We start from the raw sequence: 144,179 nt of genomic DNA, 5'->3' as shown, positions 1-144,179 counted from the left end.
TCTCTCCCAAGCTCCAGACCCATATATTCATCTCCATCTGGATATTCCAGAAGAACCTCAAATTCATCTTACCCATAACTGAACTCATCATTCTCCAGTTCTAGGATTCTCTACCTCATTCAGTGGCACTGCCACTCACTAATGCATAAGATAGACGTCTTCAAGTCATCTCTATTTTTTCCTTTATTCACATGTTCCATCTCTCGTCAATCACCAAGTCCTATTGATTCTGCTTCCTAAATGTTTCTCAACCTATTATCTCTTCATCTCCGTTACCAATACCTTAGTTTAGGCTTCCTCTATTCTTGTTTGGATGATTCCAAAAGATTTCTACTAGGTCTCCTTGGCACCCATCTTATCTCCAGCAAATCCATTCAGTCAAAACATTTATAGAGGGGCTTCCCTGGTGGCGCAGTGGTTGAGAGTCCGCCTGCCGATGCAGGGGATACGGGTTCGTGCCCCAGTCCGGGAAGATCCCACGTGCCGCGGAGCGGCTGGGCCCGTGAGCCATGGCCACTGACCCTGTGCGTCCGGAGCCTGCGCTCCTCAACAGGAGAGGCCACAACAGTGAGAGGCCCGCGTACCGCAAAAAAAACCAAAAAAACAAAAAAACAAAAAAACATTTATAGAGCACCTACCACATGTACTACTGGGGTTGGGGATTTACTGGTAAACAGAATAGAGCATGTGTTAGAGTGATATGTAAGTTACTATATAATTAAATCTATTATACATTAAATAAATCTACATTAAACATTATACATTAAATAAATCGACATTAAATAAGATAATTCCAGATACTAGTAAGTGCTCCAAAGACAAAATAATACAATAGAAGCTAACTGATGGGTTGAATGAAATTTGGATATTCAGAGTAGCCTTGTCTGGGTGGGTAACATCTGAGCAGAGACCTGAATGATGAAAAAGAACCTGTCTCTGGAATCCCTGAAGAATGAGGATTCTGGGTAGAGAGAACCGCAAGTAGAAGGGCTCTGAGGCAGGTCCATGTTTGGTGTGGCTGGAGGATGTCAGGTGAAGGGAAGAATAGTCTCGGATGAGGTAGGATTGTGTTGGGCCATATAGGCCATGGATAGGTTTGGGGATTTAGGATGTAAGGGGGAGCCATTGGAGGATTTTCATCAGGAGAGTAACCTCTGATTTACCTTCAAAGCAGATTACTCTAGCTGCTGCATGGAAATAGGTTATAGGAGCACAGTTAGAAGGAGTTAAGAGGTGATTGCATTATTCCAGGTAAGAAATGATGGCTGTCCTAAGGGACCAGCAAAGGAGATGGAAAGAAGTGGATGAAATTGAAATATAATTCGTATGCAGAATCAATAGGACTTGAAAAGGAAAGAATCAAGGATGTCTCCTCCAACCTCCATCAGCGGCTCCAGAGTGATTTTTTTTTTTTTTTTTCCCCGGTACGCGGGCGGCTCACTGTTGTGGCCTCTCCCATTGAGGAACACGGGCTTCGGACGCGCAGGCTCAGCGGCCATGGCTCACGGGCCCAGCCGCTCCGTGGCATGTAGGATCTTCCCAGATCGGGGCAATAACCCGTGTTCCCTGCATCGGCAGGCGGACTCTCAACCACTGCACCACCAGGGAAGCCCCAGAGTGATTATCTAAACACAGCTTAAGCCATATGGCTTCCACATGCAATAACCCTTAGGGTTTCCTTGCCGCTTATCAAAAAAAAAAAAAAAAAAAAAAAAAAAATCTAAACACTGTAACCAGAGATATTGATACAAAGCCATCCCTGGTTTTTTCCTCCTTTTCTCTCCAGAAGACTTCCTTGGCATCCCTCCCTCCCTAGCTATTATATATCTCTTCTTGGTGCCCCAGAGTCTGGGTATTTGCTGTCTCTATTGTAGCACCAACATTGTAATGAAATTTCCTATGTGCCTGTTTATAATTCTAAGGTGCAAAGACTTTGTTGATCATTTTATTTCTGTTGTCAGCTCTTTGCTGCTTGAAGTTTGGTCCTTGGACCAGTAACATTGACATCACCTGGGAGCTTGTTTGAATCTGCATTTTAGCAAGGAGATGACCAGGGGACTCATATGTACCTTACAGTTTGAGAAACTGGCTGTTTCCTGGAAACAGTAGGCACTCACTGAATGTTGAAATTAATGGGACCAGCGATGCAATGCAGACTCCTCAGAGCACAGCAATGATTTCCTTTCGCTGAAATAGATCCAAGTCACACAGTTAACGTCAATGAGGTGGATTAAGTCCTACTAGGTGCTATGGATGTATTGAAAATGTCTGTCACCACATGGCGGATAACATCCGTTTAAAGTAGCATAGGACCTGTGGTTACATTTTACTTTACGCAGAGGAACTAGAGTATCAGCCATTTTAGACTGCATTGACTTAAATGTACTTTTCTTATAAAATATTCTGTAATTTTTTGTAAAGTCACCCATATAATCTAACACCTAACTTTTTCCTTTGAATAGTTAATACTCTATTTAATTAAGTGTCGAGAACAAACTTCTAACTACCAAAGGCAGGTACTCTGGTCCCATATGAACTATGAACAAACAATGCACAAGTGCTAATTAGCTCGTTAACACTTCACTGTTATTCTTTGAGATGCTATCAATTATTTTCCAGCCTGAATAAATCCAGAAGGTCAGAAGTTCCCAGTTTTGCCTTGTCTTTCTTGTAAACTTGGAAAAGTTGTTGAACCTCCTCTTCCACAAACCACAAAATGGGAGTCACAGTCCATTCCCTACCCAGCTCCCCAAGCCCTCAGGGTGATGAAGATTTAGGGCCCTTACAGGCAGGGATTCTGATGTGCTTCCCAGGCCGCCAATGTGGGTGGCCTGAGGATAGTTGTGCCAGGTTAGCTTGTAGTAGAAGAAGGGGCAGGGCCCTTATCTCCTCAGCATTATAGGGGCTCAGGGAATTCAGTACTGCTTGAACTCAGAGGTGTCTCTTAGATATTAACTCTTAAGACTCCAGCAACCTGAACTAGCCCTGCAGTGGACTGAATGCTTATGCTTCTGCAACGTTCATACGTTGAAATCCCAGCCCCCAGTGTGATGTATTTACAGGTAGGGCCTTTGGGAGGTAATATGGTAATGAGGGTGGAGCCCTCTTGAATGGGATTAGTGCCCTTATAAAAAGGACCCCAGAGAGCCCTCTTGTCCCATTTCCACCATGTGAGGACACAATGGGAAGTCAGCAGTCTGCAACATGGAAGAGGGTCCTCTCCAGAGCCTGACTGTGCTGGCACCCTGATCTCAGATTTCCAACCTCCAGAGCCATAGCAAATAAATGTCTGCTGTTTATAAGCCACCCAGTCTATGGTGCTGTGTCACAGCAGCCCGACTGACTAAGACCATTGCCTGGAGGCCAATGCTTCAGCTGCTCAGAACAGCTCTCACTCCCCATCTGGAAATCTCAAGTGAAGCAGGAAGTGGCTCTTTTCATGAAACGCTTGGGAAATTCTTGACCCACCTGCTTCTTAGCTTGAGGAAAGTCATGGTGAAAATCAAGTGTTTCATTTTTAAGATGGGAAAATTTACTTCTTTAACAATGGAGTGAAAGCAATGACTGTCTTTTGCTTGTTTTTTTTTGAGTCTGTTTGGAACTTTGCAAAGAATGGTGACCTGGAGATGAGGGATCTGGGTCTTGTCCTCTTTGTTTGTAACTGGCAGTGTGACATTCCTGTCACCTCTCTTGGCCACAATATTTTCACTAGATGACCTCTAGCATCCCTTCCACTCCCAACATTTTAGGACTCTCTGTTTCTATCTTTGCTGGTCTTTTCTGGAGAGAATTTAAAAAGAAAATAGCTCAAGCTTTGACGCTTTCTGAATGTCTATAAAATCCCAAGAGTTCAATAACAAGCTTGATGTGCTGGTGAATGTTTAAAAACTGGCACTGATCTGTCATATCTGCCAATTTCTGTGGTGTAAACCATCTTACCATGGCTGATTTCCAGCTATCACAGTGATATCAACTTGCTCACAAAATTATTGAAAATTTAACAGTCAGCTCTTACGAGCTGCACACCATTGTGAACAAGCCTCCTTGTCCATTATTCTGAGAGGAGCAGGACTTACACAGTAAGGGGCAGAGATGCTCACTCAATCTTGGCTGTATGCCTGGGAAAAGTCAGTGATCACATCAGAAAATTATAGAAGATTGGCATTGAAATGTGTGGTCAAACAGTGAAAACGGGAATGATTCCTATTTATCAGGATGTCTGACAATTCTCCTGGGGCCTTCTGCCAGAAAGTCATTGTGTCTTTATGCTTGTAGAAGGGCACACAATGACACTCAGAAATTGGATTGCCAATAATAATTGTTCCAAGTTGAGAGATGGCATCTTTTCCCAAGTGCCGAGTGGAAGAAGCGTTGGGAGTCAAGTGGGGCTCGATATTATGCTCCGTGGAGTCTCACTTATTTAGTCTTATACTCATAAACTGAAATCAACTTTTTATTCTGGGCTGGCATTTATTTTCCTATATATATGCATTCCTTTCTTGTTGCTATTTCTGAGGGCTGGTGCTCTAATTTTACTGTCTTTGTTAAAAAAAAAAAATTAGTTCCCAGGATATGCTCAGGGAAGGCCTCATATTTCCCTCTTATTTAACTGTAACCAGAAATATAATGGAGGTCTTATTTCCAATTCAGCAGCCAGTGAGTTATACTGAGAGCAACCTTGTCCCTTGGCCATGGATGTGATGTTTAACTGAAAGAACTTGAAGTAGAAAGGGTGTTCCATACATACTCTGTCTCCTAATTGGGGACACTAGTGTCAGGTGGGGCCCTGTCCTCAGCAAACCAGAGCTTAGCAGACCTGTAATGTCAAGAAAGAGCTCAGTTTGCAGATGCTAAACACTGACGTGAATGTTTTGTTGTTTTTGTGACAACTGGGGAGGACGTCTTGTTTAATGCAGAGCCCTGCAGTTCTTTGTTCCCTTCCCAGGCTAGCATGGAGCAACCATTAAGGTTCATGGTCAAGGCATACTGAAAACTAAGCAGGTGAATTACGAGTCCATATCTAGGTTGATTAGGTGGCAAGGAACAGGGACCCTAATCTGTAAACAAGAAAGCTTTGACATAACCTCGACCATCCATCTTATACATAAATGTTGTTGGTTTCAAGGAAGATATGGCAAGGTGAGGTAAACTGGCTCAATGAGTCCCATATTCTTACTGGACAGACAAACACACCCCTCAAACAAAAGTACTCTTTGTCTCTTTTCCAGACTATGGATGAGGACTCCAGGAATAATCTGTGTAGGAAGGATAGTACACTACTGAGGATTTGCCTAAAAGATAGAGATGAAAATTAGCTTGTGTGTGAAGAAGTGTTTCAATGAGAAGGGGAGTTTACAAAATGGTGCCTGTGTTAGGATTATAATAATTGCAAATATTTACACACATGGATAAAATTAGGAAGAGGGTGCACAGAAATGAAAGTGAAGGTGGGCTGGAAAGACTGAATATTTTACAACCTTTTCTTTCCTGATTTTGTCATGTTATTTGAATATATTTAAATCTTTTGTGAGAAGGATTTTCTATCTTCAGAGAGAAAAAATGAGCTGGAATTTCCCTGGAGAATTTGAAATCAGATGTAAGAAAAAAAATTTTTGTGGGATGTTTAGACCCTGGGAAGTACTTATAGGAGAGCTGAGAAACACCTTCAAGAATGGAATTCCTCCTTCACCTTGTGGAAAGCGTGGTGGTCCCTGGCGTGGGGGATAAACCAGATTGCTGCTGGAGGATTCTCCCATCTGGAGAGTCTTAGATTATTCCCATTTCACAGATGGGGGTCCTGATATGTAGCGTTAACTGAGATGCAGATGTGCCTCGGTGAATTGATGGCAGAGCTATTAACAAGCAAATTTATGAGCTAGGGAAAGACCAACTCTGATAACTGCTTTAGAGTTGCTCAAGCTGCATCCCCATTCCTGTAAACGATCTAGATCCTTCCAGAAGCCACAGCAGTGAGGAGCCAGATTAAGCAATCCCTCCCCACTAGGTCAGTCTAACATGAGAAATTTGCAGAGACTCTTGCAGTTATAAATATTTTAAACAACCTAAAGTGACACCTCTTGGGTGCAGGGAGAGACATTAGGAGCAGCTTTGTAGGGTGGGAACGTTTTTGTTTCCACCACAGGGGGAGGGGGCTACCGCCTCTGTACCCTCCCACTCAGGCCGTTCATCTGCTCCAAGTTCAGTGCTCCTCAGTATAAATAAACTCCTTTTTTTTCAGTTAGGAAAGTTGTTTTGTTGTTGTTGTTTTGGTAACTTGGATAGTACTATGGACATATCTGGTTAGAAACATGTTACTTTCCTGAGATATAAAGTTCCCTTGGAGTGAAAGGGTGCTTGTCTTCCCATAAGGCACATTTGTGTAACAAAAGTTCATGTCTGAGCTTTTGATATGACAGACTCGATTTGAAGCTGAGCCTCACCGTTTGTAATCTCTCAGAGCCTCAGTTTTCTCATTTGCAAAGTAAGGATATCGATACCTACCACACAGGGTTATGGAGGTGAAGTGTGCGAATAAAGTGCCTGACATGTAATAGGCTCTCACTAAATGTTAGTTTCTTGAATGCAGTAAGCATCAACAGAGAGGAGATACACATTTGGTGGCCTTGCACTGCTTCCTGTACTCAATCATGACTCATTCTCAATATCCGGAAGGTGTCAAACAATAGACCTCACCAGCTCTAGAAAGTAACACATGTTTTGGGTAACTGGCACCCTTCACCATGACCCTTGGGTTTAACCACAGGTATCACCAAAGACTGTTTCAAATTAACTGTGGGGCCTCCTCCCCAAGAGCCTCTGTGAAATCCTGTGAATGCATCTGTTCCTGGTTCTCAGTCAGTCTCCACCAGGGCCTGGTGTTGGCTCTGAGCTCTTGGCACACCCTTGGGACAAGACGGCTATTTTAGACTTTCAGGACCAGAGCTCGCCAGCCCTTGCCTGCTGGTGGATGAGGACTGGCAGCCTCAATGCTGCTTAACCCTGCCCAGGAGCCCAGGGTACAGACGCCGGTGAGTGGGAGAGAATGGAAGGCTGCATTTCTGAAGCTGAAGCTCACCTGGATCTTCTCTCTGTTGGGTTGGGAAGGACAAACGAGTCCATCAGAGCAGAATAGGCAAGGACAGCTCAAGAGGTTGACTATCCCAGATTGATGTAAGACCCCAAAATAGTCATCTTTCAGCAATAGTGGTTAAAACACAGGCTTTGACACCAAATGGACTCCAGTTGAATACTTGGCCATTTCCTAGGTATGGGACCTTGAACAAGCTACTTAACCATTTAAACCGTGAGACTGGATGATCTGACAAGCGAGAGAGGGTGAATGGAAAAGATGAGAGATTGTCTGAGGGTGAACTGCAGGGTTCGCCAACATTTATAGAAAAAATCCAGATGAAAGAGGCCTTAGGGGCCACACTCCTTTGGGGCCTCCAAGTTACATGCTTTAGCTGGGCAGTTATTGTTGTTAGTCAGGCCAAGAGTAATTTTTAAAAAGTTTCTTGTTGACTTAGCATAACCACAACTCCTAGAATCTCTCCTTGGTGTTTTGACTACCAGACTTTGCTTGTACCTGTCTCATGGCTGGAGTGAGTCATGGGGGGAAGACAGTGCAGGCCACATAGAGTCTTGCAGCCTGAGACCTGGCTTAGCTTTGCCAGAGAGTGTACTGAACACTCATAGTTATGAAGCCCCTGTCTCCGTCAGGGACCAGTGAGTCTTCAAGTCTCTGGAGACCAGCCTCAGTGGTTGTGTTAATGCAGAGGGAAACTACAAGTGTTGCTAGAGGCCCCAAGAGGCCCCTGAAGCCACCGTTTACACGTGGCCCAAAGCTGTGGGGAGAGGCCTGCAGAGGCCACTCTGTGAAGTGGCAAACTGAGATGAGTGAAGTCAACTTGGAGATGCGGGCGGGGGTTGGTTGCAGCAAGCTCTGGTTTTGGTCCCCCAAGAGGAAACCTGCCCTTTTGCAGAAAGGGCCTCCTTTGGTTTCAGAGCTTTGAAGAACAGAGATAAACAGTTTGAAACCAAAACAGGGTTTAGTGTTCTTGTCCAGTCGTAAGCCTGGTGGGGTCTAAAGGTGCTTAGTGCTTTTCTTTACATAGACACGGACCACCTGGTCGTGCCGAAGACTTGCTGGCAAGCGGGATGAGGCCTCTGTGTCCTTTCGGTGTGGCATTTTTAAGAGGAAGCTGGTAGAATGGTTGGGCGTGGGGTGGAGGGGGTGCACTGAGGTGGCATCATATAACCTCAACTCATGGAGACAATTAGTCCCTGCAGATCTTTTTCAGTCTTCTTGGTTACATCAAAAGAGTTATCAGGGCTCTGGTCTTTAACACCTCTCTAACTTTGTTAGCCTTCCCTCTTCATGCAGAGGGAGGCTCCAGGATCAAAGCCTTGGGAAGCCAACAGGAGCCATTCAGAACTTGAAATCATCACTTTTGCTTGTTAAAATTATTTTATTTTCATATTTGCCTTTTATTTTATCACAAAAGATAAAAGTAAGAAAAAGTGACTTAATTTAAGGAAGAAATGGATAAAAAACAGTACAAGCCATTTGTGGTTGTGGCAAACCCATGGCAGTAGAAGGTGGGTGACTGAACCCGGGTGTAGGAGAACAGCACCACAGTAAAATCTCACATCTGGGTGCGTGTGGCACAAGTGCCTTTAATAACAGAAAAGATTTCTAGGGCAGAAACTGTTGTCCCGAACTAGTCTGAAGACATTACTCCATTGTCCACCGACTTCCAGAGTTGCTGGGGAAAGGTCAGAAGTCACCCGGACTCCAGACCCTTTGTATGTGATTTTGTGTTCCCCTCTTTGGAAGCTTGTAGGATCTTCTGTCAGTCCTCAGTGCTCTGAAGGTTCCATGATGATGTGCCTTGGTATGAGCCCAGCTCACCTATGTCAGCTCTGGGATAATTTCCTTACTTTTTTAAAATTTGGGATTTATTTGACATACAACATTGTGTAAGTTTAAGGTGTACGATGTACTGATTTGCCACATTTATATTGCAATGTGATTGCCATTGTAACGTTAGCTAACACCTCTGTTGCATCACATAATTATCATTTCTTCTAGTGCTGGGAACAATTCAGATCTAGCCTCTTAGCAAGTTTAATGATTATAGTAGTTTTATTCTTTCTAATCACTGTACTGTGTACAGATATTCCTTGACTTACAATGGGGTTGCTTCCTGATAAACCCATGGTAAATTGAAAATATCATTAGTCGAAAATTACTTTAATATATCTAACCTACTAAACAGCATAGTTTAGCCCAGCCTACCTTAGACGTGCTCAGAACACTTACGTAAGCTGACAGTTGGGCAAAATGATCCAACACAAAGCCTATTTTATAATAAGGTGTTGAAAATCTCAGGTAATTTATCAAATACTGGGCTGAAAGTGAAAAGCAGAATGGTTGTCTGGGTACAGAATGGTTGTAATTGTATTGATTGTTTACCTTTGTGTTCACATGGCTGACTGGGAGCTGCAGCTACTGAATGCATATTGCTTTTGCACCATCATTAAGTCAAAAAATTGTAAGTCAAATCATCATAAGTTGGGGGGTATCTGTATAAGGTCTCCGGGATTTATTTATCTATTAGTTGCAAGTACATACCCTAAACAACAGCTCTCCCATTTCCAGTTACCCCCCTCACCCTCCAGCCCCTGGTAACCACCATTTTACTCTCTGCTTTTACAATTTTAGGTTTTTTTAGATTTCACGTATAAAAAATTTCATAGAGTAGTTGTCTTTCTCTGACTTATCTCACTTAGCCTAATGTCCTCTAGATCCATAGATGTTCTTGCAAATGGCAGGATTTTCTTCTTTCTTATGGCTGAATAATATTCCATATACCATGTCATCTTTATCCATCATCCACTGATAGACACTTAGGTTGTTTCCATATCTTGGCTGTTGGGAATAATCCTGCAACAACATGGGAGTGCATACCTGTCTCTTGGGTAATCTGTTTTCATTTCCTTTGGATATATACCCAGAGGTGGGATTGCTGGATCATATGGCAATTTTATTTTTAAGTTTTTGAGGAACCTCCATATGGTGCTTCATGGTGGCTGACCCAGTTTATAATCTCACCAACAGTGCTCAAGCGTTCTGGGAAATTTTCTTGATTGTAATAACAATTTATTTTCTGTTATTATTTATGTTATTTTATTAATATTTTTGTTATTTTGTTTTCTGTTTCCTCTCTCATCTATAGAGCTTCTATTTGCTCAGATGCTACCTCTCCTCTTTAGGGTTTCTATTTTTATTCTCAACTTTTAAAATGTTTATTCATTGAGCATTTTATTTTTACCCTTATACATTTATTTCCTAAGAACTACTTTTTTGTTCTTTCTGAAAATTTCATTTTTAGAGCATACTATTCATATTTTATAGATGCAGTGTCTTCTTTTTATCTTTCTTCGGATATTCACGATTTTTTTGCTTTGTTTTCTTCTCTCTGGATAGTCTTTGTTTCCTCCAAGTTTCTTTTTTTCTGTTTGTGTTCTGTCCTTCATTATAAATGCTTTCCTCAAATGTCTGGTGATCCTTGGTTGTCACTTCATGACTATGAAGAATTAAAAAGTGATTGGAATACCCAAAAGAGTTGAAAAGAGGGACTCAGATGCTTGTATACCAGTGTTCACTGCAGCATTATTCATAATAGCCAAAAAGGGGAAACAGCCTAAGTGTCCATCAACAGATTAATGAATAAACAAAATGGGGTATGTACATACAATGGAATATTATTCAGCCATAAAAGGAATGAAATTCTGATACATGCTACAACATGGATGAAACTTGAAAACATTATACTGAGGGAAATAAGCCAGAAACAAAAGGACAAATATTGTATGATTCCACTTATATGAAATATTGAGAATAGGCAAATTCATAGAGACAGAAAGTAGAATAGAGGTTACTGGGGGCTGAGGGGGCGTGGGAATTATTGCTTAATGAGTACAGTGTTTCTGTTTGGGGTGATGAACATTGTGGAAATAGATAGTGGTGGTGATTGCATAACATTGTGAATGTACTTAATGCCTGTAAACCTAAAGTTGACTGAACTGTAAACCTAAAACTGGTTAAAATGGCATATTTTATGTAATATATAATTTACCACGATAAGAAAAAAAAGGTGATTGGCAGCCCTGAGCCCATTAGTCGAGCTCATTGACTGTCAGGGTCACTGTAACAGGTTCTGGCTGGGCCAGTTCCTGGGGGACCCTGGATTTCAGAATCCTTAAGTTGAGATTTGCCAGTGAAGCCTCTTTCAAGGTCTTGCATGAAGCATACAAACCTGGCTACTGGCATTTTGAGAGTCCGGGAAGACTGCTAGGGCTGAGAGGACAGAGTGTCAATATTCAGTGTAAGTTTGACTGAATCTGCTGTTTTCAGTATGAAAACCTTCAGCCATGCCTAGTGTTCCCTGGGCCAGAGACCCCCCTGCCTTACTGTCTCCAACAAATGCACGTCCATCCGGGCTGTTGGACAGCAGGAGATGGGAGGGGCAGTCACTGGCTGAGCAGAGAGAAGGTACCCTGAGGGCTACATGCTTCCTAAACCCACTTTCAGTCAATCCTCCTATTTGCAGGACTTTCTCCATCCTTGCTTCCTGGTTCCCATAATGTCTAGAGTTTTGGGGAGTCCTGAAGTCAAAAATAGGCTGCTTCTCACTTTTTCCCCCACTGCAGCTTAGGAATTAGATTTTGTGGATAAATATATAATCAGTTTGTTGTTTAAATGAGACTTAACTTTCTTTAACCCATGACTTATTTATGAGCACGTTAGTTTAAAATAAGTTTCAACTATCTTTTTATGTTTTTTGGGCTGATTTTGGATTTAATTGCGTTATGATCAAAGATGTGGACTCTTTCAGAGTCCCTGAAATTTTAGGGAATTTCTTCGTGATCTACTGTGTGTTCACCTTTTATAAATGTTCTCTTAGGTAATAGACCCTTTGATGTAGGCAAGATGGAATTATTATCCCCTTCTTATAAGCAGGTAATCAGGGCCCAGAGAATTTTAAAGACTTGCCCAAAGTTTCTCAGTCAGGTTGGACCAGAACTGAGGAATGTGAAGGAAATGGGGGGCGGAGCCTAACGGTTAAGCGCATGGACTCCATTCCATTTACCTGGGTTGCATCCAGGATCTGCTAGTTACTAGCCATCTGCCAACGGGGGATTATAATTGTTCTCTCTTCATAGGGTTCTTGGGAGGTTTACATACATGGAATACGGTAAACACTCAATAAAAGCTACTATTATTATTACTATTTTTTACTTTTTATCGAGGGTTCATGGTGCATCTTGTACAGAGGAGTCATTCCATTAAGGATCGCATCTTTAGAAACGTTTACAGCTACTCCTCAGCACAGCAATTTAGTTTATAGTCTGGCCACTGTGCCTCAGAGATTATGGCCAGAAATACCACGATGTCAGTAGAAAAGCTTTCTGGACGTTATGCACTGAGGGCACGCAAGTCCTTTTTTGAGAGCCTACTATGTGTAGGCTAGCCGAGAGGTATTTTCTATCTTCTGGGACTTCTTTATGCCTTAATCAAGGTAGGTACTCAAAAAAGTCTTTGTAAAATGAACAACAGCAACGACAGAAATGCTTAGAAGCACAGAGTTGAAAGATGGCGGGGAGAGGTGGGTGTGGGAGAGGGGGTTGGCCACCCACTTTACGGCGGATTGTCCTAAATAAGCAGAATTATCTGGGCCTCCCAGACCGTCAGGTGCTAATCCCCACGATAATCAGGCTCGAAGCCCTCAGAGCCACAGAACCAACCAGCTGGGAGGGAGAGCGACCACAGGGCTGTTCACGTGGAAGCAGCGTCCCCTCTTTCTCTTTTGTGGACACAAACAGCTGACAGTCTTAAAATAAAGGCGCCTGGCCCGCCTCTGAGCTGGACACTTGGAAATAGGCCAGCGCTCTGCTCCCTTATTGCGGATTCTGTGTTCCACATCAGTCTCCACGAAATTAGCTTTTAAATCTGTCTTTCGCTTTGAATCTTTCCGTATCCTGGCTCCCTCTCTCCTCCTGTTGGGTGGAAGAATTGTGCAGTTACTCCTTTCTACACCATCGCCCCACCCCGCCCCCCAGAGGAAACACGGTCAATGATTTAGTTCTCTATTCCCACCACTATTGCAAGGTATGGGATGTGAAGGGACATTTAGAGAAACTTTTAATTTTGAAATCGTATAGACTTAGAGAAAAGTTGCAAAAAGTGCACAGAGCATTTCAGATGTGCTTTACCCAGCTGCCCTAATGTTGACATCTTATCCAGCCATAGGACAATGATCAAAACCGAGAAATTAACATTGATACAACACAAATAACATAACTATAGACTTTATTCAGATTTAACCCGTTTCTCCCTTACTGTCTTTTTCCTGTTACAGGATTCAATCCCAGATCCCATGTTGCACTGAAAGGTCCTCAAATCCTTCAACCTATGACAGTTCCTCAGTCTTCCTTTGTCTTTAATGACCTTGATGTGTTTGAAGAGTACTGGTCAGTTGTTTCACAGACAATGTGCGTTTGTCTAATGTTTTTTCGTGGATAGATTGTGGTTATATATTTTTGGAAAATGCTGTGGATGGAACTGTCTCCCCTCCAAATTCATATGTTGAAGCCATGCCCACTGTGACTGTGTTTGGAGATAGGGCTTTTAGGAGGTAATTAAGTTAAATGAGGTCAGAAGGGTGGGACCCTGATCTGATGCCAGGGTGACATGACCTCAATAAATTTTTTTTTTTTTTTTTTGCTGTATGCGGGCCTCTCACTGTTGTGGCCTCTCCCATTACGGAGCACAGGCTCCGGACGCGCAGGCCTAGCGGCCATGGCTCACGGGCTTAGTTGCTCCGCGGCATGTGGGATCTTCCCGGACCAGGGCACGAACCCGTGTCTCCTGCATTGGCAGGCGGATTCTCAACCACTGCGCCACCAGGGAAGCCCTACCTCAATAAATTTTATGACTAGTGCTTTTTCCTCAATCCCTGATTTAAGGTATGTCTGAAGGGTGTTTCCACTGTAAAGTTACTGTATTTCCTTTTGTAATTAATTAATGTCTTGGGGAGATACTTTTAGACTATGCAAATATTGTTTATCTTAAGCTTTTGCCCAATAATTTTAGCATCATTGGTGATTTTTTTTGCCTGCAGTAATTATTACTAATGGTGATTTTATATTTCCTTCTACATTTATTAATTGGAATTTTTTTTTAAAGAGCTATACCTTATTGCCAATTTACTTATTTGTTCAGTTATTTTAAAATATGAGAATAGACTCATGTATGTTTACTTTAGTCTATGGACTACAATTAAATATTGTTATTTATTTTATTGTTCACAATGTGCCGGCTTTGGCCATTGGGGAATACTTTCATGTTGGTTTCTGTGTCTTTCATCCTTTCTGAGCACATTCTTACCTTCTGGCACCACAAGATGCTCCAGGATCATCTCGTGTTTTTCTTGCCTAGACCTGGAATCAACTACTTCTTCAAGGAGCCCTGGTTCCTTTTGTTGGAGAATTGTATTTAGAAACCAAGATCTGGGTGCTGGGTATGCTTGCTGCTACTGGGGTGCCAATGATAAAGAGACATTTTTTTCTTCTAAAAATGTTTGTCTTTGTTCCCATTTGCCATAGTGCCTAGAATTCTGAGTCTTCTAGAAACCTGTGTGATTGAAAATAAGGTATCCTGCTATATTCCAGCTACCTTAGGGATGAACTGTTGAGTCTGGAAGGTTCTTCAGTCCCCAGTTAAAATGCAAACATCCCTGGATTACAGGCTGGTATGATGATGTAACACTAGGTGAACGCAGATTCCTTGTGAAGGAGGCCCAGGAGTAGCCCATGGCTGAGGGCACCTGTGACACCAGGAGCAGGAGATGGATGTTGAAGAGGAAGTGTGTGTTCACCTTGGGCCATTGCAGTTTATGCACTTCCGGAAGGCCAAATCCACTCTTCTTCCCAGCTTTTCACATTCCCAAAACAGAGAGTAGGTCTCCTTCACTCTTTGTTGGGAATGTGCAAAGTATTTTGAGTGTTTGTGGTCAGAAAGTTGCTGAGAACTAGTAAAAATATCTAGGGAACCCTTCGATAACTCTTTGAACTTATCTTTATTCCTCTATAGGTAAGGTATTTTCCTCTGGCTTCTTTCAGAATTTTTTCTTTATATTTGATTTTCTGCAATTTGAAAATGATATGTCTAGGTGCAGTTTTTTTGTGTTTTTTTTTGTTTTCTTGGATTTATCCTGCTTGGTGTTCGTCCTCTGTGCTTCCTAAATTAGTGGTTTGATGTCTGATATTTGGGGAAATTCTCAGTCATTATTGTTTCAAATATGTCTTCTGTTCCTTTCTCTTTCTTCTTCTTCTGATATCCCCATTATGTGTGTATTACACCTTCTGCAGTTGTCCCCTAGTCCTTGGATATTCTGTTTTTGTTTTTTCTTTCTTTCAGTCTGTTTTCTTCCTTTCTGGTTTGAAGATTCTATTGATAGAGGCGCTAGCGCCAAGATTATTTTCTCAGCTGTGTCCAATCCACTAATGAGCCTATCAAAGGCATTCTTCATTTCTGTTACAGTGGTTTTTTATCTCTTGCATTTCTTTTCTGGTTCTTCCTTAGGATTTCCATCTCTCTGCTTGCATTGACCATCTGTTCTTGCATGCTGTCTGCTTGATCCATTAGGGCCCTTGGTGTAATAATTAGAGTTGTTTTCATTGCTAATTAAAACACTGCCTGATAATTCCAACACTCCTGCCATATCTGGTTCTGTTGCTTGCTCTGTCCCTTCAAATTGTGTTTTTTGCCTTTTGGTATGCCTTGTAATTTTTTTCTTGATAGCTGGGTATGATATACCAGGTAAAAGGAAGTACCGGAAATAGGCCTTCAGTAATGTGGTGGTGAGGCGTGAGGGGAGGGGAAGCATCCTCTAGGCCTATAAGTAGGTCTCTGTTTTAGCAAGCCTGTGCCTCTGGACTGTGAACTTCACAAATGCGTCTCGGTTTTATCCTCCCTTCTTAGGTGGGACATGCAGGCTAGAGTGGGCTGGAGTTGGGCATTTCTGTTCTTCCACATGGAAGCTAGAGCCAGCTGGAGCTCGGTGTTTCCCTTCCCCAGGTCAGTTAGGCTCTGATAATAATACGCCAGCGGGTCAGGCTCTGGTTAACTCGCTTCACCTGGGGGTAGGCCTTGTTGAGAAGAACAGCAGCTCCGGTCAATTTAAAAATGGTTCCTTTGCCCCTCCCTCTGCGGGAAGCTCGCGGGAATTTTTCTCATGTGTTTGCTGCGGGAACCGGGTTGAGCTCCTGGCGGGAAGTCTCCCCGTATGTTGTGGGCCCAGCATGACTCGGTCACCCTGAAGTTTTTAGCTGTCAGAGCTGTCCACACTGAGCCTCCAGCAACTCGCCCATTACACGCTTCCTCCCTGGGCACTGATTCCTGCTGTTTCTTCTCCTGAGTCTCGCTCTGGTAAGTTGTGACTCCTGTATTCACGCATCTGTTTCTCTAATCGTAAGGGCAGTGGTTTGCCCTGTGTCTCCCGCTCTTGTACCGATGCAAGAAGTATTGCTGATTTTTTTTCAGTCTGTTCAGCGTTCGACTTGCTGTTAGGATTGCTGACTTAAAAAATATTCACAACCTAAATGTTGAGAGTTAATGTTTCATTCGGTGGGAATTTTTTGGGCTTCAAGCCTGGGAGGCGGCATCTCAGTAACCCTGAGAAAACTTCTCCGGGGAGGCGAGCGGGGAGCCAGGTTATAGAGAAGTTTTGCAACAAAGGGCGGGTAGTCTGACCGTCAAAAGATGATTGTTAATTAAAGAAAACCGGATATCTCAAGTTAAGGAATTTCTGCTTTTCTATGTATGGGAAGATGTAAGAGTCTAGGCTCACTGAAATCATACCTTTGACGTGCACCTCCGCTCTCTGGGGCCAGTATCCCTGTGTGTTCACATCCTGAGTTTCCTCAGGGCTCACTGGCTCCCGTTGGAGGGCAGCAATCACTGATGACCGTGACATCCTTTGTTTGCTGATATGTCAGGTAATATTCCATTTCTCAGAACGGAGTGGTGACTGCTAAGCTCCTTACATATGGACCTGGAAACTGGAAGCTCCCCTCTTTCTTCTTTGGCTTCTAATTACTTTCCACGGTTGGGTTCCCCACACTGTACCTCTTCTCTCGCGTCCTAACCCTCTACACAGCCAGTGGATGATCAGAGGATTTGTATCCTGAGGGCGCGGCCCCGGAAATAGCTATCTCGCTGTCAGAGAGGCTCATTCACATGCTTTGGAGAATGTGGGTGGAAGGAGGGCAACGGTAGGCTGTCAGAGTTGGAACAGCAGTAATGTTCCTTTGGGCGCCTTCCCTTGCTCTGACCCGCAGAGTCCCATGGTGGTCTCTGCAGGCTCTCTGGGTGTAGCATCTTGGAGGTCTGGACAACTTCCTTGCTGAGCAAAGGTCTCCCGCCTGCAAAGGCTTGGGCTGTTTGAAAGCCCACTGCACAGCTCTGTCACCTGAAGATTTGTGACAGCACGTTAGTCTGCCTGACTCTGTTGGAAGGAGTTGGCACTTTGAACTATCCAGCACCGCTATGAATAGGAGAGGACAGGAACTCCCCCACTTGGCATGTGTAGTGGCAAATCATGTCTTGGAAAGCTTTCAAGATTCTCAGCACTGGCAAAATCCGGGGGAAAAGGGGATCAGTCAACTATCATTTATTTATGCTTTCAAAGGGCTCTGGAAACCCAAGTAACAATGGGGTAGAAGAACAAGCCCTATCATGTATTATTAAACACGAAGTCTGATAACAGGGAGGAAGACTCCCCTCTAGGATGGGTCGTGGGGGACTAATAAGGCTCCCTGAGGCTCCGGGCTGGGGCCCTTCTAGTGACTTCTTAGGCTACTGGAGAAAGAGAATGGCATTTCCCCCTCTTCAGCCACTTTTGTCTGAAGAACTTTAAGGTGTTTCATTAGTAATTTCTTTAAAAGGAGGTAGATACTGCTTTCCTTGGGATGGACCCAGAACAGATATACCTGGAGGCTGGATTTTTAAAATGAATTAAGGAAAATATTTATTGAAAGTTTATGAAATGCTAGACATGGTGTGAGGCTTTGGGACACAAAGATTAACACAATGGTCTCCAGCATGTTGCTCACAGCCTACCTGGGTATCCCAGGTCAAGGGCAAAGCATGTGTAAAGGCTACTAGATCAATTGATCGGTGAGTACTTTTAGAGTATCTGTATGCTCAGGGGAGGTAAAGAACATTTCATAGCCCATTTCTCCAGGTGCTTCTGAATTGCTAGGGAAAACAGAATGAAATCTACTTGGTAGAGTAAAAGGATTCTTTAGCGGGATCATGGCCATCAGGACTTTGAAGAAGGGAGAAGTCAGTGCAGATTGGAGTTTAGAAAAGGTGAGGAAGAAATAGTGGGAGATACATTTGTAAAGGGAGGATGATGTGGGAAAGGGCCTCAGGAGCCAGGCCAAAGAATCGCACTTGATATAATGAAGGAATAGGAAGCCACTGAAGGTTTTAGGAGGGAAGGGGGTTGTGTGAGTCTCCTGGGGCTGCTGTCACAAAGCAGAACAAACTGGTTCACTTAACACAACAGAAATTTCTTGTCTCACAGTTCTGGCGGCCAGGAATCAAGGTGTCAGCAGGGGCCATGCTCCCTCCGAGACTCTGAGTAGACTCCTTCCTCGTCCCTTCCTAGCTTCACGTGGCGGCCGTCCATCCTGGGCCTGTGGCCGCCTCACTCCAATCTCTGCCTCCATCTTCAAGTGGTGTCCTCCCCTCATAGCTAAGCATCTTGTAAGGGCACCAGTCATATTGCATTAAGGGAACATCCTACTCCAGCATGACCTCATCTTAATTACATCTGCAACACTTTTGCCCAAGAAAGTCATATTCTGAGGTACTGGGGCTTAGGACGTCAGCATTTACCTTTTTGGGGAACACAGTTCAACCCAGAAGAGGGATGAATTGGTAGAAGTGAGTTAATGATGAAGTTAGTCTAAATGTAGTGTGTTAATTGATTGGAGAGGGAGGGCCTTTCTGCCGGGGGTTGTGACAGTATCCGGACCTTCAAGGGGAGGGGGCAGGGGCACTAATGTGAATGGAGAGTTAAGCTTGGCCATGGAGGGTTTTTAGGGAAGAAATGACTACAAGAGAAGCTGAAACTAAGGGTGTGTAATCAAGTAAATTGGATGAGGTTTTGAATCTACACGATTAAAAAAAATGATATTGTGATATATATTCAATCAATTGATTTTCATAAATGTATTTAGCAGGAATGAAATGTTTTCTTTTTGTGGGTGGCTGGGCAGTGAGGATCATAGGTTTAGTTGTGGACGTAGAAAGTACTTGGAGGTCAGGGTCCAGAGCCTGGGTGAGATTTCATGAAAGATGTGGATTTGCGAGTCATTCTCCTGGTGAGGGCACTCCTGGAGCTCTTAAGTTTTTGTCTATACCCCTGAGCTGGCTTTGGGGTTGCTGTTTCTTGTTTTGATATTAAACATCTGTGGAAGGAACTCTTCTGGTTGTGTACAGCTTCTCTCTGCAACAGGGTGGAGTGTCCTGGCATAACAAATGAATGCTAGGTACCTCGGGTTGATGGTGTGCGCTGGGCTTTTTGTGGAGATGTCTCCCTGAGAATGAGATGAGATGTTAGGAGTTAGGACGCAGAAGGGCTCTATCAGGTGGGCCTGAAACTCTTATTTGCAGGGTATTCTTGTTCATGCCTCCAAGCTCCCGGAACCCTCCCTGTTGGGATTAGAAACAGGATGTTTTCAGATCTCCTAAAACCTCACACAACTGCTTTCTCAGAATACATTGTCTGTCTTTAAACGTCTTGAATCATTTCATAACCATCTTGTGCTGCAAAACTGGCGTCCTATCAGGGCTCTCAGTGCCGCCTTCTTGCCTGATCACCCACACGTTTGACTTCATTAGTCAATCCAGTTTAAATCTGGAGGTACTGCTCATCAGCTGTGTACGTTAGTCGTTGGAGGCCTGGGGGGTCTTTTTCTTTTCTTTTTTAAAAAATTATTTTATTTATTTATATTTGGCTGCGTTGCTGCGCATGGGCTTTCTCTAGTTGCGGAGAGCGGGGCCTACACTTCGTTGCGGTGCGTAGGCTTCTCATTGCGGTGGCTTCTCTTGCTGCGGAGCACGGGCTCTAGGCGCACGGGCTTGAGTAGTTGTGGCTCGCGGGCTCTAGAGCACAGGCTCAGTAATTGCGGTGCATGGGCTTAGTTGCTCCACAACATGTGGGATCTTCCCGGACCAGGGCTTGAACCCGTGTCCCCTGCATTGGCAGAAGGATTCTTAAGCACTGCACCACCAGGGAAGCGCCAGCCTGGGTGGTCTTAATGGATCCTTGTTAGACCCATTAAGCATCATCAAGGGAGGAAGCAGGATTGGGCAATGAGGACCTCTTAATTCAGTTTTGGTTGGATGGATTTACTTATGGACACAAGGAACTTGGTGTGTCATTGGTGTGAGAATTGTGTCTGAGCTCCTGGTAATCACATTTCAGCTCAGCCGGGTGTGAGCTCCTGGACAAGTTTATCTAGGATGCAAGTTCATCTGTATGTTAAGTCTCAACCTGTGCAGGAAAGGACAAAACACAGTGTGAGCAAAGGAAGTGTTTCTCCATGGGGGTCTGCTTGAGTTCATCCTCCTATACCTGGAATCTGCTTCTCTTTGACATGTTAGCCAATAGGCTTGTGAAAGCACATTTTTTCCTTCTTAACAAGAAGACAACAACATCAAAGAGAAAGACTGGGGCCAAAAGTATGGATGTGATTTTTGTTAAAAAAAAAGATTGTCAAGTTAATTCGTGACATGGCAAAGCTCCAAATATAATTCTTTCCTAAAATATGTCAGGAAGCACAAGGTAGTATAACTCAAATAACTGTGGCAGGAAAAAAAATCATAATAAAGATATTTTCCCTTTGTTCAACACTCCACAATTTAGGAGGCATGTGAAGTCACTCTTCTAATAGTGAATATCTCAGAAAAAAGGAAATTTAATCAAATGAAAATGTTCTGGGCAGCAGTTTTAGATTTTTAAAAAATCCCTGATATTTAATCTGTAGGACCTTTTAATTTATGTATATATTTTATTGAAGTATAGTTAAATACTATAGTTAATTTTTAATGTTTTAATTTCTGCTGTATAGCAAAGTGATTCTTATACCTACATTCTTTTTTTTATATTCTTTTCCATTATGGTTGATCGTAGGATACTGAATATAGTTCTCTGTGCTATACGGTAGGACCTTGTTGTTTATTCCGTATATAATAGCTTACAACTGCGAAGGCCAACCTCCCACGCCACCCCTCCCCCCACCCCCTCCTCCTTGGCCACTACAAGTCTGTTCTCTATAAGACCTCCTTTTAAAACACACACCTTTAATCTTAAATGAGGGAGTTTAATTTTTTAAAATAGAATCCACTGGGTCACACAACCAAAATATACGCAGTTGGTTTGCTTATCCTCAGGAAGAATTCCCTTTTTTGTTCCACGTCATCAAACCTCAGCCATACCTCCTGGGTGAGTGGTTCGCGGTTGTCTGTGGCGACTGGGTGGCAGATGTCCAGGTTTTAACTGGGGTTTGTGTTGATTCTTATCATCATGAAAAGAATTGCTGATAATGACATGAAACAAGATTTAAGCCCATAGCTACCGAAATGAGATGAACACAGGATTTATGTAATGGTTCATTCAAAATGAAAAGGGGGTAAGAAAAAGATGACAAGCAACTCTCTAGCACTTTGTGCTTAGTGTGAGGAGTAGATATTAGAAAGCACATCCTCCTTGAGGTGACAAAGCCTGGGGACCTCGTTCCTATTTTGTAAAGCAAGCCAAGCGCTGGTCGACCTCTCCCTGGACTTGGAAGCATTAGTAGCTCCCTACGGAGAGCGCTAAGCTTCTGTCTCCTGCGTGGTCCCATTAGGGCAATCTAGTTAGAGAGCTTGGGCAGGGCCCTGCTGCTGCTGCTGCTTGATCAGTGAGCACACACAGCGCAGAGATGGCCTTGGAGAACTGCTGCCCTGCCTGCCCTGCAGGCAGGATCATTAGTGGGGTGCCAGGCGATCCCCCCACCGAGGGCCTGCTCAACGTCTTGTCTGGTCTCAGCGCTGCTGCCATCCGCCACCTCCCTCCCATGTCTTAGCCTGCATCAATGTTACCCGACACAATAAACCGAAATGTGGAAAAAAATCTAACCACGTGGAGCTTTACTTACCTGAGGCCAAAACATTTCCCTCGAAGGTATAAACACCTTGAACGTCAGAAGCCAGTAAGACGTAGGCGAGCCAGGAGGTCCTCCAGCACCCTACGGTGTGTACCCTAGCCCAGCTTGTCCACTTCTTCCAGCATATGTCAGCATCTGTACTGGTTTTATTTAGGGAGTAGCTATTGTCTTTTCTCTCCTCCTAGGATGTAAGCCCTATCTGGGCAGGAGTCATGTCCGTAGTGTTGACTGTTACGGCTACAGTGCCCACAACAGGGCCTGACATATATAGATCTGCAATAAGTATTTGTTGAATGAACCAGTGAACTCACAATTTAGAGAACTGACCATCCTCACTACCTCCCTTTTTGCCCCTGTAACCCAAGGCATTTTTAGCTTTCTGGAGCCGCTGTGGCTGGTTTGGGTCTTAGGAAGGCTGCTTTGAAACGATTCCACAGGTCTTGACTGAGAGAGAGTGCTGGGAAGTGATAAACAAGGGAACCTTTTGCTGCTGTTGCCATTCTGGATGCAGCTCTCATGCCCACACCCTGCTGGCCATGGTTGAGGGGCCCCTTGCCTTCATGTCTGGCAGGAAGTTCAGCACTGGCTCACCTGGCAGTTAGCGTGGGAATCACAGACGCGAGTCTTAGCCCTTGTGGCTCTTCTTTATTCCATGCCGTGCTGCCCCCTTTTCCCACCCACTCCCCATACTGTTTAAGCTGTTCCTTTGCCGTAAAGCCACTAGCTTGGCACGGGGGTTTGGCTCATACCAGCAAATCCCCGTTAGCCTCTGACTCTTCCAAGAGGCAAAAGGAAAAACCTACCAGGATGCGAGAGACACTTCGGGCAGATAGAAAGGGATAAAAAGGACTCTGTAGAAACACAAGAGTTTGTTATTTATAGCACTTAACCTTTCCTAGACAGAAAGCCAAAGGCTTTTGCTTTTAACCTGTTTTTCTTTTCTTCAAGAGTCTGAAAGAAAAGGAAATCCTGGGCCCTTAATTGTATTTGTATCTCGCAGGCGTGTATATTTAAAAAATTCACTTTCTTTTTAATTAGACATGTCTTCTTGCCCCCAGGTAATGCTCCTGATCCCTCATCAGTAGATTTCCTTCATCTAGGGTGTTGTATCAGTTGTCTCTTGCTGCATAAAAACACCCCAAAACCTAGTGGCTTAAAACAACCACTGTATATTTGTCCACGATTCTGCAGTTTGAGCTGGGTTCAGCTGGTGGTTCTTCGGATCTCACCTGGGGTCACTTGTGGCTGCAGTTATCCGGGGGCTCAGCCGGTGTTGGATAGTCCAAGATGGCTTCACGCACCTGTCAGGCGGGTAGCTGGGACTGTGGACTGGGACACCTCCGTTCTTCATGGGGTCTCTCCTGAGGTAGAACTCTGGACTTCTTTTCATGCTGAGACCTAAGGGGGCATGCCCCAACACGGAAGCACCTGTTCATGCTTCTGCTGGCTTCATGTTTGCCGTCCCATTTGGCCCTGGTAGGTCACATGGCCAAGCCCAAGAGTCAGTTTGGGAAGGGTTTGCACAAGCGCCTGGATACCCAGGCATGCTTCACTGGGGATCATTACTGTAACAATCTACCCTAGGTATGAAGAGAGGTGCATTACTTATAGGCTTGGCTTTTAATTTGCTTCAATTAACAGGTTACATTCTCCCATGACTTGCTAATCACTCTCTAATTAGGTCCTGGCCAATCCTACAGAGTTTTCCTCAACCTATCCCAACTAAACATCTATATCAGGAGTTGGCAAGCTTTCTCTGTGAAGGGCCAGAGAGTAAATATTTTAGGCTTTGTGAGCCATAAAGTCTCTGTTGCAACTACTCACCTCTGCTAATGAAGTGTAGAAGTAGCCATAGATCATATGTAAGAGAATGGGTATAAGCTGTGTTCCAATAAAACTTTATTTATAAAAAACAGGTGGTAGGGCAGGTTAGAGCTGTGGGCCATAGTTTGCTGATTCTTGATCTATATCATAATAATTCTAGACTGCCAAAAAAGTATATTATATTCAAGTATTTCTATTTCTCAAACTGAAAATTAAATTTCATCTCTGCAAAATTTGATTTCATCATAAGTAATTGATCAAGGCATGTTACATGATATTTTTCATCTAATTGCTTAAAATCATAAACTCATAAAATTTTTGCTAAGTATCTTTTTAAGAACTTGGAAAACACTGCGTTTACCGAATAAAATGTCCTAGCTTGGTTCAGTGAGAGTTGGAGAGGCAATATAAGGTGCAGAGAGCACAAACTTTAGAGTCAGACTGAGTTTAAATCCACACTACCACTAACTGGCTGTGTGACCATATGCAAGTTACCTGACTTCTCTGAGCTTTAGTTTTCTCATGTGAAAATAGATAACAATAGTCCTACCTCATAGGGTTTTTATGAAGATTAAATGAGTCAGTTCACATGAAATACTTAGCATGATGCCCAGACCACAATAGATGATCAGTTAAAATGATGAAACAAACATCAAAGTGTCATAAAACTCTAACTCCCTTAAATAGTAATTTTTGATAAGCTTGGGTATATGATAGGGTTTCCAGGTTCATAGTGTTACAGTTTAATTGCAATTTGTTAGAACTAATAGGCAATTTCAGGAAAGTCAAAGGACACGAAAATCAACCTACAAAAACGAGTTGCATTTCTATACACAAACAACTATCCAGGAAGGAAATAAGGGGAATTCCATGGTGGTCCAGTGGTTAGGAATCTGTACTCTCACTGCTGAAGGCCCAGGTTCAATCCCGAGTCAGGGAACTGGATCCCACAAGCCACATGGGCGGCCACAAACAAACCAAAAGGAAATTAAGAAAACAATTACATTTACAATAGTGTAAAAAAAGAATATAATACTTAGGAATAAAATGAACCAAAATGGTGATAGACTTGTACACTAAAACCTACAAAACACTGACAAAAGAAATAAAGACAGATGGAACGATGTCCCGTGTTCATGGATAGGAAGAATTAATATTGTTAAAACATCCGTATCTACCAAAGTGATCTATAGATTCAGTGTAATCCTTATCAAAACCCCAATGACATTTTTACAGGAATAGAAAAACGATCTTAAAAATTCATTTGGAACCATAAGAGACCCTGAATAGCCAAAGCAATTCTGAGCAAGAAGAACAAAGCTGAAATGCTCCCTCATTTTAAAACATATTACAAAACTACTGTAATCAAAAACAGTATAGTACTAGCATAAAAACAGACAGACTACGAAACAGAATAAAAGAGACCAGAAATAAACCCTGGCATATACGTATGGTCAACTAATATTTGACAAGGGAGCCAAGAAGACTCAATGGGGAAAAGATAGTCTCTTCAATAAATGGTGTTGGGAAAACTGGATATCCACATGTAAAAGAATAAAATTGGATTCTTATCTCACACCATATATAAAAATCAACTCAAAATGGATTAAAGACTTAAACACAAACCCCGAAACAATAAGACTCTTAGAAAACTTAGGGAAAAAGCTTCTGACATTGAACTGTACAATGATTTCTTTGATATGGCATCAAAAGCACAGGCAACAAAAGCAAAACAAGACAAGTGGGACTACATCAAACTAAAAAGCTTCTGCACAGCAAAAGAAACCATCAACAAAATGAAAAGGCAACCTATGCAATAGGAGAAAATATTTGCAGACCATATATCTGACAAGGGGTTAATATTCAAATATATAAGGAAAACTTATAACTCAATAGCAAAAAAAAATCCCCTTGATTTTTTTTGATTAAAAGATGGGCAAAGGACCTGAATAGATGTTTCTCCAAAGAAGACATACAAATGGCCAACAGGTGTATGAAAAGCTCAATGTCACTAATCATCAGGGAAATGCAAATCAAAAGCATGAGATACCACCTCACGCCTGTTAGGATGGCTATCATCAAAACAAAAACTCACAAAGGACAAATGTTGGCAAGGATGTTGAGAAAAGGGAACACCTGTACTTTGTTTGTGGGAATGTAAATTGGTGCAGCTACTATGGAAAACAATATGGAGGTTCCTCAAAATATTCAAAATAGAATTGCCATTTGATCCAGTGATCCCTTTTCTGGGTATATATCCAACAGAAGTGAAATCTAGATCTCAAAGAGATAGTTGAACGCACTCCCACGTTCCTTGCAGCATTATTCACGATCACCAAGGCACGGAAACAAATGTCCGTTGATATACAAGGTGTAATATTATTTAGCCTTGGAAAAAGAAGGGAATTCTGCCATCTGCAACAACATAGATGGACCTTGAGGGCATTCTGCTAAGTGAAATAAGCCAGAGAAAGAAGTTATGTGTGGAATTTAGAATAGTCAAACTCATAGAAGCAGAGACAGGATGGGGATTGCCAAGGGCTGGGGGAGGGGAACATGGGGAGGTGTTGGTTAAAGGTTACCAAGTTTCAGTTATGCAAAATAAGTTCTGGAGATCTATTGCTAGAAGGAAAAAAAAAAAAGGGCACCAGGGATGCAGAGCCTCTGAGTTTTCTGCAAGGGAGTAGGTATGAGCATTGGTTTTGGATATATGGGTGAGAACAGCTTTTACTCTTCATTTAATTTGAAGGAATGTGGGCTCTAAAATCAGACAGAACTAAATTGTACCATTCATGAGCTGTTTACTGCAAGTTTTTAACCTTAGTCTTTTTTTTTTCAACGTACGATTATTATGAAAATTGAATAATGTAATGTGGTGAAAAGTTCTCAGCACAACTAAGTGTAATACAATAACTATTTTAAAAAATTTAGTAGTAAAATTAGTATAAATTATATCTGAGTACTTTCAAGCCTACTGAAATTTGACTAGCAAATCACCAGCAGTGGCACATAGCTAGACTTGGTGGCCTGCCACAGGGGACGGGATGTGCATAAACACATGGGACATTACTAGATATCCGGAGAAGGATATACAGACACATCCTCAGATTTGTTAGTAAAACTTCAGTAAAACAGTTTCTTTAAAAAAAAAAAATTATCTAGTAGTATCTTCAATATCAGCATCCAGTTGCTAGGAATTGTCTATGCATTATTTTCCTTTGTGTGATAAGATGCTGTGGCCTATCAATGTTGCCAGACATGTGACCCATCATTCTATCCAAATGGTGTAAGACTACCCTTGTTGCTGCAGCTGCTGAATGCATAGAAGTTGCTGGGGTGACCAGACAGTCCTTTGTGTTGCTACTCTATTTACAGCTGTGCTTTAGTATATGCCACAAATAGCTCAGTGACCTGCATTTGACCCCATGGTCAGCGTTTCCTCAGTGAATCTTTGTGACTGTGATATTTGTCTCTATTTCATTGATCTGGGTTTGCAATTTCAGTAGTACTTTTGAGGCTGCTTGGCCAATATTTGAGTACCGGGACACTTAGGTGTAGCCCCCTTGTCCCCAAAGCCAGTAATCCTGTAGCCAGGATTTACTAAAACAGAGCTTACCTCGCATTTGACCGTATAATGGTTTGACATTAGTTCAGAACAAATACAATGAATGTCTGCTACGTATCAGGTGCCATTAAAGCTGCTGATAAATTCTGTTTTCAATCAGTAATTACATTTCAATGATAGTAAAAGCCTTGAAGAAAGATATCCTATGGCTGATGTGTGATGATCCGGTTAATGTCTGGGGAAGATGGTACATTTAAAACAGGAAATGGTTCGCTGGCACAAAGGTGGCTGTTTCCGAGCCAGTGGTGCACCCACTGCAGTGGAGAATCCACGTTCAAGGCACTAATGCCAGCCCAGGGAAGCAGAGTTGAAAGCAGCAACTGGTCTCTCAGAGGGCTCTCCTGCTGCAGGACTAGCTAGGCAGACGCCCACAGGGGCACAGCTAAGTGATTAGAGCCCTGCCAGTGACCCCACAGTGTGTGCTCAGCATGAAATAAGGAGATTCATGCCATTATCTCCCCAACGTCCTTGCATGCTGCCCTCACTCCTCTTTGGAATTCAAAGGAAGGACTTGGGCAAGGCTCAAGCCTCAGCAATTCAGCTATGGGGGCTATGGAAATACTGTCCATGGCAATTGATGGGACATCCTTCAGGGAAAAATCCATAATAACGAAGGGTCATTCTTACCAGTGTTACATTCTTGGAGCCACTGTTATATCTTAACCCGACTTCTTTTGCCCAGAACGTAGCTTTGAAGCTCATCTTAAGATTTTCTTGGGTGTCCAGAGTTTTGCTGTCTCATGTGTTACAGCTTCCATTTACTCTCTAGAAAGCCACCCTTGATGACATCCTACTTAGAAGCCATTTGACTATTTCGTTTTCTCTTAATTGTCTCGTACAAATTTGCGTGCATCAGAATCACCTGGAGGCCTTATTACAACACGGATTGCTGGGCTCGGTCCAGGCTGGGCATTTCTATCAAGTTCCCTGGTCATGGTTGCTCATCTAGAGACCACATTTTGAGAATCGCTGGTCTTAACAGGCAGAGGAAAAAAAAAAAAAATCTAACAGTCTGATACACCGTGCTATGTGAAAGTTCTGCGATAGCTTAAATGAGCACATGAAAGGATTAAAGAGGTTTACTGTGACCCCGTTTTCTTTAACACCTATTAAGATCCTGACACTCTAGCATTTCCTAGCTACAGCTTGCTCCTAGTAACTACTCTTTATTACAGGCAAACAATTTGTATCAGGAAACTGCAAGAAGAACAAAACCTCTAGATGAGATAAGTAATATGGTTTATTTCTCTTAAATCTTTCCTATGTCCTATTTTCTTTCCACGTATTCTTTTCCGGAAGTGGGATAGAGGGGGAAAATTCAGATTAATTAAAAGTTTGAGTCAAAGCACCGATACAGTTGTAGAGAAGACTGGAGGAGGAAGGCGATAGTAACGGAGTGAGGGAAACGCTGACACTTGGCTGTAGCACAATTCAAGTTTATTCCATTTGTTCTTGCAACACAAAACTTCAACACAGTATTATTTAGCATTCTGATGTACATGAACTAGGATAATATGAGAAACCCAATTGTGTCAAACGCATTACATTGTGGAAAAAATGAACTCAAATATATCAAAATGCACAAAGCACTAGTCTTCCTCCATTACTGCTTAGAAAGATATGATTGTTTCTCCATTTACAAAATAGAATCAGGACAATTTAAATTTTCTAAAATTTTGCATGCAAAACACTGCAGTTACTTATGCAGGAGGGCACTCTCACCAGCTTCTTCTATACACAATCGAGTATACAGTATTGCATGGAAGAAAACAGCAGCTCAGTTGAAGATTTAGGGGAAAAAAATCAAATAGGTACATATAGATTTGAAATCCATTATTTGGGGGAAAGAAATCAATAAATGAAGGGCCTACTTGCTGGCAGCTTCCACTCACTGCACCCACCTACCTCTCCTTCATGCCCCACTGGGTTTAGAAGGTGAGCTGTGAACTACTGCATCGATTCTGGTGCTGTAGCTCAACTGTAAGTCTACAGATACCAGTCTGAAGCTGCAAGGGGGAATCTGTTAGTATACTAATGTAGACAGGTAAACCACCTGTTTTCACTTGATACAGTGCATACGATATGACTGACTTAATACAAAACTACAGAACATGCAAGATTTTTTCTGAGATGTTAAATATTACTTCAGTGGAGAACAAAACTTACTTATTAACCTTTTACTAATGCATGTAGTACCAAAAAGCAGACAAGGTTTTACCTTCCTTTAGTCAAAATATGAACATTAACTGTTGTGAATTTCTCTGCCAAGTGGTTCAGAAATACATTATAAATAACCTAGTTTAAAAAAAAAGAAACTGTAAACCATCTTGGTCAGTCTATATGTTTATCTGTTATTTTCTCAAGCAACTGCTTCATAATTATGGGGTTTACAAAATGGCTGAGAAAGAGGAGGGAAGGCAAAGTAGCCTCTACTGCATTACAAGGAACATGAGGATAAACTGTACAAAGAATCACATGGTCTCTAGACCAGGTGACTGTGAAAGCAGACCAGGTTTAGGAATGACAGGACAATGCACTCTCTGCAGCAGCCAACTACAAAAAACACTTTGAGAGTAAAGGTAAAACTGCGTAGAGAGTAAAATCGAAGCCTTTTAAACAGCAGTATGCCAAGAAGTGGAAACAAAGATATCAAAACATCTTGTCACTACGCTGACAGTTACAGTCTGATAGAGTGCCCTCCATCTTCAATGAGGATAGCTCTGTGTTTCAGTTCAGTGATGTTATGAAGTACTGATTACTGACTTTTAATCAAACTCTAATAGGCTGCATTAAGACAGCAGAATTAGCCAAATGTATCAAAGTATTTAAACCAGCATTTTGTGATTGTTTTCTTGGATGCAGGAAAATTACAGGGTTAGGCTAGTTTTAAGTGAAAAAGCCACAGGATAAAAAGGGTTCATGGGGAAAAATACACACACACAAACCCACACACCAACCAACCAACCAGCAAGTGGTCGATAAGACTTGTTGGCCAGGCTGACTGTTCTTGGTACTAGTTTAACCCTGCTGTAGAATGCTATATTGCCTTAAAAAATCATCATTAATTCTTTGTTATCCACAATCTGAATACAAGTCCCTCACCCACCCTCCCCCCATTTAAAAATTTGAGGTACATTCAATTATTGCGTGACATGGCTAAGGAAAGACCCTTATATTTTTAGTAAGCTTATATGGATGGCAAGTCAAAGGAATCAATATTTTCTACACAGGGCAGCAAATTTAAGGGTATATGTTTTAATTAGCTGCACTGCTCATGAAATAAACATTAGAAAATGTGTCTAAATATTTTCTGCAGGTCCTAAGAACACCATTTTAGGGCATTGTATTTTAAGAACACAGAATACAATTTGAAGTTCTCACATTTTATGCAATGCATAATATAGAAAAGAAAAAAAATATATTATGCAGGTGGGTTGGCATACATTCAGCAGAAGCCTATCAACACCTCAGGGAAACTTGGTAACACGCGTATTTTTAAGGGATGGGGTTAAATTTGTCCAAACAGTAAATCTCACCCCAGTGATAGCTTTGGTGCAATAAGTAATCAGCATCCAAGATGGGTCTGAGAGAGGCATTCCAAAGAATGTTCCTTGATTCTCCAAACATAACTGAGGCCAATCCATTCAAATAGCAAATGAAGAAAATCCATAGGTACTAAGACAACTGTTCTCTCTTTATGATACTAACAGGCTTATGGCTATGATTCTATTTTTAAATCCCCTTTTACTACCAACAGGAGTTTGAAAGTGTTTTCAATGTTCTATAAATGTCTGAATCTAGAGGAAAAAAAATATGCATACTGGAATGATTTCTCCTTTAGACTTCCAGAATTTGAGATTTTATAAATAAAACTAGTCAGTTGTATCTAAAGATACATGAAATCCATGTGAAGGGGGAGGAAATCCAAAGTTCCGCCGCCAGCAGTTGAGGAGTGTGCCCCTCCTCGCCTTAACTGAGCTTTCACATAAAGCTGGAAGTCACCGCGGGAAGATTTGGTCACCAACCACAGGCAGCGGCGCTCTTAACTATGCCGGGAGATCCCCACTAGAGTGAATCTTAAGGCAGAAGGCTAGAGCTAATTGCTTATCTCAGCACCCTAAGTTACGTCACAGCAGCCACTACTGCTCGCACAGATGGGGCTACCGAATGTATAGTTGGCCTTCGTAGAGTCAGACCCTCAACACAATCTAATTAATAAATTAGCTAGGGAGCTGAAAAGGTCAAACGTTAATGGTATATTTTGTCTTTGCTCTCCCATGGGTATAAGCTGTGTTTTTCGTTTGCTTGTTTGTTGTTTTGTTTTCTTACTGGAAGTGGAAAAGAGGCTGACCTGATCAGGAATCCTAGTAAAAGCCTGATCTTGTTGTTCTCCTCTCCTCCCAAACGCTGTTTTTTTCTGGTAGTCTGATTTGTTATGAATTTCTCTCTCCCCTCACCCCTCTAGAAGTATTTTAGCTGAAGAAGCTGGCAGATAGAGAGTGACAGACAGACAGGCAGCAGTGTGAGGCCACAGGGGAGTCATTCTTCCAGAGCTGTTAGCCCATCCGTCCATCACTGAAGAAGGGCTTTGATTGCCTGGTTGTCAGTGGCTTCAAAGGCAGTCAGTCCATCTGGACCTTTCACAGTCTTATCAGCACCCTGGAAAAGAGGAAAGAGCCTTTATCATTAAACGAGGCCCACAACCAAGAGAAGAGAATGAAAGCCAGGTCGCTTGGCAAAGGCAAAACTCCTTTACTACCGGAGTCCATTCCATTGAAGGAAAAGCCCCGAACAGCTGGCAAGGTTAGAGATTAAGCTGTAAAAAAAACACCAGATTATTTTTCAGGCACTAGAAATGTAAACTAGAAACACAACTTGCCAATAACACAGGCAATGACTGACTGTTATTTATACTATATTTACTCAATTAAGCTTTAAAAAAGAGATCCCGATGTAGTAGAAAACAGGGAGGGTTGGGAAGGAAATCACTTTTGCTAAAGGAACTATTACTGTGACAAAATTATCTTTTTCTTCTTCTTTGCAACACTTTTTGGAGAGTGTGTAAGTAATACACACATATTTGTGAAATCTAGAACTTACAAACCTTTTATTTTAGACAAATTCCTAAAGAAGATGTACAATATTGGTCATTATACTTACAAAAACTCAGCAGTAAATGGCTGGGCTGTGGGCTAGGAAAGGAGGGTCCCTGCTATACTCTAGGGAAATTCTCTCCAGCTTGCTCTCAATGCTTTCGTGCAGAGTGCTGTCATGGAACATTTTACTTGCAACATGGCACTTCAGTTTCGAGAATGTGTACGCATACCTTTGTGTCTATTGTTTTTATCTGTCTTCCCTTATTAGGGTAAAAACTCAATGGGAGTAGAAATCTTGTTCATATTATCCCCTATTGTGTCCCCAGTATCTAAAAAAGTACCTAGTGCATGGTTGGGTGAATCTGCTCCCGAACCAAGTCTGAACCTCTCTAACTTCCACAGATAGCAACGCTCCACCATGGGAAGGCTCTCCGCTGGCTCCAGCCCAACCTGTATTTATTCACCAAATAACCTCTTGTGTCCTGTCCTCCTCCCATTGCCAAGCCTCACTCATTCTTCTGTTCATGAGGCCTACGGAATTGTCTAAACTTGGCATACATGGTCCTTGAAAGACAAACTCTAGTCAAATTCGCCAGTCTCCTTTCCCATTAATCTTTAAACGCCCCAATCCTCTGGAATGTCACCATTCCTCAGTGTACCAGGTGTCATGACTTTATACTTGTTGGAATATGGAATGCGTTACCCGCTTTCTGCTGGCAAATCCATTCACTCATTCAACAAATCTTCACTGAATGTTTGATGCATAGACACTGTGTGTAAGAGGCTGGAGAATCAAAGAAAAACAAGATAGAGCCTGCCAGTTCGGCTGGTGTGAGAGACAGACAAATCAACCAGTGTGACACAGTGGGATGAGAACAGCAGCGTTATGCACAGAGATGAGTGGTCTGTAAACCATAATGGGAGGTGGCAGGAGAGGGTAAGAAAGTCCTTCTGGATGAGGTAATGCTTGAGCTGAGCCTTGAGTAAGTACAAGTTGATTAGGTAAACCAGGAAGGAGATGACAGACATTCTAGCAAGTGTTAAATTATCACAAAGTCCTCCTCAATATGACTATAAAAGTCTATTTTCTCTTTTTCTAATTGAATTTAACCGCATTATGGAACACATGGAACTTACAGTTAAGTGAGAGAGAAATCTGTGAGTGAGAACTTCAGTGTGGTGAGTACTCCAACATAGGTTAAGTGACAATAATTGGGACCATTGTATCCAAAACAAATTTTAAAATTTATTTTTTATTGAATTACAATGTTGTGTTAATTACTGCTGTACAGCAAAAGTGACTCAGTTATACCCATATACAGTATATATTCTTTTCCATTATGGTTTATCACCGGATATTGACTATAGTTCCCTGTGCTCTACAGTAAGACCTTTTGTTCACCCATTCTATACATAATAGTTTACATCTGCTGATCCTACATTCCCACTCCTACCCTCTCCCGCTGCCCCCCCCACCCCACCCCGGGGCAACCACCAGTCTATTCTCTAAGTCCCTGATTCTGTTTCATAGATAGGTTCACTTGTATTATATTTTAGATTCCACATATAAATCATATGGTATTTGTCCTTCTCTATCATACTAAGTGAAGTAAGAAAATCTCTAGGTCCATCCATGTTGCTGCAAATGGCATTATTTCATTCTTTTTTATGGCCGAGTAGTATTTCATTGTATATAGGTACCACCTCTTCTTTATTCATTCATCTGTTGATGGACATTTAGGTTGTTTCCATGTCTTGGCTATTGTGAACAGTGCTGCTATGAGCACACGGGTGGCATGTGTCTTTTTGAATTAGGGTTTTGTCTGGATATATGCCCAGGAGTGGGACTGTTGGATCATATGGTAATTCTATTTTTAGCAAACCGAATTATTTCTTATTCAATACTGGTAACTGTTTTTATGACTAGCATTGTAAACTGTAATTCTGCATTAGCAAAAAGTTAAATATCATAGTGAATATCTGTTGCTTTTTAGCTGCCAGACTTCACTTCCCTTCTTTTGATAGCAGCACCCTAACTTCATTCTGGGGAATCATCTGTCCCCATTGTGTGGACTCCTAGAACTGTAACTTAAGGTGCCATGTAGTTTCCTTGCCAGGCATCAAAGCAGGACACTCACTTTTTGATTCTGAATCTTGATTAGAGAGAACAAAAGAAAGACAACAAGAAGTCAGAGCTCATTTATTTCTGTGTTATCACCCAGAAGAGACAGTTGATAAGTTCCTGCTATCTAGAGTCTTACAGCCACCATAGCTCTGGCCTCTTCTGAGCCTGGTCCTCCAGCTTTCCTATTGATTCCATGTCTAGTCCAACATCTTCAAAAATTCCTCTTCTACTTGTTAGAGTCAATATCTGCTATTTGCAACTCCCCAAATCTGATAAAAGTATTAAAAATTTTATATAAATCTTTTTTTCTAATTGTAATACAAACTAATCACAGAACTCAGAATACACACCAAAAAAAATCCCTGTAAAACTCGTAATTCTATAAGCCAAATACAACTAATGTTAACATTTTAGTGTTTCTATCTATATTCTCTTGTCCTAAATATGTAGGTGTATGTATCTCTTTTAAAAATAAATGAGTAACCATAAGAGAAATCGAGTGACTCTGTATCAGACAAAATAAACTTTAAGAAATATTACTAGAGACAGAGGGACATTTCATAATAATAAAAGGCTTAATATTCAAAATTTAAAAATAAAGCCAAGAAAAGAATTCCATTGATAATAGCATCAAAAAGAATAAAACGTTAGGAATACATTTAATGAACTCAAACCAGTTCTTCTAAAAAAGATAAACCAATTTTGTCAACGTGGAAAAGGATATTAAGAGAAAATGATTTTTTGATACTTGACGCAGTTATGAAGAACTTAAATATATTTGGCCTCACCCCTTTCCCGAGGAAACCATTTTCAGTAGTTATTAGTTCTCGTGATTATTTCCATGGCTCTAAGTACTATACTCATGCCACTATTTGAGTTATTAACTTCAGAGGTTACCTTCTGACTCCCTGCGGCACGGGTGCTGCTCCAGCAGGGAGCACATCCCTTCCCCACATCCTCCCCACGTCTTATACTTCAAATAGCAGTTTCTGTTTCTTTGTAAATTTTTTTGTATTTAGAACCTGTTTCTTGTTCCATCAATTTTGACAGTATCTTATTCCTCTACTTTATAAGATACTTTCTCTACCTTCCCATTACTCCCTCTACCTCTTAAATTGCCAGCTTTTCTATTTTGTCAAGATTAACTTTTATATTCGGTTCTATAAAAACTGTTTGGTTTATTGGTTGATTTTTTTCCCCCCTATAGTCACCATACTGTACATTATGTCCCCAGGACTTACTTATCTTATAAATGGAAGTTTCTACCTTTTGACCACCATTACCCATTCCTCGCCCCCCAATGTTTTCTGTTACCTGTGAATTTTGAGACTCTTCATATAAGTGAGATAATACAGTATTTGTCTTTCTCTGATTTATCTCACTTAGCATAATGCCCTCAAGGTGATCCATGCTGTTGCAAATGGCAGGATTTTCTTCTTTTTTTTAATAGCTGAATAATAATCCATTGCATTATGTGTGCATATGTGTGTGTGTATATACACACCCACACACCCACCCCATTTTCTTTATCCATGCATCTGTTGATAGACACTTAGGTTATTTTCCTGTCTTGGCTACAGTAAATAATGCTGCAATGAACACAAGGTGTAGATATCTTTTTGAGTTAGGATTTTTGTTTCCTTCAGATAAACCCCCAGAAGTAAAATTGCTGGATCACATGGCAGTCCTATTTTTAATTTCTTGAGGAACCTCCATACTGTCTTCCACAGAGACTGCACCAATTTACATCCCCGCCAATAGTGCACAAGGGTTCCCTTTATTCCACAGCCTTGCCAACACTTATTATTTCTTATATCTTTGACAGCAGCCATTCTAATAGTAAGAGGTGACAATTCATTGTGGTTTTGATTTGTATTTGCCTGGTGATTAGTGATGTTGAGGAACCTTTTTATGTATCTGTTGGCCATCTGTATATCTTCTTTGTATAAATAAATGTCTATTCAGATCCTCTGCCCACTTTAAAATCAGATTTTTTTCTACTGAGTTTTCTTTTTCTATTGAGTTATACGAATTCATTGTATATTTTGGGTATTATCCCCTTATCAGATACATGATTTGCAAATATTTTTCTCCCATTCTGTAGGTGGCCTTTTCATTTTGTTGCTGGTTTTCTTTGCCTTTAGTGTCAAATTCAAAAACTCATCACCAAGACGAATGTCAAAGAGCTTACTATGTTTTCATCTAAGAGTTCCATGGTTTCAGGTCTTATTTTAAAGTCTTTAATTCATTTTGAGTCAATTTTTGTGTATGGTGTAAGATAGTGGTCCAGTTTCATTCTTTTGCATGTGCCTGTCCACTTTTCTCAACACTATTTCCCTATTATATATTCTTGGCTGCTTTGTGGTAAATTAATTGACTCTGTGTGTGTGTGTATGGGTTTATTTCTGGACTCTCTATTCTGTTCCATTGATCTGTGTACCTGTTTTCATGTCAATACTATACTGTTTTAATTCCTACATATTTGTAATATCATTTGGAATCAGGAAAATGTGATGCTGCTAGCTTTGTTCTCTTTTCTCAGGATTCCTTTGGCTATTCAGGATCTGCTGTGGTTCCATAAAAATTTTAGCATTGTTTAATCTGGTTCCGTGAAAAATGCCATTGGAATTTTGATGGAAACTGCATTAAAGCTTGCTTTGGGCGGTATGGACATTTTAACAATATTAATTCTGCCAATCCACAAGCACAGAATATCTTTCCATTTATTAGTGTCTTCTTTAATATATTTCATCAATGTTGTACGGCTGTCAGCATAAGAGTCTTTTGCCTCCTTGGTTAAATTTCTTTCTAGGTGTTTTATTCTTTTAGATGCATTTTTAAGTAGAATTTAAAAAAATTCTCTTCTGTTATTAGTGTATAGAAACACAACTGATTTTTGTATATTGATTTTGTATCCTGCAAGTTTACTGAATTAGTTGAACAGTTCTAACAGTTTTTTAGTGGAGTCGTGAGGGTTTTCTATATGGAGTATCCTGTCATCTGCAAACAGAACATTTTACTTCTTCCCTTCCAACTTGGATGCCTTTTATTTCTTTTCTTGCCTAACTGCTCTGGCTAGGGGCTTCCAGTACTATGTTAAATAAGTGGTGAGAGTGGGCAACCGCATCTTGTTCATTATGTTAAAGGAAAAACTTTCAGTTTTTCACTGTTGATTATGATGTATAGCTTGTGACCATAATATGTATGGCCTTCACTATGCTGAGGCACGTTCCCTCTACACCCACTTTGTTGAGTGTTTTTATTATGAATGAACGTTAATTATGTCAAATGCTTTTTCTGCATCTACCGAGATGATCATATTTTTATTCTTCATTTTGTTATTGTGTTCACACTGATTGATCTGCAGATGCTGAATCATCCTTGTGTCCCCAGAATAAATTCCAGTTGACCATGGAGTATGATCCTTTTAATGTATTGCTGAATTTGATTTGCTAACAAACATTTTGTTGAGGACTTTTGCATCTACGTTCATCAGGGATATTGGTCTGCAATTTTCTTGTGGCATCCTTGTCTGGTTTTGGTATAGGGGTAATTCTGGCCTTGTAAAATGAGCTTGGAAGTGGTCCCATCAGTACTGATGTTTTCAGGAAGACTTTGAGAAGGATTGGTATTAATTCTTCATTAAATGTTTGGTAGAACTCACCAGTAAAGTGATCTGGTCCTGGATATTGATAGATTTTTACAGTTAAAATATATAAACAATGCTTAAATTACTTCTGGATAAACACTGCTCACTGTGGCACCTAGCAGACAACTATGATCAATTTTATTTCTATTGTTCCAATATCAAAACCCTGTGCAACTCTCCCAAGTGATAGAATCGGGAGATCCACATCCAAGTTTTCCCCAGTCCTGTTCATTCATTTACAAATAACAACTTTTGACCCTATTTGTTACGGTTTGGCTACATTGCTATAACAAAGAGAGGCTAAAACACAATGTGTTAAACTAAGTTAATTTATTTCTCTCTCATAAAACAGTCTACTGCTAAGTGTGCTCACCTCCACATGTGCTTCCAGCCTGCTGGATGTGGGGGTGAAAGTCCCCAGTGAGTGGCTTCACATTTTAGGTGATGATCTAGAAGTGGCACACATCATTTGTGCACATCCCATCAGCCCAAACTTAGACACAAAGTCATATCCACTGCAAGGCAAACTGAGATACAAGGACTAGCTAGGCTGCAATGTATGCACCCAGTTAAAACCTGGGGTTCCCCTTCTAAAAGAAAGAGTAAAAAAAATGGACATGGAAGGCAATTTACAACCTAATCTATTATCTCCAAGTTCTGTCTGTCTAGCCTGCCTCTCCTTCCTGCACCCACTACTTCCACTCCACCCTCCTTCCCTTTACTTTCTCTCTGCTTTCTTTAAATGCTGGATTCTCCATGCTTCTGGTCTTTGGCACTCTTCACCACTTGCTCAATATGCTTTCTGCCTGATCTCATCCATGTTACGATTTAAGTTCCAACCTTTATACTCGTTTTGAACATCTACCCTGATCTTTAAACCCATATATATATATAAACACACATACATGCCACTGAGACTTATTTACTTTAAGTCCCAGAAATACCGCAAACTCTACGATTCCTAAAGTGAATCCATGATCTTTTCCTACAAACTTGTTTCTTTTTCTGTAGTATTCACTATCACGGTAAGAACCACCTTCCAGGAACTGTGGAGACACTATGCAGTTCTTCTTGTTTACTTCACATGTTAGCAGTCACCAAATCTTTAGACCATAATGTTCCTAACATTTTCCACCTGTCCTGCTACCACTACTTTCTTAGTTCAAGATTTTCATATGAAAATTCTAATGCAAGCTAGCCTCATCCACCAGAGGGCAGAGAGCAGAAGCAAGAAGAACTACAATCCTGCAGCCTGTGGAACAAAAACCACATTCACAGAAAGACAGACAAGATGAAAAGGCAGAGGGCTATGTACCAGATGAAGGAAAAAGATAAAACCCCAGAAAAACAACTAAAAGAAGTGGAGATAGATAGGCAACCTTCCAGAAAAAGAATTCAGAATAATGGTAGTGAATATGATCCAGACCTTGGAAAAAGAATGGAGGCAAAGATTGAGAAGATGCAAGAAATGTTTAACAAAGACCTAGAAGAATTAAAGAACAAACACCTAGAAGAACTAAAGAACAAACAAACAGATGAACAATACAATAACTGAAATGAAAAATACACTAGAAGGAATCAATAGCAGAATAACTGAGGCAGAAGAACGGATAAGTGACCTGGAAGACAGAATGGTGGAATTCACTGCTGTGGAACAGAATTTTTAAAAAAGAATGAAAAGAAATGAAGACAGCCTAAGAGACCTATGGGACAACATTAATTAAATGCAACAACATTCGCATTATAGGGGTCCCAGAAAGAGAAGAGAGAGAGAAAGGACCAGAGAAAATAGCTGAAGAGATTACAGTTGAAAACTTCCCTAACATGGGAAAGGAAATAGAGACCCAAGTCCAGAAAGCACAGAGTCCCAGTCAGGATAAACCCAAAGAGAAACACACTGAGACAGAGTAATCAAATTGACGAAAATTAAAGACAAAGAAAAATTATTAAAAGCAACAGGGGAAAACAACAAATAACATACAAGTGAATTCCCATAAGGTTAACAGCTGATTTCTCAGCAGAAACTCTACAAGTCAGAGGGAATGGCATGATACACTTAAAGTGATGAAAGGGAAGAACCTACAACCAAGATTACTCTACCCAGCAAGGATCTCATTCAGATTTGATGGAGAAATCAAAAGCTTTACAGACAAGCAAAAGCTAAGAGAATTCAGCACCACCAAACCAGCTGTACAACAAATGCCAAAGGAACTTCTCTAAGTGGGAAACAAAAGAGAAGGACCTACAAAAACAAACCCAAAACAATTAAGAAAATGGTAATAGCAACATACATATCAATAATTATCTTAGGACCTCCCTGGTGGCGCAGTGGTTGAGAGTCCGCCTGCCGATGCAGGGGATACAGGTTCGTGCCCCGGTCTGGGAGGATCCCACATGCCGCGGAGCGGCTGGGCCTGTGAGCCATGGCCGCCGAGCCTGCGCATCCGGAGCCTGTGCTCCGCAACAGGAGAGGCCATGGTAGTGAGAGGCCCGCGTACCGCAAAAAAAAAAAAAAAAAAAAATCTTAAATGTAAATGGATTAAATGCTCCAACCAAAAGACAGGCTCGCCGAATGGATACATAATCAAGACCCATATATATGCTGTCTACAAGAGACCCACTTCAGACCTAGGGACACATACGGACTGAAAGTGAGGGGATGGAAAAAGATATTCCATGCAAATGGAAATCCAAAGAAAGCTGGAGTAGCGATACTCATATCAGATAAAATAGACTTTAAAATAATGTTACAAGAGACAAGGAAGGACACTACATAATGATCAAGGGATCAATCCAAGAAGAAGATATAACAATTATATATGCACCCAACATAGGAGCACCTTAATATGTAAGGCAAATGCTAACAGCTATAAAAGAGGAAATCAACAGTAACACAGTAATAGTGGGGGACTTTAACACCTCACTTACACCAATGGACAGATCATCCAAACAGAAAATTAATAAGGAAACACAAGCTTTAAATAACACTATAGATCAGATAGATTTAATTGATATTTATAGGACATTCCATTTGAAAACAGCAGAGTACACTTTCTTCTCGAGCACATGGAACATTCTCTAGGATAGATTACATCTTGGGTCACAAATCAAGCCTCGGAAAATTTAAGAAAATTGCAATTGTATCAAGCATCTTTTCTGACCACAATGATATGAGACTGGAAAGCAATTACAGGAAAAAAAACCCTGTAAAAACCACAACTACATGGAGGCTAAATTGTGCACTACTAAATAACCAAGAGATCACTGAAGAAATCAAAAAATACCTAGAAACAAATATAACAAAAACACAACGCCCCAAAACCTCTGGGACGCAGCAAAAGCAGTTCTAAGAAGGAAGTTTATAGCAATACAATCTCACCTCAAGAAACAAGAAAAATCTCAAACAATCTAACCCTACTCCTAAAGCAACTAGAGAAAGAAGAACAAAGAAAACCCAGTCAGTACAAGGAAAGAAATCATAAAGATCAGAGCAGAAATAAATGAAATAGAAACGAAGAAAACAATAGCAAAGATCAATAAAACTAAAAGCTGGTTCTTTGAAAGCTGGTTCTTTCTTGCCTCTGCGACCTTCTCACATTGCTGCTTCTGCTTGGAAAGGTACTCCAGTTCTCTATTAGATTCTAAGACACTAAGTTGCTAAGATTCAACTCAAGTGTCAACTGCTTTTTGAAGTTACATTTGTGGTACCTAAAGTTGTAATGACATCCTTATTTATAACACACTATGCCCTTGACTCCCAGGACCACACGTGACCACTTACTTCTTCCTTTAGATCTCTGCTGTTATATATAAACTCCTGTCACAGCAATCACAACATTTTGTGCACTTGTTCTACATTTTACTAAATATGGTGACAGCAGTAACCAAGTTTATCAGTCTCTCAAATCTCAAGGCCTTGCACAGTGTCAATAACAGGCTATCAAATGATATTACAAAAATTAAATGTTTTTTACAATTAACTGATATAGACAGGGACTGTACACATACAGTAAAGGACAAGCTCAGGACCAGGCTCACCTGCTTATAGTTACAGCGTGATTCAGGTTGTGACAGTTTCCTGGAGGAGGAAAAGGATGCTACAGCCAAGTTAAGTGGTCCAAGTAGAGAGACAGGCCATTTGTCATTCTAGGGAGTAAAAAAGCTTTAAAGCCTCACCAGTAATTTCTTCATTTTCAAAAGTTACCGTTTTAGGCAATCAAGTATTATTTGATAGTAAGTTGTAGAATATGGGGAATGTTTTAAAAAATTCATCATACTATCTCTGCCCTTGAATAGTTTACAATGTAGCTAGAAAGATAAGATATACTGGCATGAAACAAGAGTGCATCTTTATCTACTTCTTACTTCAGATAGCCCAATTCTGCTTTATACCACCAGTTTTTTTGTGTTTTTCTTTTTTATTTTTTTAAAATTACCACCAGTTCTTAATCTGGACAAATAGGCCAGAAAACTGGATTAGTAACATTTTAAGAATGAAACACAAACTTGTACCGAGGTTGTCTGACATTATCTTGACAAAAAGCTTTTGTGGCAAAGATGATGATTATAATTATACTAATCAATTGTTAGTTAGAACACTATGCAACTTTGTTTCAATGCAAAATTTTTCAAATCAATTAAAAAATTAGCATTTAGATACACACATGACATCTTGGTGGACATTTCTGTATATGTTGCTAGATACTGTTTCACAACCTTAGAATATAACCACTATCTCAGAAATAAAAATTTAGCAACCATGGTTTGGTATATTCAACTCACTTTTGGAAAGACAGTGGGTTAGAATCAAGTACAAAAGGAATGCCCGAATAAATATATCTGATATTAAATGTCCCACAAGGACTCTTAAAATGTAAAGGAACAAAGCAATTCTTTGTGCTCTCCCGTTAACCATTTGATTAACTCTTATTCAATTGTTTCCATGAAGCTCTTCTGGAATTTCCAGGACAGTTGGCTCCCTCTCTTCCTGTATGCCCCCTGGCACATTGCTGATCATACTTCAAGGTGTATATTGGGTTGGTCAAAAAGTTCCGTTCGGTTTTAAGTAAAAATAAAAGACACATTTTTCATTTTCACCAAGAACTTTACTGAATGGATTCATTAACCAAATGAACTTTTTTTGGCCAACCCAATACTACAGCTTGGCTCATCCAAAGTCAAGCGCAACCCCCTTCTTTCTGTGCTTTCCTCTCCGACAGAGGCTGAAAAGGCACTGAATCCCCAGACTCCCTTAAAGCTACAGGTGCCTATCTGGCACAAAGTTGGCGCCTCGTGGATAGCTTTCCTTTTCCAATAAAGCCTCAGGGAGGAGAGTGTCCTTAACTGTTTTCCTTCTCCCTGCCCAAAACAGACACAATGCCTGGAGGTTCAGCAGTCATCTTGCAACTGTAAGCAGTGGGGAAGACAGGGGAGAAGAGAGTGCGGGGGTACTGAGGACAAGTGGAGCCAGCTGCTCAGCCCTGGACTGCGTGCCTTCAGGCATTTCATTAAGAGCCACTTGTTTCTTTTCTAAGTTGAGATATAATTAACATAGACCACTATATTAGTTTTAGTTGTACAACATGACGATTTGATATATGTATATATTGCAAAATTTACCAAAATAAGGTTAATTAACATCTATCATTGTAGAGTTACAAAGTTTTTTTCCTTATGATGAGAGCTTTTAAGGCTTACTGTCTTCGCAGCTTTCAGATATATAATACAGTACTAAGGATAGCTACCGTGCTGTTGTTGCATCCCCAGGACTGACTTACCTGATAATTCTAAGTCTCTACCTTTTGACCCCACACACCCTCCACCCACCCGCCTGCCTCTGGCAACCATCAATCTAATCTGTTCTCTGTATCTGAGTTTGTTTTGTTTTTGTTGTAGATTCCATATATAAGTGAGATCATACGGTATTTTTCTCTGTCTGACTTATTTCATTTAGCGTAATGCCTTCAAGGTCCATCCATGTTGACACCTAGAGATTATCATACTAAGTGAAGTCAAAGACAAATTTATGGTTTCACTTTTATGTGGAATCTAAAAAACAGTACAAATGAACTTATTTACAAAACAGTAACAGACTCACAGACATAGAAAACAAACTTACGGTTACCAAAGGGGAAGGGTGAGGAGGGATAAATTGGGAGTATGGGATTAACAGATGCACCTACCATATATAAAATAGATCAATATCTTGTAAGGGAAAAGAATTTTAAAAAGTCTATAGATATACACACACATATATATGTATAACCAGATCACTTTGCTGTACACCTGAAACACAATATTGTAAATCAACTATACTTCAATTAAAAAAAATTGTGAATCACTATATTATACACCTGTAACTTACATAATATGGTACATCAACTACACTTCAAAAAAAGAAAAAGCAGGTGGTATGGTTCAAGGACATACTGAACCTGGCCACCCAATTTTACCACAAATTAGCTGTGTAACTTTAGGCAAGTTCCTTAACCTCTCTGTGCTACTTTCTGCAAATAAAATGGTAAACCTAACAAGATTTTGGCAGAAACTCCTAGATCAAAAATTCTCTTAATCTTTCTTAAAAATAAGAACTAATTATACAATGGAATATTATTCAGCCACAAAAAAGAGCCACTTTCTTGTTTAAATCTCTGTAGTAGGTGTTTTTGTTACAGTTGAACCCTACTTCTCTTACAGCACTTGTCATAGTCCTTTATTATCTGTTAACTGTGCTTCATTGGCTATGAAACCATAGGACCAGGTGTTAAATCTCGCTTTTCTAACTTCAGTGCCATGCTCCTCATCTGCACCCCCTCTGCCTCTCTAAACAACGTGCTAACCATGCAACAGGGAACGACATGTATTCTACATTTCTCTTCACTTTATTTCTCATTTGGAGACAGTGACTACAGTTCATTTTCAGTTGCATATATAATGGTCTTAGATTTGTTCTTATGTTACCCCTTGTGAAAATATGATTTTTAACATCTCCACTGCAGTCATACTAGCAAAAATAGATCATTTCAAGGTTTCAGAGAGAAATTCATCATGGAAATACAGGGATGGGAGAAAGTATAAATGAGCCTTCAAATTACTTCTCTCTGAAGACATTCAGATAGTGAGCCAATATATCACCTATGATGTGGTACATTGTAAGTTTTGGATGAAAAGTTTGTTTATATTTGAAAGTCATTTTCATAAAACTTGCTTTTCAGGGAAACCTCATTCTTGCAGCAAGTCTTCCCTTTTCTGAGAAATACATCAAAATCATCTGCATCAATCCTAACTGGTCTTAGTATTTACTGAGAATTTGTGATGAGCTCAGTATTGCCACCAATGACTTGCATACAGTATCTCTTCTAACTACTTGGCTACACTGAGAGGCAGTGTAATGTAGTGGTTACAGACACAAGCTCTGGAGCCAAAGGGATGGGGTTTGAATCCTAACTCTCCTCCTATCGAGCTGTGTGATCCTGGGAAAGCTTCCTAATGCCCTGGGTCTCGGTTTCCCCAATGGTAAAATGGGGGATAAAAATCATACCTACTTCATAGGATTACTGTGATGATTAAGTGAAGTAATATATGTAAAGCACTTAAATGACATTTTCCATGTATAAGTACTATTTTAACTATGAGCTAATTTACCTGCTCATCAACTCTATGTGATGAGTACTGGCCCCATGTTGCAGAAGAGGATGCTTAGACTGAGATGATAAGGAATTTATTCAAAGCCCCAAAGCTATTAGGAAGGAGAACTCAGAACCAAACTTGGGGGTGTGTGATGTCACAACACACAGTTTATGTCACTAACAGAAGCTATCTAAAATAATGATGCACTCCAGTCTAAAAGAGCTAAATAGGTAAAAAAAACAATGACCTTACAACGGGCATACCTGTGGATGAGATTTGTGAGATATATCAAAACAGCATAACAACTGGTTTCTTCAGTTATTTAGGGGGGTAAGTTTTCTAGCTGTATCAGTTCTGCTAGTCCTTTTCTAACGCAGTTTCTTAAACTAAGGCAATTCAGAAAGGCATTGCTCAGTTCTTTGCAGGTCATCTGTCCCAGACCTGCCCACGTGATATGGAATAGAACTCTGGGGACCCCGAGTAATCATAAAATGTGTGCCTGAGAATGTGTGAAGCTGTTTAGATTTGACTGGGAGTGGAACAGTGAGTAATTTGAGTTAAAAAATGTTTCTACCTACCAGCACATCTACTTATTTAGGCTGAAAAGGGCTGACTTCTAAGTCCTTATATCTTTACACATTTGCTTCTCAATTCAAGCAGCAAAATCTGTACCATAGTTGCTTCTTGAGGATTTGACAATGCTGGTATTTGAGAGGGGTATTCAAATTTTATTATTAACTGGCTGCTTGATTTTTTAAAATACAGCACAGAAAATACAATGGGCAAAATCATCAATGTTATCAGATAAGGTGGTTTTCTGTATTTTCTTAACAGACTGATTTTTAGTACTTTTTATTCTCTACAGTAATTGTATATACGACGTTAATCATTTTGACTTTCTTTTTGTAAAAGAAAGGTTGCTGCGTAAATCTTTGTTTCTCACTCATTTATCCCACACAATGAATGTACAGAGTGGTCTGAGACAGCTGTGTGTCACTAACATCAGAGTTGCAAAAGCATCGGTGGTTACATATTTCCGTTGTAAGGTTACAGCAGATATCCTAAGGAGGTAAATTCTTTGACACAGTATGAAGCAGAGAAATGATGGAAAACAAAAAAGCAAAGTTTCTTTTGGACTTTTGTCTCTCAGATATAGCTTAGTATATCACTAACAACAAATGGGTTTATAATAACAAGTATATTGTCAGTTTGTTTCTGTAATCTAAGAATAAAACAGTAATTATAACGTTTTAAAAACTTTCATTAAATTTTCAGTTCATGAAATTTGTGATTCTCATGCTGGGGTAATTTTTCTATTTATTTGTTTAAAAGAATTCTTGTTTTAATAGGAGGTTAACTGGTCATTTTTAATAGCAATATATAGTATATAAGGGACAGAGTATAAACCACACTAGAGTAAATGACTGAAAGCTTATCTGTCTAAATTCTAAATGATAGCAAACTTAAAGGTTAACTTGTATTGTCTTTTAAAGATGTTAAGTATTTCCCCACAATATCCTTTAGTGGATTATTTAGAAACAGTTTTCCTTAGAAAATAAGGATACTTGATCTCTTAAAATTCTTTATTATCAAAGGGATTACACAGACTATAAAGAATTTTAATAAGTATAAATATTATAGAAATTTGTTATATATTACGTACTATATACTATACTGTTAAAGGAAATGTCTAACATGATAGTGTATTAATGCTACAGGTAAACTATTATTTCTCTTAGAGAATTGTTTCTTTACACAGAAACTAGATGATGTCAAATTATATGTAACTGTGAAAAATAAATGAATTTTGGACTTATGAACATCCACTGGCTATAATATTATAGTTCAAGAGTACCACTTCAAGATTAACTCTCTTCTAAATAATGTGTTCATGCAACACTGCTATTATTCAGGTATTTGAGATTCTAATCAGGAAGATCAGTTCAGTAATATTTTTATACATCTTTTAAATATCTCTTTTATTCCAAAAATTTCCAGTTAAGATTTTTTTAGGGCAAAGAAGGAGGAACCTTATTCAACTGTGAGAAAATTATGATTCAAAATGACAGGTGCTTACACGGTCTGACTGTTTTTGCTTTCATAACATCAGGCTGAAGTCTGTTAGGCTTGGCCTTTTTAATGACTGCTGTGCAGCTGCCACTTCTTCTGTTTCATACTCTTACTTGGGCTTCTTACTCCCTGGGACCACTCAATTACCCAGGATGCTTCTCGAGCCTGCATTTTTTACCTGCTTCATCAGTTTCCTTTCACCAGTTTTACTAATGTTTCTCATGTACTCTGGATTTGGTGAGAATACCAGGAATTTTGTTCATTTCCCTTGCTTCTTATTATTTAACAGTTCTATAGTTTTAGCTTAATTAATTAATTAATCTATTTATTGGCTGCATTGGGTCTTCATTGCTGCGCGTGGGCTTTTCTCTAGTTGCGGCGAGCTCTTTGTTGCAGTGCGAGGGCTTCTCATTGTGGTGGTTTCTCTTGTTGCAGAGCATGGGCTTTAGTAGCTGTGACGCGCAGGCTCAGTAGTTGTGGTGCACGGGCTCAGTTGCTCCGCGGCATGTGGGATCCTCCCGGACCAGGGCTCGAACTCGTGTCCCTTGCATTGGCAGGCAGATTCTTAACCACTGCGCCACCAGGGGAGCCTGTTTTAGCTTATTTTAAATGTTCATGTTTGTTTTGTATTTCAATATTTGTTTAGATTTATTCACATACTGACTTCTTGCATACCTCCTTCAGTCTTCACCTCTGGGTCTCATCTGTTTCTTCCTGAAAGCACATCCAACTCTTCGCTCGTCTGTTCCTCAAGGGTACTGACCACTTCTGGGCTTCAAGCTGCCTTGGATCAACTCCTACCTTTCGCAACAGTCCTCTCTTGCTCATGTTTGGGAATGTTTTCTTCTTCAACTTCACCCCACCTGCTTTCCATCTCTCAAGGCTTCATTATAATTTCTTGTCTAATGAACCCTGCTGTCTTATGGTCTAAAACAGATGTTGATTCATTCATTTTAAATACATTTTTTCTTTCATCAGAGGGCAAAAAGGGGATAAGATGGCATGTGCTCAGACCTCAGTCTTCAAGTGGAAGTCCCACAAGTGTTGATCGCTATGTTTATTTTCATTCATGAATGTATCAATTAAACGTCAGGCCAAATATCTTTTACCTGCAGAAATATACATAATCATTTCTCATAGCTGTCCCTGACAGTAAGTCTGAAAGCGACTCTCAAGTAGTAGAAAGAACATGGGTTTCTGAGTCATATAACTTGGAGCAAATCTTGATTTCATTATATTCTGTTAGACTTCAGGTAGTTATTTAACCTCCTCAAGACAGATGGTCACCTCATCCACAAAATGGAGATGATTATACTTGTGTATTTGGAGATTATATAAACAAAGATTATATTAGATTTCCCACAGATGTTACTTTCCTCTTTCGCTATATGGACAATAAAGAATTAAATGTTTTAAGTTTTTACTTGTGTCCTAAACTTCATCTTCCATTGCATTAAAATTAAAAAAAAATAAGTCCAGTAAGGGATACAGCATATAGCAGAGTTTGATTTTATACATTCTACCATTCTTTTGTTTTCCGGAATTTTTGTTTTTCTCTATTAGTTGTGATCATATTGAGTTTTGAAATTTATTATTTTGGCTTTTTTCCTATGCTAATGATATACCAGTGGAATAATGTAGTCGACCCTTGAACAGCGTTGGGGGGTGGTTAAGGGTGCTGACCCTCTGTGTAGTTGAAAATCCACTTGTAACTTACAGTTGGCCTTTCATATCTGCAGTTCCTCCACATATGTGGATTCAACCAACCATGCCATCGTGCAGTATATGCAGCATTTACTACTGAATAAAATCTGTGTGTAAGTGGACTGCTTCAGTACAAACCTTTGTTGTTCACCAATCAGTTGTATATTAGAGATGTCAACGAATCTGGAAACCTTCTAAACTACATACTTTTAAAATGAATTAATAGTAATTGATAAAGAGTCTACTTTTGATAAAAGAGAATAAACCAGATTGCATAATACAAACATTGACTTTAAAAAAGTGCACTGGAATAGCCTTATTTTAGCAATTAAGGATTTTTAAAGAACATTCCTTTTTTTTTTTTTTTTTTTTTTTTTTTGCGGTACGCGGGCCTCTCACTGCTGTGGCCTCTCCCGTTGCGAAGCACAGGCTCCGGATGCGCAGGTTCAGTGGCCATGGGTCATAGGCTCAGCCACTGCGCGGCATGTGGGATCTTCCCGAACCGGGGCACGAACCTGTGTCCCCGGCATCGGCTGGCGGACTCTCAACCATTGCGCCACCAGGGAAGCCCTAAGGATTTTTTAAAGAGCACAATTTCCCCCCTCAAAAATTTGGTTAACAGAACTATAGGGTACACATTAAAGGAGCTTATGCAAAAATAAAATCGAAATAATTAATTTTGAAAAAAGAACTAAATTTTATGTTGCTTTCAAAAAGGTAAAAAAAAAAAAACACCTTTCATCTAAAATAAATAACAGCTCTACATGGTTACAAATGATCTGCCATCAATATAGCCATCTCTGGGACTTCCCTGGTGGCGCAGTGGTTGAGAATCTGCCTGCCAATGCAGGGGACACGAGTTCGAGCCCTGGTCTGGGAGGATCCCACATGCTGCGGAGCAACTGGGCCCGTGAGCCATGGCTACTGAGCCTGCGCGTTTGGAGCTTATGCTCCGCGGCAAGAGAGGCCGCGACAGTGAGCGGCCCCGCGCACCACGATGAGGAGTGGCCCCTGCTCGCCGCAACTAGAGAAAGCCCATGCATAGAAACGAAGACCCAACACAGCCAAAAATAAATAAAATTAAACTATATATATATATAGCCATCTCTGAATGTCACTTGTTTAGCTACAAAAATTAAGGTTCAGACACAAATGAAGGAATATTATGGGCACAAGTAAAATTTAAAAACTACTTAAAAGTCAGGAAACTCAACTTATATCCAGTAAGTCAGCAACACAGCACATATTTATAAAGACCCTTCTGGGATAACATATCAGGGGCCTGATGTACATTCAAATGAAGCCAGCTTTTCAGGAACTTATTTAATGTAGAAGATTCTTTAACAATGGACTCTTATAGCCACAAGGTCTCGGTCACCTAGAGCATCGTGTTTTGGGAATAAGAAATATGGGATAATGGTTTTGGCTCTCTCTATCAGAAGAATAATTACATCTTGTTCTGTTTGTCCTAAGAGGAAAGAGGCTTATCAGAAAGAAATACAGTTGTGATCTATAGTTTGAGATGTGGCTAGGAGGGAGGAGCTTGCTTAGGGGCATTTCATTTAGTAAATGACCAGAGCCCTAAGCTAAAAAGGATCCCATGGAGGTTTTTATTTTCAGAGAAGAAAACCCTTGGCTAGATAGAAAAGGTCAGGGAAAGAGGGAGAAAGAAGGGGAAGGAAGGAGCCATTCATTTCTTGTTTGTTTTTATTCTGGCTTATGAATTTATTAATTTGTAATTGAGATATAGCTGACATATACTATTAGTTTAAGGTATACAACATAATGATTTGATATGTTTATATACTGTGAAATGATTACAATAAGTTTAATTAATATCACCTCACACAGTTTAAAAATTTTTTTCCTTTGATGAGAATTTTAAAGATCTACCCTATTAGCAACTTTCAAATATATCAATAATACAGTATTAACTGTTTCTTTTGCTCTACACTTAGCAGGTAGATTGAGGCCAGGGGAATTAAGTCAACACCGAGGAAGAGAGCTGAGAAATATCCAAAAAGAAGTCAGATGCTGGTCACGTTATGCCCATGGACAGGCTGTGCCTCAACCGTAGACCTATGTGAGTCAACATGATCTCTTTAATGCTTAAGCCTGTCTGAGTTGGGTTTAGTTACTTGCAATACAGAGTCCTAACCAATAAAATTTTGAAATTATAAAAGTCTTTCATGAAATGTGAATTAATATCTGTAGCCTGTGACAACCAGTTTTTAACATAATATGCAAAAATATTCCCCCAGGGATGAAATTATCCAGTAGTTTTCAAAGGTACTTTTTAATCTTTTCATGGGTGTTGGGGAGGAATAGACAGTAAGGAGAAAGACAGTGGCTGGAAATCTTTGTGAGTACATCCTACCACAGATTCTGGATCCATTACAGTGGCAAAGAATAATATCCCCCTTTATTTTGGCTTTTCATATCAGTATGGTGTATAACATGGAAAAACTCCTGTTGCCATATGCCAAAACCTCCCACCCCCTCCCCCGCCCCAAACTTTCAAAAACCACCACACATTTAAAGGAATCTGGTAGTTGTGTTTAACATGAAGGTATGGGTAAAACCCCTAGTTTTAGAGGACCTGAATTAACTGCTTTCAGACAGTATCTTTGAAAAGCTGTCAATAAAGTGTTGAGACAAATGTGCTACTTTCTCAATGTTCTCCAAATCTTACTGAAGTTGAATCTATGAAGCATAAAATCCTCTTTAGTCTTAGAGGTAATAAAAGCTACTATTTATTGAGTACCTATTATGTGTCAGATACTGTGGCAAAACGCTTCATATACATTTTTACTCATTTAATTTCTAATTCTTTCTTGCTTCTTTTAGCAGGGCTTATTTTTAAAATTCCAAATGAAACGTTACGAATAGCACTTTCCAGAGTATGGCAATGAAATGATAACTTTGGGATTATTATTTTATGAAGATTTCTTGTCTTCCAAGATTTGCAGGTCCCATCTCATATACCTAGAATGGCTGCAACTGACTGGTTAATTTCTGAGGCTGGACGATGAACTTCACCTAAGAGCTTGTAATAGCAAAGGCAAAACACTGGAAAACTCCAAATTTACCATGATCTCAATCACATCAAGAAACCAGATGACTTGGAAAGCCATTACAGCAATCTGCCTCTAATAATCTTGCTTAGTACGTACTACAGAAAATGAAGTTTATACAAATTTCAAACCAGCGTTACTCAAAGCATGGTATGTGAATATGGTACCAGTCTGCAAACTGTTACTAGCATGGGGCAACATTTTCTATATTACTAATTATTAACTACAATGTCTAGTTTGGCTAACTTTTTTTAAATAGCAAGATATTCTTTTTTTTTTTTTTGTGGTACGCGGGCCTCTCTCGTTGCAGAGCACAGGCTCCGGACCCGCAGGCTCAGCGGCCATGGCTCACGGGCCCAGCTGCTCCGTGGCATGTGGGATCCTCCCGGACCGGGGCATGAACCCGTATCCCCTGCATCGACAGGCGGACTCTCAACCACTGCGCCACCAGGGAAGCGCCGCAAGATATTCTTGATGAAGGTCTGAGACTGTGGTGACTTATTTTCTAGCCCAATCTCTTTACCCACCATGAACTGGTAACAAACAGATTGTGGACCAGCTGTTTTGAGCAACATTGCTCTATACTTCAATTTTGGATATTACCTTTAGTTTTTCTGTCCCTGATGCCACACAAAATTTAAGTAAATTAACAACCAAATACTTAGCTTAAATAGTTACATAGTAATGGAAAAAGCAATAAAAATCAGCAATTGACCTCACCTTTGACAGAAGCAATTTCACACAGGAAACATGACCTTCATAGACGGCAGACAGAAGAGGTGTAATATGATGTTTATCTGGAGCCTATGAAATAATAGAGATATAGATCACCTCATCCATTTTTCATTTATTCCTTCTTTCTAGATCGAATTAGGGAATGCTCATAAATATTTCAAAATCACTGTTTACCCATTTTTAGCCTCTAGGGAGCTGCTAGAGGCCCAAGCCCACAAGCACTTTTTCCTTGGGAGTCAGCCTAGTGAAACAGATGGAGCAGGGCTTTGACCCCATCTCAAATCTGGGCTCAGCCACTTACTGCATGACTAATTACTTAACCTCTCTGAGCCTCAACTCCTGCATTACTGTAGACGTGCCAATGAGGTGCAGGAAGGGAATCTCGAGAGGGGTGGAACATAGCCAATGAAGAGGTAAAAGATTGCCACAATTGAGCCACGTGACATGGTATCCCCTGACATGTGAAAAGTTCATCTTACTTGCTGTCATGATTACTTAAACATTTTTCGAATACTCTGAAATGCAGTAGCTACAAAAGGCAAGAGTCAAGAGATGACTGCTGTCTGACTTTTGTCCAAAAATCCAGTTTAGATTTCTCATATGACTGCAGAGTCCTATGCTCCATTGGGTGATAGCTATTTGCCACCTACAGATAGTGCTAACTCTCACATTGCTTTAGAACTTGAAAAGGAAACATCTACCCCCCCCGTTTTATCAGTTAAAAAAAATCAATTTGTTCTGCTTATTAAAAAAAAATCACAAATATGTATTTCTAAGTTACAGAAATTTGGTATAATTTCAGACTATATTCTTACTTCATATGAGGTTTCCACCAGTAACTATTTTACAAATCTACAGAAAACAATTACCCAAAAGCATACAAGAATTTTTTCTAGAATGACAATGTTCTTTACATACATTAATATCTGCTCCTTTCAGCAGCAGAAATTCCAGGATTTCAAGCTGCCCACAATCTGCTGCATAATGAAGAGGCTTCCTTCCACCTTCTAGTGTCCGGTTGACATCTTCTCCCTTATAAAAGAAGCCAAATGAAAACAATATTTATAAGGATGGTAGACTGAAGAAGGGAAACGAGGCACCTGCTATTTTTACTTTCTTAAAGCTGCAAGGGTTTCATGAAAGAATTACATTTCTTGCAAAGTGAAATAAGTAACCAAGAACTTTAAATTCTGCACAAATAGCACACAGTATGACAGCAATTCAAATCATGATTAGTCAAGTTGAAAATAAAAAAATGCTAAATGTAATGAAATCTATTATTGTGCTCTATTTCTAAGGAGTTCAATCATCACGATGTCAAGATGTGGCCACCAAAGACTGATGAGTTCAAATACTTAGATTATACACAGATCATATGACATGTATTTTAATACTTCAGAGAAAGCATCACTACTTTGATGGTGGCAGACATCATCATCACAAGGTAATGAGTATTAGCTATTAAGAATTCATTTCGGGCTTCCCTGGTGGCGCAGTGGTTGAGTCCGCGTGTCGATGCAGGAGACACAGGTTCATGTCCCGGTCTGGGGAGGGGGGATCCCACATGCCGCGGAGCGGCTGGGCCCGTGAGCCATGGCCACTGAGCCTGCGCTCCGCAGCGGGAGAGGCCACAACAGTGAGAGGACCGCATACCACAAAAAAAAAAAAAAAAAAAAAAAAAAGAATTCATTTCATTCATTCAGCATTTAAGCGCTATTTTATGGCCGGCTCTGTGCACAGAGGGGACAACAGTGAGCAAAATCAGAAATGGCTGCTGACTGCATGGAGCTTACCATCCAGTGTGGGAGGCAGATTTTAATCAAATAATCACATGACTAAACATAATGGAGATAATAATACCTACATGTAATGGAGTTGTGGTGAGGGTTATACTAGATGATCCATGTAGAGCACTTAAGATATTATAGCTAATATTAACAGAAATATGATTAGCTATTATTATGTTATCTATGTACATATGAGATATACTCAAATTCTGAATGCAATCCATTACTCAGTCTTTTTAATGTTAAGGGTCACTATAAAGATAATGCATCAGTTTTTCAATGAAGTTATTAAATTCAAACAATTTGAAATCTTTAAATATATAGAGGTATATTTTTTTCCATTAAGGAAAAAGTTTAACTCCAGGGTTTTATATCCTCCAGTAAGTATTAGAGTGAGCTATATCATCTTACTTATTATTCAAGGGCTGGTACTTAAATTAAAAAAAAAAAAAAAAAAAAAAAAAGGATTCCAAGAGTTGAGATCACCTGCCTGTCACAACAATCAGTGGAGGCATCAGAGCTTTAAGTCAGGAAACGAAATCATGCAGTGTTCCCGAGTTCCAGGCCAGATGTATATTTCAAATATATTGTCTCTGTGGAGGATCAAGAATTTCATCAAAAATAATTGTCCTCTTTTGAATTACTCAATGATAAAACAACCCTCTTCTGTTAAGAGTACTTGAGTAATTCACAGCAGTAACTTTTAATGCATTGTTTATTCAAGCCAACATGTAATATTTACAGTAAAATAGGGTCTCTTATAAAGTATATGAATATAGAAGGAAGGTGTATAACATGCTTAAGATCAACAAAGGCTGGGTTAGAGCTCCAATTCTACCAGTCAGTTGTAGGACCTTAGACTAGTTACTTTCTAAATCTTTGTTTTCTTATCTGTAAAATAGGACTAAAAATAAACCCCACTGGGTTTTAGTGTATCATCAAATGAGATAATCCATGTAAAGTATCTAACACACTACCTCACAGGGTAATATATTTAACAGAGGTTAAGTATTATTACTGTGGATTCCTAATGTTGGTTTATACTGGTTCTAAAAGATTATCCAAAATTAGGTTAATGCAGGTTTCTGAATAATGGCTGAAATACAAAGATATGATTTATTATAATATACTTTACATTCAGAAACAAATTTAAATGTAAGGTCGACTTGGTGTACCACCTTAGTCTTTATTCACAACTGCAGAAATGTGAGGCTTTGAGGCAAAGAGGTATTCCTTCAAATGATTTGGATAAAACTAGTTTTCCTTTCATTATTTCCTTTCCATTATTTACATTAACTGGAGAGGATTAACTGGATAGGTCTTTTCAGTGAAATAAAGTAAATAAATAACTGCAGTAAGTATTCAATAAGATAGCTTTGTCAAAAAGATATTTTCCTGAGTCAAAATATGCAATATCTTCCTTCCTTACTTAGTACAAGCATGCAAAATGCATATGAAAAGGAACTGTTGTGAGTTTAAACTTTCTCCTTCATCCCTGCAGACGCCACCTTACAATTCTTATTTTAGCAGACAAAAATGACAATACTGGGGCTTCCCTTGTGGCGCAGTGGTTGAGAGTCCGCCTGCCGATGCAGAGGACACGGGTTCGTGCCCCGGTCCGGGAAGATCCCACATGCCGCGGAGCGGCTGCGCCCGTGAGCCATGGCCACTGAGCCTGTGCGTCCAGAGCCTGTGCTCCGCAATGGGAGAGGCCACAACAGTGAGAGGCCCGCGTACCACAAAACAAAAACAAAAACAATACTGGAAAGGCTTTGTGTGAATGACAGGAAAGAAAGGATTTTCTTCTGCAGGCCTTTGCAAAAGCAGTACTTACTGAGAAATTTATAGTACTAAATGCCTGTATTGGAAAAGTAGAAAGGTCTCAAATTAACGATCTTTGTACTTCTACCTTAAGAAACTAGGGGGAGAAATGACATATGGAAATCTCTGTACCTTGCTCAGATTTGCTGTGAACCTAAAAATAGCTCTAAAAAATAAAGTCTATTAAAAAATTAAATTCACAATAAGCAGAAATCAATGAAATGAAAACAGGAAAATAAGAGAAATCAAAAGCTGATTCTCTGAGATCAATACAACTGATAAATCTCTAGCCAGAATGATCAGAAAAAAAAAATGAAGACAGAAAGTGCTAATATCAGACTTTACAGACTATCTTCCCACAAAGAAACTCCCATGCCCCAGATGACTACACTGGTAAATTTTTACGAAACATTTAAGGAAAAAAGAGTAATAACAGTTCTATATACTCTTCCAGAACATAGAAAGCACCCAAATTCATTCTATGGGGTGAGCATTACTCTGATTCTAAAACGAGACAAAGACTCAACAAGAAAAGACCACCACAGGCTAATGTCCCTCACGAACACAAGTTCTAAACAAAATTTGAGCAAACTGAATCCAACAATATATACAAAGTATAATAGACCAATATATAGAAAGTATAATAGACCATGACCAAGTAGTGTTTACCCCAGGAATACAAGGTTGGTTGAATATTTGAAAAAGTCAGTCAACATAATTTACTATTTTAACATGTAAACAAAGAAAAATCATATAATCATCTCAAAAAGTATCTGACAAAATCCAACATCCTTTACTGATAAAAACTTAGTAAACTAGGAAAAGGAGGACACTTCCCTGGCCTAATAAGGGGCTTCTACAAAAAAAGTACAACTAACATCATACTTAATTTGTGACAGATTGAATGCTTTTCTCCTAAAATCAGGAACAAGACAAGATGTCTGTTTCTACCTTCTATTCCACACTGTGCTGGAGGTTCTAACCAGTGCAACTAGGGAACAAACAAACCCTACCGCTTTTGAAAAGGAAGCGTGTAACTGTCTTTATTTGCAGATGGTGTGATTGTCTATGTAGAAAGTCCAATGGAATCTACCAAAAAGCTACTAGAACTAATAAGTAATTTTAGCAATGCTGAAGGACAGAAGATCAATATATCAAATCAAATGCATTTTTATATAGCATAGCAATTAATAATTGCAAATCAAAACTAAAATCAATATTATTTACAATAGCATACAAATTTATGAAATACTTAATAAGTCTAACAAAAAGTGTACAATATCTATATACTGAAAACTACCAAACACTGTTGAGAGAAATTAGAGGATCTAAATAAATAAATGGACAGATACACAGCATGTTCATGGATTGGGAGACTCAATACTGTAAAGATGTCAATTTTCCACAGATTGATGTATAGATTCAATGCAATACCAGTTAAAACCTTAGCAGGCTTTTAGAAAAGAAACTGACAGGACTTCCCGGTGGTGCAGTGGTTAAGAATCCACCTGCCAATGCAGGGGACATGGGTTTGAGCCCTGGTCTGGGAAGATCCCACATGCGGCGGAGCAACTAAGTCTATGTGCCACAACTACTGAGCCTGCACTCTAGAGCCCGCGAGCCACAACTACTGAGCCCGCGTGCCACAACTACTGAAGCCTGCGCACCTAGAGCCCATGCTCCGCAACAAGAGAAGCCACCGCAGTGAGAAGCCTGCGTACCGCAACAAAGAGTAGCCCCGCTCTCCACAACTAGAGAAAGCCTGCACACAGCAATGAAGACCCAATGCAGCCAAAAATAATAAAATAAAAATTTAAAAAAGAAATTGACAAACTGACCCTAAATTTCATATGGAAATACAATCTATAACAGCCAAAACAACTTTAAGAAAGAACAATTTGGAGGGCTAACACCACCTGATTTCAAGAATTATTAAAAACTGCAGTAATCAAGAAAGCATGGTATTGGCATAAAATTACAAAATATGCAAACATATATACTGATAGAAAGGAGATTAGTGGTTGCTTATTTGGGGGTAACAGAAGGGAGGGACTATGAAGCGGCACTTGAGGGTAATGAAATCTACCAATCACTATCTTGACTATGGTGATGGTTTCATGATTGTATATGTGTCAAAACTTTGATCAAATTGCACTCTTTAAATATCTGCAGTTTCTTGCATTTCAATTACACCTCAGTAACATAGATTTTCCTAAATCAAGTCTCTGTGGCTCTAATTCTTGTAAAACGAGATGCTACCAAATCAATATTTGAAGTAGAATAGGGGTAGGAATAAGTAACAGTACCTTCACGGGAGACTTAAAGAGCAAAAGCTATTTGAGGTCAAGTTCCTTCATTGTTAGTGCTGAATGAAAAGCTCCTGACCTCTGTAACCAACAAACTACATGGAACAAGAAGTTTTTAAGTGGGATAAGAGTGGATGGATATGACTCCTACTAGCTTCAGAGATCAAAACAATTGTCTGGATTGCTGAAAAAAACCTCTTACTCGGCACCCCCAACTTCCAGCCCCATTATGCCTACTCCACCCTTTACTCTGTGGCTACAGGGATCTTGCTAAACACAAAATGTGGTCACATTATTCCCCCACCCCGCCTTTTTTTTTGATTTTTGTTTTTGTTTTTTTTTGCGGTACGCGGGCCTCTCACTGCTGTGGCCTCTACCATTGCAGAGCACATGCTCCGGACGTGCAGGCTCAGCGGCCATGGCTCACGGGCCCAGCCGCTCCGTGGCATGTGGGATCTTCCCGGACCGGGGCACGAACCCGTGTCCACTGCATCGGCAGGCGGACTCTCAACCACTGCGCCACCAGGGAAGCCCCATTATTCCCCTTTTAAAAGTACTCTGATGACCACCCATTGCTCCTAGAGAATAGGTCTAAACAACTAAACATGGTTTACAAGACTTGGAGTGATCTATATCCAGTGATTACCTTTCCAGCTTTAATGCACACAGCATTCCTCCCCACTGTCCTTTGTTCAGTTAATTCTTACTAATTCTTTAGAATCAAGCTTTAATCAAACTTCGTCTGGAAAGTCATCTTTTAACTACTGCAACTTTGAGTCATACAACCTTCACAGGGGTGCCCAAAGCACCTTGTTATTTTCCCTGTCACATTCTACTTAACCTGCCTCTGTCTGTATCCTCTGTGAACACAGGTCAGGTATCATGTCACTATTATTTACTTTTGCAGCTCCAGTGCCTAGTATACTTTCTGACACATACTAAATTTTACATAATAGAAGCTTTTAGACTGAACAAATGGTGAAATTGCTCAAGCAACAGACTTGGAAGTGAGTCATCTTCTATTTCAAGCAAATACTGATAATGCGTTAGTTATCCAGTAACAGCAGCAGTTACTTGAGATCAGTGGTATGTTTACTGATGTAGGGGTTTGAATGACAATTTCACCAGCTTTCCAGCAGTCTGGATAGGTGGTGAAATAGGGAAGTTAGATACTGCTCTATCTAGTTCCTTTCTCCTCACCCTTGGCATTAGTGAGTTACATCAGAAGAGAGGATGTTAGACACCTATTCTGGAATCTTCATTCTAACTTCATGAAACATTACCAGCTACAGAAAAATTTAACCCTTATTTTGTCTCCCAGATTCTGGGGATAGAAGAGAGAGATGCACAATTTCAACAGGTCCCTTAGCATTACATGACAATCTTACCATGTTCCTTTTTATCTTGCTTTTCTACCTTCCACAGCGACTATTTTAAATCTCTTTCATTTTTTAAAAGCCTCCTGCTTCCTTTTTATTCTCAGCAGATAACCTCATATCCTTCTTCAAACAGAAAATTGTCTTCGGACATGAACTTCTTCCTGAGCTTCTCTCTACCACACCTTCCTGCAGCTGACAAATCCTTTCCTATCTAAAGCCAATCCCTCACCTAAGTTTGGATATCATCCTTTCTTGTTTTCTTAAACTTCTTTCTTTATTTATCCCTTTTCTTGCCTGTGTTTTCAACCTCTCCTGCTGTACTGGCTCCTTCTCATCAGAATATGCCATTCGCAACTCTTCGGCAACTCTTCAGCTAAAAACGCAAACAGCAACCCAAAAAACAATCCTTAGACCTGATGTTCACCTTTTAGTTACTATTCTCTTTCCTTCCTTTCATGGCTGAACTTGCCAAAAGCATTGTCTATATTTGCTATCTCCAGTTTCTCACTTCTTGTTCTAATCTGGCTTCCACCCTCAATACTATACCACAGCCATTTTTGCTGAGGTCAGAGACCTCCACATTGCGAAATGCAAAGGTTCTCTCTCAGTCCTCACCTTAACTAACCTCCCAACAGCGACAAAGTTGATCACTCCTTCCTTTTTTAAACACTCTCTCTTCCCTTGACTTCAGGGACAGCACATTATTACAGTTTTCCTCCTGCTCTCTGGCTATTCCTTCGTTGTTTCCTCTTCTGACTTGTCCACTTCTACTAGATGTTTAAAACAAATTTTTGATATCCTGGTTATGAATTCAGATTATCATCATATATTTATAATTCAAACAGTTGCTAAAAATTGGTTAGGCTTATAGTCCTGTAATAGTATCTTTATAGGAATACCTTGATTACAGAATTTGGGGGGGTTTCCTTAGTGACAAAGTTTATGTGTTTTTAAAGACGTCATCATGCAGTAATATCACGTGTCACAGAGTTGGGCAGCAATAAATTCTCACCATGATATGGGTGTAAATAACCATGAAGGTGACAAATAACTCTGCACACAGTTTCTATTTGCCATATACAGTTCAAGTAAAGCAGGCTGACAAATCTAACTTGTCATCACATCCAGGCTTGTCTCGCTTCACCTTTCCCTTTTTAGCAAGAATAATTTAACCAGTTTCATTTTAATCTCCTTCCTGTCATTGCAATATGAAGCCTGTTGGTTGTTAAATATACAACAGATTTTTATTACATTAAAATTGTACTTTTTACCATATTTTTCTTGTACCAAGAAAGTTGTTTTGATGCTATTTTTATTTTTTTTCTAAATATGATATATTCCAGATATGTTATATATGTATATATAACATATATGTAATATTGGAGATATGAAATAATACTGTTTCATGATATTTTCTGGTGAGTAGTTTAAATTAATATACTCTATCCAGAACCACTATAGTGACCATGAATGAATGCTTTAGGATGTTGATTCCTGATGCTCCTCAATAATGACATTATTGGCATTTGAGAAAGCTAGTCATGTTTTTTTTTTTTTTTTTTTTACTTCTCAAGTACCATTGCTCTAAATAACCATGAGCCTCAGCTATACTGATAAATTCTCTTATCTGACTAGAAATGTATTGGTACAGTGATCTAGTTCTATCTTTAATATCAATAAATCAATGAGCATTTACTGAGAAACCATGTTCCTAGCCTTGTGCTAGGCATGCTAAGGGTACAAGAAAGTGGAATTGTGGGTCTCTGCCCACAAGAACTTTACTCTTCACTATTAACTAATTTGACAAAATATGTATGAATTCCTATCTATCTATTATCTATCTATCTATCTATCTAATATACTCACAAAAATATAAAATAACCTACCCTACTAACTCTCTACCCAGTAGTTCTCAAACTTTTTCACTGAAGTACTCCAAATAGCAAAGGATAGAAAATATATGCTTCTCTGAATCTGAAAGCAGAATCCTAAACAAATTAAAAATTCATTCAAATATATCTGCACAAATATGCATGTATCATATATACATATGTATGCTTTGTTTGTTTTAATATAAAAGCCACAGCTCAGGGCTTTCCTGGGGGCGCAGTGGTTGAGAGTCTGCCTGCTGATGCAGGGGACACAGGTTCGTGCCCCAGTCCAGGAAGATCCCACAGGCCGCAGAGCAACTAAGCCCATGTGCCATGGCCGCTAAGCCTGCGCGTCTGGAGCCTGTGCTCCGCAACGGGAGAGGCCACAACAGTGAGAGGCCCGCGTACCGAAAAAAAAAAAAAAAAAAAAAAAAAAGCCACAGTTCAAAACCCATAGCTACTACTATGGGTTTTGCCCAAGGATGCTTCAGGAATTTGGGCCATGTGTACTCTATGGCCTAGAGTAAATCCTCGGAAGACCATAAGCTGACTGTTGAAGAGCACAGTACAATTTAATTCAGTCTCATCTATTTCTGGTGCCATGAATATAGTATACTAATTTGTGTACCTTTCCTCTTGAGATCTACAGATCACCAGGCAATCAGTGAACAGACTTTCAAAAAGCTTACTAATTCTTTGTGTGTGCATAAAATTTTCTAGGTAAAGAGTCCATGCCACTTTTCAACAGATTCTCAAAGGGGGCCATGACCCCTGAGAGGTTAGGAACCCCTTCCTCTAACGTTCACTGCCTAGTTTTCTACTTTATGAAGAGAAGTAGTATTAAACAGTGGAAAGAACACTAGACAGAAACCCTCGGCTCTAAGTTACCTTTGCTACCGCCCACCATGGGGAAGTAAGAAGCTTGGAAGACCTTAGTTTCCTCACTGAAAAATCTGTGGCTGGAGGAGATGACCTCTAAAGTCTTTTATAGTTAGCTTACTTTTATGGTTAAATGCATCTGGGAACAACTGTTCCCCCCGCCCCCTCTTATATTCTTCTAGACCAGAGAAATAGGTGTTTCTGTACTTCTGGCCATGAGAACAAAGTAGTTCAAGAGACTGGATGCTGAAAATGGCTGCTACAGTAGGTACATTTAACTTTCCACAAAAGTTGGATCAAGCAAGAAGATTTAATACAACATGAACAATGTAAAAAATATATACATACATTTCAAAGCTAAAAAAAATTTTCTTTCAAATCTATTATTACTTTGAGTTGTTTTACTAACAAAAGTAGGCATGGATCTAAAAAAGATGAAATACAGTATTTGAAAAAGATACACTATTTACAATTAATTTAATTCAACAAATACTTACCGAGCCTACCATAAGTTAGGCACTGTGCTATGTGCTCGGGATAAAATAGAAAGGCCCAGCTCTGACTCAAAGAATTTGCTGCCTTCTTGGGAAGCCAGCATGCAAATAAATGAACGCCATTTAGTTGAGTACTACAAGATACAGAAGAGCCTTAATGAACAGAATGTTCAGTAACTTAGTGTGGGGGCAACTCATCTTTCACTGCCATTTAGTTTTTCACATGTATTTATATCTTGTGTTGTTAATTAGATTTTAAAGGTCCTTAGGGGTCAGAAACTACATCTTACACTTTTTCATTTCTACCATAATTCCAAATATGGTATTTTAAAACCTCAATAAAAATTTGTTTTGATGATTATAATAGCATAGTATAAAATGCTAAATAAGAAATAACAGGGCTTCCCTGGCAGTGCAGTGGTTGAGAGTCTGCCTGTTGACTCAGGGGACGCTGGTTCATGCCCCGGTATGGGAGGATCCCACACTGGGCCTGTAAGCCATGGCCGCTGAGCCTGCGCTCCTAAACAGGAGAGGCCACAACAGTGAGAGGCGTGCGTACTGCAAAAAAAAAAAAAAAAAAAAAAAAAAAAAAAAAAAAAAAAAAAGAACAGTATTCAACAGGGTGTCTACTGATTTGGAGAGTGTGGAGGTATGCATATGCGAGAATGATGCCTGGAGAAATTAACTGATATATTATGGTGTGTGGAATTCTCATAGGCCAACTGGAAATCCAAGAGGTGCTCATTTGGAAAGCATCTACTATACAGTGCTGTTTTGAGGCTTCACTGAAATGACATAATGTACCTGTACAGTAAGCACTCAATAAATGTCAACCAATATTATTATTATTAGAGGCCTCAATAGTTCTCATTTGAATAGTTTTCCACTCAATTTTTCCACCTTCAACAATTCAACAAATGTAAATCAAGTAAATTAAAGTTTCTAAAGAGTAACACTGACCACACCTCCTCATGCAAAAAAATTTCAACTGCTCCCTTTTGTTGAATAGAAAATCCTCACCATGATACTCAACTCATCTTCAATTCAACACCAACTTACTACTCTGGCTTTTTTCCTCTGAAACACTGTGCTCCCAACACACCAGTGCTTTCCCACATCTGGAAAACTTCATGATGTTGCCTTTCTTTGGCATGGTCACCCCACTTCCACTCATGTCTTGGTGTACTGAAATTCCACTTACCCTTCAAGATCTATTTTCTCTCTAAAACTTTTACCTGATACTCTCCTGCCCCCTGTCCACTATACTCTTGATATATAATTTCCTCCTTTTAATCCTCATAGTTCTTATTTATATGTCTCTTACTACATTTACGTTTATTTAATTAGGTATTTGTTATTTATGTATTTCAATGATATAACTCCGTTAAAGGACAATGCCTTACTTATTTATATATACTGTCTACAATGTCTATGGGTGACTTGTGCATAAAAGTCCAATTTAAAGAATAAGTGTTGGGCTTCCCTGGTGGTGCAGTGGTTGAGAATCCGCCTGCCAATGCAGGGGACACGGGTTCGTGCCCTGGTCTGGGAAGATCCCACATGCCGCGGAGCGGCTGGGCCCGTGAGCCATGGCTGCTGGGCCTGCGCGTCCGGAGCCTGTGCTCCGCAACAGGAGAGGCCACAACAGTGAGAGGCCTGCGTACCACAAAAAAAAAAAAAAAAAAAAAAAAAAAGTGTAATCGTTTATACCATTCTTGTCATAGTATGTAACCTGTTGTTTACCAAAACATATACAAAACAAATATAAAGAGGTACTTAAAAAACATTGTTGGGCTTCCCTGGTGGCGCAGTGGTTGGGAGTCCGCCTGCCGATGCAGGGGTCACGGGTTCGTGCCCCGGTCCGGGAGGATCCCACATGCCACGGAGCAACTAAGCCCGTGAGCCATGGCCGCTGAGCCTGTGCGTCCGGAGCCTGTGCTCCGCAACGGGAGAGGCCACAACAGTGAGAGGCCCGCGTACCGCAAAAAAAAAAAAAAAAAAAAAAAAAAAAAACATTGTTAAGAGTGTCTGAAAGCCACATAATCTCATTGTTGGAAAGGATTCTGTCATCTAATTCAACCACCCATATTGTGTTTGAGTCCCTGCTTGTGTATGCCCAACACATAACTGAATCTCTCTAATGAAAGGCAATTCAAGACCTTAAAATTAGTCTATTCCTTATTTAAATGCTGGAAAATTAACTGTTTACAGGTTCTAATCCTATCCTCTGGGGACACATGCAACAAGGAGTCCCTATTTTCATGTTAGATTATTAATTGTTTAGCAGTCAGATGACATAGTAACTAAAATGAAATCTTCTCTATACGACTTGCTGTTATCCTGAACTTGAATTACTGACTTTTTGAGTATACATGGAGAGCCATTACATTAACTGCTACTAAATTGCATCTTAAAATGGTCATCTTATTTTTCCAGGCTGCCAAGTTCTTTCTAGACTCTTATTAAAAGGAATTTGTTAGTCCTCATCTGCCCCTCCCTCCAGTTGCATCTCACCTATCTTCATTATGGTCACCTAAAGACATTACAATTAAATAAGAAAAGACTAGGGAATGAGCCCCACCAGTGTCAGGAAACTTCCTTCAGTTTGCTACATAAAGAGATAGGTAGTGTATTTGGGTACTACTGTTCAAACAGTCTTAAATCTAGTTCATCACACTCTCATCTAACTATCCTTTCCCATATGCCCCCAAGCATGTCATTAAAACATCCAAATTTCAATGAAATGCTTGAGAGTTCCTTTATCTAACAGTCTAGAAACTGCAAAAATGGAAATTAGTATGGCAGGACTTAGGTCTAAGTGATCTCTTTGTGTTACAAACAACCTTACTGCTAACATACACACACACTTAAAAAGTAACATGATCAATAAATAAAATTTGAAAAATAAGAGATGTTTCTTCTAGTGAATCCTGCAATCTAAAATATGACCATTATGGGGCTTCCCTGGTGGCGCAGTGGTTGAGAGTCTGCCTGCTGATGCAGGGGACACAGGTTCGTGCCCTGGTCCGGGAAGATCCCACATGCCACAGAGCAGCTGGGCCCGTGAGCCATGGCCGCTGGGCCTGCGCGTCTGGAGCCTATGCTCCGCAATGGGAGAGGCCACAACAGTGAGAGGCCCGCGTACTGCAAAAAAATAAAAATTAAAAAAAAAAAAAAAGACCATTATTACTACCTTGCTGTACTTGTTCAATTTTTTTCTATGAAAGTAGTTGCTTGAAAAAGTTATAATCACACTATTTATTATTTAATATATGAAATATCTTGCTATCATTCTTGAAAGCCACATAATATTCTGTCAAATAGATGTGCCAGTTTACTTAAATATTCTCCTAATTCTGGACATTGGTAGGTTAATACCAAATGCCCTATAATATTAAAGTTCTTATTTTACAGAACATAACAATCTCGTATTTCATCAATTCCAAAGCACACATTTTCCTGTATTTTTAACATGTCTGAAATCAGGTCACAAAATAGAAAATAAAGTCTTACTACTTTGCCTTGGTGAGTGGGGAAAGAGGTTATGGGTTGATTATATGCTTTGTAAAAACACTAACAGTCATTGCCTATGCCTGGCTTTGCTACAGAAACTAATAAATGACTGGATCAAGATGCTAAAATGTGAAGTACAGAATTAAATTATGCTGAATTTGGAGAACATAAAATGGTGAAATTCATGGAAAGTAGGACCTGTTGATATTATTCTTATGAAATCTGGGTGAGTGTGCCATCAATTAATTTTAGTTCAAAAATTAAATAGAATTTTCATACTTTAAATGTAATTTTATATGATTTTTATATAATGAAATATTAAATAAGTTAAACCCAATAGGAACACATTAAACCCTAATGCTAATACTAAATGTTTGGAAGTTCTGACATCATCTGAATTTTATGTTCACAAACTTAAAAGGAAAGCAAACTGAACGCTAGTATAAGTAATATATTCTCAGGGAAACATTCCCTGATATGTCTGTCCTAATTTCTGTGAAAACAGACAGAAAAAGACTACCCTAAAAAGCTCAGAAAACCAAGCGTATTGGCCAACTACTTGCATATTCATTCTTAGCTGCAGGGTCTGCTTCCATCAGAGGGAAAAAAAGTGACCCACTATTTCTCCACCCACAAAGGATCATCTTAAGCAGAGACAGAGTCAGAGAGACACAGGCACAATTCCTGCCTTAAGACAGAATTTTTTACACAGTGTATTAGAAGCAGGCAATAGAGAGTATAAAGATCTCACATCAGACCAACAAAGACACCCCAAACTAGAATTCTTCTAGCACATACGCAGGTGATAAGTGTGGTCAGAAGCAATCCTCACATCCTATCTGTTCATAGCCCTGAATCTGGATAGCTTTCCCTCTTTAATAGGTTACTGGAACTTCCCTGGCAGTCCAGTGGTTAATAATCTGTACTTCCACGGCGGGCGGGTGGGCAGGGTTCAATCCCTGGTTGAGGAACTAAGATTCCACATGCTACATGGCGTGGCCAAAAAAAAAAGTAAGTTCCAGAAGAAAATCAATATGGGGATGTATGAAAACTAATCATATAGCAAAAGAAAAGGAATATCATAATGAAAACTCAAGAAACAATTTCAGAAAGCACTTACAGAATTACCAAAATGGAATCCAAAAGACATGGTTTCTATGAAAAAGGTATTTTAAGAAGAAAACAGGCAAACATACAAAGTGAACAACTGAGATGCCAGCTGACAGGAAAAGGAAGCTGGCTAAGAAAGTAAAATATAGTAAGGAAATTAAAATTGCAATTGCAAAATTAAAATCTGCACCAAAGTCAGTAGAGTTGGGCAGCACTACTCAAATGAAGAAAATTTAATTAAATAAAGAATTGAGAACAATCTTAAGAAAATTTCCCATAATACAGAGTTGATAAAGAAAAAAAATTTTTAAAAAGAAGATGATTGGTATAACTAAAGTTCAAACCTATAAATAATACAGAACCAGAACAAAGGTAACCGAACTAGTTATAAAAGTAAACTTTTTTTGAGCTCAAGAAAGACCTGAGCCTCCAGATCATAAAAGCTCATTAGATTACAGACAAAATTGACTAGATCCCCTCCATTAATATAGCTTTACAATTTCTGTTTTATAAGAATAAAACAAAAATAAAAAGTAAAAAATACATTAACAGGAAAGAAAATTAAATTAGCCTGATCTCTTATTTTTGAGCTCCCTACAACACTGAATTCTAAAGAAGAGGGAGAAACTATCTACAATAATGATATCTGGAGGAGGCTTGGGTATCAGGTATAATCCCCTGAGGAGAGTTACTGACACTTAGACTAATGGGAAATGTGTGAGGTGTTGGATGTAGGCAGAAGGTTGAGAATTTCTGATTTGCAGTTTGGAAAGAATAAATTATGGAAATCAATATTCATGTATAAAGGCAGTCTTGGGTATCAGCAAATCAGCAGGTATGTCACCCATGCTCCCTTGAGAGAGAGAGGCAAACGTGAGGCAAACCTTAGACTTCTAGCGCAGTAATTCTCCAACATTTTAGTCTCAGGATCCCAGGGTTCTCTTTTTTTAAAAATATGGGTTATATCTATAAGTATTGATCCAATTTGAAATTAGAAAGCCTTTTAAGTGTTTATTAATTCGTTTAGAAATAACAAAAGACATTACATGTTAACAAACGAAATTTTAATAAAAAATAACTATACTTCCCCCACCCCAAAATTGAGGAGGATGGCACTGTATTATATTGGGTTGGCCAAAAAGTTTGTTTGGTCAGCAAACACGTTGTTCAATAAAGTTCTTTGAGAAAATGAAACATGTCTTTTATTTTTACTTAAAACTGAATGAACTTTTTGGCCGACCCATTTTTTTTGGTAAATTTTTTAAAATGTTCGCTTCAATAGAAGACAACTGAATTCTCATATCTGCTTCCATATTCAATTTGTTTTGACATACTGTTTTGGCTGAAATATATGAAGAAAATTTGGCCTCCCACAGATATGTAGTTGAGCAAATAAAAAATATTTTAGGTCAATTATGGATATTTTTCTTTGACACTATATTAAAAACTCAACAAGTGGCAGTTTGTTAAAGGTTATTTACAATGTGGAATCTGAAATTATATCAACAAACTTCATACTCTGTTAATTAAAATGTAACATATTCTGTATTTATTTAATGTATTTATTCATACTCATAAATACATTAAATGTATTTAATGTAACATACTCTGTTACATTAAAATCCATCCATCTACTTATACTTTGAACAGCTTTTATCCACGCAGCATGATTCTGTAATCTCATGCATTGGTAATTTAGAATATATTGGTTTACTGAGTTATGCAGATCTTCCAAATGTTGACAAATTTCTTCATACAATATCAAAACATCACATTCAATGATATCATTTCAGATCTCAATGGAAAAGTCTTTAAATACTGGGAAGCTGTCAAACTCAAAATGGCAGATATAAATGTTCCAAATTTGAATTTTCTCTTAAAGCTTGAATTTTGTCTTTGGCAATAAAAATTATCAGCCGTTTTCCTTGAACTGACAGTCTCACTAAATTCATTTTCAAGACGATATCTGCCAAATACCCAAGTCTGAATAACTGAATTTATAATTTGTCAGTTGGTTTTTTTTTTTTAAATGGTGTTTCATAAAAAAAGCAGCTAGTGCAAGCGAGCTGCAACCCCAACGAATGTAGTACTTTATGAACACTTTCCATTTCTTCACACAGAATACTAAAGAAGTGTACTCCACAATCAAGATTTAGTAGAAGTGAATTATTATTAATCTTCATCAAGGGGATATTTTTTAACTACACATGTGTGTAGGTAAAGTTCACAATGACTAGCAGTTACACAGTTTGGTGCCACTGCCTTGATTCACAGAGCAGTTTTACTCACCTTTGCTTTTGCACCATCAGTAAAAGTATGATCACAATCAAAAGAGAAAATAAAGTCTTAATAGTATTATGAAAAGATTTTTGACCTCATGGATCTCTTGAAAAGGTCTCTGGGGCCCCTGGAGATCTACAATACTTTGAGAACTGCTGCTCCAGTGAAACAAAAGAGAGGAATTCAAAATTAGAACACAAGAATGGGGAGTTCTGGCATAAAAGAATTGATAATGAAAAGTAAAATTAAGTGAGCCTTTACTTAAGCATATATGATTAAAAAATAAGTCTTGAGAGAGTAGATATACAATTTAACAAGTATAAACAATCACACATTTATATAAAGTAGATAGTAGGTGAGGAAATAAAAAGCCTACTAGATTGTCAGACACAGGTCTTATTAAGTGACACAATGACAACTAAATGCTGTACATGGGAGGCTTTTAAATAAATGATGGCATAACCTCCATGAAATACTATGCGGAATCATTCAAAATGAAAATGAAGAGTGGCTTATACTCCCTGAATGCTTACCATGTGCCAGGCACTGTTACAAGTACTTTTCAGGTATTAATTCACTTAATTATCACAAAAGCCTTAGGAAGCTAGTACTACTGTTCTTGTACAAGGAAACTACGGCACAGAGAAGGTAACTCATGCAAGTTCTGTATTGTTGAAATGCGAGATGACCATGCTATTGAGTCAGTAAAGCAGGTACGATCCTATTTATTTCAAAACTTAGAAAAATATGCTTATACATAATCATAAAATTTCAGAGAATACGTACAACAAATTTATTAGTAGTTACCTTTAGAGAAGAGGATTATGAGGATATTCATACTTTCTTATTTTAGTAGTATTACATTTTTAAAAAATGAGCATGCATTACTTTTATAATAGATTAAAGCAAGATAGATATTACTGTTTTGAAAAACTGAAATCAAAGGCTACTGCTTAGCAAAATCTAGACCTAAACATTTTTTTTTTCCGATAAATTTAAGTTCTAGTAACTTTTTGGAAGAAAAAGAAGAAAATAAATTCCGACAGCTAAAAAAGGCAAAATGAAAGCAAGTTTAAACAAAGTGAATTCAAAGTCTAAAACGCAGTTTAAATTGATCAGTTATATCAATAAATATGAATAGGTTTATCTATCAAAGATAAAGAATGAACCTTGGATTTTGTTAAATGACAACAAAAAGAAAAGTAAGCAAAAAATTCAACTAGAAGCTGTTATTGAGCAACACACCTAAGAAACAAAGTAATATGAGAAAATGTGAAAAATATAAAAGAATGGGCAAAAATATATCAGGCACATATATCTAAAAAACGAAGAAGAGTAATATTAATATACGACCAAGTAGAACTAAAGGCAAAGAAAAGTAAATAGGAAAAAGATGTTCATTTTACATTTTTAAAAATGTAGATGTTAGTCATGAATTTTTATCTGAAGCATATCAAGAAAACGACTGACAAAAAGTGTTGTACACAATGCAACATTTAAAAAAAACAAAACAAAGAAAAACCCCAACCCAATTAAAAAAGGGGTAGAAGAACTGAAGAGACATTTTTCCGAAGAGGAAATACAGATGGCCAACAGGCACATGAAAAGATGCTAAACATCACTAATCATCAGGGAAATGCAAATCAAAACCACTTCGAGATAGCACCTCACACCTGTCAGAATGGTTGTCATCAAAAAGAATGTAAATAACATGTTGGTGAGGATGTGGAAAAAAGGGAACCCTACACTGTTGGTGGGAATGTAAATTGGTGTAGCCACCATGGAAAACAGTATGGAGGTTTCTCAAAAGAAACAGAACTACCATATGACCCAGCAATTCCACTCCTGGGTATATATCCAAAAAAAAACCCAAGTACACTAATTTGAAAAGACACATGTACTCCAATGTTCACAGCAACACTATTTACAATAGCCAAGACATGTAAACAACCTAAATGTCCACTGACAGATGAATGGATAAAGAAGATGTGGTGTGTATGTATGTGTGTGTACACACACATGCACACACACAATAGAATACTATACAGCCATAAAAAAGACCGAAATTTTGCCATCTGCAGCAACATGGATAGACTTGGAGGGCATTATGCTAAGTAAAATAAGTCAGACAGAAAAAGACAAATACTCTATGATATCACTTATATGTGGAATCTAAAAAATACAACAAACTAGTGAATATAACAAAAGAGAAGCACACTCACAGACATAGAGAACAAACTAGTGGTTACCAGTGGGAAGAGGGAAGGGGGAGGGGCAATACAGGGGTGGGGAATTAAGAGGTACAAATTATTATGTATAAAATAAGCTACAAGGATAACTGTACAACATGGGGAATATAGCCAATATTTTATAATAACTATAAATAGAGTATAACCTTTAAAACTGTGACTCACAATATTGTACATCTGTAACTTATATAACATTGTACAGCAGCTATTCTTAAAAAAAAAAGTCTATCAATCTCCTATAACCATTGCTGAGGAAAGAGGAAGAAAGAATCAACAAAATGAAGTATACATTAAAAAAAACAGCACTGGAGTGAGGCACTATCATAATAATCTCAGTCTTTGGCAGGTAAGAATATAGCCGGGCTTGATTAATAATTAATGAGATTGAATTAATATATATCAAACTCTCGACTCTATGGAAACTACAATTGTATTTCCACTGAATATTAACAAAACTCATTTATAATAGACCAAAGAAAACCTCAATACATTCCCAAGTTTAGGAGCTTATAGAACCCATTCTCTAATCCCAATGCAATAAAACTAAAAATTAGTACCAAAAGCTTTAGCACAAACACAAAACAAAAAAAAACCAAGGGAACAAACAACAAAAATAACACACAAAACAACACACACATCCAAACCAACACTTAATGTCCTAAATTACTGATGGAGTAAAGAGGAACTCAATACTAGAATTACAGACTATTTTGAAAATAAGGTAAAAATGTTAATTATATTAAAGAATATTACTTATAGACAACCAAAACTGTGAAAAACCAAGTGAGCTTTTGTGAGATGGTTACTTAAATTAAAAGTATGGATTTTTAAAGTCTGCCACAATTCTTTTACTTCACATTAAATTTTGAAAACATTTGTAATTCTGCTTAATTCTTGAAACAACAACAAAAATTTTAAGTACACTAATTGTGATAACTTTTCATATAAGCTGAAAGGTAATGACAATCTTTACAAATTTAAAAGTCCATAAAAAGTCTGTATAGAAACACCATTCAATCCATCTTGCTTCCTAAGAAAATTAATCTCAGAACATCTGACTTCAAAGATCTATCCTTCTAGTTTTGTAAAAATCAGTGTTAATAAGAGTTCATTAGAGTTCCTAATGCTTGAGAACCCCCCCAATATTTATATATATTTATAAATATATATATATATATGCATACATATATAACATATATCCATCAATATTTCCTTTAGAATAATTGTTCCCAAACCTGACACTGTTCAAAATATATGTATCCTTATAAAAATGAACATTTAGAACAGAAGAAAAGAATTAAGAACAATATACATCAATTACAGCACTAACTGCAGAAAATCTCCAAGCTAATTAAAAAAAAAAAAAGTCTTAATATTTTGAATCAAAGTCGAGGAGCCAAAGTACTTGCTCATTTTAAACAAAACTGGCAAACTAATACGTGGCTTTGGTGGTCTTGTGTAGCAATTTGACTGTTTCCTCTTGAATAACAAATTAGGGGGAAAAAATGAGCAACATTCTGTGTCAAAGGTAAAGAAGTCTTACAAGGACTTAAATTCTTATTTAATTATGAAGCTTGAAATGCTGAACCACTTTTTTACACGATTAAGTCAAAGCGGCCTGGCATCTTTTTTATTTGATCTCCTCATCCTTTGTCTTACTTACACCTTAGAAGTGGTTAAAAGTATCAAAGAACACAGAACCCCCCTAATGCACTGGGTGACAAGAGTTAAATCCTATAAGGATGTTACTCCCCCCGCCCCTCCCCATTCAGACACCCTATCTGCCAGTCTGCTATCGTCAAGAAGGAGGTGGTTCACTTGGACTCTGCTAATGCCCTCTTTCCTATTCAGACTTTGGATGCTCTTCTTTACCTGTCATTTAGACTCTAAATTTTACCAATGACTTTCACCTTGACCTGATATTCCTTAATCTGATCTTGATTTTGCCTTCTGGATAGAGAATAGCTGCAAGCTCTTTCTACATAAATTCCTCTTACCCTGGTATACACAGCTCTAGATCTTTCATAAGACCTTCAAGCTGTAAAGAGTTTTTCATTCACTAGTCATTTATTTAGTCATTCCTTCATTCATTCAACAAATATTTATGAGCTCCCACTATGAGCTATACATTATTCTAAGTGGTAGAAATACAGAAGTGAACAAAAAAGGCAAAGTTCATCAGGTCAAGTAATGGCCTGTAACCTGCTCAGCATGAGCTGGACTATTGGTCACTGTGGTTCTAAAAGTTTCTCTTTTGACAATAGTTTGTGCTAAGTCAAACAAAGCTTCAAACTCCATTCCTCCTCTCCCTCCTTAATTAAAAAAAATAATAATACTCATGTTCCTGTAATGGAACAAGAGTGGTTTCTGGAATCTAACAGATCCAGAAATAAATCCTGGCTCTGCCATTTACTAGCTTGGTTACCCTGGGCAAGTTACTTGAATTTCTTCAAGTCTCATTTAACTAATCTGCAAAAACAGTCTTTTATGGTCTTTTTTAAAACAAAATTTTCTGACAATTAAACAAAGAAATGTAGACCAAGCACTCAGTAAACAACCTCACATTAAACAGTGGCCATTGGGATATTGTGATTATTGTTATTTCATAGCACAGTGCAAAAATTAGGACTCTAGTCACAGAAAACAAACTTATGGTTACCAAAGGGGAAGGGGGGTTAGGGATAAATTAGGCATATGGGATTAACATATTCACACTACCATACATAAAATAAACAACAAGGATTTACTGTATAGCACAAGGAACTATATTCAATATCTTATAATAACCTATAATGGTAAAGAATTGAAAAAAATATATGCATATAAACCGAATCACTTTGCTGTACACCTGAAACTAAAACAACATTGTAAATCAACTATACTTCAATAAAAAAGAAAAAAAAATAGGTCTCTGGTTTGCTTTAACCGTGTTCTAGGGATATTACTAGTCTAATCACTTATATGGTCCAGAGAGTAAATTTTCTTCTGGTAGGCTGCTGTTACTACTTCACTGCAAGTGCAGCTACCAGAAGTTTAAGGCAAACAAAGGGTAATTAGGTTAGGTACACCAGTAGTAAAGAAATTTCAAGGGGCTTTATGATAGGAAGTGTTCTATCGAGCTTTATGATAGGAAGTGTTCTATCTCTAACACCCACAATCCAAATACAGAGTAAATCAGGAGAGTCTAGTTTACTTAGTATTTCTATTTTTTTAGATGTCTAACTCTTCCTTTCACTACATTTCCCCTAGTTTTTCTCAATCGTTGCCTTCCCCACTCTCTTACATGGCTTTAATATGGAATAAAAACATATTTTTAATAGTTTCAGATTTCCTATCCTTAATAGCAACATTTTAAAAATACATCTCAAAAGTATAGTTTGGTGGAGATAGTTACTATAGATCCAGTACTTCTTACAGGCCTCTACTACACAGGATGAGGTTCATTTGAATAATAAACATTTGGATGGGATAGTGCTCTTTAAAATATTTCTAAATGAAATGGTTATCTGGCTCCTGCAGAGAACTACCATTTTAGGCTTTTCCTACTTTTTTTAGGCTTTTCTTCAGGTGAAAAGAAACGAATAATTCTCTTCCTTTGATCTCTTATGTACACGTTGCTGCAACTGAGCTCTAAGGCATAAGTACATACTCTACTGTCACAAGAAACCAGTGTCCTCAAAAGCTACTTAGCAAAGAGTAGATTAAATTAGCATATGTGTGACCATTTTGTAGTGCAGCACGTAAATTAATACTGGACACCTGACTGTAGAATGCAGCAAAACTATTGAATTTAACAAATTCTATACAGTTGAGTCAATGTCCTCAATAATTCAATTACAGCTAAGTATTACCTGTCCCCACTTAGAATTCAGAAGACTGTTAAGACTCAGGAGTTGAGTATTTTTATGACAACAGACCCTTCTGGGAACTGGATGAATGCTATGGGCCTTCCTTTCCTACGACCCTCCCACTGTCCTCCTCCCTCCCCTGCCACTCAAGGTTAAAAGTCCTTACCTTAGGATATTACTTTGCCAAGAAAAATCATATATTACTGCACTGGTGACATTAGTGGGTAAAACCAGTACCAGAGTTATAAATACCAGTAGCAGAGTTGCATATAATATTATATGAAACTTTACGATACAGAAAATAGATAGATGGCACAACAGAAAGGTAGAAAGTCTGAGAAGAGTATAAAATAAAATCAGCTTGCTCTTAGTCTACATAGTTTCTACAAAGTTAACAGTAAAGTTCTGTCACACCAAAAGCATCGAACTCTCAATGTTATAAATAAGAACTCATTTCAAAGTAATGAACAATGATACCCATAACAAATAATCATTTAATGAGCATCTCTTTAATAAATGTAAAATATGAAGATACAGCTTCATAAAACACTTTAAATGTTTTAAACAATAGTTTCTTATAACTAGTTAAAAATCCATACTAGGCTGATCCTGACCAAAGTGATCACCTTCTAATATCCAACAGATCAGTCACCTCAGATATGTTCCCAATTGAGGGTTATTTTTACTGACAAAATTACTATGAGTGGTAGTAATTTTGACACACTTCACTGGTTGTGATGGCTAAGCAGCTGGCCAAAATGAAAAAAAATTGTTTGCAGTAAAAAACAAACAAAACACATATACCTTGTTTAAGGATGAGAACTACAAAATAAAACGAAGTCCTGCGTTTTTAACACCATTTTACAAATAATATGTATCTCTGTCTCTGGGACTCTTAACCTAGGACTATTCAAGGTTCTGAAAGTATGTATTCAAAGTGTAGGTTCATTTTCATTAATTTATTTATTAGCAGCATCACACAGAGCTAACAGAAGGCAAGGAAATAAAATGTGCACCAGAAAACATGTTAAGTGCAAATGTGTAAGTCTTTATAAGTATTTTTAATACATAAAAGTGTTAAGCATCTATCTTTCTCACTAACAAAAAAACCTTTTAAAATGGAAGCCTGCAATAATTAAGGTCCCAAATCTTAAGGTATGTTACCATATATACCATCTATACATCTATCTGGAACTTTCAAGTTTTTTTTTTTTTTCTTTCAAAATGACTACTTCAGGCATTTAAATTAGTTTTATATAGTTGACTTACTTATTAAAAGCACACTTTTCTTCTTTGAAAGGTCTAAAAGTAATTAGACTTAGACATTTTCTAATTGAAAATGGTGAAGTATTAAAATTTTTACTGGTGGTATAAAATTACAATTTTAATTTAACAAACTACATATTTCTATATGAAGAAAGACTACCAAAATTAAGAAAATCCATCCAAAACATTATAGCAGTATCTCAATGGGGAAAAAGATTAATATATCAAAAAGTAGCTTCATTTTCAAGAAACTAATTCATGGCTCCATAATTGGCATAAATTCCTAAAAATATTATGTAGCCTGGGAAATCCCTTGTACTCTGTTCCAATGGTTTATATTCTTAAAGGCTGTATCTGTAAATAATCTCATGATAAGGAGAGAGAGGGAGAAAAGGAGGAAAGGAGAGGGCAAGAGAGAAGAAAGGGAAGAGAAAGAAAAATTCAGTCCCTAAAATTTCAGGCATGAGCTCTGTAGAAATCTGCTAAGTGGGAAGGGGGTTATGTATTTCTTAAGATTGATTTTTCGTCGCCACCATACATGAATGACAACTTAAATATACTTCTTCATATCTTTTATTCCTGACAGAACTGCTTATCTCACTGTTTTCCAGTACCATCATAGAAAATAATCTAAAGGTAAGATGATTTTTTTTTAACGCCTTGGGAATTAATGTTATTATTTTGCCCAGAAGCTTACAGACTAAAAAAAAAAAAAATCATAGTTAATGATTTTAGCCAGCATGTATCTTACTCTTCATTTGGGTTTATTAATTTTGAATAGAAGTGTAGGGACCATCTATTTCCAATCTGGGGTCTTTTTCCTGAAAACTTGTATTTCTGTATCAGTTCAAACTTTTATGTTCTTCCCTATCTTCTGCTGGTTTGATCTCAATGTTTTACCTACTGTAATACTTAATCTTGATTTTTTTTTCCATCTAGTATTTCACATGTAGTTCTGAAACATTCATTGCAAATGATGCGGAAAGAATACTCTTCTACAACGAATCAGATCAAATCCAATCCTTCCACTCATTAGTTGTAGGATTGCAGGCAAGTTACTTAATTTCCATTTCCTTAACTATAAAATGGAGATAAGGCCTACCTGGGTAGATGTAAGGATTAAATTTCATACATATCTGTATGTATATTTATTTATTACGTGGGACCATACCTGGCATAGAGTACTCAAAGGGAAGGCATTCTGTTCTCGTTATCTTCCATTTTGAATGTGATGTTCTATAGCGTTCATTCTCCTCTATATTGCAACCAAATATGACTTCTTGGCTCTTACAGCAGTCTATTCTTTTTATACAGTTGTATGTTTTCTTAACACGTTTGTATAGTTGCTTTCTAAGTTCTTTTCATATGTCACATATTAAATAGGGAAATAATTTATTGAGAACCCATACAACTATCTTATTTGTTGTTTGTCCTGTACACCCTTTTATCTGAACCTACCAAAGAAAACTCATCCTCAGAAGAGTTATTGAATACACTGGCCAGCACCATAGGTCTCAAATGATATTTGATGAATGAACTGTGAATGAACCAGTGAGAACTGTGCTAACTAGCCTTCTCTTTCACTCCTAGAGTTGGAAATCAAGCCAGATCACACGACTGGCACTAGGGCCGGAAAGAGAAGAATTCTGGCACGTTTTTGGTGATGGATGACCTTTGATAGCTGAGAAGATTTTGTAAAATTCCCTTTCACAGTTTAAAGATCTAAATTAGTTTCTCTTTGCATGTTTATAAGTAATGATTCCTAATTTTCAGAATTTTAGGCCTCTTGCCTAAAGGTTCAAATTTACTCTAGAAACACTATACTTTTTCTTTTAAAGAATTTCATTCAGCCTCTCTTCTCTCCTCCCCCTATCTGTACATGGCTTTCCATGCCTTGCTTTTCCTTACAGTTCAATACCTTCAAACCATAAAGATCGTATTTTTGGAAAGGCTGGTCCCCAAAATAAGTTTTATATTTGATCATATATTTTAATTATTTTAGATTTCAAAAACTCAAGGGGAAAGAAATGAAATTTTGTTTATCAGACAACCTGGTTTTTGTAACTTCAATGTTATGCAGGAGTGAGCAAACTGACCAGTGGGGCCAAACCTCCTCTGCTGCCTATTTTTCTAAATAAAGTTTTATTGGAACACGGACATGCTCATTTGTTTACATAACATCTATGGCTGCTTTTTAACAACAGCAGAGATGAACAGTTGTGATAGAGACCGTATGGCTTACAAAGTCCAAGCCGTAAGAGAGCCTTGATGTCTCTAAGCCTCCTCTTAGGAAAGGGTCTAAATAAAAACAACACAAATAGCAAATATTTACTACACAGTTAACAATATCTTAGGCACTGCTTTGTTAAATTTTACATTAACTATCTCTTTTAAAAATTGGGTAAAATTTTTGCATAAAATTTATGGCTAAAACATGTGAATTGGGTACTATATTGTAATCCCTATTTTCAGATGAGAAAGCTGAGGTGTTTTTTTAAAAAATTTATTTATTTTTGGCTATACTGGGTCTTCATTGCTGAGCACGGGCTTTCTCTAGTTGCGATGAGCGGAGGCTACTCTTCGTTGCAGGGCATGGGCTTCTCATTGTGGTGGCTTCTCCTGTTGTGGAGCACGGGCTCTAGGCACACAGGCTTCAGTAGTTGTGGCACACAGGCTCAGTAGCTGTGGCTCATGGGTTCTAGAGTGCAGGCTCAGAAGTTGTGGCTTGTAGGCTCTAGAGCGCAGGCTCAGTAGTTGTGGCACACGGGCTTAGGTGCTCTGCGGCTTCTGGGATCTTCCCGGACCAGGGATCAAACCCATGTCCCCTGCATTGGCAGGTGGATTCTTAACTACTGCGTCACCAGGGAAGTTCTCTATCTTTTTTTTTTTAACAATTTAAGTTATATTGGGATTAAATGACAACTTAAGGCAATTATTAATATATATAGTAAATAAAATGGAAACATTTACATTTAAGACATTTATAGATTTTAGTATTTTCCTAAGTGAGTAACAGTATTTTCACATGTCTTTATTCAAAGCACTCTTCATATAAGTAATCTTATTTTTTGTTAATTGAAGTATAAATGACCTACAACACTATGTTAGTTCCAGGTGCACATCATAGTGATTTGATATTTCTATACATTTCAAAATGATCACCATAATAGTTACCATCTGTTACCATACAAAGTTATTACAATATTATTAACTATATTCCCCACACTGTACATATCATTCCTGTGACTCATTTATTTTGTAACTGGAAGTTTATAACTCTTAATGTCCTATTTCACTCACCCCTCTCATTCTCCTCCCCTCTGGCAACCACCTGTTTCTTCTCTGTATCTATGCATCCATTTCTGTTTTGTTATGTTTGTTCACTTATTTAGGTTTTTAGATTCCACATATACGTGAAAATCATACAGTATTTGTCTTCCTCTAACTTATTTCACTTATAATACCCTTGATACCCATCCATGTAGCAAATGACAAGATTTCATTCTTTGTTATGGCTGAGTAATATTCTACTGCATATACATATACCACATCTTTATCCATTCATCTACTGATGGACATTTAGGTTGCTTCCATATCTTGGCTACTGTAAATACTGCTGCAATGAAATTAAGAATTTAAAAATTCTTAATTGAAATTCTAAAATGATGGCCACGAGAGGTTACAAGTGGAGTTTGTGTTATATTTATACAATTGCTATCACTATTACTGTATTTCACAACTATTACAGTAGTGTGGAAAAAGTGAACAGAGTAAGTTTGAAAACTGAGCTTTTTTTTAAGTGAGGAAATGGAGAAATATCATTTACACTAAGAACATCTGTTTTAAAGAGGTATGTGGTAAAACAACTTTGAAAACAAAGCAAGGAAGGGTTAATTCCTAGAGATATGGCTTCAACTCAAATTTAACTAAACTATATAGGTGGATAAGAGACAATGTGATAAAGATTGGGAATACAAAGATAACTTCTAAAAAATTCATAGCTCAACAGGGGACAGGCAGGTAAAAATTAATATGGGGTTCTTAACTGCAAACAACAGAAACCAATTCATACTGATCAACAGAAATGTAATGCATTAAACAGGTATTAAAAGTAGCTCTCAGAATTGCTGGGAAGTTTGAAGAACCACACTCAGTAAATGGGCAGGAACTGAGCGAGGAGGCTTAAAGGCAAGAAATAAAAATCAAAATCTGTGACATGAACCACCTGGGTACAAAAGAGATGTCACGATGGGCACATCACTACTTCTCCTTTTGGAAACTGGATGCTTTATTGCTGCCACTACATCTTTTACTGTGCCCACACAGGCTCTAGATAAAAGCATCCAATTAGCCATGTTTGGGTTATAGGTCAATTTCCTAAAGTTTGGGCATGAGAAAGCAATTTATTTGTCCTTTTTTGCTTTTGTGTAGGGGAGCCAGGGCTTGCACTTCACCAAGATTCATTCTATATAGCAGGCAACTCCTCAAACACAGGAAGGGGCTTCAAAGGCTGGGAAGCCCCACCCCCAAGAAAACACCCCCCCCTTCTACAAACACTGTATCTTTTTTTTTTTTTTTCCCCCCGGTACGCGGGCCTGTCACTGTCGTGGCCTCTCCCGTTGCGGAGCACAGGCTCCGGACACGCAGGCTCAGCGGCCATGGCTCACGGGCCTAGCAGCTCCGAGGCATGTGGGATCTTCCCGGACCGGGGCACGAACCCGCGTCCCCCTGCATCGGCAGGCGGACTCTCAACCACTGTGCCACCAGGGAAGCCCCAAACACTGTATCTTAAATCAAGATTTGCAGAAATATTTTGAGGGCGAGTCTCTGTGTGCTCAAATACCTATTCAAATACTTAAATAATAACAAGTGATATACTCCTATATATTCACCTTTGTTTTTTTGACCGGTCATTAAGACAAAACTCTTTTTCAACATTCAAAACTTAAAGCCACATTTCACAGAGCAAGATTTGAGTTTCTTAAGCCACTCAGTTTTTCAAACTCAAGTCCAGGAACTTGTCAGTCAAGTCAGGATCCCATAGCTCTCAAGTTTAAGAAACTCTACACTAAAATATAATATAATAAGAAAGCTCTATACTAGATACCATGTTGGCACAAACGAGGGATTAACTACAGTCAGGGAATGCTATGCAGAAAACTTTAAAATAACCAGAAATTTACCAAGCGAATGAGGTGGAGCAAAAAAAGAATACTCCAATAGGGGTAACAGCTAGTATAAAGCACTTCATTAGAAAACACCGTAGTGTAGTGAAAAAGGCACCTGTTCAGGTCAGGAAAAGTGAATTAAACTCCTAATCCTAATTAGCAGTATAATCTGGGTCGAGCCCTTTAACATCTAATTTTTCCTCATCTACAAAATAAGGGAGGTGGACTAGATGATCTTTAAGTAGTTTTGCTTCTAAACAAATTTCTGGTTATTATTATTTATCACAATGGTTAACATTTATTGGCACTCACCATATGGCAGGGAAAATAGTATACAGTTTACATATATTAAGTAGGTATCATTATCCCCATTTTCCCCAATTGAGGAAACTCAAGTTCTGAGCAGTTAGCTAACTCATTCAAAGTGATCCAGTTAGTAAGAGAGCCACAGCTGGAGGATTTAATTGCAAAGCCAATACATTCAATCATAGTTAAACCAATCACAAAATTCCAAATTCCCTAAGGACAGGGAATTTGCTACTATGGCTTTTATTATGCTATGGGTAATATGTTTATTATCTCCCTTTTTCTGATATCTAAATTTTTCAGAGGGCCAAGAATTTAGACCCAAGTATCAAAATATTCATTACTTTATATGGTCAAATAGAAATCTTTCCAAAATATATCATACACATCTCTGTTTAAATAAGAGAAAAGTAGATCAAATTTTAACTTTTCTTGAAGCTCAAGGTTACATTTATACATATTAATTATTGTATGGGTCTGTGGAACTTTAAGGTAATGTGACTCTTTTCTCTTCATTTTCTTGGGTCAGCTTATGTTTTTGTTTCTTCTCTCACCGCTTTATTAATCACAGGTCCTCTACACCCTTATAATGGTTTCTGGACTAAAAAAATAAATCAAGTTGCAAAAAAATTACTTCCAGCCATATTTCTCATTACAAGGTGGCTTTTGATGTAGTACCATAAAGTAATTCTTAATTATCAATTCAGCTGTGATTTGATGACCTAAGCACAACTTTATTGTTTCAAATACTTTGACACAGAATATTGCTGTACTGTACCATATCCTCCTATATTAAGATAATTAATAAAGAATTAAAATCTAAAGCATCATGTCTTCACATGCTGCCAGTGAGCCAGAAAAAAAAAGTTTAATGTTTATGAAGCCATATGGATTAAATGTGAGGTAGGTTCCAAAAATGCTCCTTGTTTCCCTGAAATGATAGAAAAAAGGAAAAATCCTTATAGGAACCCTCATGCAAAAATTCTAAAGAGAATATAAGACAGAAAGTGGCTCTATCCCATACTAAAACATATGAAACTACCATGAAAACAGTTTAGTATGGATAGAAAAAGAGCAAGAAATCCAAACACATATTGAAATTTTCTTTATGATAAATAGTTCACATTAGTAGGTAAAGAGGAATTACAATAAATGTAGAAACTGTTAAAAAAAATACACAAACTATATTCCTATTTCATGTCTTACTTCAAAATAAGAAACAGAAGGATCAAATGCCTTAAATGCAAAAAAATGAAAACCGAAGTTCTGGAAGAAAGACCAAGTTTATTCATAATCTGATAGAGGGGAAGAAACAGGTCTCTTTAAATAGGACACAAAATCCAAGTCACAAAAGGGGGAAAAACGGATATATTTCACCACATAAAAAGTAAAGACTGTTGTAAAACAACAACCAAAAAAATGACACCAAGAGACAAACTGGAAAAAATATTTGCAAAATATATGATAAAAAAACTAACTTCCTGGACTTCCCCGGTGGTTCAGTGGTTAAGAATCCGCCTGCCAATGCAGTGGACACAGATTTGAGCTCTGGTCCAGAAAGATACGACATGCCGTGGAGCGACTAAGCCTGTGCGCCACAACTACTGAGCCTACATGCCGCAATTGCTGAAGCCCGCGCGCCTAGAGCCCGTGCTCCGCAACAAGAGAACCCACCACAATGAAAAGCATGCACACCGCAATGAAGAGTAGGCCCCGCTTCCCACAACTAGAGAAAGCCCACACGCAGCAACGAAGACTCAACGCAGCCATAAATAAATAAACAAACCCAAAAAACTACCTTAATTTATAAAGGGCTCATACAAATCAATAAAAAACAGACCAATTACCTACTAGAAAAATAACCAAAAGATATAAACAAGAAATCTGAGGAAATGAATACAAATGCTAATAAAGTTCTGATGTTTGATTTCCTCATTAAAGAAATGCAAATCACCTATTCAAATGGCAAAAATGCAATGTCTTAGGGAATGATCAGTCTCAAGTGCTACTGATGTGTGTCTAAGTTGATAAAATTCATCAGGAGGGTCATCCAGATATAGCCTGAGAAGCTGTCAAGGATATGTACAAAGGTAATCATGATAACATATGCTAGAAAAAGATGTTTATCATGGGGCATTAGTTAAATAAATTATGGTATATCCATAAAATGGAGGTATGCACCATTTTAAAAGGCAGGGGGATGAATAAATTTCAATGTAGAATCTAAAATAAACTATTAAGGAATTTTAAAAAGCAAAGTGCACAAGTGTGTATAGAATTTTTTTTAAGTGGGGAAATGGATGAGTAAGCGGGTTTTCCAATGTTTCTCTGGAATTAATTATGTGAACCTGTTAAGAATGGCTAACTTTGTTCACAGGGACTAGGGCAGAGAGCCACAGGTCTTGCATTTTCTAATCTGTTCCCGAGTTAATGTCACTTTTTAAAGTTAACAGAGTAGAATTGTGGGCCAATTTTTGCCTTTTTTAATACTTTTCTGTCTTAAAAATACCTAATAAAATCTATATTTTAAATTAAAAAAACCAGCTGGGTAGGGAGAATGGGCAATGGGACTCTTGTTGCACTTTATTCTATCAATACAGCTTTAGCTCTTAAATAATAAGCACATATCATTTTAAAATTTAAATCAGCTTTAATTTATTACACTTTAAATTGTTTGCCCTAGTTTGATAACGTTTAAAATCTCAAAGCAAAACACTACGTATGGACATCTGAGTGAAAACTTGTCTTCCAATGTTAAAAAGATCTTGCATTATTTTAAATTCAAAGTAAAAGACTAATAGAAAAGTATCTATACTAAACTTTCTGTACCTACTGAGGGCACCTTCTTATAAAAGCTGACCTATTGGCTTTCCGACTGGGTCACAAGCCCTGCTGCAGAAAGGGCATAACACAGTGACAAAGTTTTATAAGAAAGAAACTGATAATTTAAAAAAGCAGCAAACAAACAAAAAGAAACAACAAAAAAGGAAACTGCATAGAACTGATACATGCAAGATAGTGTGAATCAGGACCTCTTTTCAATTGCCTATTTTATTAGGAAAGTGAAAAGTGATCCCAATAAGTCATTCAATTTCTAAAGATTAGAGATGATACTTTTCTCTCAGGTTCAAGAGATCATTTTCTCTCACAAGGTGAACAATTGTTGCTTTTCAAACGTACCAGAGTGTCAAAGGCAGGTGTAATTAGATTGGGGGCTGGAGAGGGAAAGGAAACCACAGAGAAAGGGAAGTTAGAGGCCTGATGTATAGTATTTCACAGTAGGTGAAACAGAAGCACATGTAAACAAGAGAGTATATATATCAGACCTACTGTAGATTCTAAGGTACTACTTATCAATATAACTCACAAGCATTCACCTCTCAGAGTTTGTTCCTCAAAACTAATCACAAAGCTCACCTCTAAGTAGTCTCAATGGATAATTACCATCCTGCTGTGATTATTTTTAATACTTACTCAATAATACAGTACTCCCTGAGTTACCTAGCATTATTGAGAAATGAAAGTCAATGGTATGCTGACATAAATAGCAAGGAGCTTTGAAGTCAGAGAGATTAAGTTCAAATCTCAGCTTCATTACTCAAGAGCTTTATGACCTTGGGCAAGTTATTTAATCTTTGCCTCTATTTCTTCATCTCTAAAATCTCTAAAATTGGGTTAACAATATTAACTATGTTCATGGGTTGATGTGATAAATAAATGAAACTATACCTGTACATGGCATCACAGTACTCAAATATATAAAGTTTTAAGAACATACCTTTTGAAAAAAGTGCCATTTGTTTAATTTAAACCATTCTGAAAGAAGTCTCAATACTTCAGTTAACTTTTATTTCTTCTTAAGGCAAACAGACACAATTTAACTTTTCCTGTACTGTACGAGGTCGTAATTATTAATACAAATTATAAGATTACGCATGACTACACATACAAAAAAGTTTCCACAAGCTTTCAATCAATCAATCAATCAATCAATCAATCAGTTTCTTTACAGACACTTTGAGAAAGACAGCACCTGACAAGACTTAAAGTTTATAGAGATGTCTCCAGGCTAATTATTTCCAAATGTAACAATTTTACAATTAAACAGTTAAAAATTTAAAAAACTGTAGCCCTTTTACTACATCCTTACTCAGAGAGATAACTTGTGCTTGCCTCTTGCAAGCCCCTTTCTCATTTTCTCAATGTGCTCATGCTAAGCAACTGTGAGCTAAGAAGCCAGATAACCATTTCAAGGCAGACTGATCTGGTGAAAAATATATGGGCTGTAGATTCAGACAGCTCTGGGTTTAAATCCCAGTTGTGCTACTTATTTTGTGACCCTGTTAAATTACTTAACTTCTCTAAGCTTCAATTTCCTCATCTTTAAAATGGGAATACTATTACCTATATTGAAAGGCTGTGGTAAAAGGCAAATGAAAATTTACGTAAAAATCTTACAGAATGCTTTCTAGTACCTGGCAATATAAGTCATCCTGTCAATGGTAATTATTATTATATAACTAATGCAAGATGTTGAAACTATAGTGAAGTGAAGAATAAAGAGAATTTCTTACTTGGAACATATGCTTTTAATGTGTGAAAATTCCTTGGCACTATACTGGAGACACAAAGATGAAAAAGGATATAGTATCTATCCTCCAGAGGCTCACAGCCTTTAATTAAAGACAGACATATAAACAAAATCACAGCAATTTGATAAGTGAAACAAGTAAAAGCAGCAGCACTCCAGTTGAAGTCAAAATGATTCTCTGGAAGAGATGATATTTAAGCTAAGAGGAAAAAGAGCTCACCAGGTTTGGAGTTAGGGACTGAGGTGAGCTGACTTGGTCAAGAAGGATGAAAGAGCACACGTGAAGATACACAAGTAAGAAACAGCCTAGCAGGGTCTGGAGCAGAGCGTGTAGAAAGAGTTTAAAAAGGCAAGCATAGGCCAGATTTTCACGATCTAGTACACCAAACCAAGGAGGAGTTGGCTCTTTTTTTAAATAAATAATGGGGAATCACAAAAGCATAAAGGCAGTGAAGAAGGATGGCTGAAAATAAGATGCTCAGATTCGTATTAGAGAGAGATCCCTCCAGCTGAGATGTTCAAGTTGACCAAGAAAGAGGGGGAAACTACAGTCAAGGAAAATACACTCCAGTCGATTAAGCAGCAGCAACTAATCTAAAGTAATCTAAAGTAGTGATGATAAAAATGTAGAGTAAGGAATGTATGAGAGAGACTAAGAAAGGGAGTCTTGATAACACTCAGAAATTTGGGAAAATTCCCCAATTTCTAGTTTGGGCAAATGATTTGGTCATGATGTCATTAGTCAAAATGGGGACAAGAGAAATAGAAACAATTTTTGAGAAGAAAACGTGAGCTCCATTTGGAATTTATCTGAATGGTGCTATCCATTAGGCAGTCTGGAGCTCAAGTGAGGGCCGAATTAACTCCAATGGGAGAAATTAACATAAAGGCAGAAATAGGAGGCAAAAATAAGGCACCAAGAGGAATCATACAGATTGAAAATGGGTGAATATCTACTATTACTGTTCATGAATATCTTACTTTGCGTCTTTCTCGTTTTCCAACTGGACAAACTACTTACGTAAGTGAGACGTTACTTTTACTTTGCATGCTACTTTAAAAGCATGAACGCTTTTCCACATAGGTCTGCTGACTATAGACATTTGAGTTTTCTGAGCATTGCATCTAACTTCTTCACTATTATGCCAGGCTTAGCAACGTGCTGGGGGCCTGAAAGGTGCCCAGGAAAAATGGATGAATTAAGTAAATATGGTCTTTTGGTCAGTCAAGAAACCAATTTGTTTCAGATATTGTTTCAATGACACAGATGAATATTTAATATGGAGTAATCTAAGTTTTCCTTTATATGCTGCTTTTTCCATTTAGGAACATACAATTTTCAATGGTTTTGGAACTCTGAACTTATTTTTCAGAATTCAAGAAGTTACCCCAAACCAACAATTTATGCCTATCCATACTCCAGATTTCTGTATAGAAGTCAGAAGCAGATAAAAAATACAATTATTGTTTTTTAAAATATTAATTTTAAAAAAGGGAGATACTAAAATGCTTCACCCACAGGTCCATTCTTAAATGTTAGCAATGTGAAGATATTCACAGGAGTACTCAGAAGAGAATTTTAAAGATTCTCACCCCTTAGAAGGAAAACTAGACAAGTCCAAATGTTTCTTTACGTACTTTCTTTGTACACACTCAGATAAATGCACATTACATAAACTTAGAGAATAATAATGTGTGCCTAAATTGGTGGATGAAAAAGGTAAATCAGTGAATAAGCAGGGAAGATAGAGGCTGAGCAGAAGAAACTATGTTATCAGGACTCGAAATGTGAAAAGGCACAATAAGGGAGCTCAGTCAGAAAAAAATGGTGAGCTAGTTTTTGGTTGTTTTGTTTTTTATTATTTTTCATTAACAAAGCAAAAGATATTTGAAGAGACTCAAGTTACCCAATAAAAACTAAGAAAGGAAAAAGCTCAATGGTCTGTTCATAGAATTACTTTGGAGTCAAACCTTTTTGGATAAATCAGTTCTTAATACTTTCTTTTACTTTGCTTTGACTGTCTATCCTTCCCTCTCATGCACATCTTTTTTTGTTAATGAGAGTAAGCAGTATGGTAGTAATTGGGAAAAAAATCAAAATCAAACTGAATAGAATGACCTAATTTAAAAACTAACTGAAAATAAATTAATCTACTGGTATTGGCACGTATTTTTACAAAAATATTTTTGTGTGATTGAAAGCTATGCATAATCTGCCTGGATGTGGACCTTGGGAATGTCCTGCTAGAAATCTTGATATCATAAGTTTTCACAATTACAGTTTAGATTGTGCGAGACTGCACGGAGCAGTTAAGGAGTCTAAGTTTGGGAGTCAGCAGCTTAGTTCTGCCTTCGTTTGTTCTCTCTATAACTTTGGATTTTTTTTTTTCTCTTAAGTACCCTGCATCTCAGTAATCTTATCTGTAAAATGGGACTAATAAAAGGACTTACTTTACAAGACTCACAAGGATGATACTAAATAATATAACAAGAAGACACTACATAAACTGTTATTTTTGTAGCTGCAAGCTCAGTACTTAAGAACTTTTCATATCTCAAGAATATCAAATAACCTAGGTTCCACCATTAACAGAAAAACAAAAGCCCACTCACTTCCAGAGTACTTCAGTGTCCCACCACTGGAACCATAACATGGACTGAAGTGTTCCAAGTAATTTCCTTCCTTTAATCTTAAGGGAAACATCCAGAAAGTCCAATTTCAGACTATGCAAAAAGTCTAAATTGTAATGGTACTAAACAGAGTAAAAACTATCAGTTGCTTGCCTTGCACAATCCTGTAAGTTTTAAGAAACTCTGCTTCTGGTTACTGGTTTCTAACAGAACTCTGAAGCAAAAACATAGCAACATACCAGTGGTCATATCCTTTGAAGAACTAAAATCTGGATTGGCTTCTTACACTTTTAGAAGGTGAGCAAGATGCCCTCCCTGATCATGTCATAAAGCTATACTTTTTAGAAGCAAGATGTGCTCCATGCTTAGGTAATAAAGTCATACTTTTGTTTTGGAAGATTTCTTTTTAGATCATCACCATATTAAAATCACATGTAAGTTCTCTCCTAATTACACAATGCACAATTTCAGGGTCCAAAGGCAGGCCAGCTTGGAATTTTAAGTTTACCACTTGATCACAACGTGGATTCACATCTGGGTTTAGGTTTGAGATTCGCTTTCTTCATCATGATTTTACCCCCAAGAGTACTGTGACTAAACTGCCTTACTATTTATTACACATGTAAGCATTTCTGATGGAATCAAGGAGAAAGACAGAGTAACCAAAGTTCACACGCTTGTTTGAAAACTGCTCAGATAACTTAAAGACGCCCAGATGCTAAATGACAACCTTACCCCTGGAAGCAAAGAAGTTATTTCTTTTAGCGGGGGAGAGGGAAAAGGCCACACCCAAAGTTAAGGCTCCACAGTGAAGTGATACCAAGTTTCAGAATTTTAACTATTGCTATTTTCGGTACTCTTTTTCACAGTCAATGAATACTTTAAATTCATAACTGGCCCAAAGTTAACGAAAACGTTCGTCTGATCCTGATCACTTGTTACTTCATTCAGTAGTGGGCAGGTTCAAGACGGACAATTACCTCGTCCAGAAAAAGATTTAAGTGTAACTCTGGCGTAGAAGAGGGCCGAACTCAAGTCATCAGGGTTCATAAGTGACTCTAAAAGAGCAGGTCACCACTCTCCCCTCCCCCAAGAGGTCGGGAAGGCAATGAGCCTGACTGTGTCACCACGGCAGTTAGCAGACACAGAACGCGACCGCGTTGTGTGGACCCATCTTTCAGTTTGGACGCTCCCTGCCTCCCGGCTCTGTCGGTGCCGCCTTCATCCGGGAGGTCTCCCCCACCCCCGCCCCCGCCCCCGCCAGCCCAGCTCCCAGCAGCTTCCTCAGCCTCCCCTCCAACCCACCTCCGTGCTCTCGCCGACTCCACTCCTCCCCACGTACCTTGGCCACATAGTCTTTCACCTCATCCAGGTCTCCGTTTTTCAGGGCCCACATGAACTCCTTGTCGCACATCACTGCAGCGGGGCGGGCCGGCTAGCCGGGCAGAAAACGAGGAGGCGGTGGCAGCAGCAAGCGGATACCGCCGGGCGAGCGGGAGACAGGGCCGCGCGGAGCCGGAGCGAAGAGAAGGCGGGGTAGGCTGGCAGGCGAACGAGGCAGTTGGCCGCGGCGACCGTTGGGGCGGGAGAAAGAAAGTTTTTTGCGGCCACCGGGCCCAGCAGAGAAGGTTCCGCCTGGCCGAAGAGAAGCTGGAGCGCTTGCACTTCCGGTTCACTCCCAGCTAGGGCCCTCCCCCAACTTCCTCTTCCTCTTCCCCTCGGCGGAACGCCCCGCTCGGGACCCCGCCCCGACGGCCCGCGGCCGAGCGCCCCGCATGCGCAGGCGCAGTGTCTGGGACGGCTGGTGAAGATTGCAGGGGCAGGAGTGGGCGGGTCTGGGAGGCGAAACAAGGGTGTCAGAGGTCAGGAAGGGCAGAAAGCATGTGGCGGGAGATTTAGGGTATTCCTGAGGGGATCAGGATGTTTCTGCGCCCCATAAACGGGAAAATCTTTAAAAAACCCCACAGCCTTGGAGGGCATGTTGCTCACCTTCGTAGTGTTCAGTAGGCATGTTTGACTTGAATTCCTTGCCTTCTCTTTTCTTTCCCTCTTTCCCTCTTTTTCTTTCTCCTTTCCCCGCTTCCTTGCTCCTTCCCTTCCTTCCTCTACTGCCAAGCAACCTTTAGGCTCCTCCTGCATGTCAGACTCTGCTAGGCACAGAGGCTACAGTAAAAAAGATGGCATAAACCAATTCTTGCCCTCAAGGAACGCTTCCATACTTATGACAACAATGTGAATTGAGTGTGGCAATACTACGTGTAATGTTCAGTGGAGGGAAAAACTCTACTCATCTCCCCGACCAGCAAATGATGTCCAGAGACAAGGAATTCAGTCTGATGCCCTAGGGCAGAGCAAACTTAACTGACCGGTACAATTTGTGTTTTTAAAATTTTTTTGTTCGTTTGTTTTTAATGCTTTGAAGCTTCAGGACCGTTCTAGTGAAACCGGTTCTACTCTTCCTAGAGTTTGGCTGTAATACCCTGGGGCACAGCCACCAAGTGAATTGTGCCTCAACCCTAATGACCCAGGCGTGCACACATGAACATAGAGAGAGCCAATAAAAATGCTTATTGGAACTATTATATATATATATATGTATAGTCCATTATTTATGACCCACTAAATGGATAAATCATAAACCAAACTACTTTACTAGGCTTGCCATATAGAATAGGGGTTCAGAACACAGACTGGAACCAGAATGCTTAGTTTTGAATACAGGACCCAATCTTTATTAATTTTGTGTCACCTCAATCAAGTTATTTAACCCTGCCCTGTTCAGTTTTCCATATCTGTTAAGGGGATATGACAGTAGTGTTCAATAAACGCATATATATATATGCCTGTGATTTAGAACTAGCAAACAGAGATAGGATTCAAATCAAAAGAAAAATCTCCAAATATTTAATAGCTACCTTGATTGTTATTCTGTTAATTTTACTTTCTGACAGAAATACAACTTCACATACCTAATGATGATACATTTCTGGGAACAAATCTCAAGGATGAATTTGCTAGGTAAATCCTGGAGTTCCTATCTCTTTTCTAATTCCCACCTGTGTGATCTTTGAGTTACATCCTACTGACAGCTCTTGGTTTATGTCTCTAGCCCAGACTTCTCTTATGTGATCCATTTTGATATTTAACTTCTTACCCATTTGAATGTCTCAAACTTAACATGTCCAAACTAGGATTTGGTCTCTTCTAGATTCTAAACCTAGTTGTCCCCTGCACCACGCCTTCTCTGTGAATGACATCACCAACCACCCTGTCACTAAAATCAAAGTCTAGCCAGGCCTCTGTGAGCCCTCTTGACTAGGCCTCAACCTTCGTCTATAAAGACTTGAACAAACATGAACGTAGGCTCTATCAGCTCAAGGCCACATCCTAAAATAATGCCGGTCCCCCTTAAAGTGCCTGCATGAGAAAATTCAAGGCTGCCAAGGCCCCTGTTTGTTCCAGTCAACACCTGAGGATGGGCCCTCTCTCTCCCACTCTGTGTAGGAGGGTAGAACCCTAACTTCAATGTTTGCCACTAGCAGACCCAGCTGGCCTAATAGCATTTACGCTGACTCATCTTTGGTAATTTTTTACTTCCCTGACTCTACAGAACCCCCACTCCACCACCCCTCCCTCATTCTCCCTTCAAAACACCTATTCATCTCTATACAAATGGAAGTTTTGTTCAGTTCACGTTGGACTCTTTTTCCCTATAGCAATATTTCTTACCCATAAAAATCTGTCCTTACCACTTTAACTAGTGTCCTGCTTTGTTCATCCTTGACAATGGGAGTCATATATAACCCCTGCTGCTCCCAACCTTTCTCTTATTCCATCCATCAGTAAGTCCTTCAAAATATATCTTAAATTGTTCCCTTCTCACCATCCTCCCAGCTTGCTGGCACCCCAAGACCCTTCCCAGCCCTGTCATCTCTGCACTGATACAGTCACCTCCAGCTGGTCTCCCCAGTTTCACTCTCACCCTTTTCCAATTAATTCACCACATAGCCAGTTACCTTTTTAAAACATAAATCAAAACATAAATCATGCATTTCTTGTCTTAAGACTCTTCAATGGCTTCCTATTGCATTTTAGGATAAAATTCTAAATTAGTTGCTATGGCCTTCGGGCCCTCTGTGATCTGACTCCGATGGTCTCTCCCATCTCATGACACTCCCCTCCCACCCCATTGCTTCTTTGTTTCCCATAGATCTCATCTTCTGTCAGTTTCAGAAAAAAACAAGCTTATTCCACCCTAGGGCTGTTATGCTTGTTGCTTCTTGTCTGGAATGTTCTTTTAATTTTTGCTCACTCCTGAGGTCTCAGTGCAAATGTTACCTCTTCAGAGAGGCCTCTCAGACCATCCACTTTAAACAGGTCCCTCCATCATGTCTACCATATAGTCCACTTTTTTTTGTTTTTAACCTCTTTAAGTTCGCTTATCATAAATATTTTCACTATTGTTTTTACCTATTTTGGCAGGTATCCAACAAATATTTCCCTTTGTCTGCCATCCTAGGCATAAGAGAGAATTGCTCTTCCTGGCTTCCTTGTGGTTGGATAATGTCATGTAACCAATTCTGGCCTATTAGTTATGAGCAGAAGTAACATGAGTCACTTCCAGGCTTGCCAATGCAAGACCCTTCAGAGTGCTTTGTTCCCTCTCCCACAGCAGCCAGCAATATTCAAAACAGTGGCTGCAGTCAGCCTGGGTTCCTGAGCAACTTACAATGAGCAGAACTCTTCCATTCCATAGTGGATATCCAGTAAAATAATAATTAAACTTTTGTTGTTTCAAGCCAATGAGATTGTGGTGTTTATTACTGCAGCAACACTGAGTCAATCTTGACTGACACAGAAATTATTGTCAGAAGTGAGCTGTTACTTGAACTAAAACCTTAAATAGATGGCACTGGTGTAGGGACTAGGTAGTACGCAACAAAGGAAGTGATATTGGAAACCATATGGATAGTGAATCATATTCACAGGAGTGAAACATTTGGCAAAACAGTCTCCTGTGATAGCATGGTGATGCATGGAAGACAGATAATGTACCCTATAAACTTGTAGCTCTAGAGGAAGAGGCTGGGAAATGGAAAGCTGGTGGCATGTGTTGGGAGCTATTTTTGTGTGTTGCCTGGGGTGGAGGGGAAGGGGAGGGGGAGGGCGGGCATGTTTTTATTTACTTTCTTTCCAGTTTTACTGTGATATAATTGACATATAACATTGTATAAGTGTAAGATATACCACATGTGTATGTATTGCAAAATTATTACCTCAACAAGGATAGTTATCCCATCCATCACCTCACAGTTACTTTTTTTTTTCTTTTGGTGAGAACTTTTAAGATTTACTCTTTTAGCATCTTTCAAGTATACAATGCAGTATTGTTAAGTATAGTCACCATGCTGTATATTAGATTCCCCAGAACTTATTCAACTTGTAAATGGAATTTTGTACCCTTTGACCACCTTCACCCATTTCCCCCACCTCGCAGCCCCTAGTAACCACCAATCTACTCTCTGTTTCTGTGAGTTTGGGTTTTTTTAGATTCCACATGTAAATGAGATCATACAGTGTTTGTCTTTGTCTGGCTTATTTCACTTAGCATAATGCCCTCAAGGTTCATCCATGTTATCACAAATGACAGGATTTCCTTCTTTTTTTTATGGCCCACTGTATACATATATCACATTTTCTTTATCCATTCATCTGTCAGTGGACACTTAGGTTGAATCTATGTCTTGGCTATTGTAAATAATGCTGCAATGAACATGGGAATGCAGACATCTCTGATATCCTGTTTGAATTTTATCATGAAAGAATGTTAAATTTTTTCAAGTGCTTCATCTGTGTCTATTGAGATGATCATATGATTTTTATCTTTCATTCTATTAATGTGATTTTTCACATTTATTGATTTGTGGATGTTGAGCCATCCTTGCATCCCAGGGATAAATACCACTTGACCATAGTGTATGATCCTTTTAATGTATTGTTGAATCGGTTTGCTAATATTTTTTTGAGAATTTTTGCATCTATATTCATCAGGGATATTGGCCTGTAGTTTTATTTTCTTGCAGTGCCCTTATCTGGCTTTGGTATCTGGGTAATGCTGGCCTTATAAAATGAGTTTGGGAGTGTTCCCTCTTCTTTTATTTTTTTTGGGGGTGTGTGTATGTGATGGCGCATTTGTGGGGTCTGTGATGGGAGGTCTCTAGAGTCAGTGATGGGGGAATCTGTAGGGTGAATGATGGGGATATTTGGAGTGATGGGAGGGTCTGTAGGGTGTGTGATGGGGGGAGGGTCTCTGGAGTCTGTATTGGGTGAGAGTGAGTGTTGGGAGGTTTATGAGGTCTGTGACAGGGTGGTGCTGTTGAGTGATGGGGATCTGTGTGAAAAACAAATGTTCTTGCCCATTTTTCTTGGCTATAGCATGGCCATTTTACCAGCTGGCATTTATGTATTTCTAGCCTGATGATTTGGTGAACTCTCCTTTTTTTTGAATTTTTGAATTTTATTTATTTTTTTATACAGCAGGTTCTTATTAGTTATCCATTTTATACATATTAGTGTATATATGTCAATCCCAGTCTCCCAATTCATCACACACACCCCACCACCACTTTCCCCCATTGTGTTCCCTCTTTTTCAATTTTTGGTAAGAGTTTGAAAGGATTGGTATTAATTCTTCTTTAAGTGTTTGGTGGAAGTTGCCATTGAAACCATCTGGTCCTAGACTTTTCTTTGTTGGGAGATTTTTGATTACTGATTCAATTTCCTTACTTCCTTACTTGTTATTGGTCTGCTTTGGTTTTTTATTTCTTCATGATTTGGTCTTGGTAGGTTGTATATTTCTAGGAACATATCTATTTCTTTTAGGTTGCCTAGAACAACCCAGGCATATAATTGCTCATAGCAGTCTGCTATGATCCTTTATATTTCCATGGCATCTACTATAATGTCTCCTCATTCATTTCTATTTTATTTGAGTCCTCTTTGTTTTTTTTCTTGTTGAGTCTAGCTAAGGTTTTTCAATATTGTTTATCTTTTCAAATATCCAACTCTTATTTTGTTAATCTTTTCTATTGTTTTCCTATTCTCTAAGTTTATTTCTGCTCTAATCTTTATTATTTCTTTCCTTCTGCTAACTTTGGGCTTATTTTGTTCTCTTCTAGTTCCTTGAGGTACAATGCTAGTTTGTTTGAGATCTTCCTTTTTTCATGATGTATGGGTTTATATCTGTAAACATTCCCACTATAACTGCTTTTGATATATCCCATAAGGTGTGGTATGTTGTGTTCCACTTTCATTTGTCTCAAGATACTTTTAAATTTCCCTTTTGATTTCTTCTTTGACCCATTGGTTGTTCAGAATTGTTTTGTTTAATTTCCACATATTTGTGAATTTTCCAGTTTTCCTCCTGTTACTAGTTTCATGCCACTGTGGCTGGAAAAGATACTTGATATAATTTATATCTTCATGAATTTGTTGAGGCTTGTTTTATTGCCTAACATATGATCTATCCTAAAAAATGTTCCATACATACTTGAGAAGAATGCATATTCTGCTGCTATTGAATGGAAAGTTCTGTATATGTTTGTTAGGTACATTTAGATGTTGGTAATTATTGATTATGTAAACTATTATAGGAAAAGATGAATCAGAAAATAGTTCTTGAGCTTGCAACTAGAAATGGAGGAGATTACAGAGAGTCCAGAGATTTGGAGACTTGCACTGTTGGAAGATACAAATGATTCTCATCTTTAACTGAGATGAGCAATAAAGGCTGATTAGAACTCATCCATGTGTCAAGGATCAAATCAAGGATATGATGGTCATAATCATGACTAAAACCTCTAAGTGGATTAAAGTGGTTCCCAGTAAGTTTGTTTTTTTAAAAATTTTTTCGTTTTATTTAATTTATGTTTTTCAACAGCAGGTTCGTAATAGTCATCAATTTTATACACATGAATGTATACATGTCAATCCCAATCGCCCCATTCATCACACCACCACCCCTACCCTCCTGTGGCTTTCCCCCCTTGGTGTCCATATGTTTGTTCTCTACATCTGTGTCTCAATTTCTGCCCTGCAAACCGATTCATCTGTACCATTTTTCTAGGTTCCACATATATGCGTTAATATACAATATTTGTTTTTTTCTTTCTGACTTACTTCACCCTGCATGACAGTCTCTAGATCCATCCACGTCTCAACAAATGACCCAATTTCGTTCCTTTTTATGGCTGAGTAACATTCCATTGTATATATGTACCACATCTTCTTTACCATTCGTCTGTCAATGGGCATTTAGGTTGCTTCCATGACCTGGCTATTGTAAATAGTGCTGCAGTGAACATTGTGGTGAATGTGTGTTTTTGAATTATGGTTTTCTCTGGGTATATGCCCAGAATTGGGATTGCTGGATCATATAGTAGTTCTATTTTTAGTTTTTTAAGGAACCTCCATACTGTTCTCCATAGTGGCTGTATCAATTTACATTCCCACCAACAGTGCAAGACGGTTCCCTTTTCTCCATACCCTCTCCAGCATTTGTTGTTTATAGATTTTCTGATGATGCCCATTATAACTGGTGTGAGGTGATGCCTCATTGTAGTGTTGATTTGCATTTCTCTAATAATTAGTGATGTTGAGCAGCTTTTAAGGTGCTTCTTGGCCATCTGTCTGTCTTCTTTGGAGAAATGTCTATTTAGGTCTTCTGCGCATTTTTGGATTGGGCTGTTTGTTTTTTTAATATTGACCTGCATGAGCTGTTTATATATTTTGGAGATCAATCCTTTGTCCGTTGATTCGTTTGCAAATATTTTCTCCCATTCTGAGGGTTGTCTTTTTGTCTTGTTTATGGTTTCCTTTGCTGTGCAAAACCTTTGAAGTTTCATTAGGTCCCATTTGTTTATTTTTGTTTTTATTTCCATTACTCTAGGAGGTGGATCAAAAAAGATCTTGCTGTGATTTATGTCAAAGAGTGTTATTCCTATGTTTTCCTCAGTTTTATAGTGTCCGGTCTTACATTTAGGTCTCTAATACATTTTGAGTTTATTTTTGTGTATGGTGTTAGGGAGTGTTCTAATTTCCTTCTTTTACATGTAGCTGTCCAGTTTTCCCAGCACCACTTATTAAAGAAACTGTCTTTTCTCCATCGTATATCCTTGCCTCCTTTGTCATAGATTAGTTGACCATAGGTGCGTTGGTTTATCTCTGGGCTTTCTATCTTGTTCCATTGATCTATGTTTCCTTTTTTGTGCCAGTACCATAGTCTTGGTTACTGTAGCTTTGTAATATGGTCTGAAGTCAGGGAGTCTGATTCCTTCAGCTCCGTTTTTTTCCCTCAAGACTGCTTTGGCTATTTGGGGTCTTTTGTGTCTTCATACAAATTATAAGATTTTTTGTTCTAGTTCTGTAAAAAATGACATTGGTAATTTGATAGGGATTGCATTGAATTTGTAGATTGCTTTGAGTAGTATAGTCATTTTCACAATATTGATTCTTCCAATCCAAGAACATGGTATATCTCTCCATCTGTTGGTATCATCTTTAATTTCTTTCATCAGTGTCTTATAGTTTTCTGCATACAGGTCTTTTGTCTCCCTAGGTAGGTTTATTCCTAGGTATTTTATTCTTTTTGTTGCAATGGTAAATGGGAGTGTTTCCTTAATTTCTCTTTCAGATTTTTCATCATTAGTGTATAGTAATGCAAGAGATTTCTGTGCATTAATTTTGTATCCTGCAACTTTACCAGATTCATTGATTAGCTCTAGTAGTTTTCTGGTGGCATCTTTAGGATTCTCTATGTATAGTATCATGTCATCTGCAAACAGTGACACTTTTACTTCTTCTTTTCCAATTTGTATTCCTTTTATTTCTTTTTCTTCTCTGATTGCTGTGGCTAGGACTTCCAAAATTGTGTTGAATAATAGAAGTGACAGTGGACATCCTTGTCTTTTTCCTGATGTTAGAGGAAATGCTTTCAGTTTTTCACCATTGAGAATGATGTTTGCTGTGGGTTTGTCATATATGGCCTTTATTATGTTGAGGTAGGTTCCCTCTATGCCCACTTTCTGGAGAGTTTTTATCATAAATGGGTGTTGAATTTTGTCAGACACTTTTTCTGCATCTATTGAGATGATCACATGGTTTTTCTTCTTCAATTTGTTAATATGGTGTATCACATTGATTTGTGAAAATTGAAGAATCCTTGCATTCCTGGGATAAACCCCACTTGATTATGGTGTATGATCCTTTTAATGTGTTGTTGGATTCTGTTTGCTAGTATTTTGTTGAGGATTTTTGCATCTATATTCGTCTGTGATATTGGTCTCTATTTTTCTTTTTTTGTAGTATCTTTGTCTGGTTTTGGTATCAGGGTGATGGTGACCTCATAGAATAAGTTTGGGAGTGTTCCTTCCTCTGAAATTTTTTGGAAGAGTGTGAGAAGGATGGGTGTTAGCTCTTCTCTAATGTTTGATAGAATTCACCTGTGAAGCCATCTGGTCCTGTTTGTTGGAAGATTTTTAATCACAGTTTCAATTTCATTACTTGTGATTGGTCTGTTCATATTTTCTATTTCATCCTGGTTCAGTCTTGGAATGTTATACCTTTCTAAGAAGTTGTCAATTTCTTCCAGGTTGTCCACTTTACTGGCATAGAGTTGCTTGTAGTAGTCTCTTAGGATGCTTTGTATTTCTGTGGTGTCTGTTGTAACTTCTCCTTTTTCATTTCTAATTTTATTGGTTTGAGTCCTCTCACCCTTTTTCTTGATGAGTCTGGCTAATGGTTTATCAATTTTATTTATCTTCTCAAAGAACCAGCTTTTAGTTTTATTGATCTTTGCTATTGTTTTCTTTGTTTCTGTTTCATTTATTTCTGCTCTGATCTTTATGATTTATTTCCTTCTGTTAACTATGGGTTTTGATTATTCTTTCTCTAGTTCCTTTTGGTGTAAGGTTAGATTGTTTATTTGAGACTTTTCTTGTTTCTTGAGGTAGGCTTGTATAGTTATAAACTTCCCTCTTAGAACTGCTTTTGCTGCATCCCATAAGTTTTGGATTGTTGTGTTTTCATTGTCATTTGTCACTAGGTATTTTTTGATTTCCTCTTTGATTTTCTTCTTGGTTATTTAGTAACATATTCTTTAGCCTCCATGTGTTTGTGTTTTTTACATTTTTTCCCTATAATTCATTTCTAATCTCATAGCATTGTGGTCAGAAAAGATGCTTGATATGATTTCAATTTTCTTAAATTACTGAGGCTTGATTTTTGACCCAAGATGTGATCTGTCCTGGAGAATGTTCTGTGTGCACTTGAGAAGAAAGTGTAATCTGCTGTTTTTAGATGGAATGTCCTATAAATATCAATTAAATCTATCTGGTCTATTGTGTCATTTAAAGCTTCTGTTTCCATATTTATTTTCATTTTGGATGATCTGTCCGTTGGTGTAAGTGAGGTGTTATTAAAGTCCCCCACTATTATTGTGTTACTGTCGATTTCCTCTTTTATAGCTGTTAGCAGTTGCCTCATGTATTGAGGTGCTCCTATGTTGGGTGCATATATATGTATAATTGTTACATCTTCTTCTTGGATTGATCCCTTGATCATTTTTTAGTGTCCTTCCTTGTCTCTTGTAACATTCTTTATTTTAAAGTCTATTATATCTGATATGAGTATTGCTACTCCAGCTTTCTTTTGATTTCCATTTGCATGGAATATCTTTTTCCATCCCCTCTCTTTCAGTCTGTTTGTGTCCCTAGGTCTGAAGTGGGTCTCTTGTAGACAGCATATATATGGGTCTTGTTTTTGTATCCATTCAGCAACCTTTGCCTTTTGGTTGGAGCATTTAATCCATTTATGTTTAAGGTAATTATCAATATGTATGTTCCTATGACCATTTTCTTAATTGTTTGGGGTTTGTTTTTGTAGGTCCTTCTCTTCTCTTGTGCTTCCCACTCAGAGAATTTCTTTTAGCATTTGTTGTAGAGCTGGTTTGGTGGTGCTGAATTCTCTTAGCTTTTGCTTGTCTGTAAAGCTTTTGATTTCTCCATCAAATCTGAATAAGATCCTTGCCCGGTAAAGTAATCTTGGTTGTAGGTTCTTCCCTTTCATCACTTTAAGTATATCCTGCCACTCCCTTCTGGCTTGTAGAGTTTCTGCTGAGAAAGCACCTGTTAACCTTATGGGAGTTCCCTTGTATGTTATTTGTCATTTTTCCCTTGCTGCTTTCAATAATTTTTCTTTGTCTTTAATTTTTGCCCATTTGATTACTATGTGTCTTGGTGTGTTTCTCCTTGGGTTTATCCTGTATGGGACTCACTGCACTTCCTGGACTTGGGTGGCTATTTCCTTTCCCATTTTAGGGAAGTTTTCAACTATAATCTCTTCAAATATTTTCTTGGGTCCTTTCTCTCTCTCTTCTCCTTCTGGGACCCCTATAATGCAAATGTTGTTGCGTTTAATGTTGTCCCAGAGGTCTCTTAGGTTGTCTTCATTTCTTTTCATTCTTTATTCTGTCCCACAGCAGTGAATTCCACCATTCTGTCTTCCAGGTCACTTATCCGTTCTTCTGCCTCAGTTATTCTGCTATTGATTCCTTCTAGTGCAGTTTTCATTTCAATTATTGTATTGTTCCTCTCTGTTTGTTCTTTAATTCTTCTAGGTCTTTGTTAAACACTTCTTGCATCTTCTCGATCTTTGCCTCCATTCTTTTTCTGAGGTCCTGGATCATCTTCACTATCATTATTCTGAATTCTTTTTCTGGAAGGTTGCCTATCTCCACTTCATTTAGTTGTTTTTCAGGGATTTTATTTTGTTCCTTCATCTGGTGCATAGCCCTCTGCCTTTTCATCTTGTCTATCTTTCTGTGAATGTGGTTTTTGTTCCACACGCTGCAGGATTGTAGTTCTTCTTGCTTCTGCTGTCTGCAGGATGAGGCTATCTAAGAGGATTGTGTAAGTTTCCTGATGGGAGGGACTGGTGATGGGTAGAGCTGACTGTTGCTCTGGTGGACAGAGCTCGGTAAAACTTTAATCCACTTGACTGCTAATGGGTGGGGCTGAGCTCCCTCCCTGTTGGTTGTTTAGCCTGATGCAACCCAACTCTGGAGCCTACCTGGGCTCTTTGGTGGGGCTAATGACAGACTCTGGGAGGGCTCACACCAAGGAGTACTTCCCAGAACTTCTGCTGCGAGTGTCCTTGTCCCCACGGTGAGGCACAGCCACCCCCTGCCTCTGCAGGAGACCCTCCAACACTAGCATGTAGGTCTGGTTCAGTCTCCCCAGGGGTTACTGCTCCTTCCCCTGGGTCCCGATGTGCACACTACTTTGTGTGTGCCCTTCAAGAGCGGAGTCTCTGTTTCCCCCAGTCCTGTCAAAGTCCTGCAATCAAATCCCACTAGGCTTCAAAGTCTGATTCTCTAGGAATTCCTCCTCTCCTGTTGCCAGACCCCCAGGTTGGGAAGCCTGACGTGGGGCTCAGAACCTTCACTCCAGTGGGGGGACTTCTGTGGTATAAGTGTTCTCCAGCAGTTATGGGATTTGATTATACTGTGATTGTGCCCCTCCTACTGTCTCATTGTGGCTTCTGCTTTGTCTTTGGATGTGCGGTATATTTTTAGGTGAGTTCCAGTGTCTTCCTGTTGATGATTGTCTAACAGCTAGTTGTGATTCTGGTGTTCTCACAAGAGGGAGTGAGAGCACATCCTTCTACTCTGCTATCTTGGTTCAGGGCTGGTTCCCAATAAGTTGGATAAAATGGTCCAGGTCTTCCCATTAACAAAGCCTGATGGGCTCAAGTTACCCACAGAGAGGAATAAAAGAAAAAATTTATGTCTCAGAAAATATAGTGGCTGTGACTATGGCACATGGGACTGACTTGAATCAAATATAGAAGATGACTAAACTTTTTGGGTAGTGCCAAAATATCTACCAGTAAGTGCTAAAGGCAACTGTGAATGAGACTTAAAATGACCCTTGGGCCTCAGCTTTCTGTGGTCAGGAAGTAGTCTGAGAAAGCTGCTCAAAATCTAAGGAGGACTTATTCTTTCTGCTCACTTAATATAAGGACATGGGGGGATGATTGAAAAGAACTTCCCTAGAAGGTGGAAGGTCAGCCTAAGGATCACAGAAAAACAACGCAAGGGGGGAGGGGAGCCTACCATGGATCAGGACTGGGGCCTAATCAAGGAACATTCCCCACACTAGTGGAGAGGATCCTTGCAACGTCTGCCTGGTAGGATTCCACAATTGCCATAGACTAGTGATTGCTATCTGTATCCCATTCTTCACCATTTCAAATGGGAGCATTTATGTCAGTTATCCTGTTCCTACTCTGCCATTATCTATTAGGTATGGGGTGTGGCACAGATTTTTTTTTTTTTAGCTCATACGTCTCCAGATCAAGAGAGGATACAACTAGGCCTGACTACTGTGAGATGCTGGACCTTGAGCTTGATACTGTGATAGGATAAAACTTTTTGTGTTATTTCTCTAGAAGAGAGGATGCATGTATTTTGCATGTGGGAAGAAATGTAACCGTAATATCTGATGATCGGGGTGGACTGTGGCGGTCACTAGTCTTGCCTGCTCATACTCCCCCTTTTGGAGCACTTTCTGGCCCCCTAGTGACTGGTTGGGGCTATGTGACTAGTTCTGGCAAATGAGTCATGAACATAAGTGATATATCACTTCTGGGCCAGAACATTTTTTTTTTTTTTTTCCACTGTGTAGTGCAGTGAAGCTTGCGGGGTCTTAGTTCCCCGACCAGGGATTGAAACCAGACAACAGCAGGGAAAGTGTGCTGAGTCCTAACCACTGGACAGCCAGGGAATTCCCAAGAACATTTAAACATTTAATTGGTATCGTGAGTTCCTCCAATATGCTTTTTCACTAGGGTGGCAACCCTCAGCCTGTGTTCCTGAGTAACTATGAGAAGCAGATTCCCCTGCCAACCTGTGATAGACATGTAGTATCGATGAGAAATAAGTCTTTTGTTTTAAGTCACTACAATTTTGGTGGCTGTATATTACTGCAGAATAATGTAGCCTATCCTGAATAATACCTATTTATTGTCTGCCATTTGCATTATAAAGTAGGCCTAATGAGGACAAGAATCTTGTCTATCTTGCTGTAAGTTATATAGCAGATATTTATCACTACACTGGCTCATAGTAGGTGGTCAATAAATATTTCTTGAATTAATACATGGGTGAATTCTCTTAGCATAATTAAGGACCTTAATTTTAATTAACCAAGATTCGTGCCTGAAGAGTCACCTCACTTCTGCATGATGATGAGCCAAGATAATGCCAGCAAACAGGGCCTAAAGAGTTTTCAAAACGAATTTTGAGGTTGCTTCAAAATACACACAGTAAGAATAATCTTAAGTAGGGCCATGACAATTTTACCTAAGGCCATGTTCTTTAATTTCCATTTAAAAAGTACTACATGAACGCATACTTATTTTTTAAATTTTAAGAAAACATCACTGTACATGGAGTAAAAAAGTGAAAATACCCTTTCTTGCAGTCTCTGATCTCCCTCTTACATCATTCCACTTACTTTCGCATAGGTAAGCACTGACAGAGTTCAGCAGAACTGGTATGCACTTTAAATTTGAGATAGTAAAGCATATAAAAATGGATTTATAAGATTATTGTGATACTGTGATTTATAATTAGAAATATATATTTGGTCTTTGTCTCTGACACAGAGCTCCTGAAACCTTTGGAATTTCCTGAGTGGTGAGAGCTATAAAGGTGAATTATATTATGTTAATGAGATGACTTCGGGACCCCATCTAAGGATGGGGGCTGGTTGCCAGGAGAACCAACCATGTGATTAGAGGGTTGGAACTTTCATCCCCACTCCCTGACCTCAGAGGAGGAAAGTGAGAGCTGGGGGTTGAATCAATTGCCAATGGCCAATGATTTGATCAATCATGACTCTATAATGAAGCCTCCATAAGAACCAAAAGGATTAGGTTCAGAGAGATTCTGGGCTGGTGAATGTGTGGAGGTACTGGGAGAGTCATCTACCTGGAGTGGGCTTGGAAGCTCCATGCCCTTTCCCTATACTTTGCCATATGCATATCTTCCATCTGGCTGTTCCTGAGTTATATCTTTCTATAATAACCTGGTAATCAGGAAAGTAAAAATGTTTCTCTGAGCTCTGTGAGCTGCACTAGCAAAGTAACTGAACCTAAGGAGAGGGTCTAGGCACCCCTGATTTATAGCCAGTCAGTCAGAAGCACAAATAACCTGGGCGTTCGACTGGCTTCTGAAAGTGAGGGGGGCGGGGTAGTCTTGTAGGACTGAACCCTTAACCTCTGGGATCTGATGCTATCTCCTGGTAGATAGTGTCATGATTAGGTTGAACTGTAGGACACCCAGCTGGTATCTGAACATTTCTTGTTGGTGTGGAGAACCCCTCTCCCACCCTCCCCCCACCTCCTCCCCATAGACAATGGAATTGGATACAGAACCCTTAATTGTGTGTGTGTTAATTATGCCATTCTCTGAGTTATGGGAGTTTGGTTGATTTCTTGCTTTCTTCCCTATACTTTCCTGTATTTTCTAAGTTTTCTATCAGCAAATGTTAATTTAAGAATCAGAAAAATAAAATTACTTGTATTAAGTCATATATCTAGGTAGAGCAGAACTTATGTCCAATTCAATTAAATGAGTTGCAGTCATTGTGATAAAACAAAAGTGTATAAAGTGAGATGACAAGAAAGAGTAATGAGGTGGACATAGCTTTATCAGGTATTCAAACATAATATGAATTTACAACAAATAATTAATTCAATAAATATGCCTGACACTGTTTGGAGAATTGAGAAGAAAGTGGTGACTAAAACAGATAAGATACGTGTTCTCAGGGAGATAGTCTAGCAGAGGATAATAAACAAGTAAATTAGTAAGATAATTTAGGTAGTATTTAGTGCTATGAAGAAACTAGAGAAAGGTGTTATAATAGCGAATGCTGTTGGAGGGGGGCAATGTTAGCTAGATAAGGTGGTGAAAGGTAGTTTCTTTGAGAGCAGAGTATTTGAGCTGAGACTTGGATGAGGAGTGAACCACTCAAGCTTCTGCAGGGAGAGCATTCCAGACAGAAAGAAGAGCAATTGCAAAGACAGGTATAGGCTTGGCAGAATCAGGGATTGGGTGTGCTAAGCTAGTAGGTGTGTGTAAGTGAACAGTCAGGGCAAGTCCTAACAGTAATGTGGACTTGCTGAATGTGTTGCAGGGATTTTCTTGGGGGAGAAGAAAGTCTGACCTACAGAATATTACTGACAAACTTTTCCACTGTGGTAAGGACAGTGCAGTGCTAAAATGCCACTAACATCACCTAGAAAATCTAGTGAGTATAAAATTCAGTTTCCTATTTCTCTTGCTTCCCTCAAGTTCTTATTTAGGTTATGTGCCTCAGGTAGCTTCCACGTCATGAAGAGTTAAGATCCTTATAGTTAAACAGCTTCAAGATGAGGTTTCAAGGAGCCCCATTTTCTTCACCATGCCCTGATTAAGTGCTCTAAGATTAACACATGGTATCAGCACTGAGTTCCAGGTAGCAGGTGCCGATGACTGATAGTCCAAGACCAAAGTTGGGCCGGGGGGCAGCATACCGACCATGCTGTGTGTGCTTTTGTGTGGGCGAACGGGGATGGCCATGAATCTGGGAGGTCATAACGTTTGGGCTGGGCACACAACTCGAGTTATCAATATGGTGCTAGAGCCGTCTAGATGCCTCCACTTCAAAGGATCTAGATTCATTTTTAGAATGGGAGTCATCTGAACTTGAACAGCCTCAACCATTTTAGGAAGATGGTGAGTTAACTTGACCAAACAGAGATGTTTAGTTTAGAGACAAGGGAAGATCCTGACTTACTGCAGATGTTTATTTGTGAGAATTTACTGAGATATTTAAATTTATTCTTTGTTCTGAATTATGTTTCACTTTATATTTAATTATTAAAGGATAATTTATTGTTACTGCCTTGGTTTATAGAAGCAAATATATTGTTATAAACAAAATACAATCCGTTGGAAAACATGCTGTTTTTCCTTTTATTAATCCATACCTGTGGATCCTAGCACCAGGCGCCACTACTCGCCTTTGGCAGTACCTGAATTTTCAGGCACATCCCTGGGTTGAGACGAATACTCTCTGAGGTGTTACTTTTGCAATCCTGAACCAAAGATAGAAAAGGCAAATGTCATGCTGCCACAAGTGACAGCAATCGCTGAAATGGACCCTTAGGGAACTAGACGAGACAGGATGGATTAAGAAACAGATTTAGCTTGCAAAGTCTGCCACATTGAGTTGAGTTCATGACACAACTAATGACCTCTTAAAGGAAGAGCTGAAATCTCAATGGACTATTAAACAACAATCTGCCTTCAGGAGCAGCATCAGTAAATGGCCAGTGCTGATTTAGGTCACAATATGGAGACACAGTATAAAGTCTGATCATATGCATCAAGAATAATTTCCAGAAACAGGCTTGTAGCTGCAGGGAAGTGCATTTTCCATTCAAGACACACACATCAAAATATCTGCATTTATAACATTCCTGACTAAATGATCCTGAAATGTCTTCTTCGTATATACTTACTAAAGAATACATATAGGGGAGAAGGAATCAAATTTTATAAAATTGAAAGTAGGTTTACTAGGAGATAGAGACAAATAGATACTAATGTGTGTAACTGGATAGTTGACCCCCATGATTCACTTTGTTGTGAATAGACTCACTCATTCTGCAGGCTCGGGACTAGTGTTTCATGCCGCTGTCTCTGAGCAGTAACTTGGAGGAGCGACATGATGAGGGGAGAGGATGGGTCTCCATGACCTGCTGCTCAAAAGGCTCTGTCATCAACAGTCGACTCATTAATACCCTCCAATGTTTACAGCCAAAGGACTGGGATTGTCCTCTATGCCACTCATTTCTTTATAGCTTTCCTTATGGGGCTGGTTTTCCCATCCAAGAGTGGAGGACAGAGGCAATGAGGAGCTCAAGTTCTTTGGGAAAGCTTCAAATGCTTAGATACTGCAGTGACTCAAGGCCTTCCAAGGTAAATGGATTATTTCTGCTAAGTTTAGAGAAACTTACTAAGGGAAAAGGAAGACAGTAATTCAAACTTTCATGAGCTGTGTTTTCATAACATAAACTATCCAAGTCATCAATAAAAAACTTTTATAAATGTTAAGACTAACACAAATATTACTCATCAATCTGAATGACACATGTATGTTTATTTTCTATTGGCTGGAGTAAATTTCTGTTTCAAAGATTATAGAAGTTTGTTTATTGTTTGTTCTTTCTTAGATTTATTTGATGCCATTTCCCCCCCTAAACCACAAATCATGATTGTTCCTAAGAGAAAATATTGTATTTTGTAGTGATTCATTTTATTTTCTATCCCCAGGTGTCTTATAGTAAAAATCCTGAACAATCTATAATTTTTTTTTCTACTAGGTTTGGGGAGGGTCCAATTGCAGTGTCATGCATTCTCTGCTCTTCAAAACATAGCTTTGTAGATTCACTGCCGATATGGGTAGGAACAAGGGTAACAAAAAAGCATGTTACAGATATGCTGATTTTGTTGCTAAAAGCAAATGTTTAACTGGCATGCTGTGTGATGTCCTTATCAAGGAGGCCTACACAGATTAACCACAGGGCAGTAGGGTATGGAAACGAGTTGGCAAGGAAAAGAAGAATAATGGCAGAAACATTCTACTGTTTCATCGATTATTAAATGCTTCTACTTTATTTTATCTGAGCATCAAACTACCTTGTGAAGTTACTTTTATTATATTATCTTGCAGGTGTGGAAATGAAGTAGGGAGAGCCTGTATGACTTTCCAAGTCCACATGAGCTTTAGGTGGAGAAGCGGGATGCCCATAGAGGACTATACTGGTCAGAGAAACAGGGGGGCAGATGTGTATCTTTGGTGAGAACAGGAGTTAAGTGTGTTAGATTTCAGGTTCAAATACACATAACTGAGTGTTTCAGAAAAGGCTCAAAACTAAGGAGTGTTTACTGAGGTAACTTTGTTCACAGAATTTTCAGAATGGAAGAGCAGGGTGTAGCGTCATTTACTACAGTTTAAGCTTGAGGATGAGCTCTGGGGTGACCACTCAGAAAGAATTTTGCTTCTTCAAAGACCTGAGAGCCAGAAGAGATCTCTAGCCAGGAAGAGAAAGGACTAGGGAGTGAAGAAGGAAAACTGGAAATGCCTATGAAAGTCACTGTGTTCACATTAGGATTTCTCAACCTGGGCGTTATTGACATCTTTGGTGGAATGATTTTTTGTCTGTCGCAGGGAGCTGTCTTGTTCATTGTAGGGTGTTAAGCAACATCCCTGGTCCCTACCCACTAGATGTCAGGAGCATTGCCCCTCTCTGTCCCCAGCTGTGACAAAGAGAATATCTCCAGACATTACCAAATGTCCCCCAAGGGGCAAAGTCGCCCTGGTTGAACCATTATTTAAGATGAGTCAAGCTGGGACTTCCCTGGTGGCTCAGTGGTTAAGAATCTGCCTGTCAAATGCAGGGCACAGGGTTTTGAGCCGTGGTCTGGGAGGATCCCACATGCCACGGAGCAACTAAGCTCGTGCGCCACAGCTACTGAGCCTGTTCTTTACAGCCTGCGAGCCACAACTACTGAGCCCGCGAGCCACAACTACTCAAGCCCGTGCACCAAGAGCCCATGCTCCATAACAAGAGAAGCCACCGCAATGAGAAGCCTCCACACTGCAACAAAGAGTAGCCCCAGCTCAGCTCAACTAGAGAAAGCCTGCGAGCAGCCATGAAGACCCAACACAGCCAAAAATATAAATAAATAAATAAATAGATTTATTTAAAAAAAAAAAAACACTTTACAACAGTGTGAAAAAAATGCTGAGAAACGATTCATGTGCAGGTTGGTAAATTGAAGTTTAAATCTTCATTATCTAATTCAGCTTGACTCATCTTTTTTTTTTTTAATAAATCTATTTATTTATTTATTTATTTTTGGCTGCGTTGGGTCTGTGTTGCTGCCCGCGGGCTTTCTCTAGTTGCGGCGAGCGGGAGCTACTTTTCATTGTGGTGCACCGGCTTCTCATTGTGGTGGCTTCTCTTGTTGCAGAGCACAGGCTCTAGGCGCGCGGGCTTCAGTAGTTGTGGCACACGGGCTTATTTGCTCCGTGGCATGTGGGATCTTCCCAGACCAGGGCTTGAACCCGTGTCCCCTGCATTGGCAGGATGATTCTTAATCACTGCGCCCAGGGAAGTACTATAAAGCATTTTTTAAAGCAACGCAATCAACTTGCAAAATGTGTGCTTTTTGGCTAACCCTGTAGGATCAGGTAAAAATAAAAGGGGAAATTATGGTCTCAAGGTAAAAGACTAGAGAAAAATTCCAGATTCTTGAGATAATGGCAGTAGAATATTACCTGGAACAGAAATACTCTGTCTCCTTCTTTTACATAAAATGTAAGCTGTTGGTAGGTATATAAAATGACCTTGACTTTGGTGTCAGGGGCTCCTTCTTTAATATGTGGAGAGCCTCTATTTCATATCAAGCTCACTGGTGCTGAATCACAAGGGTGAAGAGCTATACATTCTGAAGTTTCCAATGAGACAAAGTCTCATGACTGACTTCTAGAAAAATAAAATTAAAATACCATAAGCAATAAGATTTTGAACTTCTTCCAAGGAGGTCACGGATAGAGACCATTTAATTTTTAAAGGGCAAGAGGCTTGTAATATCACAGCTTCTGAGTGCAGAAAGAACACTAGGATTGCTGGAGAAATATAATATGCAATTAATGATTTACTGGTGAAGGAAAATCCACTGGTGAAAAAATGGTAACTCAAATACATCAGTAAACAATTAGTATTTTGATCAACCTTTCATTTGAGCTCCAAGACTACCATTATGACTTTGAAAGAAATATAATGAGGGATGTAAATCCTTGAGAGAACTTCCAGGCAGGAACTTCCTGAATTTTTAATACATGGATTAAAAAATCATGCCCATCATAGAGAAATCATTAATGACCACTTTAATGGACATTCTCCTTTAAAAATTATTTTGGCAGTCCAGCATTGCAATGCTCATTTTATGTTTTAGAAATTCCCCTTCTAAAGAATCTTGGAAGGAGCCAGGCTTAGCCACAACCATAGAAGAAGATGCTATATCTTTGCTATTCTGGCATCTCTCTGAGACCTAGCCTCCATCAGTCAGATGGTGCCAGCTGAGAACCCAAGCCAGCCACGTGGGGGATATGAGACTTGAATTCTGTGGTGGTGACAGCCGAAGGAAGACCAAGGTCCTCAGGGCAGTTGGCTGTATGCAGCATCTGGAACTGGGGCTGCCAGTGGTGCAAGCCATAATGTCTGAGGTTCAGCGGTGACAGTGGTGTAGTGAGAAAAGAGGGAAAAGGGGGGGTCTCACCAGACAGGTTCCGCGTCATAATTTGGGGTGTTGTTATCGATTGCACAGCCCCACACCAATTCTTTAGTTCTTCCAGGGATTCTGGGCGTCACTCCCTATGTCTTTAATAAATCACATTTCCTGCTTAAGTCAGGTGGAGTTGGTTTTTTTTTGCCTGCAACTAAGAACCCGAGTGATATGATCTTTAACTTATAAGAACCTCATTAACAGCAACAAAAGCAGAAAATTTATTTTCAACACAAAACTCAGTAGTAGTAGCAGTATTAATAAAAATAATAACTTCTTGAGTGCTTATTCTCTGCCAGGTACTGTTCTAAATTCACCACATCTATTAATTCAGTGAATCCTGACAACCATTCTATGAGCAAGCCGAGTCACAGAGAACTTATGGACACAACTGGGAAAAGGCAGAGTTGGGCTTTGAACCTGAGCAATTTGATGTGAGGGCCCATGCTCTTAATGGTTATCAAGTAGAGACCTGCCTAATTTGGTAAGAAGTTTCCTTTTCCATTGCTCTTTTAATTTTTCATATTTCTTCAGGGAAGGATCCCCTTATCTTTTCTTTGATCACTTCAAGAGACTTTACCCTGCACAGTGAGAAATAAAAGTGCTGCACCTGGGGCTTCCCTGGTGGCGCAGTGGTTGAGAGTCCACCTGCCGTTGCAGGGACATGGGGTCATGCCCCGGTCCCGGAGGATCCCACATGCCATGGAGCTGCTGGGCCCGTGAGCCATGGCCGCTGAGCCTGCGCGTCCAGAGTCTGTGCTCCGCAACGAGAGAGGCCACATCGGTGAGAGGCCCGCGTAACGCAAAAAAAACACACAAAAAACAAACATAAAAGTGCTACACCTGGCAAAACCACTCAGCCAGAATAGAGTCTTCATTCATTCACTCATTCATCCAGAGAACATTTAATAACCACCTGTGGCAGGCAGACCTCCTCAAGTGGCCCCTAATGATCTCTGTCTCCTGGTATTCACGTACTTGAGTAATCCTCTCTCGTTGATTGTAGGCTGGCCTAGTGACTTGCTTCTAACCAACAGAATGCAGCAAACGTCATGAGATGTCACTTCCATGATCAATTTACGTAAGATTGCAACTTCTCTCTTGCTAGCACAATCTCTTCATTTCCTTCTTGGCTTGAATGTTTGATAAAGTAAGCTAAGATGGAATAAGCTGCCATGTTGGGGAGGCCTACATAGCCAGGGACTGAAGGCAGTTTCCAGGCAACAGCCAGCTAGGAGAAGACTCTCCTTCTAACAGCCCTTAGAGAACTGAACTCTGCCAACGATATGAGATTGGAAGCAGATCCTTCCCCAGTCAAGTTTTCGGGTGAGACCCCAGCCCTGGTTAACACCTTGACTGCAGACCTGTGAGAGACACTGGAGCAGAGCATCCTGGTTAAGTCATGCCCAGGGTCCCTGACTCACAGAAGCTGTGATATAAATGAGTGTTGTTTTAAGCTGCTGAGATTGTGGAAATTTGTTATACAGAAATAGATAACCGATACCGTGCCTTTTCTGGGTCCAGCACTTTTTCTAGGCAGAGTGGATCCCTGCCCTCATGGAACTTATGAAAGAAATGAACATAGCTTCAGGTAGTTATTAGTGCACTGAAAAAAAGAAAATATGGTGATGTTATAGAGCTGTACGTGGGACTGTTCATATTAACATAAGTTAAAATTAAATAAAATGAAAAATTCAGTTCCTTAGCTCAATAGCCACATGGGGCTTGGGGCTTGGCCACCATATTGATCAGCACTGGTTTTAGGACATTTCCAACATTTCCATCCCAGGAAGTCCTGTTAGGCAGTACTATTGTAGAAAATGACTGGGAGAATGAGGGACTTCTGTAAAATGAGAAGCTAGAGAAGGCTTCTCTGAGAGAGAAGTATTTAGGCATGACTTGAGGATGTATAGAGAGCAAAAGAACAGCCATCTTGAGTGGCCTGACCATACAGGTGCATTTGAAGACAGTGTGGTGGGAGCTTAGCAATACAGGAGGAGAAGAATAGTAGGAGTAGTAGGTAAGGCAGGAGAGGGAAGCTAAGTGGCCAGTAAGGTCTCATGTGCAGAGTCAGGAGATTGGATTGTATTCTAAGTGCAGTGGGAAGCACTGGAAGGCTTAAGTAGGGGAGTATTATGGTGTGATTTGTGTTCATACTCTCAACAGATCACTTTGGCTGGTGCGTGGAGAATTGATTGTCAGGGATAACCATCAACGAATGATTAATGGGGGAAGTAGGTAGGTCATTTAGGAGACTATTGCAGTAGTCCAAGTGATTGTAGTACAAGTGACTATTGTAGTCCAAGTGATTACAGACTGACCAGGGGAGAGGGATGGCTGTTGAGATAGAGAAATAGATAAGGGATCTACTTTAGAAGTACTGTTGTTTTTTTAAAAAATAAATTTATTTATTTTTTTGACCGCGTTTGTTCTTTGTTGCTGTGCGCAGGCTTTCTCTAGTTGCGGTGAGTGGGGGCTACTCTTCGTTGCGGTGCGCAGGCTTCTCATTGCGGTGGCTTCTCTTGCTGCGGAGCATGGGCTTTAGGTGCATGGGCTTCAGTAGTTGTGGCACGCGGGCTTCAGTAGTTGTGGCTCATGGTCTCTAGAGCACAAGCTCAGTAGTTGTGGCGCACGGGCTTAGCTGCTCCATGGCATGTGGGATCTTCCAGGACCAGACCTTGAACTTGGGTCCCCTGCATTGGCAGGCAGATTCTCAACTACTGTGTCACCAGGGCAGTGCCTAGATGTACTGTTGATAGGACTTGATGGATTAGATGGGAGAGGGCATGAGAAAGGGTCAAGGACTTTATCTGCAATTTTGATTTGAATAAAGATTGGATGGTGGTAAAGAGGGACGATGGGGAAGAACAGGTTTGGAGGGCAAAGATGAATGTCTCTCTTCTGGTCACATTAAATTTGAGATGCCTATTGAACACCCAAGTAATGAGGTAGAGCGGATCCTTTGTTAGATATGCATCTGGAGCTCTGGGAGGTCAGAACTGGCTATATAAACTGGAGTCACTGCCATATCAATGCTACAGAAAGCCACGGAATTGAAGGAGATTATGAGGGAAAGCATGGATGTAGGACTGAACCGTCAGGGAACACCACCATTTGAAGAGAAGGAAGAAAACAGAAGAACATTATGTATATCACACTGTCCAGCTCTCCTTTTCCCTTCTTTATTCCATAAGGAACTGGATTAGTAGTAACGAGATTAATTCCTAAAATGGAGATCGACTAGACTTTTGTGTAACAATACCTAGCTGTTATTTAGAGAACAAAACTGGGGCCTAGAAGTGGTAGTAGGAGGGAAAGAAATTAACTTATAAGAAAGAGCCAAACCATTTCTCACGTAGGTCTAGAAGGTCTACTCTCCAATCTCATTTTGTGCTACACCACCCGTGGCTCACCAAGCTCTAGCCGCTGTGGTCTTTCAGACCCTCAAACTTGCTAATCTTTCCCACCTCTGGGATATTTGCTCCTTCCTCCTTCCTCTGGCTGCTTCTGGTTTCTTGACCACTCTACCTATAGTAAGGTCCCTATGTTTTTCTAGCTCACCAATAATACTTATCACAGTTGACATTATTTTACTTTTTAATTGCCTCTCCTGATGGAATATAATCTTCACAAACGAAGAGACCAATTTATGTCTTTTTTTTTTTTTTTTAAACCTTTGTACCCTCAGTGCTTGCGGATAAGTACTGGTTGGGTAAATATCCTCAGTGCCTGGGGATAAATATTTGTATGAACGAATTTAGTTATTGAATGTTAGACCCTAAAAGTTGTATAAGAGGTAAAGCTGCTCAGGTCTACAGTGTAGATATTTCTATTCTTGTTTTACAGATGAGACTACAAAAGCTGAGAAAAGCCGAGTAACTTGGTAAAACTCACACAGTAACACATGGTAGAGGCAGCATTTGAAGCCAGATCCAGGTATCCTAAAACGTGTGCAGTAGAGGGTTGCAGGAAGATGAGCAACGTGGAGCAGCACACCAACAGTGAGGCCGCACTGCCCTCTGGGTGGCAGAACCCAGGAGAGCTGCTGGTTTACATAGAGTCAGGGCCTGGGCTGAGTTTCAAAGGGGCAGCTCTGAGATGGAGGAAGCATGAGATATGGGTTCTACTGCTGAATAGGGCTGTTCCACACCAAGTTGGGGAGGAGTGGGAACCAGGTCTTTTCTTGGAAATATGGCACAAAGGAATCAGATAAGCAAGTCATTACTAGTTCACTGGTCAGTAACCAAGCAGACTCCTTCCTGTCACCTGGAAACAACAGAGGAACTGCAGGTACTAAGAACTGTGGTAGATAGACTCATGATTTTTAGGGGGGCAGTCATCCCTCATGCATGTATATCATGTTTATTATTATATATTTGTGAGATTATTTGATTTGTGTTTGTCTCTCTGTAGGTTCCATGAGGGCTGTTTCTTGTTTGCTTTGCTTAGGGTTGTATTATAATGCCTAGAGTAAGAGCACTAGCAGAGACCAGTAAATATTTAATGAGTGAATAAAAACAAAAAATGATAGTAATACTAATAGGAACACATCGGGCATATGCTATGCACCAGGCACTCTTCAAGTATTTCACGCATATTAACTCAATTACATCTTGCAACAACTCTATGAGATAGGTACAGTTATTTCCCACATTTTATAGGTGAGGAAACTGAGGCACAGAGAGGTTAAGTCACCCAAGGTCACAGCTAATAAGTGGCAGAGTTGGGAATGGAAGTTGTTCTAGAGATGGTGCTTTTGCCACTTGGTTACATCATCGCTAAAGGAATGAACTTATGCACAAATGATTGTTCTAAGGACCACCTGGCATCTCTACTTTTGGACAGGGAGCATGCTAAGGCTATTTTTGAAGTCGGATTTTTCTTTTGAGGATGAAGATATCCTGTCTACCTGGTCTTTCATTAGTTCCACGAAGGGAGCAGTTTGGCCTGCAGATAACCAGGTGCACAAAGCAAACAGCTGGATGCAGCTGGAATGGGATAGGGCCTGGCAGGAGGGGCATGCTGCAAATAACAGCAGATGTTGAGTAAGGAGATTCTGAGGATTTAGTTCAGGAATAGTGTAAAGTCAGAGGAAATGGGGGTGGGTCACCCAAACATGTGGGTCACAAGGACCCTACAGGTATACATGGAACAGCATTTCCTAAATATGATATTTTTTTAAAGCATGAAGATAAGATACAGGATGGAAGAAATTATAAATTAGCATCAAGGTGAACACATATACATTTATTTCTTGGTTATGAAAAAGAAAACCTTGGATTAAAATCTACACTTAAAAATGTTATAATAACAGAGTACAACTAACTGTAGGTAGGAATATTATATAATCACTGTGTGGTCTTCTTGTGGTTTATGGAATAATGGTAGAGCTTAAGGTCCAATGCTTCTAAAGTTTATTTTTCTTTTTTCTATGACTATGCTTCTATTTCCTAATCTATTAACTGATCCTGAAAGTTTTACCTGACAAACAAGCATTTAAAATAATATAATTTAGTCTTCCATATTACTCTGAACCAAATAAAATGAAAACAATTATTTCTTAAAAAGCAATTGCATATTTCTGTGCTTATTACTTGCTCCACATATATTATAAAAGTTGAGGGTTTTATGTTAGAGGAGTTAATCTGAAATCATTCTTAGCTAAATTCATTGTTCTCTGTACTTGTTAGAACACGTAAAATAAAATGGTAGGAACATCAAAGTTAGAGCATTTTTTGGTAAGCTTGGCAAACTATGAAAATTAACATTTGAAAATTACTTCACTATGTTGACATTTTGTTATTGTTTAGCCATAATAAAGGTGGAAATATGAAAATATTCCAGATGGTTATAGCTTATGAACAGAGGAGAAAATCATATAAACACAAAGCATAGTAATAATAATGTTCATTTGGGATTTTGAGAAATATTTTTCACATATATTATTCTTATTGAATACTTAAAACAACTCTAGAAAGTTGATAACATTATTATTTTCATTTTAGGTTTGAGGGCATAGATTCCAAGGAATAACTTACCCACAGTAGTAGATGGGGAAGGTGGAATCAGAATGCACTTTTCTGACTTCCAATTCTGTATAATTTTCATCCCACAAAGCTGCCTCTGTGTGGAAGAGCCAACAGATCTGGATCTCAACAATGAGTTTAATGTGATTTTAGGATTTTCAAAAATAAGTGTTTTGTAAGTGGGTATAGATATTTGGTTTGCTGTCTAGGGAAACTGTCAAAAGTGGAAGTGAGTCCTTCCCAGCCCAGGTACTTTTTACTCTTTCCAGGTAGAAGACACAGAGCCACAGCCAGATGCTCTCTTCTTTAATGAGAAGCATACTTTGTGAAGTGTGGTACTTTGCATAAACTTTGGAGGCAGACCTGGGATCCAATTCTCAGTTCTGTCACCTCCTAGCTAAGCGACCTTGGACAAGTGAATTCACTCTTCTAAAACTCAGTTTTCTCATCCGCAGAATGTGGATGAATAAAATACCTATATGAAAAAAAATATATATATATATGTATTTTTGTGGTACGCGGGCCTCTCACCGCTGCGGCCTCTCCCGTTGCGGATCACAGGCTCCGGACGCGCAGGCTCAGCGGCCACGGCTCACGGGCCCAGCCGCTCCGCGGCACGTGGGATCCTCCCGGACCGGGGCACGAACCCGTGTCCCCTGCATCGGCAGGCGGACTCTCAACCACTGTGCCACCAGGGAAGCCCCGAAAATATTTTTTATGAAGGAAAAATGAAATAGTTTAAGTAAGGGACCCAACAAATCACATTAGGTATATTATTATTAGGTATATCACATTAGGTATATTATTAGCTACCATCTTAATGTCCCACGTTTGGGGGTTAAAATGCTCCCAAAGAAAGTAAATTGAGTGCATGCAATATTTCGATAGTTTACCCATTAAGACATGATCTCAGCAAATTCAACAAGTCCAAGTCCAAATGTGGATGAGCATTAGTCGTGTGACTTCTAAATTTTCTGAGGACACTAATTCAAATATTTTGTCCCATTGTTCCCATAAGTCAACTTAGTTTTGACTCAGTGGATATGGTCACTATAAGTCTGAAAGGAAACTCTCCCGTGACACACAGACAAGAAGGTGAACATGTGGCTGGCTTCTGGCTGAAAAGGTGCAGAGGACAAAACATGTAAGTTGTTGGGGGCTAGTGTGAAATTTGAGCAACTTCCAATATTGACTTTCTGGCCTTAAGCTGGGACTATTTTGAGTAACTGCTGATTCGCTCAAAGTATCATAAGGAGTTTTAGCAAGAATGAGGACAATGGATTTGTTTTTACTATGGTTAATTAGCTAAAACAAGTTTTAAGAACTGGATATTATTTGGAAAATGTTGCAATGGGTAATTTCTACTCATTGATTTGCATATACATATCAATATATTATTTATTAATAGAAGCAATTTGCCCTGTTGACTCCTTGGTGGTTTTTCTTTTAGTATGCTTATTATTTGAATCAAAAGACCCCTTATAGTTATATCCCTAGATACTGGAGAATATGTGCTTCAGGACAATGAAATGTCCCCAAGAGAGCACTGAATCTCTAGGCACTCATTGATCCATTTGGACATAGTTAACCCTGAGCTCAGGCCCTGGGATTTTGAGGTGGAGAGAGCGGTGTTTGGAATTTCTGGGTTGATTTGTATTGGATCATATTGATGAAATGTCTTGATTTTTCTTTTCCAAATAAACTCATTCTTTAGATTGGAGAACTGGCTAAACTGAAAAAGCCTTCCATAGACTGAAATGGCATGAAAGGCAGTTTTTCTTTTAGTTGTTCAGAGTGATTATTCTTTATTCTCTCATCTACAGATAAAATGTTTTCTGGGAAATGGACATATTTTGTATCTGCATACATCCCACTCAATGCTTTGTACTCACTGCTTGTCAGATTAATTTGAAATAACTTCACATTAGACACCACATTTTAGGATCTGGGTGGGATTTGAGGAGAAACTATGACATATGGAAAATGGCTGAAAAATTGAGGGTGTTTAACTTGGAAAAGAGAACTGAAGTTATGATCATTGTTCTTGAATAACTGCAGTGCAACCCTTTATACAGAAGCAGAAAACAAAACTAGAAACAATGAGAAGTTGTCTTTGGGCCCAATGTGTGATTTTATATGATGGGAATTCTCAGGATGGAGTGGGTCCCTTTGAGGGGTGGAATCTGGACAGTTAGCATTCTGTCACTGCTTAAATGATGTTTTTTCAGAGGGGCTCCTGAACTGGCTTTCGCTTTGGGCAGGATGGATTGGTTTTAAGATGTGTTTTAACTCGCAGAATCTCTGATTTCACAATCTTTAAGAACTAATCCTGAAAAAAGATGCCCTGAGAACTCACTGTGTGATGTGGACAAGTCCTGACTCCTCGCTGGCCTCTAGATCCCTAATCTGCAAAATGAGACAGCTGGACACAGGATCAAGGTACATTCCGTGGCCCTGAAGCTGTGCCCAGCCTGAAATGTTAAGTAGAAAGATTAGAAGCTGCCATCATGTTTTGCCCTTCACATATGTTCTCATGTTAATGTTTTACTGGTTCCTAAAACAGTACCAATCTTCTCATTCACATGTAAAAAATTTATTAAAGTGGATAATCCAAGTTGTAGGAATGGTTTCCTCCCATGAGAAGCAATGATGTCATTATCATTTGGAAGGAAGACAAAAATGTAATCTCAAAAATCTTGATTTTTCTTGATTTGGTCCTGTATAGAACCATTTGATGACCATTGTACTAGATGATGTTTATGATCTCTGCATCTTGAATATTGTTTCTAATCCCCTCATCGCTTTTAGAATAATAGACTCTAAGACTAGAAATTTGAAATTGTTGGCACAGGAAGCTTCTACCTCTAGATCAGTCATTTCCTCTCAGAATCCAGCATTGGCTGGATCTCAGGAGAAGCTATCAAAGGAACAGAGGCAATTTCTCTTTGAGTTGCAGGAGGGAATACATCTCTCAGAGTACAGAGGAGAACGAAATCAAATAGAATGTGTACTCCAAGTCTTTTCAAAGTACTTACTTTCTCAGCAACCGGAATCATCCCTTCCCCAAATGAATGTCCTAGTAATAAAAGCTTTTACATAGGAAACAGTGATTATTTCCAGTAGAGGTAGCTAAAAATTAGAAATCAGATTCTAAGTTCCCTGAGAACAAAGGCCTCCCTACTCTATTCCTGGAAAGTAACATAATTTGGCAGTTAGTAGGAGCTCAATGATATTTTGGTGAATGAGCAAATGAATGAATGAATGAACAACGGAGTGAATAATTTAAAATAACTTTTCCCATCTATACTTCTAATGATGAGAGAGCCCCCTGCTGGAAGAATGGATATTCTATGCACTGTCTATAGCTATGTGCAGTGAACTGAAAATATTTCAGTTAATCAGTCCTGTTTCTAGACCAGGTCACAGAGCAAGGGTGGCACCTTATCAGACAGAATATTGTAAAAAGCTCTGTGAAGAATCACTGAATAGAATAGGACTCAGTTTGCACTAACTGGATATGTTGTGGGTCAAACAACGGATTTCAAAACTGAACCTCATATACCAAAACTTTTGATATGATGTTACAAACCTATAACCTGTAATATGCATAATACAAGGAGCTGTAGTCATCATTGTCAAATGAAATTTATAATCTGATATATACAAACATATTTATGCAGCACAAAATTATATATAATATACATAAAATATTCATGCTGCATAATGATTATGCAAATAATAAACAATTTATGAAAATCACTTGGTATTACTTTTTATGGAATCAAGACGAGATGTTAGTTTTTCTTCCCATTAGTTATTCAAAATGAAAACCGCTAGTACTTTTTACACATGCAGTTTAAAACACACATACACGCGCACACACTCCATCTGGAACTAACCTCTCGATTCTTTGGGGGCTTAGGCAGCTGTCTTCTTCCTGTGTTTCATTCCATGTCCTCACTTACACCCTCTGAGTGTTTCTGGTGCCGCTCTGCTCTGGGTGTCTTGGATGTTGGAAGCCTAAAACAGAGACTGGGCTGAGGAAGTGGGAATGACCTTTCCAGAAAGCAAAGCACTGTCGCCACACTTTGGGAGGGGGCTAGGATGGCGTAGAAGAGATTTAGGCAGCAGCTTCTATTACGAAGCAGGGGGAGAGCTCAGTGAGATGGTGGACTGGATCCTGGCAGCTTGGAGGCTCGGGTCCAAAGGAGGACACAGAAGCCCTTGGAGACAGTGACTAGGACAGGGTGCCGTTCACCCGAGAATGGAGGAAACAGTCAGGGTTGAAAAGTATCTGGAAGTAGGTGGCAGCCAACTGGGAGAGCTGCAGATCCCTTAACCTATTAGGAACACGTATTTAATCAAAAACCCACAGAAAGAGGTCTTCACTAATCACCAAGTACCTACACCATGGGTTTTCAAACTTGGCTGCATATTGGAGTCACCTGAGGAACATTAAAGAATCCTGATGTTTCCCATGTTCAGAGATTCTGATTTAATTGGCATAGGGTGTGAACTGGTTATTGGGAGGTTTTAAAGCTTCTTAGGTGGTTGTAATGTGTAGCTAAGGCTGAGAATCACTGGTTTGTCCTCTGGTGAAACAAGGAGTTTCTAACCTCAGATGTATGGAGTTAACAGACACATTGTTATCTCTATTGTTCCTTTATCTTTCTCTTGCTCTATTTTATTCTTTCCCCCTTCATCACTATGGTAGGCAGTCTAATCGCACCTTCCCCGTCAGAGATGTCCATGCCCTAATCCTTGGAACCAGAGAATATGTTACCTTATATGGCAAAAGGGGATTCTGCAGAGTGATTAAAGGTTTTGAGATGAAGAGGTGATCCTGGTTAGCCCCAAGTGTAATCTCGAGGGTCCTTATAAATGAAAGGAGGGAGGAGAGTCAGAATCAGAGAAGGGGATTTGATGACAGAAGCAGGGGTCAGGGGTAGTGAAATTGCTGGCTTTGGAGGTGGAAGGTGAACACGAGCCAAGGAACGCTGAGGGATTCTAGAAGCAGGAAAAGACAACAAACAATTTCTCCCTAGAACCTCCAGAAAGAACACAGCCTGGCCAACACCTGGATTTCAGCCAAGTGAGACCCATTTTGGCCTTCTGACCTCCAGAACTAGAAGAAAATAAACTTGTGCTGTTTTAAGCTGCTAAATTTTTGGTAATTTGTTGCAGCAGCAATAGGAAACGAATACAGTCACCAATCCCATTTCTCTGTAATTGCTTCTTCTACCACCTTAAGCAATCACTGTAAGGAGTTTACGATATATGCTTGGAAACGCATTGTCCTTAAAGAACGCATACATTTTACCTAAAGGGAACGACCTAGTGTGACTATGGAGGGTTTCCCTAAGCTTCCCAAAGCCCTTAATAGGAAACAAATCCCTTCTCTTCTTTATTTTTATAAAAGTTTAAGTGACAAATGCTTGCAATGAGCGTTGGATCATTTTTACTAATGCACACCAGACAGGTGTGAGTGAATCATGCTGAGTGACTTCCGGTTTGGAGCGGAGGGAGTGGGATGGAGGAAGCGTGAAGGGCTGTGAGGCAGGGAGTAAGAAAAGGAATAAGAAAAGGGGGCCAGGGAACCCCCAAACAAACTTCCACTGCTGCACAGTTAACTATCTTCAGTTGGATGCTGAAGATAAAGATGCAGTTCCATTATCAGAAGCTGCGTCCAAAAGTCTTCCCCCGAGCACAGCTGCACATGCACAGAATTTAGCAGGAATACTGGTTTGTACAGCATAATTACCCTCCTATTCAACATTTCGCTTTTCTTTGGTCTGCCTGTTTCACTAAATATAAGATAATCTCAATTAAAACTGTTTGTGCACTTAATGGGGTGGGAAAGTGTTGACTATATGTGGTAGAAGGGAGTTTAGATTTAGTGCAAAGGACAGAACTGTTTAAATATAATACTAGCTATAAATCAATAAGTGACAACAGTTTGGGTAAAATAGAGGACTCCTTTAAAATGTCATTTCTTTACACTGAAAAAATTGTATATATAAACACCAGAATCAAAAGAAAATTACTGATTTAGAAATTAACAGTTAGGGACTTCTCTGGTGGCCCAGTAGTTAAGAATCCACTTGCCAAGGCAGGGGACACAAGTTCAAGCCCTGGTCCGGGAAGATCCCACATGCGGCAGAGCAACTAAGCCTGTGCGCCACAACTACTGAACCTGCACCCTAGAGCCTGCGAGCCACAACTACTGAGCCCGTGTGCCACAACTACTGAAGCCCATGTGCCTAGAGTCCATGCTCCACAATGAGAAGCCACCGCAATGAGAAGCCCACGTACTGCAACGAAGAGTAGCCCCCGCTCGCCACAGCTAGAGAAAGCACACACACAACAACGAAGACCCAATGCAGCCAAAACTAAAATAACTAAATAAAATTTTTAAAAATGAAATAAAAAGTTAATCTGGGCTTCCCTGGTGGCGCAGTGGTTGCGAGTCCGCCTGCCGATGCAGGGGATACGGCTTCGTGCCCCGGTCCGGGAGGATCCCACATGCCGCGGAGCGGCTGGGCCCGTGAGCCATGGCCGCTGGGCCTGCGCGTCCGGAGCCTGTGCCCCGCAACGGGAGAGGCCACGGCAGTGAGAGGCCCACGTACCACAAAAAAAAAAAAAAAAAAAAAAAAAAGTTAATCAGATCCCTGTCCCTCTCTGTCCTTTCTTTCTTTTAATACATGTAAATACAATAGCCATCTGAAAAAGTTTTGGTGTAATGAGTTATATAATCTTGGAACCCTCTCTCTCTCATTGAAATTTTTATTGACATTACTGTAGATTCACAGGCAGTTGTAATAAATAATATAGACATTCCTTGCACACTTCACCCATTTTCCCCCAATGGTAACACTTTGAAAGCCTACAGTATGATACTACAACCAGGATATTGATACTCATACAATCCATCAATCTTAATCAGATTTTTAAATGACTAGTCAATTGACTCAACACCCTGGTTCTTCTTTTACTGAGGGATTTGCAATGCCTTTTTATCAGACAATAAATTCCTTTGTATATTTTGAACTCTGTTTTCCCTCCACTGACCTGTTTTTCCCAATATTTTGTGATGCATTTTAATAGCTGGTATATTAGAACTCTGCTCACTACATTCTTCTTTAAGAAATTTACTGTTTATTCTTCCGGATTAGCTTTAAAATAATTTTGTCAAGTTCCATTTTGAATGAGATTACCTAGAACTTAGAGGAAAAATTGGGAAGAATTTATATTTCTCCAGTGTTGTCTCCCTACCAAAAAATCAAAGTATGTCTCTATTTATTTAATGTTATGTTCCTACATATGTTGTTTTTATGTTACTACTTAGAATCAATTTTTAAAATACAGATTCTTATGTTTACTTTCCGTATTTATTTTGTAATTTTACTAAACCCTCATTTTAAAAAATAGACTTTACTTTTTAGAGCAGTTTTAGGTTCACAGCAAAACTGAGTGGAAGGTACAGATTTTCTATTTACTTCCCTGCTCCCACCATAGCCTCCCCCATTATCAACATCCCCACCAGAATGGTACATTTGTTACAACTGATGAACCTACATTGAGACATCACTGTCAGCCAAAGTTCATACTTTACATTAGGATTCACTCTTGGTGTTGTACATTCTATGAGTTTTGATCAATGTAAATAGCTTTACTGCCCTAAAATTCCCTCATGCTGTATTCATTATTCTGTCTCCCCTAACTCCCAGAAACCACAGAATTATTATTTTATTTTTATTTATTTTTTTATTTCATCTTTTCTGGAATGTCATATAGTTGGGATCTTATAGTATGTAGCCTTTTCAAATTGGCTTTTCCCAGTTAGTAATATGCATTTAAGTTTCTTCCATGTCGTTTCATGGCTTAATCATCTCTTTCTAGCAGTGAATAATATTTCATTGTCTGGATGTGCTATAATTTATTTATCCATTCACCTACTGAAGGACATATTGGTTGCTTCCAAGGTTTAGCAATTATGAATAAAGCTGCTATAAACATCTATGTGCAGTTTTGCATGGACATAAATTTTCAACTCATTTGGATAAATACCAAGGAGTGCAATGGCTGGACTGTAAGGTAAGAGTATGTTTAGTTTTGTAAGGAACTGCCAAACTGTCTTCCAAAGTGGCTGTAGCATTTTGCATTCCCACCAGCAGTGAATGAGAGTTCCTGTTTCTCCACATCCTCGCCAGCATTTCATGTTGTCCGTGTTCTGGATTTGGGCTGTTCTAATAGGTGTGTAGTGGTATCTCATTGTTGTTTCAATTTGCATTTCCCTAATGACCTGTGACATAGAGCATCTTTTCATATGCTTGTCATCATTATATCTTCTTTAGTGAGGTGTCTGTTCAGGTCTTTCGTCCATTTTTAAATGGGGTTGTTCATTTTCTTATTGGTGAGTTTTGAGTTCTCTGTATATTTAGGATAACAGTCCTTTATCAGACGTGTCTTTTGCATATATTGTCTTGCAGTCTGTGGCTTGTCTTCTAATTCTCTTGACAGTGTCTTTTGCTGAGCAGAAGTTTTAAATTTTAATGAAGTCTAGCTTATCAATTATTTCTTTCATACATTGTGCTTTTGGAATCATCACCAAACCCAATGTCATCTAAATTTTCTCCTATATTATTTTCTAGGAGTTTTACAGTTTTGTATTTTACATTATGGTCTACAATCCATTTTGAGCTAATTTTGTGAAGGGTATAAGGTCTGTATTTAAGTTCTTTTTTTCCTCACATGTGGATGTCCAGTTATTACAGTACCATTTGTTGAGAAAACCGTCTTTTCTCCATTGTATTGCCCTGGCTCCTTTGCCAAAGATCAGTTGACTATTTTGTATTGGTCTATTTCCGGGCTCTTTATTCTGTTCCAATGATCTATTTACCTAATCGTTCACTCTTACCACATTGTCATGTTTACTGTGTCTTTATAGTAAGTCTTGAAGCTGGGTTTAGTGTCAGTTCTCCAATTAAATTCTCATTTAAAAAAAGTTTTTTAATCTCTTATTTAAAAAGCTATTTAGCTTTATCTGGGGGCTCTGTAAGTGTACAATCATATCATTTGCAAATATTTGTCCCTTACTTTTCTAAATTTATAGCTCTTATTTAATGTTTTTAGTTATTGTAGCTCTGTAATATGTTTTAACATCTAATAAAGCTGTTTTCTTTTAATTACTCTAGTTTCAAAGTTATCTTAGCTATTCTAACTCATTACCACCATTTCACAACCCCCATTCCTTTGGGATTTCTACAGAAACTAGAGGTGAGTTATTATGATTATTTTCAGTATTTCACAGCAAGATAATTGTATTGTATTTTTAAAAAATTTTACTGCATGAAAATATTTTTAAAGACCTTTTTAGATATTAAGGTAATGAGATTTCTGTGTGTTCCAAACGGTTTTTTTCAGTTTCTTTTGACTTTAAAAAATTTTTAGATTTTATATTAGACCATAGTTGATTTACAATATTGCATTAGTTTCAGACATACAGCAAAGTGATTTAGCTATACATATACATATATCCTTTTTCAGATTCCTTTCACATATAGGTTGTTATAGAGTATTGAGTAGAGTTCCCTGTGCTAGACAGTAGGACCTTGTTGATTTTAGAGCAGTTTTTTCATGTTAATGGGGGATGGAAAGGGGCAGGGAGGATATCTTAGTCCAAGGGAGCAACAAAGGCAAAGGCCTCAGGGCCAGAGGACTGGAAACCTGTGATGGAAAGAAGAGTCTGGTGTGAGTTGAGGTTGGATGAGTGAGTGGGCGTCCTACCAGGGAGGGATTTGTTGGCTGTGGTGAAGAGAAGGGCTTAGACTTTACGCTACTTTCAAATGGAAGCCATTGGAGGACTTTAAGTAGAGGAGTGACAAGACATGGTTAATGCTTAAAATAATTATTCTGGCTGCTGAGTGGAGAAAGGGCTGTGGGGTGGGGGATACAAGTAGAATGAAAGCAGGGAGGCCTGCCAGGAGGCTGCTACAATGGTCCAGGTTACAAATGATGGTGGCTTGCACTAAGACAGTGGGAGTAGAGATAGGAAGGAACAAATTTCAAAGATATTTTGGGGGCATGATCAAAACGACTAGATGAGAGAAAGGGAAGAATCAAGAATAATTCCGCTCTTGACTTAAGCAACTGAGTGGGTTGTTGGTGGCATTTACTGAGACAAAGAGTGTGAGGTGAGTAACAGGGTTGGGGGCAGAGAGAATAAAGAGTTCTATTTTGGACATGGTAGTTTTGAGATGCCTATTTGACAAGCAAGTGGAGATGTCATTAAGGTAGTTAGACATGAGGAAGGAGCTTAGGAAAGAGGCCCAGCTTGGCTCTTTTAATTTAGGATTTTATAGATGGACCAGATGAGATTACATGGACAAGGGTTTAGATAAAGAGAAACTCTGAGGTATCTCCAATTTGTAGATGTCAGATTAAAGAGGTATAGACAGCAAAGGACTATAGTGAAGGAGAGGCAGGAGTGTATGGTAGCATTGGAAGCCACAGGAAAAAAGTGGAAAGAGAGATAAGCTGCGTTGACTGCATTTAATAAGTTCAGTAAAATGAGAATAGAGAAGTGTTAAGTTTATTTCATGTAACTAAAAAATTACAGTATGTGTGTGTTGTATCAACCAATGCTGACCTAACTCCTAATGATGAAAAGTATTTCAAGTAAAAATAAAAAAGGAGACAATGATGAAACCTCACCATTATTATTTAATTTTTTTTCTGAAAGAATTAGCCAATAAAATACAAATGGAAAAAAATTGCAATTACACAAGGTTAAAAGCCTTTCTGGTATTTTTACTTGGATCATACTAAATTTATAGACTAATCTAAATGGAATTGAAATCTTTACAAGTTTAAGCTTTTTATCCCAAGAACAAGGTATGTGATTTATTTAAATCTTCTTTTATGGATCTCAGTAGAGATATAACATTTTCTGCAGGAAGATTCTGCTCATTTCTAGTAAAATTTATTCTGAGGTATTTAAAAAAATTTTATTTTGTATTGGAGTAGAGTTGTGTTAGTTTCAGCTGTAGAGCAAAGTGATTCAGTTATACATATGCATGTATCTGTTCTTTTTCAAATTCTTTCCCCATTTAGGTTAGTACAGAGTATTGAGCAGAGTTCCCTGTGCTGTACAGTAGGTCCTTGTTTGTTATCTATTTTAAATATAGCAGTGTGTACATGTCAATCCCAAAGTATTTAAAAAAAACTTTCTGTTGCTACTGTTAACATATCTGTATCTATATATTTATCGATATCTATATACAGCTGACCTTTAAAATATCGAATATATATTTAAAAGATTATGCACAAAGAGGCTAAACTAGAAATGAGCAGAATCTTCCTGAAGAAAGCACATGCTGTCTCTCTCCACATGTATATATAACGTATAATCATCCATATACATGTATATAGATATATGGATTATGGTATATATATGCATATACATACTATATATGTGTATATATATATCTACACACCCACACACACACAGCCTCTCTGGGCAATGTTTAAACCTATCTCTGGGTGAGTTTTTTTTTCTCTGTCTGGTACTAGAGTCTTTGTCTTTTTCCCTTTCCTAACTGTAACATGTTATATCTTAATTTCTTGAGATGCCCACACTCTTAAAGAAGGGGTGAAGACAGTCTTCTCTCATAGTCTCTCCAAATGAAGGGCCTGAGCAGGAGGGAAGCTTGCGATGGGTTGCCGAGGGGAGAAGATTGTGGTCATCAGAATACTCCTATCATATTTTCAGTCATGACTAAAACTTGAGCTGAAGTCTTAAGAACCCTATGAACTGAGACATTAAATTACATTTTAATTTTAACTCAAAGTTCCTTTGAAATTCCATTTCTTCAGTAACATCTTGTTTTTTCCTCTCTCTTTAATAAAACCTCATTTCCAGAACAACTAAACTGCTATAGCCCTTCAAATGATTCCCTTCCAAAGCCTTGTGGGGAATGTTTTTAATAAACACTAAAAAGTATTGTTCTATTTTTAAGTTTTTACCTCAGGTGTCTGAACAGTTCCTACGAGCTTTCTACTACTCTGTTTAGTCTAATTCAATACAAAACAGGAAATCAATTATATAAACCCTTTCCTAAAAAGGCATAAAACAGATGCTTGATTTAAAGTACAGGTAAACATTAACATATTTGATAAGATTTGGATAATTTATTAAACAATAGTCAACATATTAGAATAGCATTTGACATATACATTTTGATAGCGTTATATATTAATATAGTTGGCTGCTTCTTTTCTATACAAAACCAATTACTGCATGTGTTTTGAGTTACAAACAGTGGTGGGATTAAATATTGTCCTCTTCTGGAAATTTGACTTAATAAGTTAATTCTCTCAAAGAATAAACACATAGATAGGAGGCAGGGTGAACACAGTATGCCAAAACAGGATCAATAGTGAGATTTGATGTCTTCAGAATATTGCTATAAGCCAGTTCATTAAACTACAGGATTAAAATTATATTGAGAAACTCAATAGCAAATAAATTTATGAATTATGCCTGTTGGAAGACTTAAAAATTCAAATGATTTATGGAAAAACAAATGAGAGAAGAACTCAACTTAACTTGACTAGAGATGCAGTCATTAGGGCTTAATTTCCAAGTGATCACATGCTTGTCAAGAGTTCCCTAAAGGAAGAGGGAGAAGTAGAAATGGGACTAGGGGTTGTACATTTGATAAACTTCAATGAGGGAGAGCAAAATGAATGTGTCCAGAGACTTTATCCTTCACCTTTGTACTACTTGGTTTGGTTCTTGTGTCTGATGTAATTCTCATTAAGTTTCTTAGGCAAATTCAATGTTGGTGTCAAAAGGGGGGACTGGGACTGCTTGATTCCATAAGGAAACTCAAGGGAATATTTTCAGTCCTCCAGTAAGGATGGAGTATTTTAGAATATTCCCTTCCTATATTCCAGGTGAGTCTTAAATTTTGATAAGGTCAGATTTTGCGCAAGTAGTTTAAGGCCAGGAAAAATTCTATACCAAGGTATTCTCCCATCAACCTCTAGGAGAACCAAGTGAGAAAGTGTGACTCAGTACAACTCATGACTGCAGAGGGAAAGTCAGCCCAAAGTACAGTTTCTAATATTGAGGAGTGAGTAACATCTTCCTCATTTAGGCTTCCTCATACCCAAATGTTCGGGATGCTACTTAGGTAATAGTCCCCCTAGTACTACAGAAACTTATTTTTACCAGGATGCACCCTCTCAGGTAGTTCTTTCCATGGGAAAACAAAAATGTGCTAGTCACAGCTCATACAACTCAATAACAACAAAAAAACAACCCAATCAAAAAACAGGCAGAAGACCTAGATACACATTTCTACAAAGAAGACATACAGATGGCCAACAGGCACAGGAAAAGCTGCTCAGCATCGCTAATTATTAGAAAAATGCAAATCAAAACTACAATGAGGTACCACCTCACTCAGGTCAGAATGGTCATCATTAAAAAGTCTACAAATGACAAACGCTGGAGAGGGTATGGAGAAAAGGGAACCCTCCTACACTGTTGGTGGGAATGTAGATTGGTACAGCCACTATGGAAAACAGTATGCAGGTTCCTCAAAAAACTAAACATAGTGTTGCCATATGATCCAGCAATCCCACTCCTGGGCATATATTCAGACAAAACTACAGTTCAAAAAGATACATGCACCTCTATGTTCATAACAGCACTATTCACAGTAGCCAAGACATGGAAGCAACCTAAATGTCCATTGACAGATGAATGAATAAAGATGTGGTGTATGTATATATATGTATATACACATATACATACAATGCAATACTACTCAGCCATAAAAAGGAATGAAATAATGCCATTTGTAGCAACATGGATGGGCCTAGAGATTATCATACTAAGTGAAGTAAGACCGACAGAGAAAGACAAATACCATATGATATCAGTTATATGTGGAATCTAAACTATGACACAAGTGAACTTATGAAACAGAAACAGACACACAGACATAAAGAACAGACTTGTGGTTGCCAAGGGGGAGGGGGTGTGGGGAGGGGTGTTTTGGGAAAGTGGGATTAGCAGATGCAAGCTAGTGTATATAGAATGGATAAACAATGAGGTTGTTTGTATATGTAGAATGGATATATACAGAATGGATAAACAACAAGGTCCTACTGTATAGCACGGGGAACTATATTCAATAACCTGTGATAAACCATAATGGAAAAGAATATGAAAAATAATATATATGTATAACTGAATCACTTTGCTATACACCAGAAACTAACACAACATTGTAAATCAACTATACTTCAATAAAAATACATCTAAAAAGATGTGTTTGTCAAAGTCTTGGAGTTACTGACCTGAGCCTGAGCAGAGCCCAGAACTCACAAACATAACAATGTCTTCCAACCTCAAGTGTGATTTAAATTGTTTTGTTAAAATATTGATTAAATACAGGCATACCTCAGAGATATTTCAGGTTTGGTTCCAGGCTACTGCAATAAAGCAAATATCACAATAAAGAGAGTCACATGAATTGGGCGGTTTCCCAGTGCATATAAAGGTTATGTTTTCACTATACTGTAGTCTATTAACTGTGCAATAGCATTACGTCTAAAAAATGCATATACCTTAATAAAAAACACTTTATTTCTGTGCTATCATCTGAGACTTCAGTGAGTGTAACCTTTTTGCTGGTGGGGTCTCTTGCCTCCATGTTGATGGCTACTGACTGGCGAGGGCGATGGTCGCTGAAGTTTGGGGTTAGCTGCAGCAATTTCTTTTTTTTTTTTTTTTTTTGCGGTATGCGGGCCTCTCACTGTTGTGGCCTCTCCCGTTGCGGAGCACAGGCTCCGGACGCGCAGGCCTAGCGGCCATGGCTCACGGGCTTAGTTGCTCCGCGGCATGTGGGATCTTCCCGGACCGGGGCACGAACCCGTGTCTCCTGCATCGGCAGGCGGATTCTCAACCACTGCGCCACCAGGGAAGCCCTACTGCAGCAATTTCTTAAAATAAGATATGTGTAACTTTGAAATTGACACCTCACCATCAAGATGGGAAAACTTTAGCAAATTTGGCCAAGAAAATTCCTCTAATTTTATCAGTCAAGTTTCTTGGGCCAACCTGCCTACTTATATGGGCACAATTTGCAATGACCCCAATCAATTACAATAGTAACATCAAAGACCACTGATCACAGATCACTGTAAGAAATACAATAATAATGAAAATGTTGGAATTTTGAGAATTCCAAAATGTGACACAGAGACGTGAAGTGAGCAAATGCTTTTGGAAAAATGGTGCTGATAGACTCTGTCGACCCAGGATTGTCAAACCTTTAATTTTTTTTTTTTTTTTTTTTGCGGTACGCGGACCTCTCACTGCTGTGGCCTCCCCTGTTGCGGAGCACAGGCTCCGGACGCGCAGGCTCAGCGGCCATGGCTCACGGGCCCAGCCGCTCCGTGGCATGTGGGATCTTCCCGGACCGGGGCACGAACCCGTGTCCCCTGCATCGGCAGGCGGATTCTCAACCACTGCGCCACCAGGGAAGCCCCACAAACCTTTAATTTGTAAACAAAACAAAGCAAAAAAATGCAGTATCTGCAAAGCGCAATAAAATGAGGTACGCCCATATGAATAAATCTAGAACCAGATAGCAACGCTTTATGCTTATAGCTCTTATATAACTATAATAAAAATCAAATTTACAAACTAGTTATATACAACCTATAAGACCAATAGCACCCAAATCTTCAACACTGATTTAATGATGGTTTGTTAAATACTAAATTACCTTTCATTATGTGAATGGGTACTTTGTAGCTCTCACCTTTTATTGAAGATAGGTCCTCTCATGATCACGATCTGTCTTGCGGTAGGGCTCAAAAATAATCTCACAATGCCAGCCAGAATGAACAGGGAATAGGTCTTATTAGGGGTACCTTCCAAGGCAAGAGTGTGAGAAGAAAGGCATATGGTTGTCCGTGGAGGAAAAGGTGTCGGACTTAGCAAGCCTTGCTGGACACGCTGTGGATGTACGTTTGAGAGAAGGTTCTTTGCCCCCTACTGCTTTACCTTTTTATAAATACAACAAAGTAGCCATGTTAGAAGTGAGACAAATAGACTACTCAACCCCTTGGGATATCTGAATTTTGGATTCCAGTGTTTAAAAAGTTGTCTAGGAAAACCAGCTACCTGGAGGCATTAGGGTCCCATGTGGAGTTGAGTTTGGGTCCAGACTTCCCTGCTGGGGGAAGGTAGCCACCTGTCTTGTAATTCAGGTGACCCAGAGTGAGTTCTTAGGACCATTTTCAGAAAATTCTGCTCATTGTGTCTTAGTGCTAGATGCTATGATACAAGCTTATTTGAATTGGGTATATTTAAATCATCATAGGTCAAGTGATGATTCAATTCTCCCACCATTTTTTCCATTTGAACTATTGTAAAATTTTATTTCCTATATTGTGTCATGACATCACTTAATATTCACATGGAAAAAAGCCTCCTTTGTGTATTTGCTTAGATGGTATTAACTTCATGGCAAATCCGAAAGCAGGCCCTAAAATTTTGGAGCAGTATTCATTTATAAAGTGATAAGATGACATGCCATATCATTCTGAACATGGTTTCTTTTAGATTATCAGAAAAACAGAACCATAGAACTAAAAAAACAAACTACTGTACAGAGGATCCCGACCCCCGTGAATATGGAAAACACTGGAAACATCACGGATGCTGGGGCTTAGCAACATTGGACTTGAGTCTTAGCTCTAGAACTTTCGCATGTGGCCTTGGGGAAGTCATCAGACCTCTCTGGACCTCAAGTTCTGTATTTATAAAGTGGATGACCTTCACTCATTCAACACATGTAACTAAGCTGGCACTGTCCTAAGTGCTACGGAAGTAGCTGTGAGCAAACTAAGTATCTGCCCTTATAGAGCTCACAGCACAGTCAGGGTGGAGAGTGGAGGGAGAAAAAACTACACATAAAGTAATTTCACGTAGTGATAAGTGATATGAAGAATACAGGGCAATAGGATAGAAAGGGACTGTGGGTGAAAGGCAGAGTTGGTACTTTAGCCAGGGAAAACTCTCAGATGATATGTGGCATTTGAGCGGACACCCGAATGAGGCGAAGAAATTAGGCGTGTGATGAGCCAGGAGATGTGGGAGTGAGCTCGTTGCATCTGAAGGACTCAGAAAACTAGTGTGATTGGAGCACAGAGAGGAAGGAAATGATGGAGTCTACTCTGTAGATTCTTTAAGGATTACATGAGCTAAAGGCATAAAGTGCCCAGCACAGAGTATCAGACCAACAAATGGCAAGTATTGTTTGTACTATAGATTATAAATTCATACTTTACAATGTGAAGAGTTAATCTCTTCTAAACGGAAAAGTTTTGTTGACCTCGCTTAAGTTCATTTCCTTTAGAAATAAAGAGAGAAGCTAGCAGGAAGACTATTTTAGTAAGCTGCTTTGTTTACATGCATTCGTTGCAAAGTTTTTCTCAGTGATGTCTACAGTATATTCTCAACAATCTCAGGATATACATTATTCATACAGTCATAGAATCTTTACTTATTTATTAAAGCTGGTGATACTTAAGGGATCATCCTGCATCACTCATTTTTCTGGTAAGCAAGGTACAGCCCAAGGAAATGATGCAAATTAAGTAAACAGAATTAGTGGCAGAGCTTGTACAAGATCCAGGTCCCTGGACTCTTCATTGTCTCTTCTTTTTATTATCCTAACTTATTCCCTTCTTCTACTATCCCTCCCTAGTCGTACCTTGGCTTTTTGTTGCTATTATGATTAGCAAAATGATACTTTAGGGATGGTTAGGGTTGAACACAAGCCAGTGATCTGTTTAGCAATTTAAAGCCTTTTAGACGGATCACATCACAGATGATTAGGGCAGTTTTGTGGACTGAATGCTTATGTCTTCTGAAAATTCCTATGTTAAAGTCCTAACCCCCCATGTGATGCTATCTGGAGGTAGGGACTTTGGGAAGTGATTAGGTTTAGATGATGCCATGAGGGTAGATCCTTCATGATGGAATTAATGCCCTATAAGAAGAGACCAAAGAGCTTGCGTGCTCTCTCTCTGCCATGTGAGGACACGGCAAGAAGGTAGCCATCTGTAAGCCAAGAAGAGAGCTCTCACCAGAACCTGACCATGCCAGCACCTGATCTTGGACTTCCCAATGTCTGTTGTTTCAGCTACCCAGTCTATAGTATTTTATTATAGCAGCCCGAGCAGACTAAGGCAGGTCTTTATATTGTAACATTTAGGATATGCTGTATTGTTGGACATTTACTAGGGTGGGTGAGAATAAAGGCTGGTTGCCCCAGGAAACTTGGCTGGTAAAATTAGAGGAATTTTCTTGGCCAAATTTGCTGAAGTTTTCCCACCTTGATGGTGAAGTGTCAGAGTTACACATGCCTTGAAAAATCTGCTTTAAAACTGGTCACTGTTGACTTTATGATGTGAAGGCAAAAGCTGAAGATCTAAAAGAAAAATACAACCTAATAATATGATATTAGGGGAACTTGCAAGGTCTTCTAATGATTTGTCCCGTACTGATGAAATACATCAATGTCAGAGAACAGTTGTTGAACTAGATGGGCTTGATATATGCTAAAACATAGGACTCTTTTGTGCTTGTAGTTGAGAATTGGATCTTTGCTAGTAATTTTGTTAGTGATGTATGAGCCAGAGGAGAACACAACTCTCTTCTAAAGCTATATTAAAGATATAGTGCTCACACCAGGAAAAAAGGCTTTGTCAGTAAATAAATACAATACAGACACAAATAATTGATGTGTATGGTAATAATTGTACTCTATTACTTTCATAAAGTCCTCTGGCCTACAGATGCTCAAGAAAATATACTACTGAATAGCCCCTTAAAAGGGATGAATTAGTTGAGATACTGCTTCTCAAAATTTAGACTCAAGTGCTTTCTTCAGAATAGAAGATGCCTGAGTGCTTAGGACCAAATATTTAACAAATGAAAAAATAAAGGCAATTTCAGTGTATGCATCAGTTGGCAATTGCATGTATTGTTTTTGTATCCTATTATTCTTGTGAATTTGTTTGCAGGATACTTGTAGTAATTCTTCAATATTTGGGTAATGGGAAGAGCATATGGAGTTGAAGACTCCTACATGCTACTCTAAGAGTTGATTTTTTAAATCCTCAAAATACGAGGAGTAATAACACCTACATCTCAGGGTTGTCCTAAGAGTTAAATGAGATAATGTATGTGAAATATGGTCCAAAAAAACCCTAAGCAAGTGTTATATACGCATAAAATTATTTCACTTCCAAATCAGAAAATTCAAGCACAAAGGAAATAAAAAATTTCCTTTAAATTTTATTTTTAATAAAAAATAAAAAAGGTTTTATCACCAATAATAAATGAAGAAGTATGTGGCTTATAAGTGATGGGCTTGTGAGTAGAAGAAAAAGAATCCAGTGACTAAGCTCCTTGAAGGAAGCTCGCTTAAGAGGTCTCATCATCCAGAGCCAGGGCAGAATAGCTTAACCAGCAGAGAAGTTAGTTACCTTCCTGGAAGCCAGTTTGGAAGGAGAGCTGGGGACTCTGGACCAGGGTGTGGGAAGCAGTGGAATCTTCTTTTCACCTGGTTTGTAAGTGAGGGCAGCCTGAAACACCGCCACGCACGGGTCAGGCCTGCGGTAGCTGAGACCTTTCAGGTCTAAGCAGAAGGAGGTACTCCCTGTGGGGAGGTTGGCTGGTGCAGTGAGGGTGGGGGGACACCTTCCATCAGCATTCCCAGTCCCAGCGCCACGTGCAGAGATCTTAGGAAGAAGCTAGCTTGCTCTGCACAAAAAGCCTTAAGGCAAGTCTCCCTTCCATCCGGAGCACCTGTAAGCCCTTCCTATTTAGAATTTCTGGAGTTGTCATTCTTTTCTGCCCTGTTTTAGCAGACAAGTGTCTAACTCTCTCTATATTTATTTAGAGTTTATCTTTTCACCAGACAGTGAGTTCCATGGCAGTTTTGTTTCCCACTGAGTCCTCAAAGCCCGGCCAAGAGCCTGGCACATAACAAGTCCGCGTTAAATAGATAAAGAATAGATAAAGAATGAACAATGTAAATAGGAGGAATAAGTAAATAAGAAAGGGAGAGGGACTTGGAGAAGTAACATTTACAGACTGTCTCATCTGCATTACTTTACTTACAGTAACATTTTTTTTTTAACATCTTTATTTGGGTAGAACTGTTTTACAATAGTGTGTTAGTTTCTCCTTTACAACAAAGTGAATCAGTTATACATATACATATGTTCCCATATCTCTCAGTAACATGTTTGATTCTTTGAACTACCCTGCAGATGGATGTGAATGATGTTTAGTAAATGAGGAAATGGAGACTCGGAGAATTTAGAAAACTTATTTCTGGTTTCACACCTGGTAAGCGATATAGAATTTGGACGAGATTTGACCAGTGCCCAAATCGACCATCCTGCAACTGCCGAGGTTCCCCTAGCACAGCAGGGATGATGCCATAAGGACGGGCAGATCCAGGTTCTATTCTAAAGGTGCCCCAAGGCAACTTAGAAGCTAGCTGCAGTTCTAGGAAAGGGTAGAACTGAATTTTCTGTTTGTTATTAAACAAAGTGTTTGTTTGAACTGATTGCAATGTTCCCAGTGAATTAGTACCATAGATAAACATACTTAGCAGGACGTGAGATGTGGTAGGGACATGATAAATGTTTGTAGCACAAATAAATGAAAATATAAAAGAAAGAAAGAAAAGCATAAATCAGCCAGAAGGTGGCCAGTTTTAACCTAAAAGCCACACAGATGAGCAGGACTAGCAACAGGGAAATGGAAACGTCAAAGGGGAAGAAACCAGAAAGATTGGGAATAGAGCAAACCCTGAGCCTGAAAGTAATAGAAGGAAATGAAAACCAAGGCAAACACATTTAAAGTCCACACATAAAGGTTTCTGTGTCTTCTATTTAGTTCTGTAAACAATAATAATGTATTTCTCCAGTTCATTAGATAATCTATTAAAAAAAGAAAAATCACAGCCTTTGCACAATCTTTGGAAAGTTAGTGAGGCTTTCCAGGGTGGGGAAGGAAATCTTATGAACCCTCTGGTGCTCTGAATGAGTTACCATTCTTGGACCGCGAATGTTCCTTGTGCTGTAATTATACCATTAATTGTAAACTTTATTGACTCACTTTTACTCACTAGGCAAGACGTTTGCTATTGGCTGTGGCTAGAATAAGGCCCTCCTCATCCTGACCCTGGCAGGTCAAGATGAGGAAGCATCACAGTTTCCTGATGAAGGATATAGGCCCCTAGATGATATTAATGTTCCTAAAAAAGGCTGTTGTGCTTGAGTTGTCCTCTGACACTCTGAGGTGAATGACATCTTGCTGTCCCACACTCCGCCCCTTGGTACCATTCCCAGAAGCAGAATCCTTACGTGAAAGGGGAAGGAGCCTTTTCACACTCATGTGCTCTGTCTCCCTTCCTCTGAAAGTAATTGTGAGGATGGTGCTGTCCTGCTTTGGCCACCTGGACCAGAGGAGGTGAGGAAAGAGCTGATCGCCTCACAAAACCTTAACTACAAGTTATTTTCCACTTATTATTACTGTCATTTGAAATGGTTATACGAATTTTAGATGAAAGAACTAAGTACATGTGACTTGTGATTTATCCAACTTGGTACCAGAACTGATATTTACATATACCATAGCTGCTTAGGAGCTCTGTCCACATTTCTCAGAAAAACAGCAATAGCTCAGTTAATTGAATAATATCAAGATAGAGTGATTGTTCTTATTAATTAATCTTATCTTAATGACTTTTGCTGGCTACTATGCAATTAATTAGGAAGCATTCTGATACACTGGTTAAGTTGGATAGGCTGGCCTCAAACCCCAGCTTGATTATTATCTAGCTCAGTGGTCTTTGGGAAATTAATTAATCTTATAACCTCAGTTTCCTCATTTGTAAAATGGGCATAAGAGCTGTAGCTTCCTAGATCGTTGTGCAGATTAAATGAATTAAACCATGTGAAGCATTTACTTAAATAGGTCTATCATGTATTAAGTCTCAATAAAAGAATACTAGATATTTGCTTGATAGCAAGACGTACATTTTCCACATTTTGACATTTCTGAAATTGGGACGTGTCTTAAAACCTTTCCATAGAGGCTCTCCAGTTCCCGACAAGTTACCATTGCTAGCCTGTGTTCATGTACCAACTTTACCAGATACAGAAGGTAGGTGTTGGTCTCAGTTGAGTTAGAAACATTGGTAATCCCACGGGTGCTATATCATTTAAATCAAACTTAGAAGTGTAATTTTAAGACTCAACAAAAATATTTTTAAACAAGCTTGTACCATAGTGCAGCATAGAAACAAAAAATTATTGTTTCAATAGAAGACTGCCTTTTACATGTCAGGCAATGCAATTAAAGGCATCAGAGAAGGCCAAGTTTTTCAGAATACATCATGGAATTTTCAAAGCTAGGAAAAAGGTGTGCATAACCAATTTTGTGAAGGTCTATCACTCAAGCTCAGAACATCAGATAAAAGCTTTTAGCTGACTTTCAAGAAAAGCAGTTTAAATTCCAGTGACATGTAAGTCCACTAGAAAATCCTATAAGGGGACTTCCCTGGCGGTCCAGGGGTTAAGACTCCATGCTTCCCATACAGGGGGCCCGGGTTCGATCTCTCTTGGGGAGCTAAGATCCCACATGCCGTGTGGCCAAAAAAAATTTAAAAATCCTATAAGTATAATCAAAGCAGAAATGTTGACAAAATTCCAGATTCTTCGATATGCTTTTAAATTATATTACCAATCCAAAAACTGTTACAGCTGTCAAGACAATGGACTTGGGTAATGAAAATTAGAATATCTTTATGACCCCAAAGTGACTCAGAATTATTTTTATATTTTGTAAGTGAAGCTTAGAGTCAAATCAGTATGATGGTAATACTGATTCTGGAGAAGAAAGTGGAATGTGATGATATGAACAAATACAAACCTTTACAGACTCTTAAAAATATATATGTGTATATATATTTAATATGGCGTTTGATTTTTCTGGAAAAGTTGTCAGTAATTGATGCTTTTTACAATGGCTGATGTCTTAGAATCAAGAGACTACATTATAATCAAGGTGACTGAAAGCTTCATGTTGGATATGGCAGTATCTTTTTAGAGTGTGTGCCCAGCTCAGAGCACTTCCCTGGCAGCTGTTTTACACAAGGGAAAATCGTTCCTCTGGCCTCGGTTGATCAGATGAGGCATGACCCCCTGGTTCGAGCTGAGCCAGCATCCCTTCCCTAGGAATCTGGAATTGGGACATAGAACAGGAGTCTCTGAACTTGGCAGGGATGACAGCATGCCCTACACTGTTGGTGGGAATGTAAATTGGTGCGGCCACTATGGAAAAGAGTATGAAGTTTCCTTAAAAAACTAAAAATAGAGTTACCATGTGATCCAGCAATCCCACTCCTGGGCATATACATGGAGAAAACTCTAATTCAAAGAGATACATGCGCCCCCAACGTTCACAGCAGCGCTATTTACAATAGCCAAGACTTGGAAGCAACCTAAATGGCCATTGACAGATAAATGTGTAAAGAAGATGTAGTAAATATATAAAATGGGATACTACTCAGCGGTAAAAAAGAATGAAATAATGCTGTTTGTGGCAACATGGATGGACCTAGAGATTATCATACTAAATGAAGTAAGCCAGACAAAGACAAATATCATATGATATCACTTATATGTGGAATCTAAAAAAATGATACAGATGAACTAATTTACAAGACAGAAATAGACCCACAGACATAGAAAACAAAAACCCTTATGGTTACCAAAGGGGAAAGTGGGGGAAGGAGGGATAAATTAGGAGTTTGGGATGAACATACACACACTACTATATATAAAGTAGATAAAAAACAAGGACCTACTGTATAGCACAGGGAAAAATATTCAATATCTTATAATAACCTATAACCCACAATGGCAAAGAAACTAAAAAAGAATATATATATACATGTATATATACACGAATCATTTGCTGTGCACCTGAAACTGTAAATCAACTATGCTTTAATAAAGAAATATGAACAATTCAACAGATGCAGAAAAAAAGCATTCAATAAAATCATTAATGATAACAAACAGCAAACTAGGAAAAAAAGCACTTAAAAAAAGCAGTGGTAAAATTTTAGTTAAGGAACTAATTGGATAATTTTAAGTAGTAAAGCTAACAGAATAATATCTGTAAATGTGATGTTTTAGAGGCCTCTCCAGTCTGAGATGGTTAAAATCAAACTTACGGAGCTGGCCCCATGAAACAATAT

General features: G+C 39.0%; 1 protein-coding gene and 1 long non-coding RNA gene across 2 annotated transcripts; one reads left to right on the top strand and one right to left on the bottom strand.

Moving 5' to 3' along the window:
* Positions 1-29,156: 29,156 nt before the first annotated feature.
* On the bottom strand, positions 29,157-93,332 carry MTPN (myotrophin). The gene is made up of 4 exons (XM_059073855.2): positions 92,660-93,332; positions 54,737-54,850; positions 53,804-53,887; positions 29,157-32,395 (listed from the first exon to the last, which is right to left on the bottom strand). The coding sequence occupies exons 1-4, from the start codon at positions 92,729-92,731 to the stop codon at positions 32,309-32,311; spliced, it is 357 nt and encodes a 118-aa protein (XP_058929838.1). The 5' UTR covers positions 92,732-93,332; the 3' UTR covers positions 29,157-32,308.
* On the top strand, positions 52,006-55,196 carry LOC136794832 (uncharacterized). The gene is made up of 3 exons (XR_010842076.1): positions 52,006-52,092; positions 52,971-53,233; positions 55,117-55,196. It is a non-coding gene; the product is annotated as an uncharacterized lncRNA (long non-coding RNA).
* Positions 93,333-144,179: the final 50,847 nt, after the last annotated feature.

Source organism: Kogia breviceps, chromosome 9 (genome assembly GCF_026419965.1).
Source record: "Kogia breviceps isolate mKogBre1 chromosome 9, mKogBre1 haplotype 1, whole genome shotgun sequence".
Classification (NCBI taxonomy): domain Eukaryota; kingdom Metazoa; phylum Chordata; class Mammalia; order Artiodactyla; family Physeteridae; genus Kogia; species Kogia breviceps.
Note: the sequence above shows the minus strand (reverse complement) of the source record. Positions and strands in the feature narration are given on the sequence as shown.

Bases quoted from the DNA above. Each gene is read 5' to 3' on its own strand.
- MTPN (XM_059073855.2), bottom strand. From the start codon at position 92,731: ATGTGCGACAAGGAGTTCATGTGGGCCCTGAAAAACGGAGACCTGGAT. The intron at 54,851-92,659 runs GTACGTGGGGAG...TTCTTTTATAAG, and splicing joins TGAAAGACTATGTGGCCAAG to GGAGAAGATGTCAACCGGAC. The intron at 53,888-54,736 runs GTATGTAAAGAA...ATTATTTCATAG, and splicing joins TGAAAGGAGCAGATATTAAT to GCTCCAGATAAACATCATAT.